The sequence below is a fragment of the Ovis aries genome, chromosome 19 (genome assembly GCF_016772045.2).
Source record: "Ovis aries strain OAR_USU_Benz2616 breed Rambouillet chromosome 19, ARS-UI_Ramb_v3.0, whole genome shotgun sequence".
Classification (NCBI taxonomy): Eukaryota; Metazoa; Chordata; class Mammalia; order Artiodactyla; family Bovidae; genus Ovis; species Ovis aries.
The window spans coordinates 20,136,316-20,280,494 of NC_056072.1; the positions used below are offsets into that span (position 1 = coordinate 20,136,316).

Below are 144,179 nucleotides of genomic sequence, written 5' to 3' on the forward strand. Positions count from 1 at the left end.
ACACCCTCTCCAGCATTTATTGCTTGCAGATTTTTGGATCGCAGCCATTCTGACTGGTGTGAAGTGGTACCTCATTGTGGTTTTGATTTGCATTTCTCTAATAATGAGTGATGTTGAGCATCTTTTCATGTGTTTGTTAGCCATCCGTATGTCTTCTTTGGAGAAATGTCTATTTAGTTCTTTGGCCCATTTTTTGATTGGGTCGTTTATTTTTCTGGAATTGAGCTGCAGAAGTTGCTTGTATATTTTTGAGATTAGTTGTTTGTCAGTTGCTTCATTTGCTATTATTTTCTCCCATTCAGAAGGCTGTCTTTTCACCTTGCTTATATTTTCCTTTGTTGTGCAGAAGCCTTTAATTTTAATTAGATCCCATTTGTTTATTTTTGCTTTTATTTCCAGAATTCTGGGAGGTGGATCATAGAGGATCCTGCTGTGATTTATGTCAGAGAGTGTTTTGCCTATGTTCTCCTCTAGGAGTTTTATAGTTTCTGATCTTACATTTAGATCTTTAATCCATTTTGAGTTTATTTTTGTGTGCGGTGTTAGAAAGTGATCTAGTTTCATTCTTTTACAAGTGGTTGACCAGTTTTCCCAGCACCACTTGTTAAAGAGATTGTCTTTACTCCATTGTATATTCTTGCCTCCTTTGTCAAAGATAAGGTGTCCATATGTGTGTGGATTTATCTCTGGGCTTTCTATTTTGTTCCATTGATCTATATGTCTGTCTTTGTGCCAGTACCATACTGTCTTGATGACTGTGGCTTTGTAGTAGAGCCTGAAGTCAGGCAAGTTGATTCCTCCAGTTCCATTCTTCTTTCTCAAGATTGCTTTGGCTATTCGAGGTTTTTGTATTTCCATACAAATCTTGAAATTATTTGTTCTAGTTCTGTGAAAATGTGGCTGGTAGCTTGATAGGGATTGCATTGAATTTGTAAATTGCTTTGGGTAGTATACTCATTTTCACTATATTGATTCTTCCAATCCATGAACATGGTATATTTCTCCATCTATTAGTGTCCTCTTTGATTTCTTTCATCAGTGTTTTATAGTTTTCTATGTACAGGTCTTTAGTTTCTTTAGGTAGATATATTCCTAAGTATTTTATTCTTTTCGTTGCAATGGTGAATGGAATTGTTTCCTTAATTTCTTTTCTACTTTCTCATTATTCGTGTATAGGAATGCAAGGGATTTCTGTGTGTTGATTTTATATCCTGCAACTTTACTATATTCATTGATTAGCTCTAGTAATTTTCTGGTGGAGTTTAGGGTTTTCCATGTAGAGGATCATGTCATCTGCAAACAGTGAGAGTTTTACTTCTTCTTTTCCAATTTGGATTCCTTTTATTTCTTTTTCTGCTCTGATTGCTGTGGCCAAAACTTCCAGAACTATGTTGAATAGTAGCGGTGAAAGTGGACACCCTTGTCTTGTTCCTGACTTTAGGGGAAATGCTTTCAATTTTTCACCATTGAGGATAATGTTTGCTGTGGGTTTGCCATAGATAGCTTTTATTATGTTGAGGTATGTTCCTTCTATTCCTGCTTTCTGGAGAGTTTTTATCATAAATGGATGTTGAATTTTGTCAAAGGCCTTCTCTGCATCTATTGAGATAATCATATGGGTTTTATTTTTCAATTTGTTAATGTGGTGAATTACATTGATTGATTTGCGGATATTGAAGAATCCTTGCATCCCTGGGATAAAGCCCACTTGGTCATGGTGTATGATCTTTTTAATGTGTTGTTGGATTCTGATTGCTAGAATTTTGTTGAGGATTTTTGCATCTATGTTCATCAGAGATATTGGCCTGTAGTTTTCCTTTTTGTGACATCTTTGTCAGGTTTTGGTATTAGGGTGATGGTGGCCTCATAGAATGAGTTTGGAAGTTTACCTTCCTCTGCAATTTCTGGAAGAGTTTGAGGAGGATAGGTGTTAGCTCTTCTCGAAATTTTTGGTAGAATTCAGCTGTGAAGCCATCTGGACCTGGGCTTTTGTTTGCTGGAAGATTTCTGATTACAGTATCAATTTCATGCTTGTGATGGGTCTGTTAAGATTTTCTATTTCTTCCTGGTTCAGTTTTGGAAAATTGTACTTTTCTAAGAATTTGTCCATTTCTTCCACGTTGTCCATTTTATTGGCATACAACTGCTGATAGTAGTCTCTTATGATCCTTTGTATTTCTGTGTTGTCTGTTGTGATCTCTCCATTTTCATTTCTAATTTTATTGATTTGATTTTTCTCTCTTTGCTTCTTGATGAGTCTGGCTAATGGTTTGTCAATTTTATTTATCCTTGCAAAGAACCAGCTTTTGGCTTTGTTGATTTTTGCTATGGTCTCTTTTGTTTCTTTTGCATTTATTTCGGCCCTAATTTTTAAGATTTCTTTCCTTCTACTAACTCTGGGGTTCTCCAACTCTTCCTTTTCTAGTTGCTTTAGTTGTAGAGTTAGGTTATTTATTTGACTTTTTCTTGTTTCTTGAGGTATGCCTGTATTGCTATGAACTTTCCTCTTAGCACTGCTTTATAGTGTCCCACAGGTTTTGGGTTGTTGTGTTTTCATTTTCATTCGTTTCTATGCATATTTTGATTTCTTTTTGATTTCTTCTGTGATTTGTTGGTTATTCAGAAGTGTGTTGTTCAACCTCCATATGTTGGAATTTTTAATAGTTTTTCTCCTGTAATTGAGATCTAATCTTAATGCATTATGGTCAGAAAAGATGCTTGGAATGATTTCGATTTTCTTGAATTTATCAAGTTTAGATTTATGGCCCAGGATGTGATCTATCCTGGAGAAGGTTCCATGAGCACTTGGAAAAAAGGTGAAATTCATTGTTTTGGGGTGAAATGTCCTATTGATATCAATTAGGTCTAACTGATCTAATGTATCATTTAAAGTTTGCATTTCTTTGTTAATTTTCTGTTTAGTTGATCTGTCCATAGGTGTGAGTGGGGTATTAAAGTCTCCCACTATTATTGTGTTATTGTTGATTTCCCCTTTCATACTTGTTAGCATTTGTCTTACATATTGTGGTGCTCCTATATTGGGTGCATATATATTTATAATTGTTATATCTTCTTCTTGGATTGTTCCTTTGATCATTATGTAGTGGCCTTCTTTGTCTCTTTTCACAGCCTTTGTTTTAAAGTCTATTTTATCGGATATGAGTATTGCCACTCCTGCTTTCTTTTGGTCTCTATTCGCGTGGTATATCTTTTCCAGCCCTTCACTTTCAGTCTGTATGTGTCCCTTGTTTTGAGGTGGGTCTCTTGTAAGCAGCATATAGAGGGGTCTTGTTTTTGTATCCATTCGGCCAGTCTTTGTCTTTTTGGTTGGGGCGTTCAACCCATTTACGTTTAAGGTAATTATTGATAAGTATGATCCCGTTGCCATTTACTTTATTGTTTTGGGTTCGGGTTTATACACCCTTTCGTGTTTCCTGTCTAGAGGATATCCTTTAGAATTTGTTGGAGAGCTGGTTTGGTGGTGCTGAATTCTCTCAGCTTTTGCTTGTCTGTAAAGCTTTTGATTTCTCCTTCGTATTTGAATGAGATCCTTGCTGGGTACAGTAATCTGGGCTGTAGGTTATTGTCTTTCATCACTTTAAGTATGTCTTGCCATTCCCTCCTGGCCTGAAGAGTTTCTATTGAAAGATCAGCTGTTATCCTTATGGGAATCCCCTTGTGTGTTATTTGTTGTTTTTCCCTTGCTGCTTTTAATATTTGTTCTTTGTGTTTGATCTTTGTTAATTTGATTAATATGTGTCTTGGGGTGTTTCGCCTTGGGTTTATCCTATTTGGGACTCTCTGTGTTTCTTGGACTTGGGTGATTATTTCCTTCCCCATTTTAGGGAAGTTTTCAACTATTATCTCCTCAAGGATTTTCTCATGGTCGTTCTTTCTGTCTTCTTCTTCTGGGACTCCTATAATTCGAATGTTGGAGCGTTTCATATTGTCCTGGAGGTCTCTGAGATTGTCCTCATTTCTTTTAATTCGTTTTTCTTGTTTCCTCTCTGATTCATTTATTTCTACCATTCTATCTTCTATTTCACTAATCCTATCTTCTGCCTCCGTTATTCTACTATTTGTTGCCTCCAGAGTGTTTCTGATCTCATTTATTGTGTTATTCATTATATTTTGACTCTTTTTTATTTCTTCTAGGTCCTTGTTAAACCTTTCTTGTATCTTCTCAATCCCTGTCTCCAGGCTATTTATCTGTGATTCCATTTTGATTTCAAGATTTTGGATCATTTTCACTATCAATATTCGGAATTCTTTCTCAGGTAGATTCCCTATCTCTTCCTCTTTTGTTTGGTTTGGTGGGCAACTCTCCTGTTCCTTTACCTGCTGAGTATTCCTCTGTCTCTTCATCTTGGTTATATTGCTGCGTTTGGGGTGGCCTTTTTATATTCTGGTAATTTGTGGGGTTCTCTTGATTATGGAGCTTCTTCATTGTGGGTGGGGTTCTATCAGTGGCTTGTCAAGGTTTCCTGTTTAGGGAGGCTTGTGTTGGAGTTCCGGTGGGTGGAGCTTGGTTTCTTCTCTCTGGAGTGCAATGGAGTGACCAGTAATGGGTTATGAGACATCAAAGGTTTTGGAATATTTTTGAGCTGCCTGTATATTGAAGCTCAGGGGAGTGTTCCTGTGTTGCTGGAGAATTTGCGTGGTATGTCTTGTTTTGGAACTTGTTGGCCCTTGGGTGGAGCTTGGTTTCGGTGTAGGTATGAAGGCATTTGATGAGCTCCTATTGCTTAATGTTCCCTGAATTCAAGAGTTCTCTAATGTTTTCAGGCTTTGGATTTAAGCCTCCTGCTTCTGGTTTTCAGTTTTATTTTTACAGTAGCCTCTAGACTTCTCCATGAATACAGCACCGATGATAAGACTTCTAGGTTAAAGATGAAAAGTTTCTCCACATTGAGGGACATTCAGAGAGGTTCACTGAGTTACAAGGAGAGTAGAAGATGGAGGGGTAGTTAGAGGTAACTGGAATGAGATGTGGTCAGATCAAAAGAGGAGAGAGCAAGCTAGCCAGTGGTCACTTCCTTATGTGCGCTCTGTAGTCTGGACCGCTCAGAGGTATTTACGGAGTTATATGGGGAAGAGGAGAGGGAGGAAGTAAACAGAGGTAGCCAGGAGGATAAGAGAGAGGAATGAGAAGGAGAGAGACAAATCTGCCAGTAACCAGTTCCTTAGGTGTTCTCCACCGTCTGGAACACACAGAGGTTCACAGAGTTGGATAGAGAAGAGAAGGGGGAGGAAAGAGACAGAGGCCACCTGGTGGAGAAAAAGGAGAGTCCAAATGAGGAGAGAGTGGTCAAGCTAGTAATCTCGCTCTCAGGTAAACTTGGGTAGTGAAGTTTGGGTTTTTTAATGTACAAAATTGACAACAAAAACCAAAAAGCAAAGATTAAAAATCTAGAGTAGAGGTTGGATTTTCAGAAATACAATATTAAAGAAAAGAAGCAGAAGGAGAAAGGAAGAAAGAGAGAGAGAGAGAGAGAGAGAGAGAGAGAGAGAAGGAAAAAAAAGAATTATTTAAAAAAAAAAAACAAAACACCATCAACCATCCAAAGACTATATATGGTGTTTGCCTTAAAAAAAAAAAAAAGTCTTTTTTTTTTAAAATAGTAATAGTAGGTTATAGAAATAAAAATTAGAGGAGAAACAGAAGACTTAACAATTTAAAAAAACTAGAAAAAAAAGGAATGATTTTTAAAATAGTAAAAATATTTCTGGTCCTTCTCTGATGTTGTGGGCAGTGTGGAATCACTTCCAAGGTGGTTCCCTCTGTTTAACTTCTTCTGTTTGCTGTTTTTTAGGCTCACTAGTTCAGTCGCTCTGTGGGGAGGGGGGATGCTGCAAACAAATAGCACTGTCGTGTGCACACAGTGTCTCAGCCCCGCTTGACCTGTCCCTTCTCGCGGTGCACAAACCGCTCCGGCTCTACGATGTTCAGCCGGGAACCGTCTGGGGCCAGCCCTAGGCTGCGTGCACTTCCCCGGTCCAAGCCGCTCAGGTTTGGCGCTCAGGCAGCCCTCAGAGGCACAGATTCGGTTGGGACTGCACTTTGTGCCCTTCCCAGGTCCGAGTAGCTCAGGAGTTTGGCGAGTGCGATTGCTGGACTTGTTGCCTTTTCTGCCGCTGCTGCTCAGCTTTCTGGGTGGACCACTGGTGCCCCCCGTGAGGCAGATGGTGACTGTCCAGCACCCCCAGAAGTCTTAGCAAAGGAGCCTGCTTGCAGTTAGGTAAGTAAAGTCTCTCCGGGTCTACAATTGCCCCTTTCCAGTCCTTACGGCTCTGGCTGCCTGTCCCCGGTGGGGGATGGTCTGCAGCCGGCTTATTCCATCCTTTGTTCTGTGCTCGGTCCTGGTGGTGTCTTATGTTCGAGCTTTCGTGCGGTAGCTATCCCACAGTCTGGTTTGCTAGCCCAAGTTAGATCGTTCTGGTTGCGCGTGGGGCATTCCTGCCCGATCCTTACAAAGCACTGCAGCCCGCGCCTCCCGCGCGTCCCTGCCCTTCCCCCACTAGGTTGTGGCAGATGCAAGCGTCTGTGCTGCTTTTCCGCTGGGGGAGTTACTGTTGGGCTTGTAATCTCTTGGTTTTAATTATTTCTTTATTTTTCCCTTCCTGTTATGTTGCCCTCTGCGTTTCCAAGGCTCGCCACAGACTCGGCAGGGAGAGTGTTTCCTGGTGTTTGGAAACCTCTCTTCTTAAAATTCCCTTCCCGGGATGGGCTTCCCTTCCCAGGACGGAGCTCCCTCCCCACCTCCTTTGTCTCCTTTTTCGTCTTTTATATTTTTTCCTACCTGTTTTTGAAGACAATGGTCTGCTTTTCTGGTTGCCTGATGTCCTCTGCCAGCCTACAGAAGTTGTTTTGTGGAGTTTGTTCAGCGCTGAAATGTTCTTTTGAGGAATTTGTGAGGGAGAAAGTGGTCTTCCCGTCCTATTCCTCTGCCATCTTTACAGTTCCTCCTTCTGCTAAGTTTCAGAGCTTGACTATTTCCAACCCCAAGGAAATCAGTTAGTAGATACCTAGTTAACTGACGAATGTCCACAGGATTTACTTAATAAATAGATGAATAAAAGTAAAAATTAGCATCCTTAACTCTGGAGGCACTCTGTAAGCAGACTAGCAGGTCAGACAGACTTTCTAGCTCTATTTCCACATTCCTGTGCCCTGAAGGACTGGGGAGAGAACAGGGGCCTAGTGTCCACGTAAGAATGCACGGTACATTGATAATATTGGAGCATCATTATGTTCTCCTTTATCTTACTTTAGGGAATTTTTTTTTAAATCCAAGAGAAAATTTTCTAGTATATTCTCTTTATTTTCTTTATTTACTTTTCCACCCAAAGCTTGTCTTCAAGTAAAAGTGTATTGTTGGTACATAGTTTATATTTCAGAGAAGGCAATGGCACCCCACTCCAGTACTCTTGCCTGGAAAATCCCATAGATGGAGGAGCCTGGTAGGCTAAAATCCATGGGGTCACTGGAAGTTGGACACGACTGAGCAACTTCAGTTTCACTTTTCACTTTCATGCATTGGAGAAGGAAATGGAAACCCACTCCAGTATTCTTGCCTGGAGAATCCCAGGGACGGGGGAGCCTAGTGGGCTGCCATCTATGGGGTTGCACAGAGTTGAAGATTGAAGCGATTTAGCAGCAGCAGCAGCAGTTTATATTTAGTAAAGTTCAAGCTTTCAAATGTGTAACAAATATGTCACATGGACTCTAAAATATTGCTGTGAACCAGCAAAAGGCAATTCAGAGTTTCAGGTGTTGGAAATGTACTGGGACATATATTTTAGAATCTGCGCTACCAAAAGGACATCTTGAGGGAACAAATAGATCTGTTTTCCCTGAAGCTTGCCTGGTCTAGCCAGCAAGATGTGATCTGCTGAATGACAAGACTTGTTTCTATACACTAACAAAAGTTAGAAAGGATTATTAGTGAGTAGAAGATTGCCAAGTTTCCTTTCCAGATCTCCAACTACATACAACAAATGCTGAAAAGGAAACCATTGATTGGTACCCTGGTGAAGGCACTCTCAAAACTCAAGGAAAAAAAACGGAAAATACTTCCACTTCACCCCCAAAAGGCATCCCAACTCAGTGAGTACCTTTAAAGGACCCATTCAGTTCAATAAATGATCCTGGTGGAAAGACCTACAGTCTAAAGACTTGAAGTTCACGGTTCACGTATTGTTGAAGCCTGGCTTGGAGAATTTTGAGCATTACTTTACTAGCATGTGAGATGAGTGCAATTGTGCGGTAGTTTGAGCATTCTTTGGTGTTGCACTTCTTAGGGATTGGAATGAAAACGGACCTTTTCCAGTCCTGTGGCCACTGCTGAGTTTTCCAAATTTGCTGGCATATTGAGTGCAGCACTTTCACAGCATCATCTTTTAGGATTTGAAATAGCTCAACTGGAATTCCATCACCTCCACTACCTTTGTTCGTAGTGATGCTTTCTAAGGCCCACTTGACTTCACATTCCAGGATGTCTGCCTCTAAGTGAGTGATCACACCATCGTGATTATCTGGGTTGTGAAGATCTTTTTTGTACAGTTCTATGTATTCTTGCCACCTCTTGTTAATATCTTCTGCTTCTGTTAGGTCCATACCATCCTTTATCGAGCCCATCTTTGCATGAAAAGTTCCCTTGATATCTCAAATTTTCTTGAAGCGATCTCTAGTCTTTCCCATTCTATTGTTTTCCTATATTCCTTTGCACTGATCACTGAGGAAGGCTTTCTTATCTCTCCTTGCTATTCTTTGGAACTCTGCATTCAAATGGGTGTATCTTTCCTTTTCTCCTTTGCTTTTTGCTTCTCTTCTTTCCATATTCACAGCTATTCCTAAGGCCTCCTCAGAGAGCCATTTTGCTTTTTTTCATTTCTTTTTCTTAGGGATGGTCTTGTTCCCTGTCTCCTGTACAATGTCACGAACCTCCATCCATAGTTCATCAGGCACTCTAACAGATATAGTCCCTTAAAATTTATTTCTCCCTCTCACTGTATAATCATTAGGGATTTGATTTAGGTCATACCTGAGTGGTCCAGCGGTTTTCCCTACTTTCTTCAATTTAAGTCTGAATTTGGCAATAAGGATTTCATGCAATATGGCAGTAAGGAACTCTTTTCACAGCCTGGCATGCTGCAGTCCATAGGGTTGCAAAGAGTTGGACACGAATGAGTGACTGAACTGACTGACTTGACTAAATACCTGGACATCAGCTTACAAATGGAGTTCACCAAGATCACCATCCTTTTGTATCCTGGGTTTGGAGGTGAACGGTGGTTACTGCTAAAGGCAGGCAAAGTAAGACACAGACAGATGATGAAATATTTTCATAAATGAGATGGACTGCAGTGGGCATTGGCAGAATATGACTTTCAATTTCTGGAGTGTATGATAGTTGGCCTAGGTTGAATGTAAGTCATCCCCTTTGGAAATTGTAACTTTAGGTTCTTCAATAATCAGTACATGGAATTTACCTGGCCTATATGCCAGGTAATTTTAAAAAATTTATCATCTATCACATTTTTATAATATTGTATTATCAAAATTATGAAACATAAAAAATTGAAAAAATTTTGTAGTAAACTTGTATGCCCACCACCTACACTCTAACGCTAATGTCTTATTATTTTACTATCTACTCAGTCTCTTAGCTATTCATCAATCCATCTTATTTGTGGTGCATTTCAAAGTTAATTTCAGAGGTCAGTCGATTTCACCATAAACTATACATATTTATATAACTGAACTAAGTATTTGATTATAGTTTTCTTCTTTTGACATAAAATTTGAGTACAATAATGTCCATATGTTGCACTTTGACAAATGCATACATCTCTGTAATACAAAACCCTATCAAGATATTGAACATGACCATCATCCAAAAAAGATTTCTCATATCTCTTTCTAATCAAATTCCACCCAGGCTGCTTCAAAGGCAACCATTATTTCAATCAGTTTCTACCATATACTAGTGTTCCTGTTCCTGATCTTTGTATAAATGGAATCAGACAGAAGGCATTCCCATGTAAGTTTTCATCTTGTTTATGGTATTTTTCAGGTTTATACATATTGTTGACTTGATATTAATTTACTCTTTTTCACTACTGAGTATTATTTCATTCTGTGCACATATCTGTTATTTGATACCTGGACTGTTACGGTTTTTTGAGTAAAGCTGTTAATGTTCTTTCATAAAAAGAAGGCAATGGTATATAGATAAGTCTGCCCCCAAAGGGAGGGCTATGTTAAGACTGACATTGTTTAGAATTTCTACAATATAATGATAAAAGCAGACCAACTTTATTCCCTTTTACTCTTGTTTTTAAATTCTTCACATGCAATGCATTCACTTACTGCCTGCATCTGAGTTGTTCCCACTATCTATCACGCCCCACCCCCATCAACAGCTCACTAAGACTGTGTTCATTTGGTTCACATTTATTAGCCTATTTCTGGTGTAAAGTCTGGCACACCTGTGGCTCAACAAATGTTTATTAATTTGCTAAACGTATGACCTACCATTGACAGTGATACATAAAAGCAGTAGAATTCAAGTGAGCTTTCTTGTTTCTAAAGCTTCTCTTAAAGCCCACTATATTTCTATGCTAAAATAAATATGCTAAAATATGAGTAAATGTTTTTACTCTCCTGAAAATACTTATTAAAAAGTCTCCTGGAGGTTTTGATTTTAGTCTGTTAGGCAAACCATGTCCTATGTCATGATACTTGGCATTAGTTTAAAGTAAATGACATATTGCCACTGTTCATTGAAATTTAAAATGTATACACATTGAGTCCTTTCTAACCATTTAACTTCAGTTCTAAACAAACAGCCAACATTCATTTTTATGTGATTTTCAAAGGAGTTTGCACCTGTGCGAATAAATGGCTTAAGATTGATCAATTTACTTTGGAATATTGTTTGCTTATTTTCAACGCTGTTTTTACAAGTGAGAAAGCCAATTTAAAATGTCACCACATCTATGAACAAACCAAAAATTGTCTTCTTGAGATTATACTGACTCTTAAATGTGTATAGATAAACAACTATCGATTTATTTGTAATTAGTATTCTTTTGTATTTGCAATCCTAATTTCTTGCATTATCTTGACCTCCCACTTGTGGTTTTTCGACAAATAAATGATGTTATGGTCATGTTTTATTGAGGGAAATGACTAAAACTGCCCATGAAACGCACAACTGCTATTTCCTTGGAATCAGTACAAAATTATTTCTGAAGATTTGAAAACAAAGTTAGCATTTAATTCTTTCCAAGATCAAAGGCATAATTACCAATGCTGGAAGCAAACAATCAGTCCTTCAGACTCAGTCTCATTATTTCCTATTTGTGTGAACTCAGGAAATTTACTAAATTTCTCTGTACTTTAGCCTCCTTTGGAAAGAGCAGCCAAACACTTTGAGCCAAACTCACAGGAAGGTTGTGAGGACCAAATGTGTTTTTGTGCAGACCACACTGAGTCCACAAGGACAGCTGAGTTTAGAAGTCAGAGCCTCTATCTCTCTCAGTCCTCTGTGCCCAGAAATCTGTCTTCAACCTTTACAACCATGATATAAATTATGGTGAGTATTTTAGAGACAATGCCACTGAGGCTCTGAAAGATTGATACAGGATTACAACTCTGTCTCAAACATCATCTCGAACCTCACAAACCCTTTCCCTGGTCATTACACTGTAGCTTAAAAGGATATGTCTGGCAATAAGCAAGGTCAAGCTCTGCTGGCTGTTCAACTACTGCAAATTCAACAAAGAATTTTACTGCATTTAATAAATATTTCATATAAAGATCTGACACAAATTCTATCTCAAGTTTCACTTAAAAATTTAAGAAGTAGAGTTATTTAGAATAGTTTATCCTTTTCAATAAACTAAGAAAACTGACTTCCCCTGAAGTGAAATATGTGAAAACTGCCTGAACATTTGAAATTTAAGACCTACTCCATTATCCATCTAGGCACCTGCATTTCACCAGCTTTGACTTGACAGACAAGATAAATTCTCCAAAATGCACTGATATATCTCTCAAGAACAGAAAATTCCCAGCTTCATCGAATGGGTTGTGTTATGCAATTTAATTTTTGTATGTCCACTTTGCCCCCTTAAAAGATAATACATCAACAGAGCAATATATTTACAACTGTAGTACTAAGAGTCATTGTTATACATGCTTCGCTGAGTCAAATTCAATGGTCAAAGGTGGAAGCTGAAAATAAATATTCAATCCCCAGGTGGGAAAGATAAGCAGTGAGGCAGAGAACTCCTGAATCATAAATCTTTGCCCTGTCAGACAGGCAGGGAGAATGTAAGCTAATGAGGTGTAAAAGGTACAAATCCATTTCTGGGTTACTATCTGTCTTCAGAATCATGGGTCAGAGATGCCCAAAGTAAGCTGGAACAATCTGTCGAGACAGTTCCTGCCACATTCCCTCATTCAAGGAGTGAAACTTCTAAGTAAACCTATTCATATCTAAGATAGCAGGAGCTCCGGGAGTCAGGATTTATGGCACATGGTTCTTATTTTTTAGGAACCAGGAATTTAATAAACGGGAGGAAAAAATTAAAATGTTTTAAACATCATCTAAATTAGAGTTTATGACTTAGAAACCATCTGATATCCTTCTATGATGAATTTTTTGTCTCCCACTTAGGCAACATCTGTTTATGCACAGTGTATTTTTCAAGTAGCTCTTTCTGTTTATTCTTTTCCAGGATAAGACAGATTTTCACCAAAATCATGTTTAGATGAATATGTAATTATCTCTGGGCTTCCCTGCTGGTAAATCCACCTGCAATGCGGGAGACCTGGGTTCATTCCCTGGGCTAGGAAGATCCCCTGGGGAAGGGAAAGGCTACCCACTCCAGTATTCTGGCCTGGAGAAATTATCTCTAGTAGTGAATGTATGTGTCCACATTATTTAAAACCCCTAACATGAGACCACCTACACTTGGGGTCAGGTTTTTTCATCTCTTCTGCGCCCTCCACCATCCACTCTTGAGTTAGAGTTGTTCCAGAAAACAGGAGTAAAGTGTAGACAGAGGTGACTTTATCAGTGTGCAAACTAGGCAGGCATGCTGAAAAGGGCCTCACTCTTGATTTAAAGCTTTGTTGTTTCTGTCTTGGAATTGCTACTGATTTTAGCTTTGCACCTGTGTTTTGTCAATGAAGTCTGATGGGACAATGAGAAGATGACACAAGAGAAGAGATACACCCAAAATGCACATCTGCTGCCCTTCCTTGACATCCTGCCTGCGTGTAGTGGTGCCAGTGCCCCATAAACACAAAATTCTGATGGATCCATGATATGTGGGAACTCAGGGAGACTTGAAGGTTGTATAATGTAGGCCTGTTCCTTTTATAATGGAGTAAGTGGGGTGCTGATAGCTCTGTGAGACTACACTTTCCATTCAAACCAAAACATGCTTTGAAGATAAAAAGACAACATCATTCTAAGAAACTAAACAGCTAAGGATTCCTATCATATATTTTCTTCTGTGCCAGCCAACTACATATGTAAAAATGGGGACACAGAAGGAGATGGGAACATAGGGAAGCCCATAGTTTATTCTGATTCTTCCTCACTACTTACTGTAAGTTAAATATGTTAGTACAACATGCCTGAAGTGAAGTGAAGTCACTCAGTCGTGTCCAACTCTTTGTGACCCCGTGGACTGTAGCCTACCAGGCTTCACCATCTATGGGATTCTCCAGGCAAGAATACTGGGGTGGGTTACCATTTCCTTCTCTAGGGGATCTTCCCGACCCAGGGATCGAACCTGGGTCTCCCGCATTGGAGGCAGACGCTTTAACCTCTGAGCCACCAGGGAAGCAAAGTAAAACCAATTGTTAGTTTTGTGCAGTGTTTCTATTCTTCTGTTAAGAATGAAAAACATATGCATAAATGAATTAGAAAATATGAACAGTGTAATTTTGGTGAGTTCACCTATGAATGAAATATGCCTATGTTTTCATTAGTAACTAGTATTGCCCAATATAAAGATGAAAAGTGTGTGCGTGCATGCTAAGTCACTTCAGTAATGTCTCACTCTTTGCAACACTATGGATGGTAGCCTGCCAGGCTCCTCTGTCCATGGAATTCTCCAGGCAAGAATACTGGAGTGAGTTGCCAAAAGATAAAAGGTAAAGTCAGGCCAATAATTTAAAATTTTAATTTTTCTTTACATAGATTCTAAAATATCAAGATATGACAAGGTAAGAGAGATCACAAAAGAAAAGGAAAACAAGTCTTTATATTTTAGTGCCCTTAATGGCCCTTTTACTCGCTTTTTTAGACACAATCTACATTTTGATTTTGCACTAGATTCCATGCTTTGCTTAGTTGACCCTGAATGCAGGACAATGTTTTAAATTATTAATTATTAGGACAAAATATCATTCCTAGTAATAACTAGATCCAACAGAAATACACTGACTATAAAATAGATGATTTTGGTATAAAAAATCTTATATGGTCTTCCTCTTCCTTCCAAACTAGGTTCTATACATGTAAGTCAGTTGGTTTATTCTGCCCAGTTCATATTCCAAGTTCACTATACATTAAAAATTAACCCTCACTTAGAATACTGGTTAATCAAAATCAAGTACAAGGAAGCATCAGTACCTTTGTCTTCAAGGGTCTGAGGTAAATGAGTGTTACATGGTATCTGAACTCAGATCCTGATATATCATTTTACTGTTTTTCTCCTTTGCTAGGAACACAATGTTTCAGAAAACATTGAGTGAATTACTTTGTCTTCTAGATTCTTCCCCTTGGGACCACCTCTCTGGGAACCAAACTTCCATGCTGTGATATGCTCATTAACCATAGAGCAGTCATATGTAAATGTTCTAACCAGCAGCCAGTCATTCACTGCCAGCTATGGGAGGAAGTCAGCTTGAATATTTCAGCCCAAAGCTTTCAGTTGATGGTAGGCTTAGGCAGCTAACCACTGGCAGCACACGAGAAATATCAAGTAAGTACTGTTACTCTTTCTAGAACTTTCCTGATTTCCAATCAAAATTATTATAGCTATTTAAATCCACTGAGTTTTGAGGCAATTTGTTATGTAACCATGAACAACCAGAACATCAAGTCTTGTAAACTTGAAAATAGCAGGTACAAAGTCCCGTTTAAATGCCCATACAGTTTCTACAGTCTATACAAATCGGTTAAAAAAACAACAACATGGTGAACTAATTAGGAGAATTTTTCCGGAAAAGGTGTCATTTGATTCCACAAGACAAGAAACTTGTCAATCAAAATTTTAAGAGAAAAACTATAGGTATACACAATTAAATACATGCTAGAATCATTAAGAGAATTTTTCTCAATCAGCATGTTTGAGGTTTCATTATTCATGACAGAAACATGTCATTCTTTCATAGTGAATTACTGCATGGTTACTTCCAAGAAAATAATCTAAATGAACACAGAAAATTTCCTCAAGGGTGGTTTATTAATTGCCCTCTAACTGTATCATTGTAGTCATAATGGAAGATTGAACAATTTTTCTTTCCATGGATTTTGTTGATCTCCTTGCCTTCTTTGTTAACATCAAAGAAGGACTTGCTTGATTACAATCTACTCGCCAAGAATCAGTAAAATTCTAATCTGAGCAACCACTATGTTTTTAGAAAGTCTTTTGAGAACAGAATAAAGCGAGCAGACAAGTAGAGCACACTGCTTGTTTGAACAGGGATGTATTCAATTCCCCAACTTGCAGTGTACTGAGATACCATAGAGATAAGCATGTAATCTCTTTATCTACTTCTAACAAGCAGAACTTTCTACCTTATTTGTAGGGATAATGTTCTCAGGCTCTACAGAAAAAAGGCAAGTTCAAAACCTTAAACAGCAACTGCAGCAAATACTAATTGAGAATGCAGCCACAAAGGCTTACTCCTTGGTTTGTTTCATAAACTTGGACTCAGAATATCAAGGGGGCTAAGTGTTCATATACCTTGCAGTTGGATTACTGTGAGTTTCTTTTGCTCTTTGAAATCAATTTAGTCTAGCAAATTTGGCTATAACACAAACATTTGTTGAGAAAACCTATATACCTCTATCTATCTGATCTCTTAGAATTCTAGAATGTGAGAATTGGAAATAAGAGAGATGCTACAGCTCTGTGGTTTTCAGACTCTGTTCCATGGAACTCTCTAGTTTTTCATATGTTCCAGAATTTTGGTTTAGCATTTATGTGTAAAACATACGTAATATATTTTCAAATTAAAATATGAATACTACACACATTAAAGATACCTACTGACTGTATCAGGCTTCCCTGGTGGCTCAGAGAGAAAAGAGTCTGTCTGCAGTATGGGAGACCCTGGTTCGATCCCTGGGTTGGGAAGATCCCCTGGAAATGGAAATGGCAACCTGCTCCTATATCCTTGCTTGAAAAATTCCACAGACGGAGGAGCCTGGCCGGCTATAGTCCATGGAGTCGCAAAGAGTTGGACAGGACTGAGCGACTTCACTTTCTTTCTTTCTTTCTTTTTTTTCCACTGAATGTATTAAAAACCTCAAAGCCTCCAAAGGGTGGGGTACTCTGAAGATCCCTCTTCTACCTGGGGTGTTTCAGAAGGCATCCTGGGGATCAGACTCATAACTTTGAAAATTTACCCACATTCGGGTTCTGAGAGGAGACATGAACACTAAATGCAGTGAGGTATTATGTATGGCATCCTGGGTGAAAAAGAGAGGTACACTGGGCTCTTCTGAGCATGCTGAGTAGCAGTCTCAACAGCTGTGGGGCAGAGACCATACCCTTGAGGCCCTGCCTTACAGTTTGTTGTTGTTGTTGCAGGTCAGACATTGTGTCAGAAAGTTTACACTGAAGTGAAGTGAAATGAAGTCGCTCAGTTGTGTCCGACTCTTTGTGACCCCATGGACGGTAGCCTACTGGGTTCCTCCATCCATGGGATTTTCCAGGCAAGAGTACTGGAATGGGTTGCCATTACCTTCTCCAGAAGATCTTCCTGACCCAGGGATTGAACCCGGGTCTCCCACATTGTAGGCAGACCCTTTACCATCTGAGGCACAAGCAAAGCCCATGCAGTTTTTATGCTTAGAAAGGATCATTCCTTTTCTTCTGCCATGCCTTTAGGGTTGGGTATTTTGGTAGCTCTTAGAGTGGAGTTAGACTGGGTTTCTGGTTTGTTATTGTGGTGATTACCCCCAGAATACCACAGGCTTCAAGACCCCTAGAGATGCTTTGAGTAGAGTAGGGGCTGGCTTTGCAGAGTTTTGATTAATGTCCCTCTGAATTCAGGTTTAGACCTTTCCCTCCTGATATGCTTCAGCGAGAGTCTCTTTTCCAGCTCCCCTGGAGGGACCTCACCACTGCTTCCTGTTGATGCTCCTCAGCCTAATAGAGAGGAGCAGGGGAAAGTCCTGAGTGGCTGGTCTTCAGTCTTGGGAAAGAACTGTGTTCCCAGCGTTATGGTGGAGCCTGTCCAGGGCCCCAGTTCTGCCTATCCTTGTAGTTCCTCCTGCATATATTCCTGCCTCTCTTCTGGGGGCTTCCCCAGTGGCTCCGCAGTAAAGAACCCTCCTGCCAAAACAGAGAGTGCAGCAGGAGCCACAGGTTTGATCCCTGGGTTGGGAAGATCCCCTGGAGAAGAAAATGGCAAACTGCCCCTCTATCTTGCCTGGAAAATCCCATGGACAGAGGAGCATGGGGGGCTATAGTTCAGGTTCAGTCCAGTCCTGGTCACAAAAGAGTCAGAAATGACCTAGCAACTAAACAACAAAAGACAACTTCTGGGAATATAATTACTTTTTTAAAAAAATTCCATTTTCCAGTACCCTAAGGATGACAGGTTCTGTCTTCTATACCCTACAAGTTGGAATCAACATTGCCAGAGAAATATCAATAACCTCAGATATGCAGATGACACCACCCTTATGGCAAAAAGTGAAGAGGAACTAAAAAGCCTCTTGATGAAAGTGAAAGAGGAGAGGAAAACAGTGGCTTAAAGCTCAACATTCAGAAAATGAAGATCATGGAATCTGGTCCCATCACTTCATGGCAGAGATAGGGAAACAGTGGAAAATGTCACACTTTACTTTTTTGGGCTCCAAAATCACTGCAGATGGTGACTGCAGCCATGAAATTAAAAGACGCTTACTCCTTGGAAGGAAAGTTATGACCAACCTGGACAGCATATTAAAAAGCAAAGACATTACTTTGCCAACAAAGGTCCGTCTAGTCAAGGGTATGGTTTTTCCAGTTGTCATGTATAGATGTGAGAATTGGACTGTGAAGAAAGCTGAGTGCCGAAGAATTGATGCTTTTGAACTATGGTGTTGGAGACGACTCTTGAGAGTCCCTTGGACTGCAAGGAGATCCAACCAGTCCAGTCAAAAGAAGATCAGTCCTAGGTGTTCATTGGAAGGACTGATGTTAAAGCTGAAACTCCAGTACTTTGGCCACCTCATGCGAGAATTGACTCATTGGAAAAGACTCTGATGCTGGGAGGGATTGGGGGCAGGAGGAGAAGGGGATGACAGAGGATGAGATGGCTGGAAGGCATCACCGACTCAATGGATGTGAGTTTGAGTGAACTCTGGAAGTTGATGATGGACAGGAAGGCCTGGTGTGCTGCAATTCATGGTGTGGCAAAGAGTTGGACATGACTGAGTGACTGAACTGAACTGAACTGATAACACTCAGGTTAAGAACTTTCCATCTAGGAGTTGAGAAGGGTTCAGGGGACTTCTAGGCCTCAACCACAGTAGCTATTCTTGCTGTCCCCCAGTCAGTTCCATGAGGGAAGATTTCTTAGGATCTACCACAGTCTTCCTTGTGAGAAGCTGGTGGAGGGCAATATACAAATGTCTGCATCTTGTGAACTACTCCTCATGTGAATCGCCCCCATATACACCATCCACTGGTTGACAGACTCCCAGATTCCCACACTTGACATCCACCAATTCATCAGCTAGTCTCAATTTATCCAATGTTGAAAGAAGTGAAATGCCTCAGTCCTTAGAACTGGCTGAGAGAAAAGAAGTTAAGACTAGAATATTGAAAAACTGCACTATCTACTTCCCACCTTCAATGAAGGTGAGCCATCATTTCTTTTCTTCAGTGTGTCTCATACCCATTTTCTTTTAACTTTATCTTGAAGAAGAATGATATGTTGAGAAATGCTAGTATGTATAGGTAAAAAGGAGTGAAGAAAAGATGAGGCCAAATCAAAAGGACATCTTCAACTTACTTGACCAGGTAATAGTTTCTGACTCTGGGGAGAGCCAAAGCTTCATGTATCATATGTTAGAGGGAGAACAGAGAAATTAAGAAAATTTCCTTCACATGTATTATTAATAATAAAAAATAAATTTATAGGGACAAGACTACAAACCCTATAAACTTATGGTGACTATCTCTAAAGGTAAAGTTTCAGAAATATTGACTGAGTGTTGCAAGAAGGAGAGGTAATGAACCCTGCAAAAATGGAAAGACCATATGCTCTAGGTCGGAGAAGGCAATGGCACCCCACTCCAGTACTCTTGCCTGGATAATCCCATGGATGGAGGAGCCTGGTAAGCTGCAGTCCATGGGGTCGCTAAGAGTCGGACATGACTGAGCGACTTCCCTTTCACTTTTCACTTTTTTGCATTGGAGAAGGAAATGGCAACACACTCAAGTGTTCTTGCCTGGAGAATCCCAAGGAGGAGCCTGGTGGGCTTCCGTCTATGGGGTGGCACAGAGTTGGACACGACTGAAGCGACTTAGCAGCAGCAGCAACAGCAGCATATGCTCTAGGTAAGCAAGTGATTCCATCTCATATATCCCTGCAGGTGCCTCTCTCTCTCCAGATTTTCTTTTAGTTATCTGCCCTGAGACTTCAGGGATAATTTCAAGAAAAGTCACAAACCTTCAGTCTGTCTTTTTCTTGTTATAATAGTTGGAGAAGCACTATTCCTGTGGTAGGTACTATGAGAAAGAAAAAAAAAAGATAAAGAAGACAGGAAAGAAAAATGCATTAAATGCATTCCTGACAAAGAAGAATGCATTAAAAGGGAAAGACAAAACCAAGATAAAACTACCACCAATTTGTACCCGAAAATTTTCTACAGAGATCACAATAAAGCTTTAAGAAAGAAATGACATTGAGTTGTCCTTAAAAACACAGGATTTTAAGAAATGGAGAAACAAGATCAGGACAATAAGAGAGAGAGAACGGAATAAATAAAACGAGTTAAAAGGATTTAGAAGAGCTCAGCTTAGGTGGAGAGTAGGGTTCAGGAAGAGAACAGTGGAAACAAGGCTGAAAAGGGGATTGGGAGTAATATTATGCAGGCCTTCAAACACCAGGTTATAGTTTGCATTTTTGATGTCTGTCACTATACATCAAACCAACTTAGGGGAACCCTTTTATAGCGTGCAGAGTATCTATTTCTGGAAACCAATAGGTAAGCCCAAAGACATCCAGCATTACAAGAAAGCAAAGGAAAAGGCAGGTGTTTTCCACCTATTCAAAAACTTTGAGTGTTTTCCTTAGACCCAAATACGTGTGATTTGCAATGGATGTCCTTTTCTGGCCAGATTCTGACTATATACCAACTTATTTTTAGAAAGTTCATCTCCTTCCTCCATAAACATGCTGGGCTGAATCTCATGCCCTGTGTATGCCCAGTAGATGGGTTAATAAGACAATAACACTTTATGCAGAGGCTATTCCTGATACTTGTTTCTTATCTATGCGATCATGCATAACTCTCTGAATAAAGTAGAGCAGTATTGTTCCAGGGCTCATTCAAGCACAAAATAGACTTCCAGTGAATTACAGCAGGCTCCTGCTTAAAGAACTATTTGTTTAGATGTTTCTTGAAAGAGTTGAACCAATACTTTGCACACTTTAGTAGACCAGTTTATACAGCCTGGGATTTATGGAGTTGGATTAAAGCTTATCTTGAGGCATTAGTGGGGCATGTCAGTTGCTATGCCCCACAGCAGTGTCTAAAGAGTGATTCAAGGGGAAGTTGAAGAACTGCCCCCATTGTTGACTAAAAAGAAAGACATCTCCTCTAGAGAAACAATGGAACCAAGACCTAGTAAGAAAGAAATGTCCATCTGTTTCATCTGCATTTTCATTAAGGCTTTACCACTTTCAAACTCCTCTGTTAAATAGAAATCGCAGGAGTAGTATCATTTAATAAACCAAATCCCTTCTTTATGGGGCTTAGTTTATATAGTGGCTTACAACTTCCTCAACTCATTTGAGGGATGATGTATCTAATTAATACCAGTAGCTCAAAAACTACATTGTGGTGAAAATGAAATAGATGGGAGGAGGGGGAGGAAGAGGGAGAAGATTTCAAGTAATTATATCTAACATACTGATTGCTAGATATGTTAGATCTTGTTCCTGATTAATTTCAGATCAGGAACTTCTTATTGCCAAATTCAGACTCAAATTGAAAAAAATAGGGAAAACCACTAGACCATTCAGGTATGACCTCAATCAAATCCCGTATGATTATACAGTGGAAGTGAGAAATAGATTTAAGGGCCTAGATCTGATAGATAGAGTGCCTGATGAACTATGGAATGAGGCTCATGACATTGTACAGGAGACAGGGATCAAGACCATCCCCATGGAAAAGAAATGGAAAAAAGCAAAATGGCTATCTGGGGAGGCCTTACAAATAGCTGTGAAAAGAAGAGAGGCGAAAAGCCAAGGAGAAAAGGAAAGACATCAGCGTCTGAATGCAGAGTTCCAAAGAAGAGCAAGGACAGATAAGAAAGCCTTCCTCAGCAATCAGTGCAAAGAAATAGAGGAAAACAACAGAGATCTCTTCAAGAAAATTAGAGATACCAAGGGAACTTTTCATGCAAAGGTGGGCTTGATAAAGGACAGAAATGGTATGGAGCTAACAGAAGAAGAAGATATTAAGAAGAGGTGGCAAGAATACACAGAAGAACTGTACAAGAAAGATCTTCATGACCAAGATAATCACAATGGTGTGATCACTCACCTAGAGACAGACATCCTGGAATGTGAAGTAAAGTGGGCCTTAGAAAGCATCACTACAAGCAAAGCTAGTGGAGGTGATGGAATTCTAGTTGAGCTAATTCAAATCCTGAAAGATGATGCTGTGGAAGTGCTGCACTCAATATGCCAGCAAATTTGGAAAACTCAGCAGTGGTCACAGGACTGGAAAAGGTCCGTTTTCATTCCAGTCCCAAAGAAAGGCAATGCCAAAGAATGCTCAAACAACCGCAAAATTGCACTCATCTCACATGCTAGTAAAGTAATGCTCACAATTCTCCAAGCCAGGCTGCAGCAACACATGAACCGTGAATTTCCAGATGTTCAAGCTGGTTTTAGAAAAGGCAGAGGAACCAGAGATCAAATTGCCAACATCAGATGGATCATCGAAAAAGCAAGACAGTTCCAAAAAAACATCTCTTTCTGCTTTATTGACTATGCCAAAGCATTTGACTGTGTGGATCACAAGGAACTGTGGAAAATTCTGAAAGAGATGGGAATACCAGACCACCTGACCTGCCTCTTGAGAAACCTGTGTGCAGCTCAGGAAGCAACAGTTGGAACTGGACATAGAACATCAGACTGGTTCCAAATAGGAAAAGGAGTATGTCAAGGCTGTATATTGTCACCCTATTTATTTAACTTAAATGCAGAGTACATCATGAGAAACGCTGGACTGGAGGAAGCACAGGCTGGAATCAGGATTGCTGGGAGAAATATCAATAACCTCAGATATGCAGATGACACCATCCTTATGGCAGAAAGTGAAGAGGAACTAAAAAGCCTCTTGATGAAAGTGAAAGAGGAAAGTGAAGAAGTTGGCTTAAAGCTCAACATTCAGAAAACTAAGATCATGGCATCCGGTCCCATCACTTCATGGGAAATAGATGGGGAAACAGTGGAAACGGTGTCAGACTTTATTTTATTGGGCTCCAAAATCACTGCAGATAGTGATTGCAGCCATGAAATTAAAAGACACTTACTCCTTGGAAGGAAAGTTATGACCAACCTGGATAGTATATTAAAAAGCAGAGATATTACTTTGACAACAAACATCTATCTAGTCAAGGCTATGGTTTTCCAGTTGTCATGTATGGATGTGAGAGTTGGACTGTGAAGAAAGCTGAGTGCCGAAGAATTGATGCTTTTGAACTGTGGTGTTGGAGAAGACTCTTGAGAGTCCCTTGGACTGCAAGGAGATCCAACCAGTCCATTCAAAAGGAGATCAGTCCTGGATGTTCACTGGAAGGACTCATGCTATAGTCGAAACTCCAGTACTTTGGCCACCTCATGCGAAGAGTTGACCCATTGGAAAAGCCTCTGATGCTGGGAGGGATTAGGGGCAGGAGGAGAAGGGGACGACCAAGGATGAGATAGCTGGATAGCATCACAGATGAGATGGACATGAGTTTGAGTAAACTCCGGGAGTTGGTGATGGACAGGGAGGCCTGACATGCTGTGATTCATGGGGTCGCAAAGAGTCAGACATGACTGAGAGGCTGAATTGAACTGAACTGAATTTTAAATATTGTCATTGAGCCTCTTAACTTATTACTATTACCTTTATAAGAAGCATTGAGGATTAAAGACTTGGTATTTTCTTAAAATACTTATCAGGAAGTGACAAAATCTATATATACACTACTACCTGTACACATTTTCATCCACTGTATTCCACAGTATTTCCATTTCCATCCACTGTATTATTCTGCCTCCTACTGGGAAAAGAAGCATGCCATGATAACGCTTCTGAGGTGCTTGATACATCAAAATGAGATTACTGAGAATTATTAGCAGCTATTTTTTCCTTATGTGTATTAGGCATGCATATTTTATTTTAGCTTAAAAAAGAATGAAATATTAAAGAATGATGCTATAGACAAAAAAGAGTGAAGAGTAAACAATGATACACCAAACAGACTATTTCATCCTACCTTATTTAACTAGGTTTCCTCCCTGTGATGTAATATTTACTAAGATTTAATACGTGATTCCTGAGAAATGAAGCTTTTTGTGGATCAGTAGTTTGGAAAAGACAGTGAAATTAAGGGAACACTTCAAATATATTATATTTAAAACATGTAGTCAGCAAGATTATAAATCCTACAAATCCAGGGTGATTCAGTTCAGTTCAGTCACTCAGTCATGTCCAACTCTTTGCGACCCCATGAACAGCAGTACACCAGGCCTCCCTGTCCATCACCAACTCCCAGAGTTTACACAAACTCATGTCCGTTGAGTCAGTGATGTCATCCAAGCATCTCATCCTCTGTCATCCCCTTCTCCTGCCCTCAATCTTTCCCAGCATCAGGGTCTTTTCCAATGAGTCAGTTCTTCACATCAGGTGACCAAATATTGGAGCTTCAGCTTCAACATCAGTCCTTCCAATGAATATTCAGGACTGATTTCCTTTATATCCTTGCTGTCCAAGGGACTCTCAAAAGTCTTCTCCAACACCACAGTTCAAAAGCATCAATTCTTTGGGGCTCAGCTTTATTTATAGTCCAATTCTCACATCCATACATGACTACTGGAAAACCATAGCCTTGACTAGATGGACCTTTGTTGGCAAAGTAATGTCTCTGCTTTTTAATATGCCATCTAGGTTGGTCACAACTTTCCTTTCAAGGAGTAAGTGTCTTTTAACTTCATGGCTGCAGTCACCATCTGCAGTGATATTGGAGCCCAATAAAATAAAGTCAACCACTGTTTCTACTGTTTCCCCATCTATATGGCACGAGGTGATGGGACCAGATGCCATGATGATGTTTTCTGAATATTGAGCTTTAAGCCAACTTATTCACTCTCCTCTTTCACTTTCATCAAGAGGCTCTTTAGTTCTTCACTTTCTGCCATAAGGGTGGTGCCATCTGCATATCTGAGGTTATTGATATTTCTCCCAGCAGTCTTGATTCCAGCTTGTGCTTCCTCCAGCTCAGCGTTTCTCATGATGTACTCTACATATAAGTTAAATACGCAGGGTGACAATATACAGCCTTGACATACTCCTTTTCCTATTTGGAACCAGTCTTTTGTCCCAAGTCCAGTTCTAACTGTTGCTTCTTGACCTGCATACAGATTTCTCAAGAGGCAGGTCAGGTGGTCTGGTATTCCCATCTCTTTCAGAATTTTCCACAGTTTATTGTGATCCACACAGTCAAATGCTTTGGCATAGTCAATAAAGCAGAAATAGATGTTTTTCTGGAACTCTCTCAGTTTTTCCATGATCCAGTGGATAGTGAAGTGAAAAATCCCTTAGTCATGTCCAACTCTTTGCGATTCTATGAACTTTAGTCTGCCAGGTTCCTCTATCAATGGAATTCTCCAGGCAAGAATACTGGAGTGGGTAGCCGTTCCCTTCTCCAGAATTTCTGAATAACTAGGTATTATAATAGATGCTAAGATTATACACATTTGGAATAATAGCCCTTGCCCTCAAGGGGCTCACACTCTCAGTACATATATCAAATAATTATGTTCTACACCCTGGACTAATACTACATATCAATTATATTCCAATAAGAGTGGGAAAAAATTAAAGAATAGATTCATATTCTCTAAGTGAAAGTAGATACTATGAAACTACAAAAAAAATTCCATAAAAATTTGGAAATATCAAAAACACCACCATGTTAAATGAACAAATCAATTATAAAACACTTATAACAATAAGTTTGAACTTAAAATAATAATAATAAAACACTTATAAAACCAATGCACTGAAATACATATTTTAATACAACAAATTGAATATTATATAATACTGTAAGCAATGTAAAATAAAATAAATTTGTAAAAACAAAATACTATGTGAGTATAGCTTAGGCTAGAGATTATTCTTCAGTTTAATCCAGAAAACCTGCACATGCAGAGATATTGGACTTCCAAGGGCAATTCTGGGAAAAAAGAGTAAGCATATTACAGATTCCCAGAAAGCTTTCTGCAGATACGCTTTGTGTAAATGATAACAGTATCCATATACAGAAATTACAGACAAATAATAAACATTATGCATGTGATTTAGCCCTGATGTCTTTTAAAAACAATGACAGTATTATCAGAAAGGTCTAATCATGAAGAATTAAAAGCAAAGCAAGAGTGACTCTTCAATTACAGAAATGAACAGCCCAGGAAGCTAGATCCCACATTTCTAAATTTGCTTCAACACCCTCATTCATGGAGACAATTCCTTTTCAATTAAAAGGCTCTCTCTTTCCAAGTTAAATTTAGCAATGAGAAAGATTTATATTGGATTTTGTGAGGCAGGCATGGTTACCTTCTGCCTGAAAAGACAAATAGCTCTACTGATATAGATTCTATATGTTATTAATAACTGATAGGGACTTTGTGAGGAAAAAAACCCAACCTGCTTCTATGCATACACAATATTTGCAAACTCATTTCAAATAAGAGCCAGTGGAGAGGCGGAGTGAAGGGCATCTGACATCTTCTGCAAACAGGTAGCAAGGTGAATCTTTAAGATAGCTGGATTTCAGAAGAAGTGAGGAGGAAAAATGATCCCTGATGAAAAACTTTTCACTTTTTTGCTAATATCAAGGAAAGTTCAACAATAAATAAATGAAGGGAGAAAGAAAATAAATATTGAATAAACAACTTACTGAAAACAGACCAAGACATTTGGCGAGACTCTGAAAGCCATTGGATATCTGAAAAGGAAACAGAACTGACAGTCCTTTACTCACCATAATGGAAACATGTTTACTAAACACACTGACAAAGTGATGACGCCATCCCCAAAATAAATGCAGTGTATTATGTTATCTGACAGCATTCTCCATGTACATGATATTTTATGTATGAAAATTATATAGGGAACAATTGCACATCTGCTTCTGTGTTCTTATAAATAATGAAGGGGAACTATTTCTTGATGATGTAGCCTCTCATGAATTTGCTCAGATCAAACCAATTGTGACCCAATTTTTCAAAGTGTCAAAGGCCACCCTTCAGCTCAAGTTGTGATGTAAAATATTTATGGGATTGGCCAAGGGAGAGGGACTAAAAGTCCTTCAATTAGAAATATTGTGTCCTACTAATATGAAGGGTAGAACACTGGAGCATTACATAGCTCCTATCATAGCATTACAGCTGCCTAGTAAGAAAGAAATGACTTTATTCATCAGAAAAACTGATCAAAGGTCAATACTCCTCTTTTATCAGACAACCAAAATAGACCTTGCATGTGGATCAGGTCATGCGGAATCGAGTGCAAGGAGACCTCCTAACATGTATTCAGCCTGATCCAGTCAAGTCATAATTTAGAAATAAAGTAGAGCTCTACAGATCAGTAGTGCCCTGTGGCTTTCTTAGAGCATGAAAGTTCTGTAAACTTGCTTCAGTAGTCTTTGGTAGCATCTAAAAAGGGGAGGCCGTCGTCTCCTTTTTAACCAAAGCAACTCTGTCCTTAGGTGTATGATGTATCACAAAATTTTCACTTGAAGAAGGATTCTAGGGATGTAAAAAGTTTGAAACCAACTGGACAATATCTCGTGAAGCATCGTGTAGCACTTATTAGAAGTCACAAACCAATCACTGAGAGAGAGGAAATCAAATCCACATCTCCTGACTGTAATGCCAGTATGTGTGCATGTGTGTGAGTGAGTGTTGGGGTGATGATTTGTTTGTTTGGTATTATTATTTATTGTAGGTCAGTGGTGTTTAACTTTGCCTTGAGTTTGATTCACTTGGGGAGCCTATGCCCAGGACACAACTGAGTGTTACATTCAAAACCTCTACAGATAGGACCCAGGTGTCTGTGTGTTTTTGTTTTTTTTTTTTTTTTAAGCATCCCAAGTGTTCCCAACAGGTAACCAAGGTGGAAAATCAGGGGCTTTGGCAGAAATTTTGAAATTATCAATACATTTTTAAGCTCATTTTATCAATAAATGTGCCTGGAGTTTGATTTCCTGCTCTGATATGCATCAGCTGTCAAAACTCAGGAATGAAGTGATGTCTTGTGGTCTGTTTTTTCATGTGTAACAGGACGGGTATGGAGAAGGTCAGTTGTTTTCCAATTGTGTTCTTGGGAAGCATATGATTTCGGAAGGGTACAAAAGGGTTAAGAGATGCAATAATAGATAAGATTCAGTAACTCTTCACCAATTTTTATATTTCTCCATAAAATATTTTCAATTGAGCTTTTCTTTGAAGAAAAAAATGCTACACTACAGCTTTTCAAGGTTTTAAGATTGCAGAGCTAGAAAACGTCTAAGATGCTTTTAAAATTTAGCATCCAGGTATTATAGAATTTTACAAAAAACTAGTCAATTTAGTCATTCTAAGGTCAGAATTCTAGAACTGGTGTTTTCAGCTCCCTAATTTTCACCAATGTTTTCATCATACACTGGGAGCAAGGGCGATAGAAGGAAGGTTAGTGCTAGTCTATCAAGTGCCTACATTAAGCAGCCTTCCTTCCAGATGCCTAAATAACTAATAGGGAGTAATCATCTCAGTTTTCTCCAAGAACTGTTCCAGTTTTGGTAATGAAAATCTGGTGTCCCAGCAAACCCCTCAGTCATGGGTAAACTGGGACAGTTGGTCATCTATGACTAGCAGACAGATTTGGGTGGCTTCATTCCATTTTTAACTTCATCCCACAATCTCTGGGTATGCTCATTAAATGGAACAGATGAACCCTGGGTGGATGAGTCAATATAACCCAGAAAGGATCTACATCATTTCATCTGAAGGTCTCTAAGAGGGTCTGCAAGTATCAACAGTAGCTTATGTCTAGAGAAGAATGCTGTAATAATCCATTACACTTGGATAGCATTTAATATGTGAGAGCATTTCTAGAAGCTCTGTTCTACTTAAGTGATCTTTGCATATTTTGCAAAACAAAAGATTTAAATTGTATCCATCTTCATACCATCCTCATGAAGTCAGCACATTTTCCATTAGTCTCTAAATGATATATCCATTTCCACCAATCAGTATACACTTAAAATGCTATTTTCTTCCCTTCTTGCTTTTTCTCTCATGTTTCTAGCTTACCCTTCTTACTTTCATTTCTTGTAATGTGACAAGTGAACTCCGGGAGATGGTGATGGACAGGGAGGCCTGGCGTGCTGCGATTTATGGGGTCGCAAAGAGTCGGACACGACTGAGCAACTGAACTGAACTGAACTGAACTGAATGTGACTCAACCCTTGGATATTTCTGCTGTGGCAGGAAGTCTTCATGCCTCATGGGATGTTTTCTCCTTCCTCGATCAGGGTAGCAACAGTAATAGCTGTCATTTACTGAGGACTTACTCTGAACCAGGCACTGTGTTAAACAGCCTTAAGTACATCACCTTATTTGATCTTCACAATTCTAAGGGACTAATACTTATATCCTTCTTTTGATGGTGACCAAAAAGTGGCTTTGAGACATCAAGGATCTGGCAGAAATTCCCATGGAAAATGGCAAAGTTAGGATTTGAGTTCCTGGCCCTCTCTTTCCACCATATCAGTTATCACACTAATTTGTCTTCCCCAAAATATTTTTGCTGCTATATGCTATTACTTGGTCCTAAAACATTTGCCAATTGCTTCCAAAAATCCCTATTCAAAACCACATTATGGTAAACTCAGTAGATGTTGTATTTCCCATAGAACAGGTAAGATGACAGAGACACAGACTTTCCTAAGAATCAAAAGTATATTACTAAGAACCAAGACTTAACTCATTTCACTCTTTAAGATATTTATAAAATCAAATTTAGTTTACCCCTGGGAGGTTTGGGAATCTATATTAGGAGCTTATGAGTTTTCCTAGACATAGGTACTTATATTTTGTGTCATAAGCATAATAATCACTAGAGTTAGTCGTGTAAGCATGTTTGAAATCCTCTATCAGTGTGGTTAATAGAATTTTTTGTAAAGATAAAAATATTCTATATGCAATGGTCTAATATGGAAGATGCTAGCCATATGTGGTTCTTAAGTGTTTAAAATGTGGTTAGTTTATGGGGGAACAAAATAATAATGCTTAATGTTAATTAATTTAAAGTCAATGTCAATAGACCCATATGTCTAACTGGTATCATACTGGAGAAATCAACATCTAGATCAGAGGTCTGCAAACTTACAGCCACAGAAAAGCAAGTTTAGGTAGAACACAGCTACTTTCATTTATTATAGATTGTCCTAGTAACTCAAAAGCAGTCACAGACAAAGTCAAGCAGTTGCAATGGAGCTGTATGATCCTCAAAGACTAAAATATTTATTACTCGGCTTTTAACAGGGGAAAAAAAGTTGCTGATCTCTGGTCTAGTTGGCTACCTGAGGCCTATCTTTGCATTTGTGTCCATAGTGGCCTTTATGCCACTTTCCTTATGCATCTTAATGTGAAAAAGGAAAGAAGATGGGCAGTTTATTCAAAGCACTATAGTATAGACATGCCAAATGCCTACTAATCTGCATTGTAGCAGTTAGTATGATATTCACATAACAATGGATATCCTGAGTCACTCTCAATTTTGTGCCAGTTTACCACAGATTCTTAATAGAAAATGTGGTAGTAAATACACCAAGAAGAATTTTTCTGTCCCTAATTTACTCATTAATTATACAGGGTATTAATTGAATTGAGCTTCCCTAGTGACTCAAACAGTAAAGAATCTACCTGCAATGTGGGAGACACAGGTTCAATCCCTGGGTTGGGAAGATACTCTGGAGAAGGAAATGGCCACCCACTCCAGTATTCTTGCCTGGAGAATTCCATGGACAAAGGAGCCTGGTGGACTACAGTCTATGGGATTGCAAAGAGTCTGACACTACTGACCTGAGTGACTAACACTTTAACTTCTTTCTTTAATTTAATTTGAATTTTAATAGCACTGTAACATTAACTATATCTTCAATTGAACCTGACCATTGTAGGGAATTATCTTAAAATCGGCACTTTTAATGACTGGTCAGTGATGAATCTGAATGCCCTGAACACAGCTAAAAAAAATCTTAAAGTTAGAAATGTTTTATATCAGCCAGCAGTCCCCAACATTTTTGGCACCATGGACAAGTTTCATGGAAAACAATTTTTTCAAGGCCAGGTGAGGGAAAGGTATGGTTTGGGGATGATTCAAGCACATTACATTTATTGTGTACTTTTTTTCTATTATCATTACATCATCTCCACCTCAGATCATCAGGCATTAGATCTTGGAGCTTGGGGACCCTTGTTTTATACTACACACTAGGCAGACAGACATTAGAAATATTCAAGAAAAAAAAAGTACCAAAATAGACTTGAGTTTCTATATTTCCATTATTATCTTCAACATGAGCATTCTGTTTTAACCAAACATGATCATTTACCTCGTTTAATTAGTGATGGTAATTTGAATTTCATAAAACTTGTACCTTTGTTTGCAATTACCATATATATATTCAAATTTGTAGGTAAAGAAAAAAATAAAGGCAGACAATAGAAAACAGGTGAAAGAATAGAAAACAGCACAACACTGACAAGGATTTCAAGAAGCCCTCAGAGCTTAAGAATCTTCTGATGAGGATGCCTCACAGAGACCCCTCCCCGAACTCTCTTCTCATTCTCTCTGGAAGTAGGCTAAATGGAGAATAAATGTGAAATTGTTAGTGGTAAAGAATCCCCCTGCCAATGCAGGAGATGCAACAGAGGTGGGTTTGATCCCCGGGTTGGGAAGATCCTCTGGAGAAGGAAATGGCAACCCACTCTAGTATTCTTGCCTGAAAAATTCCATGGACAGAGAAGCCCGGTGGGCTCCAGTACATGGGGTCACAAAGAGTTAGACATGACTGAGTGCACGTGCACACACGCAAACACACATTTTATAATTAACTATTTTGTATAAAATATCTTTATTTTCTGTTTGTAAAATCTTTTGAGATGTTTAGATGACAGAAACAGTATCAAAACAAAGGTGTCATTATGGTTAATAAAATTGCATGAATGCAAAAGTGACCTGGGGTGGGTAGAAAAAATAGACAGCTTTAGTTTTCAGACTAAAGCAAACAGTACTAGCCATTGAGCCTTTTTTACAACCTCCACTTTGTTGACTAGATTAAAAGTATATTTGGACCTCTGTCATAGCCATAATCAGCCTATACAATCACAAGCAAAGGTAAGAAAGAATCCCACTCTGTTGCCATAATCCCTTCACAGGCCCTCCAAGGGGCAATGCATTTTCAACAATCCCTACTATTCATCGGTATAAATAAGAAATCAGAAACATTGTCAATAGATATTCAAAAAAAATAGATATTCAGCTCTTAAAGTTATAAAATTATTATATGAAAAAATTATCTAAATTTCTATGTTTTTTGTCTCCTTCTTTGCCAGTATAATTCAGGATCACACTTGACTGGCAGACATTAGAACATTAGTCTATATTTCCAATTATAACATTTGATAATAAGTGTGATCACTTAGTTATATATTAATATTTAGAGTTGAGTGATCAATAAACTGTGGAAAACTCTGAAAGAGATGGGAATACCAGACCACCTGATCTGCCTCTTGAGAAACCTGTATGCAGGTCAGGAAGCAACAGTTAGAACTGGACATGGAACAACAGACTGGTTCCAAGTAGGAAAAGGAGTACATCAAGGCTGTATATTGTCACCCTGCTTAGAAACGCTGGACTGGAAGAAGCACAAGCTGGAATAAAGATTGCCAGGAGAAATATCAATAACCTCAGATATGCAGATGACACTACCCTTATGGCAGAAAGTGAAGAAGAACTAAAAAGCCTCTTGATGAAAGTGAAAGAGGAGAGTGAAAAAGTTGGCTTAAAGCTCAACATTCAGAAAACTAAGATCATGGCATCTTGTCCCATCACTTCATGGGAAATAGATGGGGAAACAGTGGAAACAGTGTCAGACTTTATTTTCTGGGGCTCCAAAATCACTGCAGATGGTGACTGCAGCCATGAAATTAAAAGACGCTTACTCCTTGGAAGAAAAGTTATGACCAACCTAGATAGCATATTCAAAAGCAGAGACATTACTTTGCCAACAAAGGTCTGTCTAGTCAAGGCTATGGTTTTTCCTGTGCTCATGTATGGATGTGAGACCTGGATTGTGAAGAAAACTGAGCACTGAAGAATTGATGCTTTTGAACTGTGGTGTTGGAGAAGACTCTTGAGAGTCCCTTAAATTGCAAGGAGATCCAACCAGTCCATTCTGAAGGAGATCAGCCCTGGGATTTCTTTGGAGGGACTGATGCTAAAGCTGAAACTCCAGTACTTTGGCCACCTCATGTGAAGAGTTGACTCATTGGAAAAGACCCTGATGCTGGGAGGGATTGGGGCCAGGAGGAGGAGATGACAGAGGATGAGATGGCTGGATGGCATCACGGACTCAATGGATGTGAGTCTGAGTGAACCTGGGAGTTGGTGATGGACAGGGAGGCCTGGTGTGCTGTGATTCATGGGGTCACAAAGAGTTGGACATGACTGAGTGCCTGAACTGAACTGAACTGATGAAGAATTGATCCTTTTGAACTGTGGTGTTGGAAAGACTCTTGAGAGTCCCTTAGACTGTAACAAAATCCAACCAGTCAATCCTAAAGGAAATCAGTCCTGAATATTCATTGGAAGGACTGATGCTGAAGCTGAAACTCCAAAACTTTGGCCACCTGATGAAAATAAATGACTAATCAGAAAAGACCCTGATGGTGGGAAAGATCGAAGGCGGGAGTAGAAGGGGATGGCACAGAATGAGATGGTTGGATGACATCACCAATGCGATGGACACAAATTTGAGGTCCAGGAGTTGGTGATGGATAGGGAATCCTGGTGTGCTGCAGTCCATGGGGTCACAAAGTATCAGACATGACTGAGCTACTGAACTGAACTGAATAATATCCAAAGTAATTTAAGAAATAAGATCTAAAAAGGTGTTAGCTACAACTTCGTCTTAGTGAATTTCTAATGTGTTAGGAGCTAAGGGAAAGAGAACACAGAGAAAGGGAAATACAAACCTATTTCTTGAGTTCACAGTTGATACTAGTCTTCTACTGAAGTCTCATCAAATGAATGTCTGAACCCTCTCAAAGAAAGTAAGAACCATGTTACAAGTTAGCTGACTCATTTGTGATATCAGACATCATTTAATCCTGCAGTCCTAACCTTTTAAGACCCAGTAGGTAAAGCTGGCATCTTGGAAGCAAATCTATGACTAACTTCTGCTGAAAAATCTCTTTCTCATAGTAAGGAGGAAGAACATCCTCTAAAGATTCTTACATACTAATCACTCCACTTTGGAGATGTTTCCTTTATACACTGCTAATTAAAGGAAAAAGTCTGGGTTATTCAACTGCATATATTAAGCCTGATTGATGTTAATCCTTTTTATATTTAATAAATCTCCAAATCATTTCTATTTAAGACTTCATCATGTCAGGAGTAGGAAATGTTTATAGCTCTCAAAAAATGCCCAAGGGAAAAACAAATCCGCACACATGTAGAAAAACACACACTCATATTGAAATAGGAAGAGACTTCTAATGCAGTAAATCTACAAATAAAATATACCCCAAATTATTGATGGTACAATAAGAAAGCAAAGCTTCATTAACCTTTATATGTATATGCAGAGGTCACATTGCATATATATTCAACTTAGAAAAAAATATTCCAATTATTAACCACCCCAAAATACAGTGATAGATTTTTTTGTGAGCTCTGTGATTTCAAGACTCTTAGGCTGAATTGGCATGGCAGTGTGGGTTAGCTATTCAGTAGCTCTCATCCACTGAAATAGAGAAACTATTAATAAGGATGCAGTTAGAACCAAACATGGAACAACAGAGTGGTTCCAAATTGGGAAAGGAGTATGTCAAGGCTGTATATTGTCACCCTGATTATTTAACTTTTATGCATGCTAAATGCTGGACTGGATGAAACACAACCTGGGACCAAGATTGGAGGAAGAAATATCAATAACCTCAGATATGCAGATGATACCACCGTTATGACAGAAAGCAAAGAGGAACTAAAGAGCCTCTTGATGACGGTGAAAGAGGAGAGTGAAAAAGCTGGCTTACAACTCAACATTCAAAAAATGAACAATCATGGCATCCAGTTCCACCGCTTCATGGCAAATAGATGGGGAAACAATGGAAATAGTGAAAGACTGTATTTTCTTGGGATCCAAAATCATTGCAGATGGGGACTGCCGCCATGAAATTAAAATACACCTGCTCCTTGGAAGAAAAACTATGACAAACTTAGACAGCACATTAAAAAGCAGAGACATTATTTTGCCAATAAAGTTCTGCATAGTCAAAGCTATGGTAATTATTTATGGATGTGGGAGTTGGACTATTAAGAAAGCTGAGCACCAAGAATTAATGCTTTTGAACTGTGGTGCTGGAAAAGACTTGAATGTGCCTTGGACTGTAAGGTGATCAAATCAGTCAATCCTAAAGGAAATCAGTCCTGAATATTCATTGAAAGGACTGATGTTGAAGCTGAAGTGCCAATACTTTGGCCACCTGACATGAAGAACTGACTCACTGAAAAAGACCCTGATCCTGGGAAAGACTGAAGGCAGGAGGAGAAGGGGACGACAGAGGATGAGATGGTTGGATGGCATCACCGACTCTATGGACATGAATTTGAGTAAGCTCCAGGAAATGGTGAAGGACAGGGAAGCCTGGAGTGCTGCAGTCCATGGGGTTGCAAAGATTCGGACACGACTGAGCAACTGAACAACAACAGATTTGTCACTCTTTTCCTCAAGAATCATGTCTATATCCTCTTTATTTGGATCTGTATGGTGTGTGACTGCTTTGGCTAATAAAATACAGTGAAAATGATTCATGGCAGCTTCTAGACCCAGGTCTTGAGCCAATGGCAACATTCATTTTCTGTCTTCTGGAATATTTACTCTTGGAACCATCTTGTCATGCACTGAGGAAGTCCATGTGCAGTCACCAGCCTCGAATCCTCATAAAATTGCAAGCCATGTAAGTAACCTAAGCTGGAGGTGGATTCTCCAGCTTGCGCTGACACTGCATGGAGAAGAGAGGAGTCATGCCCTTCGGTCCTGTTCAAATTGAAGACTGTGAGCAAAATAAATGGCTGCTGTTGTTCAAATCACTAAGATTTGAGTGGACAATGGGTTATAAGCAGAAGAGACACTTGTCACTTTCAGGCCACAAAAAGTAACAGCTACTGTAATAGACCTTTTCGATCTATCTACTCTCCTGTCAAGAGGGTTTGTAGGAGATGAATGTGGAGATGGAGGAAACAGCATGGGAAACTCTAGATTCCCAGGTAGCTACACAAAAGGAAATTGTCCTGGAATAGCAGCCAGAGCTGCAACAGACTTTTTGCTGGAAAGTGTTAATGCTATTTTGTGATGAAATATAATTTAAGGTCATGTGTTACCATAGTAAAGCCATGCCCCACTCCTGATTGTTACAATATCAATTTCATTCTTCATAGAGAATAAGAATTGCAACATACAAAAATAGGCTTTCAAAACAAGTTATAAGGGAATATTATTTTGGTGAACAGTGAGGATTTTACAGTCAATATCTAGAGAAGGCAATGGCACCCCACTCCAGTACTCTTGCCTGGAAAATTCCATGGGCAAAGGAGCCTGATAGGCTGCAGTCCATGGGGTCGCTAAGAGTCGGACACGACTGAGCGACTTCACTTTCACTTTCATGCATTGGAGAAGGAAATGCCAACACACTCCAGTGTTCTTGCCTGGAGAATCCCAGGGACGGGGGAGCCTGGTGGGCTGCCATCTATGGGGTCACACAGAATTGGACACAACTGAAGCGACTTAGCAGCAGCAGCAGCAGCATACAAGCTAGGAGGGGGGAAGAAGCTGACTTTGTGTCTCCATGAATATCCGTAATTGTTTCTGGACTATCAAATTCAACTCAAAAATAACTTTCATTAGGAAGCAGATGCAATATTTCTGATAAGTCATCCCAAACCAAACTGGAACAACTGAAAAATCCTTAACCAGTACTTTGATTCTATCTTTTTAATGACAGGAATTTTCCAAAAATAAAGTCCTTCCCTGAATGTTTTATTGAAACTTTTAAAAGACATTTTAGGATGGGAAACACATGTACACCCATGGTGGATTCATGTCAATGTATGGCAAAACCAATACAATATTGTAAAGTAAAATAAATAAATAAATAAAAGACGTTTTTCTGTTATTAAAAAAAAACAACACTAAAATTGTGAGACACTGGAAAGGGTGTCAGGCAGTGGTAAGAATAAGCTACTTAAAAATTTTTTTAAATGTGCAGAATTAAGAAGGCCCTGATTTTTCAAAATGTTCCATGATTATAATAAAAATTATACTGTTGATATAGTTTTAGACCAAAAAAAGGAAGTAAAAATCTCACTGGAGAATTTTTTTCCTGGAGAATAAGATTCATGGTACTAATAAGCAACATGGATACTGGTATTCCTGATTGCTGAATTTTTGCTTCTCCTGCTCCTATCTACATCTCAATAAGAGGAATCTGCATTTACCCCATATCTGACTTCTGCTTTGGTGGGGCTTAAATTCCAACTCTTTTCCCTAGCTCTGTGCACCTGCGGCACTCTCAGCTCTGCTCTTTCATTTGCTGAGCTGTTGAGTTTTTACTGATGCTGTTGTTGGATTTCCCAGAGCTTTGCTCTGGAACATAAATAATCTAGGATTAAGTATGGCCTAATGGTAATCTGAATGCAGATTTGGGATATATTTCTGTCTTTTACCCTCTGCCAAGATTTCCCTTGTTCCCAGCCACTCAATGACAGTTCCTGCTTAGGTTCTACTCTGCTATGCTATGATGTGCAAAACAGTCTCAGAAAAATATCTGGGCTCAATGTGCTTTACTTCTGTGCTGGTTATTCAACATTTTTATATAGTTATATCATGTATCTTGTCCAGATTTTATGGTTGTTGTTTATGAAACACTTTTTCACAGCCTGAACTGGGAATATCCAAACTAACTTTAAAATGTAGTCCTTATCTTTAGAGATACAAGTCAAACATTAATAGCTGATACGAGCTGTTATTTTGGATTTGCATCTAAATAATTTGGAGGGAGAATGTTTAGGGAAGACTGATCATGAGAAAGGCTGTTTCCTTCCTACGGTGAAAAAGTTTGACCCACATAAGACAAGAAATATGCGAGGAAAGGGCAGATAACTTTTTATCTCCACACCCCCTCCAATGGACTGCTCCTAGGCATAATCTCTTTCCTAATCGCTTCTTCCAAGGCATATCATGAGGCTGTGACTCTAACAGTGACCTCCATTATTATTTTTTTATGGTCTGTTACAATGCAGTGGTCAGCAGATAACATGTCCCCCAGTACTGTTCCCATTCTCTGTTTCCTTTTTCTTTTATCTTACTCGCACTGCCCTGGGTTAGGACCTTCCCAATAAAGCATGAGCAGTAGAAAAGCTCTTCTACTTTTGATTCTATTTGACTGAATAGAAATACCACAAACACATTTGTTCTCTTTGTAATTCCTAAAGACAATAATACATGGAAGTAGATCTATTTGAATTTGTGATACTACTGTCAGATGGAGGTCAAGTATAGTTGAAATGATATCGGATATGTTGTAAGAAATTACCACATACCATCGAATTTCTGTTTTATATTATTCATAAAGAGAAGAAGCTGAGTCCTAAGAATGTTCAAAATCTTTTCAGGATCACAATGCTACTTAACTAAAGTTAAGTTTGAGACTCAAACATCCAATTCTGAGCTCTTAATCACTATGCTGTTACTTATTATATTACAATACTTTATTATTATAACTAAAGTTTTATTCCTCTCTCATTTTGTTGAGAAAAATGAATACTTGGATATTGTGGGATAATATTTCAATGGCCTAAAAATAAACTTCAGTTGATTGACATTTAAAAGAAAAATCTGTTACTAAATTTTGTGCCATTTTTAAGAATTAGGTGTTTAGAGCTAAATTAGATTTTACTAAAAATAACAAATAATTGGAGTGTTTTGCTCCTCAAGTGTTCCATAGTGAAATTATCTGTTATATTTGAATCCACAGATTTAATGGATTCAGTGACTGGCTTCTTTTCCTTTTCTAAGACTTGAATTCCAAGATCTGTGTCTAGATTGTCCCCATAATTCATACATTCGGCTCTTCTCCTCTTTTGCCAAATAGCAAATGTCGCACCACATGAAAGCAGTCAGATGAATATCCTCAGAAAGAACTAACCAAATTGGCATCAGCAACAGAAGAAAGTTAAGCTGTTTGTTCAGTGAAATTTAATTTAAAGCTCATGGGCTCATTCACAAGACCGTGGGTCACTAGAATATTGCTTTGGATTTTTCAAAAGTTCTTTAGTGAGAGAAAATAAAAATAAAGGATAGATATATAAATCTATACCTATCGGTATATCTTCTTATAATGCACGTGTGTGTGTATGCGTGTGTGTGTATGTGTGTGTGATATTTTAAGAAATATGCAACAGCTGAACTAATAAACAGAAAAGGAGGATTGATCATAGGCATATAAACTAGACAGTCCTCCTTAAATCGAAACAACTATTCTGCTTGCTGGACTTCCCTGGTGGCTCAGGCAGTAAAGCATCTGCTTACAATGCGGGAGACCCGGGTTCAATCCCTGGGTTGGAAGGATCTCCTGGAGAAGGAAATGGCAACCAACCCCAGTATTCTTGCCTGGAAAATCCCATAGATGGAGGAGCCTGGTAGGCTACAGTTCATGGGGTTGCAAAGAGTCGGATATGACTGAGCGACTTCACTTTCACTTTCATTCTGCTTGCTGGATGTAAGCTTGAATGAAGCTGAGTGTTTGTTAATGGCTGATTGCTTTCATTACAAATAACATATACAAGAGTTTTACAATTTTAGTCCTCATTGATTTTTCTGATTTTTAAATTCCCTTTCCCTTTTTTTTTTTTTTTTTTTTGGTAATTCCAGTTCTCATATGGGTTGACATTTGGAGTAAGTAGGACCAAAATGAAATTCTTACCTTCTGTCTTCTCCATCACAGAAAGAAATATCAGGGGATTCTATGTCATGTTTTCATGCTACCTAAAGCCATCACCATAGTTGCTTCAGCTGCCAAAGAAATCTAGACATATGTAACATCTCATCAATGCAATTTTTCTCTATTATTTGCACTGTCCACTTGATCTTTGTAACAACTTTGAAGCAGGAAAGAATATTTCACATACATTTTAGATTTTTTTTCTATGCCATTTTCCAAATCTATCTTTTATCCCCATTGGTGAGTCAAAAACTCTGTTTTTCTTTTTCTTTAAATAGATCAAATAATTTCCTTGTTCTTGTTTAGCAGGCTTTTGACTACCTGACTGGTTTGCTTTACCAAAATTATGAACTCAGAGAGCATGCAAGATTCAAGTTCTTAAAATCCTTTCAGGCAGTATAGGCATTTCTACATTTCCTATATGTTTCATTTCTCAACTTTTTTAAGTAAAATATTTACTGATCACTTTTAAAATTTTGCTTTAATTCCAAAGTAGACCATCCTTTTTCTCTGAGTTTATTTATTCTAACAAACACTTGTACCACCATCTTTTCTACTATGGCAACACATATTTCTTTCCACACTCATGAAACGCAAAACAGTTCTGATCTTTGAAAAAAAGTCTCCAGGAAGGTGCTAGAATGCAGCTTTAACTGTGCATTTCAACTGTACATGGTTTCAGTTCTCCCTATTAAATTCATTTCTTTCTCCCAGATTATGGTTCTATACAGGTATTATTTTAAACAACTGTTCAGTGATGTTAGATATGCCTCATTTTGTTGGCTTATTTGTCTGCCTGGTGTATATTTACTGAGCATCCCCAGTGTCTGCAATGGGCCAGGCTCTGGAAATACAGTGGTGAATAAGCCAAGGTCTCTGCTCTAAAAAACTTAATGTTCATTCTGATTGATGAACTAAATCCAAACTGAAGCATGTACTGAACATAAAATACTTAACCCCTCCCTAAAGGATTATTTCAACAAATTGAAGATTGGAAAATATATATTAACAATTGTGTGGGGACCTAATTAAAATTAAAAACTTCTGTACAACAAAGGAAACTATAAGCAAGGTGAAAAGACAGCCTTCAGAATGGGAGAAAATAATAGCAAATGAAGCAACTGACAAAGAATTAATCTCAAAAATATATAAGCAACTCCTGCAGCTCAATTCCAGAAAAATAAATGACCCAATCAAAAAATGAGCCAAAGAACTAAATAGACATTTCTTCAAAGAAGACATACAGATGGCTAACAAACACATGAAAAGATGCTCAACATCACTCATTATTAGAGAAATGCAAATCAAAACCACAATGAGGTACCATTTCACGCCAGTCAGAATGCCTGCTATCCAAAAGTCTACAAACAATAAATGCTAGAGAGGGTATGGAGAAAAGGGAACCTCTTACACTGTTGGTGGGAATGCAAACTAGTACAGCCACTATGGAGAACAGTGTGGAGATTCCTTACAAAACTGGAAATAGAATGGTCATATGACCCAGCAATCCCACTGCTGGGCATACACACTGAGGAAATCAGAATTGAAAGAGAAACATGTACCCCAATGTTCATCACAGCACTGTTTATAATAGCCAGGACATGGAAGCAACCTAGATGTCCATCAGCAGAGGAATGGATAAGAAAGCTGTGGTACATATACCAATACAGTATTACTCAGCCATTAAATAGAATACATTTGAATCAGTTCTAATGAGGTGGATGAAACTGGAGTTTATTATATAGAGTGAAGTAAGTCAGAAAGAAAAACACCAATATAGTATACTAATGCATATATATGGAATTTAGAAAGATTAACCCTTTATGTGGGACAGAAAAAGAGACACAGATGTATAGAACAGTGTTTTGGACTCTGGGAGAGGGCGAGGGTGGGATGATTTGGGAGAATGGCATTGAAACATGTATATTATCATATGTGAAACAAATTGCCAGTCCAGGTTCATGCATGATACAAGATGCTCGGGGATGGCACACTGGGAAAACCCAGAGGGAAGGGATAGGGAGGGAAGTGGGAGGGGGGTTCAGGATGGGGAACACATGTATACCCATGGCGGATTCATGTCAATGTATGGTAAACCAATACAATATTGTAAAGTAATTAGCCTCCAATTAAAATAAATAAATTTATATTAAAAAAATTGTGTGAGTAACAGTATATAACATTCACTGGATACTTTTTCTGCTTTAAGCACTCCTCTAGAACTTTATTTGGAATATTTCATTCATTTCTCATCATGGCCCAATAAGATACATTGTTATAATCACTATTTTACAAATGAAACCAGGGCATAGGGAAGTTAAATAATCTACTATACGATCCATGGAGGGCTCATAGTATTTGTGAAACATGCCACACCCTTGACCAAATAAGTTGATCCTTGGTAATGTAGGCCAGGGATACGACATTTTATTTTAACCTTCAAAATGATTCTAATATGTGACCCAAATTAAGATCTGCTGCTGTTTCTAAATCCTTCCCCACCTATATTAAAAAGCTGTTGAGTTTGTGTCCTTTAAACATCATCTTGTCAGTCTCTCTGATGAGAAGAAGAAAAGCTGCTCTGTTCATTAAGACTTCTGTGTTTCAGTGTCAAATATGGGTGTGGACAATGAGTTTCAAATTAGGAAAATAAAATTTTCCTTCACTCTCTGCCACAACAAGGTGGAAATTTGTCTGTACGTAAGCTGCTTCTGCTTCTGAGGAACTCAACTGTCTCCTCTGTAAACTGGCTGTGAGTTTTTAAAAGTACAAATATAAGAATCTCAGCCCTTAGTATTACTAGCTCAGTACTGTCTGACTCTTTGAGACCCCATGGACTGTAGTCTATCAGGATCCTCTGTCCATGGGATTCTCTGGGCAAGAATACTGGAGTGGGTAACCATTCCCTTCTCCAGGGGATCTATCTGACCCAGGGATCTGGCCCAGGTCTCCAGTATTGCAGGCAGATTCTTTACCATCTGAGCCACCAGAGAAGCCCCATCTCACCCCCCAGAGATGCCCCATCTCACCCCTTGGGCTTTTGCCTTCAATTAGTCCATGCTAGATTACCTAGATTACATTGCAATGATACCAAATCTCAATGGCTTAAGACAAAGATAATAATAAAACCTCCCTTAACTGTAAACACTTCGTAGGATTTTTGGTGCAACTGATGGTGGCAGAGAGTTAAAATAATCCTGAGATTGCAGGGTATGACTTCATGAGCAGTCAAAAATAACAGGAAAAGGCAATTACTCTAGTCTACCCCTTCTGTCTCTTTTGTTAAAGATCAGCTAGCTACCTCTCCTGCAAGGCAGGTTGTCATGGTAATGAAAGGATAAAGGGCATGACATAAGAATAATGGGCAAGAGGTTATTTATAGCCACTTTATTAATGTCTTCTTTGGACCAGGCATGGGGTATTGTATTACCTATCCTCTCATGCCTTTTAACATCAATAAAGTCTCCCAAGAGACCAGCCTCTATGTTTCCTAATTTAATCCAGAATGCTGATAGTTTACAACCACAATTTGAGGATCCAGCCAAAGAACTGGTGATATCCAAGTTCCCTATAAAGGCAAAGAGGAACTAATGAGGCAGATGGGCAAAAGTGTTTTAGGTTAAAACAACAACAGAATAGCAACTAGGCCCCACATCCCACATATCATGTTCAAAAACCATGGCAGCACGTGAGAGAATGTGCTAACTACCATGTGTAATTCTGTATGGCTAGGTGGGCCAGACTATTCAGACTTAATGCACTATGTTAAAAAATTTGGACTTTATCAAGAAAAGCCAATACTGAATTGATTTGTTCAAGATCATTTATTAAGTTGAGAGGAGACTATTGACAGGATTACTTGGTACATCTTATTCTCAGATTAGAGGACACATGTTTCTCTCTGTGTGTATGTGTGTGTGTGTGCTTATATACCCTGAATGTTCACTGGGAGGACTGTTTCTAAAAAGCTGAAGCTACAGTCTCTTGGTCACCTCATGTGAAGAGCTTACTCATTGGAAAAGATCCTGATTCTGAGAAAGATTGAAGGCAAAAGGAGAAAGGGGAGGCAGAGAATGAGATGGTTACATAGTCTGACTGACTCAATGGACATGAATTTGAACAAACTGTGGGAGATAGTGGAGGACAGAGAAGCCTGGCATGCTATAGTCCATGGGATCACAAAGAGTCATGCACAACTTAGTAACTGAAAAACAACAAGTGTATGTGTGTGTGTGTGTGTGTGTGTGTGTGTGTGTGTGTGTGTGTGTGTGTGTGTGTGTGTGTGTGTGTGTGTAAGAAAAGAGAATAGGAAATGGGAAAAGTAGTGACTTAACGACTCCAGCTACATGAATCGGTTATCATTTGAGCTGTTCTTTAGAACAGTAATGAGTTTATAAGAGCCTAGACAAAAGAGCTTTGTAAAATTCTAGAGAATATCAGGGGTCAGGGACAAAATAATGAAAAAAAACATAATGACTGGTATGTTTCCTTGCCATCTTCATCATATCCAAAGGCCCTTCACCAAGGCAAGAAACCAGAAAAGAGGGAAATGGCCAGCAGCAAATAGCATCACTTGACACACAGGTCATGGTTCCTCTCAACTAATGTACTTTCCTCCCTGACTCTGACATTCAAATACCCTGTGCTCACCTTGAGTTTCTTTCAGCCTATACTTTTTGTGATCTAAGGAATGAATACTTAAATGACAATCTACACTTCTGGATCAAAAGCAATAGCAGCAACAACACATTTACACTTAGTCATGGAAAGAACAAGATAAATGAATTCCCACCTAATACTTTCTCACTATTACATGCATACACCTTTATTTTTAGTATATTGTCTGCCACAAGGTGGGAACTAAATTTCACACAACAAAAGCTTTCAAGAGTGGGCTATTAATAGACACCCCAAACTCCTAGCCTTAATTTTACCTTTGTCTCTAGCTCTGGGTCATCTGGTTTAAGGACATCAAAAAGGAAAAAAGGAGATAATAATCTATTGTCTAAGTCTCCTGCTTTATCTTTCTGAGACTATCCTCATTTTCTCTGATCAGAGGTGAAGCCTGTGGTTACCTGTTAATCAACTCCTGATAATACTATTAAGAAATAGTCACAAATATTTTCTGCAATATCAGTAAACAGGATCTCACAGTCATCAGCAATCAAAGCACTCAGGAAGGAGAATACCTGCAATCCAGTAGCCATCAGATCACAGCAGCTCATATCGTTGCAAACTTCTATATAAACTGACTCTTCCCCTTGCCTCCTCAGAGCAGTTCTCTCATGGTTACTTGAAATGCTGTCTCCTGGAATTGAAGCCCTAAAACTTCCCAAGGAATAAAACATAACTCTCAGCTTTCAGACTGAGAATATTTTGTAGGTCGACACATCTTTCCGAAAAAAAAAAAAGCAAAAGAACTGACACCTTCCCACCTCTGTATTAACTTCTCCCTCATTCAATAATGTGTTTTTCTATTCAGATTTCAAGGAATGGCAAATATGACTCTTCTGATCTTCCCAGGGAGGTTATACACCTAGTCCCCTGTGTGTATGTGTGTATTTTTAAGAGGTACAGACAGCCCTCATTACTCTCTGACTTTGGGTTTCTTAAAAGTAGCTGTTGAACTTATGAATCATTATACTCCATCACAATTGTGATTTACAGATTATATAGAAGATGCCCTTCAAATAGTTGCTGAATAAATAATAAGATGTTTGAGTAGCTTTGTGAAATTACACAGCTACTTCTTAAATTAAACCTAGATCAAAGTTTCTCAGAGTCTCTACAACAACCCAGAAAACACAGACTGTTTAAGATATCATCACCATGGCCATGTATGTTTCTTCTAAATTCTGACTCTATTTAAAAAATTTAACACTCCACCTTTTACCTCCTTTGTTAATGTGAGACATTTTAACACATTAGAACACTTAAAATACTGAATGTGACTGTCCGAGAAGGAAAAATAATTTTATCTTTACCTTTCTAGATTCTTGATTGAGATGCCTCTATAATAAAGACACAAATTAACCAGAGAAATACAAGCAGAAGTTTAATATATACCTCCTGTAGACACAGAGCTACCCAAAAAACCTGAGTAGTTCCCCTCAAACACCCTAGTCATCACCTTAAATTGCACCTCTAGCTAAAGACAAAAGTAGTAAGGCTGATGGTGGCATCAGCTATAAAAGGTTGACAGGATAAACAAAATAAACAAAGTTTAGGTTGTTACGCAGATTTAAGTCTTCATATTCTCCATTGACAAGAGTTTCTAGAAATTTAGTCATCCTTCTCTTCCTGGTACAGAGGGAGACATCCTTACAAATGGAGATTTCTCTCATAAATTTAAATGTCTCTTACAAAAGGGTAACTTTCACTCAAGTTTTTAGAGCTTTGCCTATGTCAGCCATTTCTTAAAAATAATCAGCCTAAAATAATTCTTATGTCAAAGAGGCTTATTTGGGGGTGACAAATTCTGCCCCTCCATTTACATCCAAATCTGCAGGAAATGACATGATAGCAGAAACATCTCATTTCTTCTTCAGGTAGGAGGGCAGACTGCTGGATGGTTCATGAGCTCAGGGTATAGATATAAACTGCCTTGACTTGCTCCCTATCTCCACCACATACTTAACAAATGAGCCCTTGGGTGAACTAATCACTTTCTCTGTGCATTAATTTCCTCATCTGCAAAGTGGCACTCAGCTCATAGGATGAACATAACATCTAGTACATAGGATTACCATGGGGATAAATAAACTAAGCCATGGAAAATACTTATCACAGAGCCAAGTATATCGCTTTAGATATTAATATTCCAAGTATAAGAGAACATGAGAGCAACATTTACATTTTATAAATCATTTGTCACATTAGGGATATGAGACAATCTCAACCCTCCTTTTATAGCATGTGCTTATTTCGTAGATACATTTTCAACAACCGACGATGGTCACTAGAATAGCTACTGTCAGTAACAAGAGCTTGTAGCTCCCCTGCTTTCTGCCCAGCTCCAGCTGGACACATTACCTGATAGGTTTTCCATGTGGCTGTCAGATGATACATAACTCAACAAAAATATATTTATTGTCTAATATCCTGCATTAGTTCTCTGATAAAAGAAACAAACAAATCATCTGAAACTAATTTCTTAAGGAGATTATGATAGGAACTGTATGAGAGAACGTCAGAGTGCTATAAACAGAGCTAAATTTCCTAGGGAGGAATGCAGTGATTTTTGTTAACATGTAATAGTCTCCATTTTTCATCTTTATAGCACTGTGACTGGGAACAGGAACAGAGGTCTGAGCATTAGGATACACAAAATCTAACCTTAGGTTTTCCATGGTTTTGACTCACTAGTAAAGAAACCACCTGTCAGTGCAGGAATGTGGGTTCAATCCCTTGATTGAAGAGACCCCTTGGAGAAGGAAATGTCCACCCCTCCAGTATTCTTGCGTGGATAAGCCCATAGACAGAGGAGTCTGGTGGTCTACAGTCCATGGGGTCCCAAAGAGCTGGACATGACTAAGCACACAGGACTCACTCACTTTCCATGGTTTAGCAAGGATGAATGTATGAAGCAAGTCCCAGTAGCAGCCCTAGTTTATTGCCTGCCACTCAGGATAAGCTCAATCTTGGTGGTTGAATGAATAAACTAAAGGTAAGTCATTTAATACTGACATTGCCTCATCTGAAAAGAGGAGAAATAATACCACATTTGTGTTGCATTGGCGGTGACATAAGAACATTTCAGAAACACGAGTGCTATTTAAGCATTTAAATTTTCTCTTCTTTCTCTAATGCCCTGGCATACATAATACACTTTTCATTTAGAAGGTTTATCTGATCAAAAATATATTTAGAAACCACTTCATGGGTTTGAAGGAGGTGGATAACACAGAAATCACAAAGTAAATTCAAGTCGACCTTCAGGCCTGTCTAAAGACAGTAAGTTTTAAAAAGCAAACTTGAATTCAAATCTAATAACACCTGTCTAGCTGGTGGATCTCATTATGGTCAGTCCATACGTAGTCATCGTTTATAAACCAACACCCAGACCATTTCTTTTCCATTCTTTTATTTATAAAACAATTTATTTCCATAAGAAAGAGGTGAAAGATTTCCATAAGAAAGAGGTGAATAGATTGGAAAAGTTAACAGTTGTAGGAGCACCAGTTACTGTGTTAGTATAATATTGATGATAATATTTTAAAAGGCAATGATAATAGCTAATATTGATCAATCACTGACTCCATGCTAGAGGCTGCTGTGCCCAGCCAGAGTCATCTGTCCTCAGCCATCCCTCCACTTCTTTTCTCAGTCCCCGCTCTCTGGCCAAGAGGTGGACATTGATCTAAATCTGCTTAATCTGCATATTTCCACCATCCTGGCAAAGTAAGCCTGGGGGTTTTCCTACAGATAATGAGAATGAGAAATTTCTCTTTTCCTTTAATTCAACCAGTGGGAGGGTATCAGTCTAACTTGCTGTCTTGCCTTTTCTTCATGTCACAGGAAGAGCCTATCTAGAGATAAAGCAAAGGAAACTAGCACCAAGAGCTAAACAGTTTTCTGATTCTATTTTGTGAGTTCCTGGAATCTGTGATATCTGAAGCCAATTAATCTGGGACATTTAAGTGATGTGAATCAATATTTTATTTCAGTCTCTTTGACTGGAGTTTCTATCATTTACAACCTAAAGATCAAAATGCCTATTTTCATTTTTTTCAATCAAGAATAGCACAGGACACAGGGCTTCCCTGGTGATCCAGTGGTTAAGAATCTGCCTGTCAAAGCAGGAGACAGGTCCCATCCCTAATCAGGGAAGATTCCACAGGCCACGGAGCAAAGGGGCCTGTATACCACAACTACTGAAGCCCAAGTGCTCTAGAGCCTGTGCTCTGCAACAAGAAGCCACTGCGATAAGAACCCGGTTTACCACCACCAGAGAGTAGCGTGTGTGCAGCAATGAAGACCCAGTGCAGCCAAAAATACATAAAATTTTTAAAAAGATTCAAAGAGTGAGCAGAGAGTCATGAGACATTATCCCTCTGTGGATTTATCAATTCTGCCAAATTCTCATAAAGACAACTTCCAGAGAGTCATACTGCCTTTGTGCCTAAGCATGTAATTTCTAACTTCCTTCTGAATACCCTATTATATCATGCTATTCTATTTGGACTTGGGCTGCTGCACCAGGTTCTCAAACCTTCTTTCTCAATATATATCTACCAACAATAATCTGAAAACTTAAATCTCCAGTTGTGTGTGTATGTGTGTGTGTGTGTGTGTGCACGTGCATGCACACACACAGACACACAGGTGAAGGGGAGTGTTAAAAAAAAAACTAGTTTAAAATATACAGTTTGAATATGTGATGCCCCATAAGCATAAGCCTTATATTGAATCCCAAAGTGTGGCTGAATTCTGCAAAATGAGATTCAGAGTCATGGAACAATGGTTTGGTTTATGTTCTGATACTAAAGCTGCAGGTTTTAGTAAGTCACTTTACTTTTCTCATTCACTGACCTCTCACCAATTAAATGAGAGGAATAAGAGTAACAGCCTTTTAACATGGGAGTAGCAACAATTTAGGTGATGAGCAGCTAGAACATGCTGGAAAAATACCTGAGAGCCACTCATGTAGCATTTAATATGCAAAATACACTGTATCTCTAGACCTCCCTGCTCATCTTAGAGAGAAGAGTGAGATTTACTAAGGCTCATGGAAGTTGCCACAAAACCGGCCAGAGGTTCCCTGGTTTTTCTTTTTCTTTAATTGTGCTTTTGCACTCACTCAATCCACTCACAATTTTTATTTCTCACCCCTGCTCTCTCAGCAATACCACTGTTCTGTGAGCTACCTGGGAGTTGCTTAAAATGCCATTTCATTCTAGTATTGAATGAAATACTAGTCTTCACTCTCAGATATTCTGATTTTGAATCTTGGAAAAAGTCTAGAAATCTGAATTTTTAATGACCATGCCCAGTATTTCTGATGCTGGGGATGCACAGATCACACTTGGAGAACACTGAATCTAGCCCATGACAATAGTCAAAGAAACTGAACCCCTTTTCTCTTGGGTTGATGTTTTGATTTAAAACTGAAATGTTTTGGCCACATGTGATGCAAAGGCCCCTAGGAAGATGTTTATATGAAAATCTCCCCATTTGGTACACATTACTAGTGAAAATCCCATAAATAAAAATTGCCTATACTTTAGGAAATATATGAGGTAGACATTATCATTCCCTTTATGTGGCTAATGTTAGAGCCCAGAGAAGGTGAAGTGAAAAATGTATATCATTTGCCTGACTAATGTTGTACTTTAAAACTACCAGTTCTTGCAGAGCATTTTGTATCCACATGGAACTGGGCACAAGAGCAATAAATTAATATGCCTCAAAGCAATAAGCTTCCTGAATGAATGACTGCCTGTGTATTTTAAGGCAAAAACAGCTTCAAACATTAATTATAAATATTTATATTCTCCTCCAAATATTTTGTGAATGCTGCGTCTTTATTGAATTTCTAGGAAGCAAAGCAACTTGTTAACCTATAAGTTAAATGAAGCTATCATTGTGTCTAATGCAAAACTGAAGGGGATCTCTGTCAAAATATTCTAACAGATTGTCCTGGCATTTTATTCAAATGTTTGTGGAAGACTGGAGTGATATGACACGCTAAATATTTGGTGTTGCCCTGAAAGCTTTTTACCTGAAAGTGTTTTGGTTTAGATTCAATCTATGAAGCAGAAAGGAGCCATGGAGGTAACCTACCCTGACATCTAAACTTTATGAGTAGAGTCAGAGGGTCCTGAAAATTCAGAGATGGACTCACAGATACCAAATAAGTTAAAAGTCAGAGTTATTAAACCCAGGACTTCCTTCCTCGTAAGGCAGTTTTAACTATTATATAAGCAGTACTTCTCAAAGAACCCAGAAAAAAGTTGAACACCTATTTATAAGAGGCCACAAACTTGCATTGAATACTTGGTCTTTTGCATTCACAGACTGAAGCCTTGGATGAGCTGACTAAGTTAATATTCTCTTGTGACAGGACTGTTATCATTTTTCATAGACAAATGATTAAAGCATGAGTTCCATCAGTTATCAATGAAAAATTACAGCTTATTGCATATGGTTGTATATACATTTTTTCCTCTGTTTCTTCATAAGACAATCTACTAAAAAAGACTGTGAGGAGCCCCTCAACTCAGATGACTAGAATTTGAAGACATTAAATGTCTTGGCTGGGCTCCCCCAGATAATGAAACCTGTAGACCTACTGATGCGTGTTCTTCATACTCTCACACAACGGCTTCTGAAAATAACCAAACTTACCTTTAACAGTCTGATTCACATGCCCAACTACCATCTAGGACTTGAGTCCCTCTTTGAAGGCTTAGATAACAAGGCATCTTGAATCCATTTTTCTCTATATATTATCTAAGGATTTTGCAAAGTCACAAATCTGTAGATCTGTTCAAAAGATCCCCTGATACGTAAACTGAGATAATGTTTGCTTTTCTGGTAGTCTTGACAGTTAAAGGCCAGCTGATCAGGAATAACAACACGCCACTGACTTGCTGAGTTTCTCCATTCTTATCTCTAAGGACCAGGCCAACCAGACCACTCTCATAATCACGTGCATCTATCCAGTTCATCATCCATAGCCTGTCTGATCTATAGTTAGATGGTCATAACCTGTATCTTACACAACCAGAAGACTCTGAAATCCAGGGCTTTAGCCTCATAATAGGGGATTTTCTTTCAAGATTTATCATACCTACTCTTAGACTCCTGCCAGAAAAACTGACCCTGCTGTTCTAGTATTACACAAAGATCACAAACAGAAAGGAGAATATCCCCTTATTTTCTTCTCTCTGGAATCACCAGCCATTAAATGGATAAACTCACTTTTGTCCCAACCTTGTAATAGTGGTTGAAGGTGATGATACAGTTTTCAGAATAAAGGATAACCCTAAGTCCAAGTTTATATACACTGCTGGCTAATAAGGAAAAAAGTGTGTCCCAAACATATAACATTTCTTTTTGGACTAAAGCTAAGATATAGAGAGGTAAAAGAATTTAAGACGCTATTGAAGTAAAAGTAGAACTTTCAAAGAAAATCAATAGGTATAGGGGAAGCAGAGAGAACAGATAGCAAAAGAACAAGGCATTAAAAATGGATAGTAACATGGACCAAACTGAATCTGTTCTTATTTCTCCAGGACATGCCCTATCAAATGGAATGACATTATTTTTTAGATCATCAGGTAAGATTTAATGCATATCTGCTTAGCTGTTACATTAAGACAAAGACATATTGGTTGCATTGTCTTTTCGTAATATTGATTAGTCCTCCCTTTCCAAAATCTAAGTACTTAGAAAACTAGTGACAAAGTCTTTTAGGAGGCATTATGGAAGGCATTGATTAATATTTGCTGCCATGTAGTCAATGCTGATTATTTATCATGGTCACATTCTAAATCAGTACTCAAGGAGACACACATGCTCCAGTGAGCCTTCTGGGTGTTAGCTGATGGGTAATAGGACTTGCTCAAGCACAAGATTTCTTGAGAAACAAATTAGCTTCTTTTCAGAAAGTTGAGTGTTCTATTTTACTTATCAGTATCCCCCACTATGAAGCACTATCTCATAATGTCTTATTTTGTGCATGATTTCAGACCAGATAATATTTTCTCATCTGAATTGAAGAGCCAGAATGAATATACCTTGGTTTAAAGCCCAGGACAACCATTTATTAGTTGGGTGACCTTTTGTAGGTCATTTAATCTCTATAAGTCTCATATTTTTAAAAATCAGTAACATGTAGATAATCATTATCTCATGGAGCTCCTGAGAGGATGAAACAAGATAGAGCAAGTAAAGCCTGTAGCACTGTGTTACTAACACACTGGAAATCTCAATACATTTTATTCATTATGTTATGTTTTTTGATCATTATTATAAGGTCAAGGGGCTTCCCAGGTGACTCAGCGGTAAAGAATCTGACTGTCAATGCAGAAGACACAGGTTCAATCTCTGGGTTGGGAAGATGCCCTAGAGAAGGAAATGGCAACCCACTCTAGTACTCTTGCCTGGGAAATCCCATGGATAGAGGAGCCAGACAAGATATGGTCCATAGGGTAGCAAAGAGTCAGACTCAACTGAGCACACACACATAAGGTCAACAATCTGCTTCAACAAAGATTTTAGTACAAATGTAAACTGCGGCATGTGGGGTGGCCTCACTGAAACTGATGATTACTGCCAACTAAAGAATGCTGCTGACCATCTGGTTCTGCGAAGAATAGGTCTCTTGCTACTGCAGCTGTTGACCTTCTACACACCCTGAAAGGCATTCAGGGTGGAGATCAGGAATGGAGCACTCTGTCCTCTGGGAAAACTGGCAGCACAGGCCCTCAGATAGTTAGATACTTACAGGAGAAAATTTTACAGGTTCAATTTCTTACATCTTTCCATACATATTATAGAACAATACCAAAATCATTAACTAAGATACCAGTGGCTCAAGACTAGCAGTAACCTTCTACCAAGATATATGCTCATTTGCTAGTACTCCCTTCTTCAAATTCACATATATACTGACCTTCCCCCTATATCTCCTAAGAAGTTCCTCAAAGCTACCTGAGCAGCTGTTTCCTAGGCTAGAGTTCTCAGTTTTATCCCCCAATAAAACTGAAACAGCTTTCATTGTGCTTTTTTATCTCAGTCGACATTATAAACCCTTTAAATATTAGTTATTGGCCTCGCCTGCACATTAGAATCAACCAGAGACCTTGAAAAAGCCCCAGCCTTTAGTCTGTTCACCAAGTCACATAAAGGAGATTTTCTGGGGTAGACACCTAGATAGCAGTATTTTTTAAAGCTTCCCAGGGAATAATTTCGACTGGCTATCAAGGTTGAGAATGACTATTTAAAAATATAACTGACCATACAGCCTCAGTCAGAGGCAGGCTTTACAGAACATTATTCCTCTACAGCTTCTAGCCTATCCCTTTTTATGAATCAGTTTTCATATAGGGTAGTTAGGATCAATGGGAACCTCCTTACTCCATCCACGGGGCACAATGGTCCTTAAACATTTTGTGTCACTATTTTTTTTTCTCTTTGAAATATTAATATGAAAAAGCAATATTCTATGAGGATACAATAATGAATTATATGAATTATATCACTTTATTAACAAACTGGAAATCCCTTGATAAACACAAAATTTTAATTGTGGTGTTCAGAAGAAAATTGTAGACATCTCTTTTGGGTTCAGTATCCCATACTTTGCTGTTTTTTTGTTTTAACTGTTTAAACAGTTTTACCACTGTTCACAGTATCTCATACTCTTTTGTTTTTCTAGTGTAACACCAAGCAAATTCTGATTAATAAAATACTCCTTGGCAATGGTAATGAGTACTTTTTTTTTGGATATTTTTAAACAACTCATTTGCAATCATACAATATTCTTCAATTAAACTAAATTAGATGCCTGAGAGGGTAGCAATATTTTCAGACTATTGTTACAAATATGTCTACTAACAACATCTAACACATTTAATTTCATAATTATGTTATATTAATACAAGAAGCACTAAAACTTAGAATAAGTGCTTAAACTCTACAGGATACATTTATCTGACATGTATTGACAAGAGCACTTCTGATACACTGATAGTGTGCCAGAAGTTTGCATAACATTTTAAGGAAATATAATGCCCATGACCTGTATAATTCTGTGTGAGTGAATATGTAATTTTGAAGTGATTATACATGAAAAAGCCTGAGATTAAAACCATTAAAAAAAAGTCTCTACAACTTTTCCAACCAATGTGTATCAATGATAATCTCAGAAATATTTCAGTAGAACTTCAGAGACATTCATCATGCAAATTACTGCTAATAATTGCCAGCTTATTTCAAACAATATTTGTGGACTAGGGAGCTAGGTTATGGTTCTCATTTCCATTTTATACATCATGCAGGTAAAATTTTCATTCCTGAGCGGCTAGAGTTAATTTGTGCAGGACTGACACCTTGCAAGTTGGTCAGCACCAAAAAGAACATATCTTACTTATAGCCAAACAGAAAAACACTTGGAGGCCAATAGATACATTAACTGGCACTGTTTACATCCTACTCCACTCCTTCCTTAGCTTTTAACCAGAGCCAAGCTGATCTCATGTAAGTCTGTCTGTATTAGACTCCCATCTGCTCTTCCCCTCCTACCAATCTATCTTTCCCAAGGGTACCAATCCAGTTTTATTCCTTTGCTGTCTTCTTTTTCTGAGATAGCAAGTTCTGTTTTCCAGGATCACACCACTCTCAGATTTACTTAAGATTAAGTCCTGTTTGGCTTAAGGCTCAAATCATCTTTAATACCAATAACCTACTGCTGGTTCTGCAAACTCATTTCTTGGAAGGAGATTTTTTAAAGCAATCACAAAAAAATGAAAGTCACACTCTTATAAAGTGTAAAGATCATTGTTATTAGGTTTGAGATATAAAACTATCATATATTTTGCTGTCCCTGTGTAGAATAAAACTGAGGACAAGCAAAAATACCTTAGCTCTTTGCTCCAGAAAATGCACTTCTGGAAGAAAAGACCTACAACTAAATGAGACAATATGCTTTTCAAAACTGACATCTTGCTTACCAACGTGTGCTCAGTCATTTCAGTCGTGTCTGCCTCTTTGCGATCCCATGGACTATAGCCTGCCAGCCTCCTCTGTCCATGGGATTTCCCAGGCAAGAATACTGGAGTGCACTGTCATGTCCTTCTCCTTTCTGACTCAGGGATCAAACCCACGTCTCCTGCATCCCCTGCATTGCAGGTGGATTCTTAACTGCTGAGCCACTGGGTTCACCTCAAAAGCCTTAACAGCCATTATATTGTAAATTCAGCCCAATCCTGACATATTCCCCACCTTGCAAGATATACCTTTAAATTGCCCAGGGCAGGTCCTAAAACCCTATAAACCCCAAAGCCCCTCTTCTGAGATTCAATAACCGTCAATGTGTGTTCTCTCTTATGGAGCAGGACTAACACACTTAGCTTTTTTTTGATCAACAGGTTATTCTGATGGTCTTTAAGAGATGGGAACTGATAGCCAGACTCCATACAACAAAAATAAGGAAACTTGTATAAAGGATATGAGGAAGCAATTCACAGAAGAGGAAATCCTCAGGATATTTAAAATATGGAATATGTTCAAAGGAAAGAGAGTATTTCTAAATAATGCACATGGTAGATGAAATTCCTGACAAAGGAGACATTCAAACTTAGACTTACTTGGAGATTGCCACAGTCTGAATCAGAGGTAAATGATGCAAAGTAAAGAAAGACTTTCAGGCCAAAAAAAAATCAGGATAACCACAGAAAATAAAACTATGTGATGTAATTGGTGGATCAGACTTGTGAGACAAGTATATGTCAAGAAAAGGCTGGACAAGGAGCTGAAGACCAATTATGAAGGGTCTTGAGTATTTTAAGGTGTAAAGGACACAGTAGTTCTTTATCAGTACTGCATTCTCACATTGCAATTTAATTCCAAGGGACCATTGCTCAAGTAGGTCATGACTTCCTTCAGGGTAGCGGTGTTGCTGTGAACTATCCTCCAAGGATCCAAACTGGAGACCTAGCCTAGACATAAAGATATGAAAACATCAGTTTAAAAAAATACAACAAACATCTCTACTAGTATCTTATGTCTGTGATAGAAATTCATTGAAGCTCTGTGAGTGAAGGAGGCAAGGCATATATATTCCTTGACATATGAACAAATGCAGTTCAGAAAAGAAACAGAAGGCAGCTACTGACCACAGGCAAGGTGGTAGTATGTTTGTGTGTGTGCATGTGTAAACTAACATGAGCTTATATGTGTAGGGATGTATGTTTATGCACTCTAATATGTATACATAATTCTACATGTTCACAACTACTCTGTTTAGAAGGTACTGTTATTATCTTTTCAAAAACATGGAATTGGACAATTTGATTGGATCAGTGAGTGGAGCTGGCACATGAACTAAGCTTGTCTGACTCCTACTCCAGTGTTCATTATATGATATTTCTTCCCCTTGCTTGTCATTTTCCAAAGTTCTTATCTGACAGTGTTTCCTCTACCCTTCCTACAAACAACCCTAACTGTTGAACTTTTTTCCTTCCTCATCATGCCTCAAACAGATACTGCCAGTTTTGCTGACTTGTTAAGTCTCATTAAGTTAAGACCCACAAATACTGTCGCTCTGACTGTGGTCCCCAAAGATAGATGTATGTAATATTCAAGTCATAAGACTGAAACTCAGAATGTGGTTGTGCTTTTCCTAGTGAGTTCAGACAAGGCTCTGTGACTTTCATTTAAGTCTTCTGCCAACAGCTTCTTACAAAACATCTAATATCGGCTTCTTGAAGGCAACCAATTATTAAATGTATTATATTTCTCATAAAGCTAGAAATAATTTACCTTCAGTTGAACTACAACATATTTGAGAATTACCTTTCTTTCTAAAGAGAAATGGGGGCCATTCTCTTGCATTCCTATACACTAACAATGAAAAATCAGAAAGAGAAATTAAGAAAAAAATCCCATTCACCATTGCAACAAAAAGAATAAAATACCTAGGAATAAGCTTGCCTAAAGAGACAAAAGACCTGTATGTAGGAAACCATAAGACACTGATGAAAGAAATTAAAGATGACACAAATAGATGGAGAGATATACTGTGTTCTTGGATTGGAAATAATTAATACTGTGAATATGATTATACAACCCCAAACAATCTACAGATTCAATGCAATCCATATCAAACTACCAATGGTATTTTCACAGAACTAGAATAAAAATGTTCACAATTTGTATGGAAACACAGTTCAGTTCAGTTCAGTCGCTCAGTCATGTCCGACTCTTTGTGACCCCATGAATCGCGGCACGCCAGGCCTCCCTGTTCATCACCATCTCCCGGAGTTCACTCAGACTCACGTCCATTGAAACACAAAAGACCCTGAATAGTCAAAGCAATCTTGAGAAAGAAAAATGAAACTGGAGGAAATCAACTATACTGACTTAAGACTATACTACAAAGCTACAGTCATCAAGACATTATAGTTTTGGCACAAAACAGAAATATAGACCAATGGAACAAGATAGAAAGCCTAGAGATAAACCCACACACCTATGGGCACCTTACCTTTGACAAAGGGGGCAAGAATATACAATTAAGAAAAGACAGCTGCCTCGATAAGTGGTGCTGGGAAAACTGGACAACTACATGTAAAAGAATAAAACTAGAACTTCCTAACACCATACAGACAAACTCAAAATGGATTAAAGACTTAAATTCAAGGCCAGAAATTATAAAGCTCTTAAAGAAAAACATAACCAGTACACTCTTCGACATAAATGATAGCAAGATCCTCTTTGCTACTTCCTAGAGTAATGAAAATGAAAACAAAAATAAACAAATGGGACCTAATTAAACTTAAAAGATTCTGCACAGCAAAAGAAACAGTGTGTTTGTTAGTCATTCAGCCATGTCTGACTCTTTGCAACCCCATGGGTTATTGCCTGCCAGGTTCCTCCATCCATGTGATTTTCTAGGCAAGAATACTGGAGTGGGTTGCCATTTCCTTCTCCAAAAAGAAACAGTACTGGACAGTCCTCAGAATGGAAGAAAACAATTGCAAATGAAATAAATGACAAAAAATTAATCTCCAAAGTGTATATGCAGTTCATACAGCTCACTATGAGAAAAACAAACAGCACAATCAAAAAATGGGCAGAAGTCCTAAACAGACATTTCTCTAAAAAAGGCATTCAGGTGGCCAATAAACACATGAAAAGATGCTCAACATCAGTAATTATTGGAGAAATACAAATCAAAATGACAATGAGGTATCATCTCACACCAGTCAGAATGACCATCATCAAAAAATCTACAAATAATAAATGCTGGAGAGGATGCGGAGAAAAAGAAGCCCTCTTGCACTGTTGATGGGAATGTAAATTGATACAGCCACTATTGAGAACAGTATGGAGATTCCTTAAAAACCTAGGAATAAAACCACCATATGACCCAGCAATCCCACTGGGCATATGCTCTGAGATAACCATAATTGAAAAAGACACATGTTTACTGCAGTACTATTTACAAGAGCTAGGATATGGAATCAACCTAGATATACATCTACAGATAATGGATTAAGAAGATATAGTACATATATCCAGTGGAATATTACTCAGCCATATAAAAGAACAAATGTGAGTCAATTCAAGTGAGATGGATAAAGCTAGAGTCTGTTATTGGAGAAGGCAATGGCACCAGTACTCTTGCCTGGAAAATCCCATGATGGAGGAGCCTGGTAGGCTGCAGTCCATGGGATCACGAAAAGTTGGACACGACTGAGTGACTTCACTTTCACTTTTCACTTTCATGAATTGGAGAAGGAAGTGGCAACCCACTCCAGTGTTCTTGCCTGGAGAATCCCAGGAATGGAGGAGCCTGGTGGGCTGCAGTCTATGGGGTCGCACAGAGTCGGACACGACTGAAGCGACTTAGCAGCAGCAGCAGCAGCAGCAGCAGCAGCAGAGTCTGTTATACAGACTGAAGTAAGTCAGAAAGAGAAAAACAAATATAGTATATTAACACATACATATGGAATCTAGAAAATGGTATTGATGATTCGCAGGGAAGGGATGATTCAGATATAGAGAACAGACTTCTGAACACAGTGGGGGAGGAAAGAGTGGGACAAATGGAGAAAGCAGCATGAACATATATACACTACCATGTAAAAGAGATAACTGGTAAGAAGTTACTACATGACACAGGGAGTCCCCTGCTGCTCTTTAATGACCTAGAGGGGTGAGATGTGGGGAGGGGAGGGGAGGGAGGCTCAAGAGGAAGGTGATATATGTATAATTATGGCTGATTTGCATTGTTGTACAGCAAAACCAATACAACATTGTAATTTTCCTCCAATAAAGTTTTTACTGAATATTATTATGCAAAAGAAATAAGCCAAATCATCACCTCAAGATCAAGAATTATTTTGAGATACCTACTGAATATAGTCATAAGCAAAACCTCAGTGAAATTTTATGCAAAAGCTATACATTAGAAGGACAGGAAGAACAGCAAATCTGACTTTCATCTATTTTTAAGTGTAAGCTTTATAGCCACACAATGGCAAAATGCTTCCATATTCAAGGCTATATCTAGTCATTCAAAGAAAATTAGACAACTGAGGAAAGTTTCTGGATAATTCTGGTTTTTCCTAAACCTCACATCTAAAATCTGTAAAAAACTGATGTGAAAGAGATAAAGGCAGAAGCTTCTGGAAGGTCAGTTTCCTGTGAACTTCAGTGGGAGGCAGCAGTATTTGACTCTTTCTCCACTGAACAACTGTTAAGTAGGAAAATAATTTCTTTTACTAGAACATTCCTGCTGGGAACAGAGTTAAGACCCACAAATTCTTTGGCTCTGTAGTTGTGCCCACATTCTGTCAGGCAATGAGAACTAAAGAGGCAGAAGTACTTGTCTTAGTCAATTCAGGCTGCTATCTATAACAAAGGACCTTACCCTGAGTGATTTAAACAACAGAAACCTATTTCTTGCAGTTCTGGAAGCCAGCCATCCAAGATCAAAGAGCCAACATGGTGGGGTTCTGGTGAGGACCACCTCTTCCAGGATACACACTACTGGCTTCTTGCTGAGTCCTGACACAGAAGAAGAGGAGCAGTAGCTAATTCTCCATCTCTTCTTATAAGGGCACTAATCTCATTTGTGTCTGCTCCACCCTAATGAGTTAATCAACTCCTGAAGTTCCCACCTCAAAATACCATACCAATAAGATTAGGGTTTCAGGTCTTCCCTGGTGGCCCAGTGGTGAAGAGTTGGCCTACCAATGCAGGGGACATGGGTTTGATCCCTGGTCCGGGAAGATCCCATATGCTGTGCAACAACTAACCAGCTAACTACTGGTTCAACTAACTACTAAGCCAGCACTCTAGAGCCTGTGAGCCTCAACTGCTGAAGCCCACATGCCTAGAGCCTCTGCTCCACAGTAAGAAAGAAGTCTGCACTGTGAAGACTGCACTGTGAAGAGAGAAGTCCACTGCAATGAGAAGTCTGTGCACCACAACTAGAGAGTAGCACCACTCTTGGAAACGAAGAAGGCCCTTGTACAGCAATGGAAATCCATCACAGGCAAAAATAAAATAAAGCAAATATTGAAAAAAAAAAAGATTAGGGTTTCAACATAAGAACTGACTGCAGGGGCAAATATTCTACCTTGCCAATCTCTCTTTGCAGACTACTTCAGCACTCTCTTTTATTTCTTATAAATATTGAAGTGATTAGGAGATCAATTCTACTCCTGAAACTACTTGTTTGGCTCAACTCATTCATGCCAGAAGTATTCACTGTACACCTATGTGTCAGTCAGTTTTAGGCATCACTGCCACGGTGACAAATGAGACAGATTTGGTTCTTGCCTTCCTAGAGGAAACCAAGAGTCTTACCATATTCAGTACTGGGATATAGTTAAAAAGAACTAAAGGTCAATGAACTATTTCCATGTTACTTTTTCAAGCTTTGAGCTATTTTAGAAAGGTAAAATTTAATCCTAAGAGATTCTAGTGCTTTGCTTAGTTGCTCAGTCGTGTCTGACCTTTTGTGACCCCATGGACTGTAGCCTACCAGGCTCCTCTAACCATGGGGATTCTCCAGACAAGAATACTAGAGTGGGTTGCCATGCTCTTCTCCAGGGGACCTTCCCAACCCAGGTCTCCCTCATTGCAGGCTGATTCTTACCATCTGAGCCACCAGGGATGCCCAAGAATACTGGAGTGGGTAGCCTATCCCTTCTCCAGAGGACCTTCCCAATCCAGGACTCAAACTAGGGTCTCCTGCATTGCAGGCAGACTCTTTACCAGCTGAGCTACCAGGGAAGACCAAGAGATTCAAACTGCCTTTAAAGGATGACTTAGGCTGATAACCAATGCTAATTAAGAGCACTGGAACCAGAAGGCGGCAAGCCATCCATCACACTTTCTTAACTGGTTGAACTGAAAACTGTAAAATATCAAGAACTTATTAACTTGTTGATTTCAGTTCATTTTAAGCAAATGGCACACACACACACACACACACACACACACACACACATCAAGGACACTGAATTGAAGGGAATTTTCCTGCTCTCATGTGAGGATGTTCCCTGGTAGTTAAATATGACTCTAGTTAACAAATCAACATATCACTGTGACATTTTAGAAGACATTTATATTTCTCAGAACTGTTTAAGATCATGTCTGAATTATAGCTCATACAGAAAAACAGGTGATTACACACTATATGTAATTGCAAAGCAGAGGGTGTGTGTCTGTGTGTCTGTGTGTGTATGTGTCTGTGTGTGTGTGTGTGTCTGGGTGTATGTGTTAAAGGAAAATTGAGTGGAAGTGTAAGAGGCGTGGCAGGATCTGTTTTGTCTAAGTCTGCCATCTTCATGCCAATTACAGTGAAAAGTGAATGCCCAATAATGACATGAGTTGAGAATTACCAACTGTATAATTTTTCATTTAAAAGGGAAACCATAGTAAGCTTCCTGTGAATTTCTTCTAAGGAGCACAGCAGTGAGCTGAACTCAGAAGACAGGATATTCATGGCTCTTTTTAGCTTCAGGATTTATTTCTGTTTCCATGGCAATTCTGTCACATAAAACTGCATTACTCCTCTTGGTAAGAGGTCTTTCATTTGTCATATATACCAGTAACCCTAAAAGTACCTTCGGTGATTAGGCCCAGTCCAAATGCACAGCAAACTGGCTAATATATTTATTTTACATCAATAGTGTTGCTCCATTTTAATGACAATGGCATTCTTATTTGGCATTTTATTTGCTACATCAATTCTAAAGTCCTATTTTATTAGCTAGTATGGGTCTTTTGAGTACAACTGCACTGGAGCTGCAGAAGTCAATAAAAGTGATAAATGAAATGTACCAGTCAATCATTTTTCCTTTGCTCAGTTTAACAAATCCCTCTGTAACACAGCCAGCACTGAACAGCCAATGCTAATGTCCTCCACTTATGTCACTGTTAAAAATAATAATTGATTGAGACTTGAACGTGGCTTCAAGAGCCATTTGAATCTCTAATGCCAATGCAATATTACTATTAGGCTATTATTAACACTCTCTTGGGCACTTCACACTTACCCATTCCATTTTGAACTCTTGTCAGAGCACCATTTGATCACCATTTTGAGTGATATAAGTCAGAATCATAACTTTAGAAACTTAGGGATCCAAGGATCTCTATACTCCAATTTCTTCATTTTAAAAATGAGGGAAGAATCCCAGTGAGACTAAATAGTTATAAAGTCAAACAGTTTAGCGGCAAAGCCTGAAGAACAAGCTAGAATTTTGCTCACATCAGGACAATTGAAGATAATCTATATGTTCACTGCTTCACTCCTGGGAAGAAAAATTTACACCCACTCCCCCAGGGATGTTTTCTAAGAATCATGAGTAAGCTTTGAAGTTGTATGCACATTATTTGGATGAGTAGAATTGAACTGTGTATTAGCAAGCGTTATATGAATATTATTCAAATGCAGTGAGTTTAACTGTACAATGTAACTGCATGTTTTAAATCCTAAATATATTGAGTTTCCTATGTAAAAGTTGACCCTTCTGACAATGATTTATATGACTATCTATTTGAGTGATACTGGTGGTGAGTGTGTAAGATGTGCATTAATTTACTGGGTTATATCTGAGGAGGCATGAAACTAGAGGCAAGACATCTACCCATATGGCTAATCTTGACACCCAATACACAATAAAAAGGGAATCCAGCCCCATCCAATCAAAGTGTGGTAGCCATCTTGACCAGACATATAAGCCTGGTTGGAGACTGACTTCATCTGATGAGAAATGTCTTCACTTATCCCTGCTTAAGCAAATTGGTTGCTAACTCAGAGTCCTCTGGAGGCCAACAGGTGTCTGAACTCTTTTCTTCTAGGAACAGACCATTCAAGAAGCAGTTATATTACCCTGGCTTCCTGGTTTGCCTTCCCACTCACTAGTTTGGGTATCCAAGATCCATGGAGACCTCTCTATATCCCTCTGCTACAAACAAATCTATTTTTTTTATTACATTAATTTTATTGGAGTATAGTTGCTTTTGGGCTTCCTTGGTGGCTCAGTGGTAAAAAATTTGCGTGCCAATGCCAGAGATGCAGGTTTGATTCCTGGGTCACGAATACTCCTTAGAGGAGAAAATGGCAAACCACTCCAATGTTCATGCCTGGGAAATCCCAAGAACAGAGGAGCTTGGTGGGCTACAGTTCATGGGGGTCCCAAAACAAAGGTTGTTCAACTATTAGGTTTGCCTAGACTTAAAATAGGGAAAATGGAGCGTTTCAATCTTCATTTTATTTTTTTGATTAAAAAAAAGTAGTTTTAACTATAGTGAGTTATTTCTAACAAGGAATACATTCAGAGACCAACTGGTCCTATCCTCTGCCAACACCAACATACCACTAAACTACCAAATAGTCATGCAGGATCTACTTGAGTACCTTGAGTGACAGTTAAATCACTAACTTCAAGATAACTAGTTCATAATCCTTCCAAGAATTGTATTAATATGAAACAATTTTTAACCTTATAGTTTCCATATATAAAGCCAAATGGAAGAAACCTGGCCTCTTCATCATGACACTGATTTGCATTTTTTAAAGATAGTTATTATGATCTTCCTGAATATAGTGTGAGTGAATGAAAGTTGCTCAGTCATGTCCAACTCTTTGCAACCTCATGGACTACATAGTCCATGGAATTCTCCAGGCCAGAATACTGGAGTGAGTAACCCTTCTCTTCTCCAGGGGATCTTCCCAACCCAGGGATTGAACCCAGGTCTCCAGCATTGTAGGCGGATTCTTTACCAGCTGAGCCACAAGGGAAGCCCAAGAATACTGGAGTGGGTAGCCAATGCCTTCTCCAGCAGATCTTCCTGACCCAGTAATTGAACTGGGGTCTCCTGGATTGCAGGAGGATTCTTTACCAACTGAGCTATCAGGAAGCCCAAATATACTGTTCTCCAGCCTAAATATTCCCAGTGGTTCCTAGTCCTATTTGGAAAAAGAGACTATCTATAGAACAAAATCTACCAAGCGCCACAAGACATGCTTTCTATTTTCTTTTGGGTTACAATATTATTTTACCTAATTAGAAATGAAGTTAAATTCCTGCCCTGTAAATAGTTTCATCTGTACCATTTTTCTAGACTCCATGTAGAGAATGGGAGTGTGGACGAAGGGAAGGGGGAGGGGTGAGATGAATTGGGAGATTGGGGTTGACATATGCACACTAACATGTATAAAACAAATAGCTAGTAGGAACCTGCTGTATGGTGCAGGGAGCTCAGCTCTGTGCTCTGTGGTGACCCAGAGGGGTGCGAAGGGGGCATGGCGGGAGTGAGGCCCAAGAAGGAGATATGTGTATACACAGAGATGATAAGTTCATTGTACAGCAGAAACTAACAGCACTGTAAAGCAATTATTCTCCAATTGTTTTAAAAAAAAAAAGGAAAGACGTGAAGTTATGTTATCAGGGATAATTCCTATCTTGGCATTTTCTTATATCAACAAGCATCACTCACTTATGAGTGAACTGAATATCAGTTCAGTTCAGTCCAGTAGCTCAGTCATGTCCAACTCTTTGCGACCCCATAGACTGTAGCATGCCGGGCCTCCCTAATTCATCACCAACTCCCAGAGCTGGCTCAAACTCATGTCCATCAAGTCGGTGATGCCATCCAACAATTTTATCCTCTCGCATCCCCTTCTCTTCCTACCTTCAATCTTTCTCAGCATCAGGTCTTTTCAAATGAGACAGTTCTTCACATCAGGTGGCCAAAGTATTGGAGTTTCATCTTCAGAGTCAGTCTTCCCAATGAATATTCAGGACTGTTTTCCTTTAGGATTGACAGATTTGATCTTGCTGTCCAAGGGACTCTCAAGTGTCTTCTTCAACACCACAGTTCAAAAGCATCAATTCTTCAGCGCTCAGCTTTCTTTATAGTCTAATTCTCACATCCATACACGACTACTGGAAAAACCATAGCCTTGACTAGATGGACCTTTGTTAGCAAAGTAATGTCTCTGCTTTTTAAAATGCTATCTAGGTTGGTCATAACTTTTCTTTCAAGGAGCAAGAGTCTTTTGATTTCATGGCTGCAGTGACCATCTGCAGTGATTTTGGAGCCCAAAATGATAAAGTCGCTCACTGTTTCCATTGTTTTCCTATCTATTTGCCATGAAGAGATGGGACCAGATGCCATGATCTTAGTTTTCTGAATGTTGAGTTTTAAACCAACTTTTTTACTCTCTTCTTTCACTTTCATCAAGAGGCTCTTTAGTTCTTCTTCACTTTCTGCCATAAGGGTGATATTGTCTGCATATCTGAGGTTATTGATATTTCTCCCGGCAATCTTGATTCCAGCTTGTGCTTTATCCAGGCCAGCTTTTCTCATGATGTACTCTGCATAGACGCTAAATAAGCAGGGTGACAATATACAGCCTTGACACACTCCTTTCCTGATTTGGAATCAGTTTCTTCTTCCATGTCCAGTTCTAACTGTTGCTTCTTGACCTAAATACAGATTTTTCAGGAGGCGGGTAAGGTGGTGCTGTATTCACATCTCTTTAAGAATTTCCACAGTTTGTTGTGATCCACACAATCAAAGGCTTTGGCATAATCAATAAAGACAAAATAGATGTTTCTCTGGAACTCTCTTGCTTTTTCAATGATCCAATGGATGTTAGCAATTTAATCTCTGGTTCCTCTGCCTTTTCTCAATCCAGCTTGAACATCTGGAAATTCACAGTTCACATACTATTGAAGCCTGGCTTGAAGAATTTTGAGCATTACTTTGCTAGTGTGTGAGATGAGTGCAATTGTGCGGTAGTTTGAACATTGTTTGGCATTGCCTTTCTTTGGGATTGGAATAAAAAGTGACCTTTTCCAGTCCTGTAGCCACTGTTGAGTTTTCCAAATTTGATGACTTTATTGTATGGCACCTTAAACTGTAGACTTAAGATATATGTGGTTCCTTTAGAATATTTCAAATTATTTTACTTACAGAATAAAACCATTTATATCATAACCAAAAGCAAAGTTTACAAATCATATCCATCTTAGAGAGATGACTTGTTGAATAGAAATGACAAAGGGCTTCTTATTGGTTGAGAGATTTAGAAATGTCAGAGGATTGGAAGGTTTTAAACCTATGCATGGAGAAGGTGATGAGGATTGGGAGCTATGGAGATAGATGCAAACTGTGCCAGCCTCAGTTATAAGCAATAGACATATACATACAAGCATAAATATTTAGCAAGTAATAAAAACACAAAAACATGTTGACTTTCCTTCAGACTCAAAAGGCACACAGGGAAACACTTTAATTTATACCATGTTTTTACTTTATTATTATATAAACCCTATAATATTTGCAGTTTGTAAATATATATTCAAATAATGTAGAAAAAATTAATCTTCTGTATTTTTACTACTAGAAAGAATCTATGCTTGCCAGTTGATCAGAAACTCTAAGAATATAAGCAAGAATTTTACCCCTAGTTCCTTGCAGAGTTCCTGGTATATAATACATATTTGTGGGAAGAGGAAAGACAGTAATAAAGTATGAAACTCAAAATATATCTCAAAGTATTAAAATGTTAGCATCTTCATTTTACATGGTTATTTAAGAACAAAAAGAAAAATGACTGCAAGCTGAAGTAGTACAAAATAATTTTAATAGAGAGAAATTACAGCTGTTCTGTAAGCTGTAAACATCATTGTCAAAATAATAAAAACTCTCTTACTAACATTGATAAATGTATAGGGAAATGAAAAAGGAGTAAAACTAATATTTATTTAGTATACTATAACTCAAAATATTTGTCAAAAAGTGAGAATTAAAGTGTTTTCTTTCACTGTAGAAATAATAATAAAGAAAGCCTATCAAGGTCCGTCTAGTCAAGGCTATGGTTTTTCCAGTGGTCATGTATGGATGTGAGAGTTGGACTGTGAAGAAAGCTGAGCGCCGAAGAATTGATGATTTTGAACTGTGGTGTTGGAGAAGACTCTTGAGAGTCCCTTCGACTGCAAGGAGATCCAACCAGTCCATCCTAAAGGAGTCCTGGGTGTTCACTGGAAGGACTGATGCTGAAGCTGAAACTCCAATACTTCGGCCACCTCATGCGAAGAGTTGACTCATTGGAAAAGACCCTGTTGCTGGGAGGGATTGGGGGCAGGAGGAGAAGGGGACGACTGAGGATGAGATGGCTGGATGGCATCACCGACTCGATGGACATGAGTTTGAGTGAACTCCAGGAGTTGGTGATGGACAGGGAGGCCTGGCGTGCTGTGATTCCTGAGGTCGCGAAGAGTCAGACACGACTGAGCAACTGAACTGAACTGAACTGAACTGATCAAGACAGGAGTTCCCCTTCTGGGAAGATAGAATTGCACAATTATTCCTATCTTTCCACTAAATACACTAACAACCTAGGACATTACACATAAGCAATCATAAAGAGACCCTTAGAGGTGGAGAGAAGAAGGCAGACCAGCTTGAATGCTTGTGACTCAAAGAACAGCAGGGTGGTGAGTTCTCTCGATTTTCCTTTTCCTCATATACTGAGTCATTTCCCTTTTCCTCAATGACTCAGTGATGGAGGAAAATGCTGCAATGTTCTTCCAGTCATTTATGTTGATGGTCTCCTTTGTATTAAAACTGGCAAGCTTAGATATACATGATGCAAAAAAGGATCTAGTTTTGGGGGGATATCATATAAATATATTTTTACATAATATAATGCCAGATGAATTTATTTCTATAATGGATTTTAAAAACATTTAAGAATAAAACAGCCCACAAAGTGACAGCGATACTCTCTCAAGTATCACCTAAATTAATAATTCAGTAACAAATTTTTAATTTTCATTCTTGGCAATAACAGTCAAGTGACCTAACCTTATAATTAACTTTCCTGATTCTACCCTCTTTAAAGATTGTTCTCTTAACTTATATGCTGGTTACATAAGTCAATTTACTTGGCACTCAGCTTGGATAAACAATGAACATTGAAGATTTCACTGTAATTCAAATAAGTTATTGCATTTTAAAATAGGGACATTTTCTGGGTGAATGTTTAAATTCTCCATTCACTAACCTTGGTGTAAGATGTGTTATCAATTGACAATTGAAGAATATTCACTTTGGGAGAAGCACAAACGGCTTTTGTCTCCTCTTAGTATGAAATAATTTTTCTGTTTTCTAAATTTCTCTATCTTGGTTCTTCTAGTGACACTTACATTAATTTTCTTTGAATTATAAAGATTAATGCTCAGATACTATTTCTCTCTATCTCTCTGGACCTTGTGCTCCTTAAAGTTCTTTAATGTGTGGTTTTATATTCCTCTTAGAGCCAAACTCAAACCATTATCAATAGTGAAGCAGTCATTAGAAAATGAATCAAAAGGAAGTAGTTTTTGGTGTTTTTTCCTCACTGTGTTATAATTATACTTTATCAAAGAAATAATGTTCATGAGATTTCAACCAAGGCTTTCACTTGAACAATGAAAAAATTCTCCAGCTAATGAAAAAATAACAATAAAATTTTTTGATGTATATAGAACTTATAAAACTCTAACAACAAAAACAACAACAAAATTTCACAAACAATCTGATTAAAAATTCGGCAGAGGAACTCCATGGGGCCACAAAGAGTCAGACACAAATGAGTGAGCGTGCACACAGACACACAATGAAAAGAAGTTTTTCAAATAAGAATATCCAAATGACCAACAGGTACATGAAAAAAATGTCTAACTTCATTAATCAGGGAAATTTAAATCAAAGCCACAAAGTGGTAACACTTCGTATCTGACAATGGCTATCATCAAGGAAACAAGAGATAACAAGTGTTGGCCAAGATGTGAAGAAAAGGGAACCTTTGGACACTGCTGGAGGGAAGGAAAACTGGTACAACTGCTCTGGGAAACATTATGGAAGTTATTCAAAAACAATAAAAGTGCAGCTACCATAAGATCCAGCAATCCTACTTCTGAATATATATAGATAAATGTCTCTCTAAAACTGAGAACAGGATATCAAAGAGATATATGCCATGTTTATTGCAACATTACTCACAACTGCCACAAGGTAGAAACAATCTAAGTGTCTTCAAGGGATGAATGGATAAAGAAGATGTGTATACATGGATATGGAATACTGTTCAACAAAGAGAAATAAAGAAATTCTGCCATGCAATAACATGGATGGACATTGAGGGCATGACTCTTAGTGACATAAACCAGACAGAGGAAGACAAGTACTGTCTTATATCATTTATATGTGGAATCTGAAGAAGGTGAACTCATAGGAAATGAGTAAAATGGTGGTTACTAGGGGCAGGGAGTGGAGAAATCGGGGAGACATTGTTAAAGGGTACAGACTTACAACTAAAAGATGAATAAATCCTAAGGGTTTAACTCACAGCACGGAGGTTATAGTAAAGAATACTGTATTGTATACCTTAAAATTACCAAGAGATTTGATCTTAAATGTTCTCACTGTAAAAGAATTATGTATAAATGTAGCATGTCAACACATTGTACAGCATAACTTATACAATATTATATGTCAATTAAGTCTCAGTGAAATAGCTATGTAAGTAAGTAAATAAGTTAAAAAATAAAGAAAACAAGTAAGCTGGAAGGTATAGTAGGACAATATTGTGGAAAGGATGAGAATAACAGATCATAATTCTGCTTATTTTTAATGTAAAAATTAAATGCATTTTAAGAATATTGTGTTTTGCTATTCAGTAGTAATGTCTTGGCTTATTAATAAAATATAATTTCTAATATGAGATATATCTATCCCACATATCCACACATACCAAGTTAATAACTATACCAACTGGAATTGAATATTTACTTCAACATCCTGTTAAGTGACAAAATCTTGTTTATACCTTTTTATAGATAATATTTTCAGAATGAAATTGGTCTGTATGCCTGAGGCTGATTTGAATTTGTAAGCATACATTGGTGTAAGTCTAACAAAAAAATTATGCTTTTCATACTTCTACTCACTTAGCACTGATTATATAGACTAGCATATATTGTTATCCAAATTCATAATTAATTAGTCCTTAGAGCTACAAAAAGTAAAAATATCCTGTGGGACTTTATATTCATAATGTAATTTTAAAATATATTTTGGGGCCAAGAATTTTAATTTATCAGGAATCCAAGCCTGTCTTAAACTTATTTCAGGCACTGCACAAATCACTCCTCAGCTAGCTAAGTCTCTAAATAAAAGTTAAACTGGGTTCAGCTTCCAAAATAAGTAAACAAATACATCTAACATTTGTCTCCAAACACACAGAACTTGGATTGAAAATATGTTTTAAAAAAATCCCCAAAGTCACATTATTATAACTCAAAAACAATTAAGAATGACAGTCTTAGAGATACAACAGATTTCATTCTCAGTTGAACATTTCCGATCTCTTTTATCACCAGTCATGATATATAAAGTTCATGGCACCATTATGTCGTGCTATAGCCTACATTTTGAAGCTGCCTAAGACCACTAAGTGCAGGCGGCTGCGGCTGGCACACTAAGCGCAGCTGAGAGGAGCTAGCTCACGTCCGAGGTCAGGGGCAGTGGCCTAGAGTGCCAGGCTGCGACGGCCAGAGGAGCTACCCCGCGTCCAAGATCAGGGGCTGCGGCCGAGAGGAGCTACCCCGCGTCCAAGGTCACAGGCGACGGCCAGGAGGAGCTACCCCACACCTGAGGCCAGGGGTGGCAACCGGGAAGGGCAACCCCACATCCAAGGAGCGGTAGCTGCGAGGGCACAGGAGGGCCTAGAGGAGTCATCCCACGTTGAAGGTCAGGAAGGGCGGTGGTGAGGAGATACCACTCATCCAAGGTAAGGAGCAGCGGCTGCACTTTGCTGGACCAGCCGTGAAGAGATACCCCACGCCCAAGGTAAAAGAAACCCAGGTAAGATGGTAGATGTTCCAAGAGGGCATCAGAGGGCAGACACACTGAAACCATACTCACAGAAAAATAGTCAATCTAATCACACTAGGACCACAGCCTTGTCTAACTCAATGAAACTAAGCCATGCCTGTGGGGCAACCCAAGACGGGTGGGTCATGGTGGAGAGGTCTGACAGAATGTGGTCCACTGGAGAAGGGAATGGCAAACCACTTCAGTCTTCTTGCCTTGAGAACCCCATGAAAAGTATGAAAAGGTAAAATGATAGGATACTGAAAGAGGAACTCCCCAGGTCAGTAGGTGCCCAATATGCCACTGGAGATCAGTGGAGAAATAACTCCAGAAAGAATGAAGGGATGGAGCCAAAGCAAAAACAATACCCAGCTGTGGATGTGACTGGTGATAGAAGCAAGGTCCAATGCTGTAAAGGGCAATATTGCATAGGAACCTGGAATGTCAGGTCCATGAATCAGGGCAAACTGGAAGTGGTCAAACAAGGGAAGGCAAGAGTGAACATCGACATTCTAGGAATCAGCGAACTAAAATGGACTAGAATGGGTCAATTTAACTCAGATGACCATTACATCTACTACTGTGGGCAAGAATCCCTCAGAAGAAATGGGGTAGCCATCATGGTCAACAAAAGAGTCTGAAATGCAGTACTTGGATGCAATCACAAAGACGACAGAATGATCTCTCTTCATCTCCAAGGCAAACCATTCAATATCACAGTTATCCAAGTCTATGCCCCAACCAGTAACGCTGAAGAAGCTGAAGATGAACGGTTCTATGAAGACTTATAAGACCTTTTAGAACTAACACCTAAAAAACATGTCCTTTTCATTATAGGGGACTGGAATGCAAAAGTAGGAAGTCAAGAAACAGCCGGAGTAACAGGCAAATTTGGCCTTGGAATATGGAATGAAGCAGGGCAAAGACTAATAGAGTTTTGCCAAGAAAATGCACTGGTCATAGCAAACACCCTCTTCCAACAACACAAGAGAAGACTCTACACATGGACATCACTAGACGGTCAACACCAAAATCAGATTGATTACATTCTTTGCAGCCAAAGATGGAGAAGCTCTATACAGTAAACAAAAACAAGACCAGGAGCTGACTGTGGCTCAGATCATGAACTCCTTATTACCAAATTCAGACTCAAATTGAAGAAAGTAGGGAAAACTGCTAGACCATTCAGGTATGACCTACATCAAATCCCTTATGATTATACAGTGGAAGTGAGAAATAGATTTGAGGGCCTAGATCTGATAGATAGAGTGCCTGATGAACTATGGAATGTGGTTCGTGACATGGTACAGGAGACAGGGATCAAGACCATCCCCAAGGAAAAGAAATGCAAAAAAGCAAAATGGCTGTCTGGGGAGGACTTACAAATAGCTGTGAAAAGAAGAGAGGTGAAAAGCAAAGGAGAAAAGGAAAGATATAAGCATCTGAACGCAGAGTTCCAAAGAATAGCAAGAAGAGATAAGAAAGCCTTCTTCAGCAATCAGTGCAAAGAAATAGAGGAAAACAACAGAATGGGAAAGACTAGAGAACTCTTCAAGAAAATTAGAGATACCAAGGGAACATTTCATGCAAAGATGGGCTTGATAAAGGACAGAAATGGTATGGACCTAACAGAAGCAGAAGATATTAAGAAGAGGTGGCAAGAATACACAGAAGAACTGTACAAAAAAGATCTTCATGACCTGGATAATCACGATGGTGGGATCACTCATCTAGAGTCAGACATCTTGGAAGATGAAGTCAAGTGGGCCTTAGAAAGCATCACTACGAACAAAGCTAGTGGAGGTGATGGAATTCCAATTGAGCTGTTTCAAATCCTGAAAGATGATGCTGTGAAAGTGCTGCACTCAATATGGCAGCAAATTAGGAAAACTCAGCAGTGGGCACAGGACTGGAAAAGGTCAGTTTTCTTTGCAATTCCAAAGAAAGGCAATGCCAAAGAATGCTTAAACTCCCGCACAATTGCACTCATCTCACACGCCAGTTAAGTAATGCTCAAAATTCTCCAAGCCAAGCTTCAGCAATACGTGAACCGTGAACTTCCTGATGTTCAAGCTGGTTCTAGAAAAGGCAGAGGAATCAGAGATCAAATTGCCAACATCCGCTGGATCATGAAAAAGCAAGAGAGTTCCATAAAAACATCTCTTTCTGCTTTATTGACTATGCCAAAGCCTTTGACTGTGTGGATCACAATAAACTGTGGAAAATTCTGAAAGAGATGGGAATACCAGACCACCTGACCTGCCCCTTGAGCAATCTGTATGCAGGTCAGGAAGCAACAGTTAGAACTGGACATGGAACATCAGACTGGTTCCAAATAGGAAAAGGAGTACGTTAAGGCTGTATATTGTCACCCTGCTTATTTAACTTCTATGCAGAGTACGCTGCATGAGAAATGCTGGACTGGAAGAAACACAAGCTGGAATCAAGATTGCCAGGAGAAATATCAATAACCTTAGATATGCAGATGACATCACCCTTATGGCAAAGGTCAAAAGCCTTTTGATGAAAGAGGAGAGTGGAAAAAGTTGGCTTAAAGCTCAACATTCAGAAAACGAAGATCATGGCATCCGGTCCCATCACTTCATGGGAAATAGATGGGGAAACAGTGGAAACAGTGTCAGACTTTATTTTGGGGGGCTCCAAAATCACTGCAGATGGTGACTGCAGCCATGAAATGAAAAGACGCTTAATCCTTGGAAGAAAAGTTATGACCACCCTAGATAGCATATTCAAAAGCAGAGACATTACCTTGCCGACTAAGGTTTGTCTAGTCAAGGCTATGGTTTTTCCAGTGGTCATTTATAGATGTGAGAGTTGGACTGTGAAGAAGGCTGAGTGCCGAAGAATTGATGCTTTTGAACTGTGGTGTTGGAGAAGACTCTTGAGAGTCCCTTGGACTTCAAGGAGATCCAACCAGTCCATTCTGAAGGAGATCAGCCCTGGGATTTCTTTGGAAGGAATGATGCTAAAGCTGAAACTCCAGTACTTTGCATGAAACTCCAGTACTTCCTCATGCGAAGAGTTGACTCATTGGAAAAGACTCTGATGCTGGGACAGATTGGGGGCAGGAGGAGAAGGGGATGACAGAGGATGAGATGGCTGGATGGCATCACGGACTCGATGGACGTGAGTCTGAGTGAACTCCAGGAGTTGGTGATGGACAGGGTGGCCTGGCGTGCTGAGATTCATGGGTTCCCAAAGAGTCGGACACGACTGAGCGACTGAACTCAACTGAAGACCGATATACATAGTGGCAAATTTTTAGAACTGATAAAGTATAAAATATTTGTTAGAAAAAGTGTTAAGAGTAAATTGGTTTTGGACATTTTAAGATTTGGAAAATTTACAAAGGAGAGACCCTGTGGAAATAGAAATGGATTGGTCCTCACTGGTGAAGATGCTACTTTGGGCTTCTCAAGTGGTGCAAATGGTAAAGAACCCACCTATCAATGCAGAAGACATAAGAAACACAGGTTGGATCCCTGACAATGTTGGGATCACAGTTTGTCATTATCAGAATGTGGTCATTAATTGTCCCTGAAAGTGAAAGTTTTAGTCACTCAGTCATGTCTGACTCTGTGACCGCATGCACTTTAGCCCGCCAGGCTTCTCTATCCATAGAATTCTCCAGGAAAGAATACTGCAATGGGTTGCCATTCCCTTCTTCGGGGGATCTTCCTGATCCAGGGATCAAACCCAGGTCTCCCGCATTGCAGGCAGATTCTTCACTGTTTCAGTCATCATGTGTCCCTTGCAGCCATATATAGCCAGTGAGCCTTCCTTACCTGAACGACTGGATCTGGGATTCTGTTATGAAATATGGGAGACTGTCCTTTCTCAAACACAGTAAAGACTAAGTGAGAAGGAATTTAATTAGACTGGGAGACCCAAATGTTGGAAAACACTCTCTTGAGACCGGAGCCACCTGATATACAGTGATTTGCTCTGCAGACTTTCAGTGACACAGTCTCCCTCTTTCAAACAGTTCTTCTGAGAAAAATGATCCAAACTCTTCAAATTCCATCTGACAGAGTGTTTCCCAGCATATTCTCTTCAGAGCACTCCTTCCAAGAAAGGTTCCCCCAAATGATTCTGTGATTAATACAGACTGATCATGAAGAAACATGGTAGCTAAGAGGATTAAATTCTGCAGTTGATCTCCTGATTTGGAGACCTGTGTTTTCACAGGTATATATCTTAACCTTCTGTGCCTAAATTTTCCTATTGTAAAATGTGGGTAACAATAATATCTAATTCACAGGATTATTGTAAAAATTAAATTAGATATTATACATACAAGGCTTAGAACAGTGCTAGGTATGAATTAAGCACTCAATAAATGTTAGCTACATGTAGCCATAAAAATAAACCTGAGAAATTCAACAATAACTCTCTTCTGAAGATTATTATAAGTGTGAGCATATGAATGCTCTGAAAAGTACTTAAAGAAATTGGTTTAACCCAGTATTTCCCAAACCTAAATAGCTGATCATTTAATGACTCATTGAACTAGTTTTTCAGCAGAATATCCTATGAAAAGCCATCTTGACAATTTTTACTGATGCCAAAACCAAGTTGAGTGGATGGGTATTAGACCAATACAATCAGTAGTTATAAGAAAAAAGGATCCACCATCTTTTCAAAAAGAACTTCATTCTCACTGTAAGAAAGTAATTACTTGATCACATTGGAAGAGAACTATGTGACAAGATGTATGAATTCAAGGGCTAGCTGCATGAACTGAGACAGGCAAACCCAAAAAATGAACTTTGAAGCACTCTTAAGAAACCAATTATATCCCAATTTAGCAGTTATCTGTTGCTGAACACTTGAATGACCCTTCATTTACACTACTGCTATACCCTAATTACTTATCAACACTTATCAACTACTTATCTACACCTTACAGAGAAGGGAAGGCTGATGACCCTGCCTTCAGCAATATAGCAAAGCTTCTAGAGATCATTTAAGACAGATAGCTGGCCTCTATGATCAAACTCAAAAAAATAACTCCTTGAATTGAACACTCAATAGTTCTAGGCATTTCATATTACTAATCCTCACAAAAATTTCCCAGTGGGCATTATAACTTTATACATAAAGTAACTAAAGCTGCAAAGCAGTTGAGTTATATAATTAAGAATCTGGTAACAGATTCATCCAGATCTATGAGATTTCAAAACGAGTGCTTTTTTTTTTTTTTTTTTTTTGGTACTAAGTTGGCTACTTATACAATGATTATCAACTGTTCCTTCTTGATTTTTTTTTAATCATCTTTTCCTCCTATATTGTTATCTCTTTTCCTATGACACTGACTCATAAGATCCTTAAAGAAATGGAATGAAAGTCTTCTCAGGGAAGATTCTGAGAAAGCAAATTCTTATGGATTGGTACTCTCTTAAGCTAGTCCTTGGTGGGAGTGGCTTCTTTTCTTTTCTAGAAATCCAGAAAAGACTGGTGTGGCAGCTTTGAAACACTAACTTCGAGAAGCTTGCAGTGGAGACTGAGTGCCAAGTTGCTTCAGTCATGTCCCAGTCTTTTGTGACCCCATGGACTGTAGCCCATCAGGCTCCTCTGTCCATGGGATTCTCCAGGCAAGAATACTGGAGTGGGGTTGCCATGCCCTCCTCCAGAAGATCTTCCCAACTCAGAGATGGAACCCATGTCTCATGTCTCCTTCCTTGGCAGGTGGGTTCTTTACCACTAGCGCCACCTGGGAAGCCTTGCAGTGGGGTCTTAAAAAAGGAACAAATTGGAGTTTGGAAGCTGGGAATTGGTCTAAGGCCTTAAATTTTTGGAGGTGTTAGTTTTCTAATAAACTCAAGCTTCCCTGGAAAGTTTCTTCCTCACATTTGGTGGCTAGGGGCTAATATTTCTGCAGCTATAGGAACTCAACTTCCATAAGTTAATGGCAAAGTCGGATTCAGTTTAGTTCAGTTCAGTCGCTCAGTCATGTTCAACTCTTTGCGACCCCATGGACTGCAGCATACCAGGCCTCCCTGTCCATCACCAACTCCCAGAGTTTACCCAAACTCATGTCCATTGAGTCGGTGATGCCATCCAACCATCTCATCCTCTGTCGTCCCCTACTCATCCTCCCCTCATTCTTTCCCAGCATCAAGGTCTTTTCAAATGAGTCAGCTCTTTGCATCCGGTGGCCAAAGTATTGGAGTTTCAGCTTCAACATCAGTCCTTCCAGTGAACACCTAGGACTGATCTCCTTTAGGATGGACTGGCTGGATCTCCTTGAAGTCCAAGGGACCCTCAAGAGTCTTCTCCAACACCACAGTTCAAAAGCATCAATTCTTCAGCATTCAGCTTTCTTTACAGTTCAATTCTCACATTCATATATGACTACTAGAAAAACCATAGCCTTGACTAGACGGACCTTTGTTGGCAAAGCAATGTCTCTGCTTTTTAATATGCTGTCTAGGTTGGTCATAACTTTCCTTCCTAGTTATATGGAATTCTGCTTCACCACCAATATTTTAAGAAATGCATCTGTTTCTAAAGATAGCTGAGGGACAGCTATGCAGTGGAGAAAAATAATCCACTGATTCTGTCATCATCAGGGTCTATTACTTAGAAATAAAGTTAACAGCAGTCAACATTAAGGCCAAGTCAGTGTTGTGCTAAGACAAATAGGAAATCAGAAACCGCCTTGTATTCCTTTTGTTTCCAAATAACCTTATTAGAATTAAATCCCAAATGTGCCCAAGATGGGCTGGAAGGATTTACAGTCTACAAGTGTCTAATGATTAGAGATAAATTTGGGTATCATTAATATAGTACCTATGGGGAAATGTTCACTATTACTGGCTTTCATATTTGTTGTAAATTTGTATTAATGACTGTCAGTGGACTTGCTCAGTAATTGGACTATAACATTAATGAACTGATGTTGATTTACCATACCTGAGGCTGTAAAATTATAATTACAAATGGCTGTTGAAAGAGGTATCAAGTCAGAAATCATACACCGATAGTAGTACAAAGTGCATAAATAACTTGAAGATGTATCATGAATTTGGGATATAAGCCGAATGAAGAAACAAAGAAGATGCAGTCCCTTGGAGGCATTAAAACTTACCAGCTTTAGAAAGAGTTTTGCCTAGATAGAGCTGACACTCTTGGGACAGTAAATCAATATTTTGGGGTTGGCTCAAATTGGCAGTCCAGAACTAGAACAGATCGGGGGCAATGGAGGTGGTTAAACCATGTTATTGAGGGCCTGGCTTGCCGTACTGCCCCTCATAATGTAGGCTTCATCCTTAATAGACCCATTCAAGAGTAAGACAATTTCTAGCAACAAGTGTGTTTGTATTCTTTGGGGTTTCATATGCAGTTGGAAAGAATAGGTCAATTCCCACAACCTTTAAACAGAAGCACTGAACTTCCTGCCAATTAGGTCATAGCACCAGGGGGAATGCCATGGTGTGAATAAAACTCAGGCTTGGGATTTCCCTGGTGGGTCAATGGTTAAGAATTCACCTTCCAATGAAGGGGACATGGGTTTGATCCCCAGCCGGGCAACTAAAGCCTGCACACTGCTACAACTGACTCCACATGCTTTAGAACCTGCTCACTACAACTAGAGAAGCCTGTGTGCTGCAAAGAAGATTCCACATGCCACAAGTAAGACTCGACACAGCCAAAAACAAAAAGCACTCAGGCTTTAGTTTTCTGATTTACTGACCAAAATGACAAGAGAATGTCATTATCCTAGTAAGTTTTGATCAATCAAGTTTACTCCAAAAATAGGAAATTCAACCCCATGAAAAACCTATATCTACAGGTTGTTATTTTCAGTGAATATATTTCATAACATTGAAGATATCATTTCCTCAAAAAAGATATCATATCTTTTTATTCTTTAAGAATCAAGTAAATATATTTGCTATAAACACAAAGAAGGGAGTAGTGAGGGGTGAGTTTTTTATCTATACAGACATAATTAACATCTAAAGGATGGCTTTTACTATGTGACCTATAAATGAGAATGTTTATTCTGTCTCACAATAAGGCTGAAAGTGAAAGTGTTACTCATTCAGTTATGTCTGACTCTCTGTGATTCCAAGGATTATATATAGCCTGGCAGATTTTTCTGTCCATGGAATTCTCCAGGCAAGAATGCTGGAGTGGTAGCCATTCGTTTCTCCAGGAGATCTTCCCAAGCCAGTGATCAATCCCAGGTCTCTTACACTGCAGGCAGATTCTTTACCATCTGAACCAACAGGGAAGCCCATTCATTTACACATGCATACATATACATATACATAGAATTAGAGGTTTAAACATATGCAGATATCTCAAATGTCTTAAGTGACATTCTTTTAAGCTTTCTAAGTACCCACCAGTTGATTTTATAATTTAATAACAAATAATCACACCTCTAAAAAACAAAAAAAGTAAATTGATGTGGATATCCTATATTTCTGAGGATAATTACTTGAATCAGAGATGTCTGCTTAAATTAATTTACAAACAGTAGATAAGTAACTGGACACAGAAGACACTTATGGAGGATTTCACATATAATTCACATCAACGAACTTTTACACACCAGTTTGACTATATCATGATTAGCTGTTCTCTATATTTCAGTATATAAGATGAGAATTCAGAACAGATTGAAGATAATGACTTTCTTCTTAAGTTTTATCAGATTCTCAATATTGCCTATATGTCAATTGCCACATGGTTAAGTTGGTAAAACTGGGAGTTTAAAGAGGCTATGGTGGAGCCAGGTCTTGGCCAATGCTAGAAACAATCACCTAAGGGCAACATTTTCAGAAAAGTTTAGCACAAATACCCCTTGGGAATAACTATCCATGTCTCAACTGAACGCAATGAGAGAGAAATCAACACTGATCACCAAGTCCAACAAGTGGGGGTTGGGACACCTTGCTATTTGATTGAATGAAAATTGTGGAGAAGATAGAAAAGAAAGCAAATCTTGGCCAACAAACAAACAAAAAAGTGAGGCAACATGCCTAGTAGAATTTACAGGGAGCTACAAAGAATCTTAAAATAGTTTTCTTTATTATGCAATTAAACCTGAACTGTGTTAGATATTATTAAAGAACCTTAGGCTTAGTCATTAGGATGAATAATGAATTTCATCTTTCCTTTTTCATTTTGCCAGGTACTGAGGATAAAGTAATAAACAAACATATTACTTGATTGTATGCACTTAAAATTTAATGTGGGAGACAGTTCTTGAACACTATCACAAATATATTATTACCAACTGCAATAGGAGGTGTCAAAGAAAAGCTGAAAGCATCATAAGACTGTCTGACATAAGAATACAATTTAGATTTGGGGGATAATCCTTAGAAACAGTGGAATTTAAGCTGAATAAATAATAACTATTCAGATTTAGAACTGAAATAAAAGGCAATCTATGAAACTAAAGTTGCCTGTCTATGAAACTAAAGTTTCATAGCCTGTCTAAGGGCTCTTAAATGAAAAAGAGATTTAAGAACAATTTAACCAAGGGCATGGCATCATTCAGAAAAGGTGAGGTTTTTTTTCTCTGATTTGTTATCCCATGACATTCACTCTCTACTTTACATTAGCAGTCATATCAGTCTGTATTTAGGTGCCTCATCTATTATAAACAACTGATCAACGTATTTGAAGTTTAAAAAAAGATTGCCCTTGCAAAGTCTGTGACATTATTAGACTAGATGGGGGAAATTAGTAGGTGCTCTGACGAACTTGTAATACAAAGGGTACACTTAAGATGAATTTCAAATTTGCTTGACATGTATCTTTAAAAAAGTTTCTAACTCTGTCCACTATTAAGGCTTAGAATCAATGGTCAACTGAGAAAACTCTTGACACCTGGAATATGGTCTTTACCATTTCCATAAATGGAATTGGGGAACTTTAGAGAAATAGCTGGGGTAGAAAATGTACAAGATAGACCTGGAGCACATCTAAACCAGAAACAAAAAAAATTTTCAAAAGTAATGCTGCTCATGCCAAAGAACTCAGAATCTTCCTATGGCTAAAGATGGGGAAATCGAACATAATAACTGCAATGATTGAAACACATTGAGTATTTTACAATCCTTGAATTCAAAATAACAAAAAAGGAAGAAAACTCTGTCTTTTTTCCCTTTAGAGAAGAATGATAGTGAATCTACTTGTTAGTTCAGAAACTCGTAAAAAAATAAATGTGGGGATGGATAGGGAGGATGAATCAAATATTTAACCTATCCCATGTATATGAACTATACCTTGGGGTAGCCAAATAATTAAACGATGCTTCTCTTTCTAAATTGGGATAAGTAAGACTGCCAGAGCTTTAAGTATAAATAGGATATTAACACATACGGTAATAACAATTACATTCAAGAATTAGCGAATCCTTTATTCTGTATAGGGCTCTGTACTTAACATTTTGCATATATCATGTAATTCAAGCTTCACAGAATTTTGTCCCAATGTTAGGTATTACTCCCATTATAAAATAAAAAAACTGCCATTTAAAGAATGTGTCATATATCTACAAAGCACTTGAATTATGAATTAAATCTGTAAACCCAAGTTATCTAACTCAGTGGCCTGCTTTCTTAACTATATTGACCAAGAATGATAGAAACAAGTTAAAGAGGTTATAAGAGAAAAAAAAAGGAGTATCTAATATGCTTTTGGCAGATTGTGAAGCTTCCAGGAAGAAGAGATATCTCAGTTAAGATATGATGGATAGTGGTATTTACATATAAATGAGTACAGTGAGAGAGACCACAGGAGGAACTTACCAGGCAAAAGGAACATCTTGAATTAAAGCCAGCATGCCTGAGAGAGGACGATGTATCTTTTAGTTATCGTTATGCAACAAACCATCCTAAAACTTAGTAGTATAAAGTAGTACACAATTATTTCTTAGGCATATGTGGCGTTCATTCAATCAATGCCACACAGTTCTTACATTGGCAAGGATTGTTTGTGTATCTGTGGATTAACTAGGGTCTCTGTTCTACATACCTCTCACCCTCCACTGGGGACAATGTCCTTCTCTTGGAAAGGTCAGAAGAGTAAGAAGGTAAACAGAAGCAAGATACTTTTCTTCAAATATATATATATATATATATATATATATATATATATATATATTCCTTTATTTATTTAGCTGTGCCAGGTCTTAGTTGTGGCACATGGATCTTTGATGTCCAGTGTAGAAGGTGGGATCTTTAATGGTGGCATGTGGGATCTAGTTCCCTGACCAGGGATTGAACCCAGGCCCCCTGAATTGGGAGTGTGGAGTCTTAGCCACTGGACCACCAGGGAAGTCCCAAGCAAGCTTTTTGAAAACTAACATTAGGAATACTAGGTAACTGTCTCTTGCTCACTCTATTCCCCAAAGTTAGTCAGAAGACCAGACAGTGCTGGAGATTTCAGAACTCAACCCAGTAACCAGGTACACAAAAAAGCAGATAAGTAATTGGGGCCACCACTGATGCAAATATACCACACAAAGCCAGGCGCTGCAAATGGCACGTAACATCTGACAGTAGAGAGCCTTAAGGGCTTAGATGCAAAACAAATCTAGAATTTAGCCCAGTGTCTATTTTAGCATCATTTGTAGGGAAAGCTATGAGTGAAATATGGATGCTATTGTACCAGGGCTATTTCCTCTTTGTAACCTCCAGAATCCTTCTTTTCTCTCTCATCTTTAAAGTGTTATTTTGAAAGGCAATACTTCAAGTTTGTTAAGTTCTCCAGAGACCAGAGAATTTCTATGGTACAGGACTACTAACAGACTTGACTATGCCATGCTAATCAGCCCTTCGGTCAACACGCTGTCACAGACACTCAGTGTGTACTTCATGGATGGAAAGAGGAAACAACATTACCTATTCCAACAGCATGCATAGTATGCCCGAAATCAGAAACTGTCAGACTCTTTCAATACAGCCAGCTCCCTTACCTCACACTCGCTTTAAAAATGGGAACATACTCTCTTTTATGACTTTGCTGTATCTCTTCGATGAATCTCAATTACAGTACCTATGAGCTGCTGCTGCTGCTGCTAAGTCGCTTCAGTTGTGTCCGATTCTATGTGACCCCAGAGATGGCAGCCCACCAGGCTCCCCGTCCCTGGGATTTTCCAGGCAAGAACACTGGAGGGGGTTGCCATTTCCTTCTCCAATACATGAAAGTGAAAAGTGAAAGTGAAGTCGCTGGAGTCCTGTCCGACTCTTAGCGACCCCATGGATTGCAGCCCATCAGCCTCCTCCGTCCATGGGGTTTTCCAGGCAAGAGTACTAGAGTGGGGTTGCTATACCCAAAATGTGAATTTGCTCTCTCTCCAGCTGTCACAGAGGAAATTAGCTTAGAGATTAGCAGTGGTTTAAAGCATAAAATAAGAAAGAAAGACACGGTCAAGTGTCATTCTCTGGAAGAAAATTTCTTTCTTTTTTTTTTTTTTCCTAAGTTAGAGCCATGTTTTAAAATCTGGAAATTCTAAAGTTGTCTTTTCACACATGGTTGAGTTTTTTTTTTTTTTAATTTTTTAAAAATTTTCTTCTCCTAATGATGTTAAAGTCTCCAGATATAAATAGGATCCCTTTTAAAAAATCACTCACTTAAAATCTTTCCCTGTTTCTTCTACAGGGATCATTACACTCAGGTTGATTCTGTGACATCTCATCATCATTATCTGTGGTTTGGGGATGTAGAGAATGTCTCCAATGCATGGAATTTCCTTAGCTAATCATATCAGAAATGATTTCATGTCATTGTTTTTGAGAGTAATGTGAACACAGACATATAGTTCATTTCAGTTCAGTTCAGTCGCTCAGTCATGTCCGACTCTTTGCAACCCCATGAATCACAGCACGCCAGGCCTCCCTGTCCATCAGCATCTCCCGGAGTTCACTCAAACTCACGTCTATTCAGTCAGTGATGCCATCCAGCCATCTCATCCTCTGTTGTCCCCTTTTCCTCCTGCCCCCAATCTGTCCCAGCATCAGAGTCTTTTCCAATGAGTCAACTCTTCGCATGAGGTGGCCAAAGTACTGGAGTTTCAGCATCAGCATCAGTCCTTCCAAAGAACACCCAGGGCTGATCTCCTTCAGAATGGACTGGTTGGATCTCCTTGCAGTCCAAGGGACTCTCAAGAGTCTTCTCCAACACCACAGTTCAAAAGCATCAATTCTTCGGTGCTCAGCTGTCTTCACAGCCCAACTCTCACATCCATACATGACCACAGGAAAAACCATAGCCTTGACTAAATGGACCTTTGTTGGCAAAGTAATGTCTCTGCTTTTCAATATGCTATCTACGTTGGTCATAACTTTCCTTCCAAGGAGTAAGCATCTTTTAATTTCATGGGTTCAGTCACCATCTACAGTGATTTTGGAGCCCAAAAGATAAAGTCTGACACTGTTTCCACTGTTTCCCCATCTATTTCCCATGAAGTGATGGGACCAGATGCCATGATCTTCGTTTTCTGAATCTGACATATAGAATTGGATTCAAAAAACTGGTTACTTCAAAGTTACAAGAAAATATAAAAACATATAAATAAGAAAAAATATAACAGTGGCTAGAAGACATCTTCAACTAAATAACTCAAATAACAAAGATGCATAAGCAAAAAAAATATATATATATTCAAAACATATCAAAAACTCTTAGAAACTTATTTAGACCAATAAACTGCACAGACAATCTCAACTCATTAAACATGTTCTTTTCATTTATCATCTTTAGGCATGCTATATATTCTGCACCCTTGCCTTTTTCTTCCCCCAAGCTTCATATGTCTTCTAAGACTCTTGATTTATAGGTATCTACTCCATCCCTTTCCTTTCCTTAGAATTTATCTGTTAATGAACCCAAGTCATTTAACTAGTATTTTCTCACAGTCTGGACTTTGCCATCTGTACCATTATGGTGCAGATCAAGTTTTTCTGTCTTTTGCACTTCTTGAAAATTGGCAGGTGTATCAAGGGACTTAATCAGAGTTACTTCAGAAAGATTATAGGTAGCCACTCTGGGAAATAGTTCTGCTGTTCCTCAGTAAAGTTAAACAGAGTATCCATATGACCCAGTATTCCCATTCCTATGTATATACTCAAAAGAATGAAAAACATATAACATTTATAGCAAATTATTCATAACAGCCAAAAAAGTAGAAACAAACCAATATCCATCAACTGATGAATGGATAAACCAAATTCAGTATATAGTGGAATAATATTCAACAACAAAAAAGAACAGAGTACAAATAAATACTATAAAATGGATAAATTTAGAAAACATTTATGCTAAATGAAAAAAGTCAGTAACTAAAACCACATGTTGTATGATTTCATTTAAATTAAATGTCCAAAACAATTAAATCTCTTGGAGCAGAATACAGATTACTGACTGCAAGCAGTTGGGGAAGGAATGAGAAATGAGTGCTTATGGATAGTAACTTCCTTCTTAGGGTGATAAAATGTTCTGGAATGAGAATATTACAATGATTCACAACTTCACAAATATAATAAAGACCACTAAATTATACATTTTAAAAGGATGTAATTTTTTGGTATGTGGATTATATCTGTTTTAAAAGATTTCAGATCATATGAAAGCAGGTACATAATTGGGGTACCTCTTATGTAATGTGAGTGTCAGCTGATGCTCAAAATCTAAATCTAATAATTCACTGAGGAATGCAAAGTACTGATATTCTAATTCTTTTTTTTCATAACAGGGATATTTTATTTAAAAATTCTTCTCATCTTGTATTTGGTTAGCCAATGATAAACTTTTCATACAAAAAGTAGAATAAATCCTTAATTATTTCTATTTTCCAACTTTAAAGATAAATACCTGATTTTTTATCATCCTTTGAAAGAAGTTAATTCACATATGCATGCATGCACACACGCGCATACACACACACTAACTATGAATTCACGAGTTGAAATAGACTGAATATGTTTTGATCGGCTGCAATATTACCCTTCTTAAAGCCCAAACAATCCAATCTTTGGTCAGGGGGAGCCTTTACCAACACGCTCCCAAGTACATTTGACATAACTCTGGTAGTTTTTAATACTTTCCTCATTCATCTTGTATATTTCCTGCTTGAGACCTGGAATTAGCTATTTCCCCAACAAGTCTTGGTTTCTTAGAGCAAGAAGTGGTACTCTAAAAATCACAGTCTGGACCCTTAATATGCTTAATGTTACTGGGTTAATCAAGGTTTCAGATCTCTTTCAGAATCAAATAAGATAAAGGCATATAAAGACATGTCTTTATATATACATATGTGCATGCATGCTAAGTCACTTCACTCCTTGTGACCCTATGAACTATAGCCTACCAGGCCCCTCTGTCCATGGGATTCTCCAGGCAATAATACTGGAGTGGATTGCCATGCACTCTTCCAGGGGATCTTCCCAACCCAGGTATCTAACCCATGTCTCCTGCATTGGCAGGCAGATTCTTTACTACTAAGCTACCAGGAAACCCCATGTATGTGTGTATGTATATGTGTGTATATATATAATATAAAAGATATGTTCTATCATTAACTGCAAAATATATATTGAGTTGATGTAATGGTTTCTATTGTTCAGTCACTAAGTTGTGTCTGACTGTTTGCCACCCCATGGACTGCAAGACACCAGGCCCCTCTGTCCTCCATTATCTCCTGGAGTGTGCTCAAATTCATGTCCACTGAACTGGTGATGTTATCTAACTATCTAATCCTCTGTCATCCCTTTCTCCTTTAGCCTTCAATATTTCCCATCAAGAAGGTCTTATCCAAACACCTCTATTTAAAACACAAAGCTACAATATCTTACTATATCTCTTATATTATACATCTATTGCTCCTTTCTTCATACATCTATTGCTCCTTTCTTCTACACTGGTAATGAAGACAAGTTTTTTCACATTACACACATAATCGGTGAGGATGAGGTTCTGGAGGAGGCCTTGTCAACTGGGGGACTTGACCTCATCTTCGTGCCAGGTCTCGGGTTCGACAAACAGAGCAACCGTTTGGGATGGGGCAAGGGCTACTATGACACCTACCTGAAGCGCTGTCTGCAGTCCCAGGACGTGAAACCCTACACCCTGGCCTTGGCTTTCAAAGAGCAGATCTGCCTCCAGGTCCCGGTGGATGAGAACGATGTGAGGGTAGACGAAGTGCTTTACGAAGACTCCTGAGCACCTTTGGCTCTGACGACCGCAGCTGAATAATCAAGGTTTTGTGCCAGAAAAAAGTCGAATATGTGTATTTTCTCTTTGTCAGAAATTAGTGGAAATTGCACACTAATGTGAATATGGGCTGTATTGTTTTCGATGTAAGATACACCTAACATGAAACCAGGTTTTAAAATCAATAGCCGTGTGTGTAATAGGACATTGATTAAAATGGAGACTACCACCATGTGATTTTAAATTTAACTTTCTGGCCTTAATGTCCCAGGTTGGTCTCTCTGCTTTGTGGTGGTGGTGGTTTAGTTGCTCAGTCGAGCCTGACTCTTGGTGACCCCATGGACTATAGCCTGCCAGGCTCCCCTGTCTATGGGATTCTCCAGGCAAGAATACTGGGGTGGATTGCCATTACCTCCTCTCAACCCAGGGATTGAACCCAGGTCTCTCACGTTGCAGGCAGATTTTTTTTTTTTACCATTTGAGCCATTAGGGAATCCCTGGTTCTGCTTTGAAGTGTAAGTTGAACATTCATGAGGCGCTGTGCTCTAACTCAGAGTGTGAGGGGAAAGGAAACTTATGGGGAATGGACACTGTCATGAAGTCCTGTCAGGGGTCTGAGTCAGTCTGGCAGGCACACAGAGACCCAGCAATTACTAAATGATTTGGAGTTTGCTTTGCATTCAAAGTTCCCCAAGAATATTCTCCACTTTTATCATGGCTTCACTTACTGGAAATTATGTCTGATGCTTTCTAACATTTGATGGACAACAGACTAAAACCTTTTATGATTTAAATATTTAAATCTGGCTAATGTGTTCCCATCTCTGCTGTTCCGGGTGTCAGTCACTGATGAATTTAAGATCTGGTGTCTTAAAAGGACGCATTTGAATCAGTTCTAATGAGATGGATGAAACTAGAGCCTATTATACAGAGTGAAGTAAGTCAGAAAGAAAAACACCAATAGAGTATATTAACGCATATAGATGGAATTTAGAAAGATAGTAACGATGACGCTATATGCGAGACCGCAAAACAGACACAGATATAAAGAACAGACTTCTGGACTCTGAGAGAAGGTGAGGTGGAATGATTTGAGAGAATAGCATTGAAACATGTATATCACAATCTGTGAAATAGATGACCAGTCCAAGTTCGATGCATGAAACAGGGCACTTGAAGTCGGTGCACTGGGACAGCACTGAGGGATAGAATGGGAGGGAGGTGGGAGGGGGTTCAGGATGGGGGACATATGTACACCCATGGGTGATTCATGTCAATGTATGGCAGAAACCACCACAATATTATAAAGTAATTAGCCTCCAATTAAATAAGTAGATTAAAAATAATAATAATAATAATAAATAATAAAATACGATGTTAATATCACTGATGCCAATCAAGTTCCTAGGAAAAATTAAAACCATTTTCTATATGCAGTCCCCAATCTCCTCCTCATTCATTTGTGATTTGCCATATATACATTGCCTGATAACTTTAGAAAAAATAGAAACATTTAGGAAAATCCTGATACAAATCCTTGTATCATTTCCTTAATGCCTTCTACCTTATTATTAAATAGCACGTTGCACTAAAAACTCTTTGTGGACATATATTTCCAGCATATTTGATCATTTGTAAGGAAGTTACTTTGCTCCTTATTATCTTTTTCTTATTACAATAACCTTGAATGATATTTGGGCTTCCGTGGTGGCTCAGCTGGTAAAGAATCTGCCTGCAGTGCGGGAGACCTGGGTTCGATCCCTGGGTTGGGAAGATCCCCTGGCGAAGGGAGCAGCTACCCACTCCAGTATTCTGGCCTGGAGAATTCAATGGACTACATAGTCCACGGAGTCAGACATGACTAAGCAACTTTCACTGAATGGTATTTGGCTTCAAAATAGTTTTTGTTATATATTTTTGTGTGAAACTTGTTGACGTGAAACTTTCTAAGGAGGCACAGCTCAGGGCATCATTACTAAAGTCACAGAGCTTGCTCATCTATTGTATGTACACTGTGTTCAAAAATATGGCAGCTCACTTTTCGGGATTTCCCGGCTCTGATCTAGAGTTTCTCTATTCTTTTCTCTATTGTGGCTATCCTGCTCAATTTAGATCCCATCATAGTAGCTTCTCTTTAGTTTGAGGTCCTATCCTGGATAGGAACCCTGGAAGGTAAGTTCGGAAGATCCATGAGTGCTCTAGGTTCTTCTGTCCTTTATATTTATCCTTTACACAAGAGGACAAAACCCTCTTGGTGTCAGCTGCTGTTCACATGTTGACCCTCCTGCATACAGCTGGCTCTTTGGGGGTTCTCTGTTCTTTGGGTTCTCATGATTGTTAGACACCACATGGCTTCTCTCTGCCCCATGACCACCATGTACATCCTGTAGCTATTTATGGCTATCCCCACTCATGTGTATTTTGAAATGTGTGAGATGCCTTTCATCTGGTCTTCTTGTTACAAACAGTGTTATGGGTTTTCGGTTTTGCTATATATTGCAGCAATCTGGCTTTATGTGGGGAGTTAGAGAGTTTCAGCAAAAGATGTCCCCTTTGACACCATTTTTCAAGAATGCTGCTCATTGGTTTCTGAAATAATCAGACTTGTTTGAAAATGAGTTTTACATATGCAAAAATAATTACTTAGAAATAATAGGAAAGCTAAATTTCTTCAGTGATGCATGTTACAAATTTCCTTGACCAAAACTTTTCAAACACACTTGAAATTTTAAACGCTCTCTATAGAAGGACAACAGTTACTTGAGTTTCTACTGATAACATAAATATCACAATCTACTGCACAATACCCCACACAGTGATATCAGAAAAACTACTTGGGGGCTTCCATGGTGGCTCAGTGGTTAAGAGTGCAAGGCAACGGACACCAGTTTGATCCCTGGTCCAGGAAGATCCCACATACTATAGAGCAACAAAGCCTATACACCACAGCTATTGAAACTATGCTCCAGATTCCAGGAGACTCAACTACTCAGCCCATGTGCCACAAGGAGCCCACATGCCCTAGAGCCCGTGCTCTACAAGAACAGAAGCCACAGCCATGAGAAGCCAGCATGCTGAACTAGAGGGTAGACTCCACTCGCCACAGCTAGAGAGAGCCTGTGTATAGCCATAAAGACCTACCAGCAGCCATGAAAATAAAATAAATGAAGTATTTATTATGATAAAATAGAAATAAATAAATATTTTTAAAAAGAATTACTTGATGTGGTGGCATACCTGGAACCTATCCATCACAAGCGTGATCATGTTTCTTTCACTATGAAAAGAAATTAACAAAAAGTTTCAGAATACTCTTTTCACATTTCACAAATCATACAATTCTGCTCCAAAACAAACAGCTTTTTCTAAATTGGTGGTCCTATTTTGCGTCCTAGTTGCCTTCAGAGTTTTTGAAATTTGTTTGTGTACTTTATTTTTTTTTTATTTTTTATTTTTTTTTTTAATTTTAAAATCTTTAATTCTTACATGCGTTCCCAAACATGAACCCCCCTCCCACCACCCTCCCCATAACATCTCTCTGGGTCATCCCCATGCACCAGCCCCAAGCATGCTGTATCCTGCATCGGACATAGACTGGTGATTCGATTCTTACATGATAGTATACATGTTAAAATGCCATTCTCCCAAATCATCCCACCCTCTCCCTCTCCCTCTGAGTCCAAAAGTCCGTTATACACATCTGTGTCTTTTTTGCTGTCTTGCATACAGGGTCGTCATTGCCATCTTTCTAAATTCCATATATATGTGTTAGTATACTGTATTGGTGTTTTTCTTTCTGGCTTACTTCACTCTGTATAATCGGCTCCAGTTTCATCCATCTCATCAGAACTGATTCAAATGAATTCTTTTTTAATACTTTTTTATGTAGACCATTTTTAAAGTCTCGATTGAATATGTTAGAGCATCGGTTGTGTCTTATGTTTTGGTTTTTTGGCTGCAAGCCATGTGGGATCCTAGCTCCCTAATCAGGAATCAAATCCTTGACTCCTGCACTGGAACGCAAAGTCTTAGCCTCTGGACTGCCAGAGAAGTCCCTGTAGTTGGTTGTTTATTAGTCTTGGTAAAGAATGATTTTATTAAGTGAAATTTGAATCCAGTTTCACATTCTACAGTCATTTGTAAACTATCAGCAAAGCTGACAGAAGGCAAAAGATTGGTGTAGACATGGAGCTGATTCACTTCCCCAAATCTCAGTTTACACTTCTGTAAAATGGAGATGATGAAAATACATGAAATAATGAGCATTAGACTAAAAACAAAATTAAATAATGAACATAAGACTTTTTTAAAACATTAAGTCATGATGTAAAGCCAGTAATTTCTGTGAGTAGTACTCCTCCTCCTAAGTAATGGAATTTCATATATTTCACATGTATGCTAAACTCTTTTGAAGAAGGACTGATTTTCATAAATATGTTGTCATTTCTTCTGCAGCACCTGCTGATTCAAAATGAAATATTATTAATTCACCTGTTTCTAAAAATGTGTGTTTATTTCTATGGAAATCTCCATCAGGCATACAGGAAGCATTAGAAATATCAGAGTTGCCACAGCATGGGAATATGAGGACATTTTACATTCTGCCAATGTCATCATAAGAAGTTAACAGCCACGGTAGTAGCTGCAATTTAAGTAGAATTCTTTTACCATATTTTACTGTGAAATCTCCATCTTCCCACTATTTTCTATTTTCTACTGGAGTGTAAAGATAGGTTAAATGACTTTCTTTGATTTATGTTGAGTTCTCTTCTATCATGCTCCTGTTCATCTTGTCTAATCAGAGATCCACACAACCTATGCCTCTCTGTACACCCTCAGAAAAGATCTTCCTTCCAGATGCTGTACATATATTGTCAAGTTGTTCCAATGTAAAGACAGAGTCTATAAGAAGAATTTCTGGGCAAGTTATCACACAGTTTCAGGACTGAAACATGGAATAAAAAGCCATTAAGGGATATGGATTTAAGCAGTCTTCACACTCCCTCCAGGCCTGTGCACTCTTCCATGAGACAAATTGGACAGTGCTTTTCCTCTGTGGTAGCTCTGGAGGCTTGGATTGTTCAGAGGAAACACCTTCCTGGTTTGGTTTTGCGTGGCAGCTCAAAATGGCACAAAGCACCCCTTCTTTTAAACTCAGGTTCATGAACTCATGAAAAGGAACCTAGTGGATGAGTTTTACCCTCATTCAGAATCCAGTAAAATTAAACTCCCCAAATAGACCTATGTGGGGTTTGTTAGCAGTAAAATTTGAGAAAACAATGAAACTAAACCCCTCACCGTGCCAAATTCTTTTACTTTTCTCAGATTTAGGAGAGTCAGATGGATTACCTCACATAAGCAGACCATTTGAGTAAAAGTAACTTATATGTAGAGTACATCATGAGAAATACTGGGCTGGAAGAAGCACAAGCTGGAATCAAGACTGCCGGGAGAAATATCAATAACCGCAGATATGCAGATATCACCCTTATGGCAGAAAGTGAAGAGGAGCTAAAAGCCTCTTGATGAAAGTGAAAGAGGAGAGTGAAAAAGTTGGCTGAAAGCTCAACATTGAGAAAAGGAAGATCATGGCAACTCGTCTCATCACTTCATGGGAAATAGATGGGGAAACAGTGTCAGACATTTTTTGGGGGGGGTGCTCCAAAATCACTGCAGATGATGACTGCAGCCATGAAATTAAAAGACGCTTACTCCTTGGAAGAAAAGTTATGACCAACCTAGACAGCATATTCAAAAGCAGAGACATTACTTTGCTGGCTAAGGTCCGTCTAGTCAAGGCTATGGATTTTCCAGTGGTCACGTATAGATGTGAGAGTTGGACTGTGAAGAAGGTTGAGCACCGAAGAATTGATGCTTTTGAACTGTGGTGTTGGAGAAGACTCTTGAGAATCCCTTGGACTTCAAGGAGATCCAACCAGTCCATACTGAAGGAGATCAACCCTGGGATTTCTTTGGAAGGAATGATGCTAAAGCTGAAACTCCAGTACTTTGGCCACCTCATGCGAAGAGTTGACTCATTGGAAAAGACTTTGATACTGGGAGTGATTGGGGGCAGGAGGAGAAGGGGATGACAGAGGATGAGATGGCTGGATGGCATCACTGACTCGATGGACGTGAGTATGAGTGAACTCCGGGAGTTGGTGATGGACAGGGAGGCCTGGCGTACTGCAATTCATGGGGTCGCAAAGAGTTGGACACGATTGAGCGACTGAACTGAACTGAATTGAATCTTATTTTATATACAACAGACAAACATTGCATTGAATTCCTTCCATCTATTACACAAAATCTATGAGAAAGAAAAGAAAAGTTGAAATGAATTATATATATGTGTATATATATATATATATTTGGTCAGCATTCAGTAAATTATTACTAGTATTTTAACAATTTATCACTGACAGGACTGTGTGAGCAAATGGTATCATACTCTTTCAATAAAAAGTGCAAAGTGATCACAGAAAAGGTATGTTTTAACAAATTTGAACCACTGTTTTCCTACCAGAATTGTTTCAAATTCCCTTACAAACCATTTAGGCTTTGTCAACATAGAAGTTCTTTATTCTTTACTTTTAACAAAATGAAATTCTGTAGGAGATAGCGCCTATATTTTCTTTTTAAATTCAGAAAGACAACACATGCATCAAGTAGGAATTAGAAAGGTTTTCAACTGAGGTTAAAGCAAGTTACTTTGGCAGTTCATCTACTGTTCAGGATGATCTGCCCACAGATCTGACAGGATTGTGTTCCAGAACAAATTTCTTATACAAGCTCCAGGCAATGACCTTGTAAATTTTCCTTTGGTACAACCTCTGTGGCTTACACTACAAATCAGTCTCTAATCATTCCTTCATTCCTTAAGAGCAAAACATTATTATTCAGCTTTCCCTTGTATTGTCATTTTCATGTCTGGATCAGATAAGCTTGGATAAGATCTCCTTTCAGGAGTTTTGTAATGTTCAGTTTCCGACAAAAAGTGCATTCTCAGTAGAAAAAGCTCATAGCTGCCAAATGTAGATTTAAACTGTCTAACTGGCTTTATTACTTGAAAGTGTTTCTTAAATCCTTAAGGCAGTCTGAACCAATGCTGATGAAAAGCACTTGTGTCTGAAATTTAACCCTTTTGTATCAGGATTCTGAATACTAATTCATCTGTTTGGCTTGGGAGAGACTTAAAATTATCTAGTGCAAAAGTCTAGCTTTTATAAAACAGGAAAGTGAGTCTCTGAGATATAAAGGTCACAGAGGAAGGCAGATTCAGAGCCTGAATCTATGTGCCTCTGTAACACTGCCAATATTCAGAGACCATCGGCTGGGGTTGAAAGATGAGAATAAACAAGGTCAGGGGTCAGACTATCTTGACTTGAATCCTAGCTTTTCCATTCTCAAGCACCATGACGTGAGTCGTCTTGACTGTCTCAATCACTTTACATGTTACAGCACCAAGACACACAGATTAGAAATTTTAGATTACACTGTCCTAACTTCACATGATTAAGAAGCTCCTGCAGAGCCATTGGTCCCCAAATCATGCTGCTCTCTTGGCATAAATATTTTTTGAGAATCCATAGAAAAACTGAATTGCATTCATTCTTTTCTGCCCAATTTCTGTCCTTTTAGATATACTTGTGTTCATGCATGCTAAGTCCCTTGTGTCCAACTCTTTGCGACCCCACAGACTGTAGCCTTTCAGGCTCCTCTCTTCATAGGATTCTCCAGGCAAGAATATTGGAGTGGGTTGCCATGCCTTCCTCCAGAGGATCTTCCTGACCCAGGGATGGAACCCGCATCTCTTACATCTCATGCATTGGCAGGCGGGTTCTTTACGACAGTGAGAGAGCCACATCTTTACATTTCCAAGTTGTCTGAGGGTGCCTTATTGAAACCCCTAAATAAACAAAACCAGTATCTGTTTTCTAAGGATATCAGTAAAGCCTTAGATGAAACTATCACTAGTTGGCCCCTGGGCCTATCTTCAGTGGAAAGGTTTCAATTTTAATCTATGAAGATTGAATCTCACCTTCTGCCTTCACGAACTTTTTTTAAAATTTTTTAAAGTTTCAATACTCGTAGTTTTAATTAATAATTTTTAAAAGTTTTATTTTCTACCTTCTAATACTGTATGATTCAATTGCTTTTAGTAAAGTCACAGATTCATACAATCTTCACTTCAATCAAATTTAGAACATTTTTCATTACCCCAAAAAGAAACCTCACACTCTACAGCCATCTATCTATCCCCTAGCTCTGGGCTACAGCTAATACACCTTCTCTTTCTATCAATTTGCCATTCTGGATATTTCATGTGAATGGCATCATACAATATGTGGTCCTCTGTGACCGATTTCTTTCATTAGCATATTTTCAGGGTCACCTATGCTTAGCGTATATCAATAGGTATACTTTTTTTATTTAAATTTACAGTTTTCTTTTGCATAGTTCACTTCCCTTCAACACAATTATATGCACATATACACACATATACATATACACATATATGTACATATACAACTTCCAGGACAGCAGGAAGGCAATCGAGGCTTCAGGGGACAGTGTGAAGGCAAGCAAGGTGTCAGGGGACAGTGGAAAAGAAGTAGAAGCTTCAGAGGACAGCGATCAGGAGGTGGCAACAAAAGTAACAGATTCTAAAACAAAGGCCAGAAGTGGAGTTTTAATAAAGCATTTGGACAATAATTTTAGTTAGAGGATTTATTTGGCAAAAATAGAACTATGCTCAGCAACGTGGAACTGAACATTATTTTTCATACAAAGTTAAAACCACATTGTATTTCCTTCCTGACCACTTGCCCCATCCCCATCTCTTCGAGAGAGAAAAGCTTCATATAAATTATTTCCTCTGATTGATGACTGTCATTTATAATTTTATTGCTACTTTTGTCTTGGGTATTCCTTTGGAAAAGGTGTATGGATTCATTACATATTCTAATGTATTGTCTATAGATTATAAGATAAAATCAAGCATGGATCTGCTGATACTTTTTAAGTTGACCTGTGTTTATACATGTAATGTCTCTTAATAACAGCCTTCCCTGGTGGCTCAGATGGTAAAGACTCTCCTGCAATGCAGGATCCCTAGGTCGGGAAGATCCCTTGGACAAGGAAATGGCAACCCACTCCAGTAGTCTTCCCTGGAGAATTCCATGGACAGAGGAGCCTGGCAGGCTACAGTCCATGGGGTTGCAAAGAGCCAGGCATGACTGAGCAACTATCACTCACACACATATATATACACACACACATAGATATCAGTTTTTCAATTATAGAAGACATTTTAGCCGATTTATGCAGTTTTAAATCAATCTTTAATATTCTTATATGTTTTGTTAAGTGATAAATAGAGGGCAAGGGGATAAAAATATTTCACTACCAAAGGCAGGTGGTGCTGGTGACAGAATGGGGCAATTCTATGTAAAAAGAAAAATACATCTGCAGAGTGGAATGGGAAACAGCAGGTGCCAATGACTTCAGTGCCACATGTATCCTTATAATTCTAATTAGCTGTGCACAAGGTTCATTTGAGGAACAGGAGGAGATTGCGCTCTTCAACACCTGCGTGAACATCCCCTTCCATCAAATTATAGGATGCTTTCTTCCTGGAGTTTCATCTTTAACTGTATGTTTTCAATGTGCCACAGAAAAAAGCAAACCACTTATGTAAAATTGCTTTGATGTGGTGGTAGGTTAGAGAGATTTTTAAATTGCTACCAATTTTAAATTGCTGCCAATTTTTAAATTGGCTGTGCCTTAAATCAGTTTTTAGTAATTACTAATACCTAGTTTTATTTGACTTAATTCAAAAGTCTGTTTCCAAAATAAATAAAGAACTGATGAACCACTGTGTAAAGCTAATCTTCTGTTTTTTAATCTCCAGAGTCTGGAAACTGATTTGAGGGTATGGATTTTTTAAAAATAATGCTTCATTAATAGTACCATGGATATTTCAAACTGATTTATTAAAGTAAATTTAAAAAGAGTAAGCAAAACCAAAATAATCTGCAAGATATAAATATTTTATTCTATGATACCTACAACAAAGCATATTTTTCTTCATTGCTATTTTAATTTGAATGAATACAGAAAGAAAAATTAATAGTTCATATCCCTGGATTCATGTTGCACAGCATCTTATTTAACGTACATGTTCTTTAATTGAAAACCTGGCCTCTTTTCTTCTCATTGATACCTGAGACGTAAAGCTTTCAAGTATGTGACTATGATGTCCACCTCTCAAATGGACCTTGGCTTCCACTGCACTCTCCCACGGCATTTTTACAGCAAAGGCTAAAGAGTTTGGAAGCAGTTCATGCTTTACTGTCTGTGTAATATGAAGAAAGTCCATTCCCCTGGTGGATTTTTGCTAGGGCAGAGTGGAAAGATTTCTTAACATTCCAGTGGAAAGCATTCCTCTCATAATGAAACCATGTAAATTTCTTAAGAAATTTTTCTACATAAAGCCCAGGGAGGCTCAGTTCAGTTCAGTTGCTCAGTCCTATCCGACTCTTTGTGACCCCATGAATCGCAGACGCCAGGCCTCCCTGTCCATTACCAACTCCTGGAGTTTAGACAAACTCATGTCCATCGAGTCGGTGATGCCATCCAGCCATCTCATCCTCTGTTGTCCCCTTCTCCTCCTGTTCCTAATCCCTCCCAGCATCAGAGTCTTTTCCAATGAGTCAACTCTTCACATGAGGTGGCCAAAGTAGTGGAGTTTCAGCTTTAGCATCAGTCCTTCCAATCAGCTACCATCAACTACACTTACCAGAGGATTCAAAGACTAAGAACTGATGTTTTGTTCAGTTTTCCAATGTGGAAACTGGGAAAACTTTTTATGTGCCAGCAATTTGACACTTATCAAATATCAGCTTAATGAGTGAGGCATAATTCCCCCCTTTTTACAGATATGAAAACTGAGGTTTACATACTTGTCCCATAGTTACACAGATGGTAAGGGATATAAGCGTACCTGAACTCCTTGATTTCAAAGCACACCAAATTATCATGCTATCATGCTTCTCAAGCAAGCTACAAAAGGAAATGTCCTTGTGGGTTCAGTCTGATCTCTCCTGGACTCCAAATTTAGTATTAAGTTTAAATTTAACTAAGCTTAAGCTGAACTGTTTCTTTTTTTACATATCTCTATGGAGACCTTATAACCCAACTAGTTGAAATTTTAAATCCTTTGCTCTGTTTTTAGATGAGGAATCAAAACATATGTGACAATGATTTTTGATCACCTATTCAGATTTCTTCTCCTTTAGGTGTAAATTCTGTAATTCAGGGTAAGATTCCCTCAGGTTCAAGGATAAAACCAGAGTAGTCTAAATTATTAGTATGTGAATTCCCCTGGCAATTGGCAGGGATGCAGGCTGGAGAGTTTAATATGTGTCCTAAATTGGCTCAGACCACAGATAATGAAATGCTGCTGGCAGCCTTTTTACTACCATTGGAGAAACCAGTCTTAGGATGAGGACACACCCTAGGGCAGCAGAACAACCTAGAGCCTTGATGACATCATTAAACCATCATTGGTGCCTTGCCTAGAGCCTGCCTTACCTTTAAAACTCCTGTTTTTGCTTTATTCTCTAATATAATAACTTGTTTTATTGTTCATTCAATTTGAGTCAGTATGTTTTCTTATTTGCAGCCTAAAACATTCTGAATGATAGACTCACTGTACATCAGTTTTTCTTTTAGGAAAATTAGTTGTTGATTATATTGGCTAAATAATGCTGAAACCTATAAAGGAAATTTTCCATTTTCTGACTTTTCAAAAAGTATTTGGAACACAATGCACAAAATTTAGCTGATCAAGGAAACAGCCAAATTATAACACAAGCAAATTTGAAGTTTATGATACCTAGGGAAAAAGAAAGAATTCAAAATGAAAGGGAACTGGTGATTCAGAGTCAGTACATAAATAATAGCTCAGAGTGGCTTTTAAGGGAATCATCCACCATATTATATCTCAAGCAAAATATAAAGTTGAAACTACTTAAGATGCCATAATATTTTTATAATTAGGTATTGGCTAAGGGCCCTTGACAAATTTTGGCCTGGATATTCACAAGATAATAAAAATTTAGCTACCAATAACTCAATGGACGTGAGTTTGAGTGAACTTCAGGAGTTGGTGATGGACAGGGAGGCCTGGTGTGCTGCAATTCATGGGCTCGCAAAGAGTCAGACATGATTGAGTGACTGAACTGAACTGAATCCTCTTGCATAGTTTCTTTTGAAAGTGTTGATATGTTTGTTGCTCATAGAAAACTACTTTCTGTATATGGACTTTTTTTTTCTATTTGGATAAATTATTTTGAATTATGCAAAACTACAAGCCAAATTTTTCTACATATGAATTACAAATCCAACAGAAATAAAGGAGACCTCGGGGGAATACACCACATCATCACCTTTGCAAGATTTTTTATCAGAAGCCACCATGGAGGAAAGAAAAGGCAAATTTCTCTATTCTTTGCTCCAGCCACCAAGCCTCTTCCCTCCTTTCTTTGAAATTCTTTAAGTGGAAAATCAGGTCTCTCAGAATTGTGAAGATGTACTCAACCTTGTAGCCTCACAGTGCAGCATATTGCCTGGCATCTAATAGAGGATGGATGGGCTTTTCTGACGGCTCAGTATCTGCCTGCAATGCAGGAGGCTTGCAGGAGACGTGGGTTCAACCCCTGAGATGGGAAGATTCCCTGGACAAGGGAATGGGACCCATGTTCAAATGAGACTGGTGGGCTACAGTCCATGGGGTTGCAAAGAGTCAGACATGACTTAGCGACTAAACAACCAATAGAGGTTGGATAATATCAGACACTAGATTGTGAAGAACAGATGTGTGTTCTCACAGATGTGTGGTCTTCCAAAGACCAAAGCATTGGACACTTGTTGATCCTAACAAATATATGTTAAATGTATAGGAGCACTTGTACTTGAGCAGATTCTCAATGCATGTTTATTAAATATATATACAATTCATGGCCAAATTTCAACATTTGCTAATTTCCTTGGTTCCTTTCACTGAATTTATCAAGTATTAGCAAAATACTTATAAACTTTAAGGATACCTCATTTTATTAAACATGCTAAAAGAATCGAATGGAGCAGAATTCTGGAAATGTGTCTGTGGTTTCCTACAATGATTAATGTGACTTTAACCATGACACTTCACCTTCCTGAGACTCACACTCAGCATACATTACATAATGTGTGCAGGGGGAAGCAAAGAGATGAAGCTGTACTGGTATCTGGCACAGGAAAGAGAACAAATACGTATTAGCGTCTTGTTTGCTTATTAGTTCTTTTTTAAAAATACTGAGACAAGATTCCTATGCTATAAAACCTACCCTTTTAAGGAGTATAATTCAGTAAGTTTTAGTATATTCACAAGATTATGCTCCCCAAACTCCATTTGGTACCCCCTACATCCCATATGGACTCCTGGTCTCTGGCAAACACTGGTCTACTCACTTTCTCTATGGACTTGCATATTCTGAACATTTCATATAAATGGAACTACACAATACATGGCCTTTTGTGTCTGGCTTCTTTACTTATCACAACATTTCCAAGGTTCATCCAGTTGTAACATGAATAGCTACTTTATTCACTTTTAGGACTGAATAATACTCCACTGTTTGCATAGACCACATTTCTTTCTTCATTCATTAACTGATGAACATTTGAGTTGTTTCTGCTTTTGGCTACTGTAAATAATGCCAATAAATATTTGTGTACAATTATTTTTGAAGATACACTTTAATTTCTCTTGTGTATATAAATAGGGTCATAAAGAAACTTTAACTTTATTGAGGAACTATCAAACTCTTGTAAATCAGCTGCTTCATTTTATATTCCCGTTAGTAATGCATGAGGGTCTGACTTCCTCACCATTTCATCAATAGTTATTCCTCTTTTTTATTATAGCCAACCTAATGGGTTAAAAATGGTATTTCAGTGTAGTAGTTTTGATTTGCATTATTCATGTTTTCCTGATGTCTAATAATTTTGAGAATGCCTTCCTATGATTACTGGCCATTTCTACATCTTTGAAGAAATATCTATTCCTATTCAAATGCTTCATCCATTTTTGACTGGGTTTTGACTTTTAATAGTTAAGTTGTAAAATTTCTTTATATGTTCTGAATATTAGATCCTTATCAGATAATTGAAGTGTACAATAAATATTATTACATTGCACTTTTGCTAAGTGATTAAATATATTTAATATTTATTACAGAATTACTATTTACCATAACAATTAATGGGGATTCTCTGGTAGCTCAGATGATAAAGAATCTGTCTGCAGTGCAGGAGACCCAAGCTTGATCCCTGGGTCAGGAATTAGTAATCATTGTTTAATAATATATTAATATAGATTAATATCAGAAAAAATAAACTAAAAGGCAAAAATCTGTTGTTAGAGTTAAAGAAGGGCATTTTAATGAAAAAACAGTTGTTGCTAAACCTTCAGTTATCCTTTGGTTACTATTTGCTTGTTATATATTTTTCCAATCTCCAGTTCAGTTCAGTCGCTCAGTCGTGTCCGACTCTTTGTGACCCCATGAATCACAGCACGCCAGGCCTCCCTGTCCATCACCATCTCCCGGAGTTCACTCAGACTCACGTCTATTGAGTCAGTGATGCCATCCAGACATCTCATCCTCTGTTGTCCCCTTCTTCTCCTGCCCCCAATCCCTCCCAGCATCAGAGTCTTTTCCAATGAGTCAACTCTTCACATGAGGTGGCCAAAGTATTGGAGCTTCAGCTTCAGCATCATTCCCTCCAAAGAAATCCCAGGGCTGATCTCCTTCAGAATGGACTGGTTGGATCTCCTTGCAGTCCAAGGGACTCTCAAAGTCTTCTCCAACACCACAGTTCAAAAGCATCAATTCTTCGGTGCTCAGCTTTCTTCACAGTCCAACTTTCACATCCATACATGACCACTGGAAACACCATAACCTTGACCAGATGGAACTTTGTTGGCAGAGTAATGCCTCTGCTTTTGAATATAGTATCTAGGTTGGTTATAACTTTTCTTCCAAGGAGTAAGCGTCTTTTAATTTCATGGCTGCAGTCACCATCTGCAGTGATCTCTTACTTTAGACCTATTTTTGTCTTTGAATCTAAAGTATGGCTCTTGCAAATACTGTGTATTTGGATAACATAAAATATTCTGTCAAATTAGCCTTTTTATTAGAGTGTCTAACCTACTTCCATTTAACGTAATTAATGGTAAGTAAAATTTTTACCTGCCATTTTGCTATTTATTTTATATATGTCTTGAGTCTTTTTTGTTCTTCTCTTTCTCCTTTACTGCCTTATTTTTTGTTAAAAACCTATTTCCCTATGTATCTTTTTCATTTCCATATAATTCTTTTACTATTTTTTGTGTTATTTTCTTAGCAGTTGCCCTGGGGATTATAATTAAAGCTTATAATGATCTAGTCTGGATTAATTTCAACTTAATTTCAGCAGCAAACAAAAACTTTACTCTTATATACTTCTATTACCTCCTCCTCATTTACTGTCATGCAAGCTACATTTCTACACACTGATGCTCATAAACACAATTTTATAACTATCATTGCTTTATGCAATTATCTTAAAAATCAGATATGATTTTTAGAAAGAAGTTACAAAGAAAAATACATTTACACTGTATGCTTCATTGGTTTCATTGCCTTTATTGTTTTTCTTCCTTTCTTCTTGTGGATTCAAGTTATTGCTAGTGTGCTTCCATGTCAGTGTTAGGGTCTTCCTATAATTCTTTCAGGACTGGTTTGCTAGCGGCAAATCCTGTCAGTTTTTGTTTACCTGGAAATGTTTTTCTCTTACATTTATGATGGGTATAGAATTTTGGGTTCAGTATTATTTTTTTCTTTTGGCACAGTGAATATTCATTCTATTGTATTTTTGTCTCAATGACTTCTAATGAGAATATGAGTGCCCCTCCCCAAACACACACATATTGAGGTATTTTGTCCAAAATGAATCACTTCTCTTGCTGCTCTCAAGTTTTTCTTTGGCTTTCAAAAGTGCAATTGTGATATATTCTGCTGTGGATCTATTTGATTTTATCCTATTAAGGTTCATTTGGCTTCTTAAATGATACATTAACATTATTCATCATATTTGGGGAGTTTTCAGTCATTATTTTTTCAAATATTACTTCTATTCCCATCTCTTTTTTTCCTCTGAGCCTCATATAATGCATATATTATACACCACTAGTGGTAAACACCTAGTGGTAAACCACAAGTGTCTCAAACTCTTAGCCTTCTTTTATTCTTTTTTCCTTTTGTTTCTCAAACTGGATAATCTCATCTGATCTACATTCAAATTTGCTGCTTTGTCTGCAAATTGAAGATTAAGACTGTATAGTGAATTTTTCACTTCACTTATTCGACTTTCCCATTCTAGAATTTCTATTTTTTAATAATTTGTTTCTCTTTATATGCTTTAGTGAAACATCCTTCTCATATTTTCATTTAGTACTTTACAAGTGGTTTCTTATAATTCTCTGAATATCTTGAAATTTGATTTAAAAATTTTGTACTATAAGCTTCTGTATGCTTCCTTTTTTCCTGTGTGTGAATCATACTTTCTCATGTGTTTACATGTTTTATAATTTTTTTAACTGTTCATTTTAAAAAGGTAACGTTGCAGCTCTGTACATCAGATTTTTCTCCTTCCTCAATGTATACTGTCGCTGCAGTTTGTTATTGGCATGGTTGTTTGTGAATACTTTCAAGTCTGTATTCTTTGTTGATATAGCCACTGAAATGTGTGTGTGTGTGTGTGTGTGTGTGTGTGTGTGTGTGTTGCTTAGTGGTCAGATAATGATTTTGCACATATTTTCTCAAATACCTACAAGCAATAATAAGTCTCCTCATCTTTGCCAAGGACTCTGTGGATTTTGGGGTATGCTCTCAATTCTCAGTCAAAATTTTTACTCTGTCTTAGCCTTTATTTCCTGTATACATAGAACCTTAACACTGGCCAGAGGTGAGACCTTAGGACTGTATCAGGAATTCAGGATCCACACAGCCACAGCAATGTACATAGGTCTATATATGCACATCAGTTCAGTTCAGTCGATCACGCATGTCTGACTCTTTGCAATCCCATGAATCGCAGCACGCCAGGCCTCCCAGTACATCACCATCTCCCAGAGTTCACTCAGAATCACATCCATCGAGTCAGTGATGCCATCCAGCCATCTCATCCTCAGTCGTCCCCTTCTCCTCCTGCCCCCAATCCCTCCCAGCATCAGACTCTTTTCCAATGAGTCAACTCTTCGCATGAGGTGGCCAAAGTACTGGAGTTTCAGCTTTACCATCATTCCTTCTAAAGAAATCCCAGGGTTGATCTCCTTCAGAATGGACTGGTTGGATCTCCTTGCAGTCCAAGGGACTCTCAAGAATCTTCTCCAACACCACAGTTCAAAAGCATCAATTCTTCGGCACTCAGCCTTCTTCACAGTCCAACTCTCACATCCATATATGACCACAGGAAAAACCATAGCCTTGACTAGACGGACCTTAGTCAGCAAAGTAATGTCTCTGTTTTTCAATATGCTACCTAGGTTGGTCATAACTTTTCTTCCAAGGAGTAAGCGTCTTTTAATTTCAGGCTGAAGTCACCATCTGCAGTGATTTTGTGCCCCAGAAAAATAAAGTCTGACACTGCTTCCACTGCTTCCCCATCTATTTCCCATGAAGTGATGGGACTGGATGCCATGATCTTCGTTTTTCTTTTTTTCTTTTTTTAAAATTTTTTTATTATTTTTTTAATTTTTATTTTTACTTTATTTTACTTTACAATGCTGTATTGCTTTTGTCATACATTGACATGAATCCACCACGGGTGTACATATGTTCCCAAACATGAACCCCCCTCCCACCTCCCTCCCCATAACATCTCTCTGGGTCATCCCCATGCACCAGCCCCAAGCATGCTGTATCCTGCATCGGACATAGACTGGCGATTCGATTCTTACATGATAGTATACATGTTTCAATGCCATTCTCCCAAATCATCCCACCCTCTCCCTCTCCCTCTGAGTCCAAAAGTCCACTATACACATCTGTGTCTTTTTGCTGTCTTGCATACAGGGTCATCATTGCCATCTTTCTAAATTCCATATATATTTGTTAGTATACTGTATTGGTGTTTTTCTTTCCAGCTTACTTCACTCTGTATAATCGGCTCCAGTTTCATCCATCCCATCAGAACTGATTCAAATGAATTCTTTTTAACGGCTGAGTAATACTCCATTGTGTATATGTACCACTGCTTTCTTATCCATTCATCTGCTGATGGACATCTAGGTTGTTTCCATGACCTGGCTATTATAAACAGTGCTACGATGAACATTGGGGTACATGTGTCTCTTTCAATTCTGGTTTCCTTGGTGTGTATGCCCAGCGGTGGGATTGCTGAGTCATAAGGCAGTTCTATTTGCAATTTTTTAAGGAAACTCCACACTGTTCTCCATAGTGGCTGTACTAGTTTGCATTCGCACCAACAGTGTAGGAGGGTTCCCTTTTCTCCACACCCTCTCCAGCATTTATTGCTTGCAGATTTTTGGATCGCAGCCATTCTGACTGGTGTGAAGTGGTACCTCACTGTGGTTTTGATTTGCATTTCTCTAATAATGAGTGATGTTGAGCATCTTTTCATGTGTTTGTTAGCCATCCGTAAGTCTTCTTTGGAGAAATGTCTATATAGTTCTTTGGCCCATTTTTTGATTAGGTCGTTTATTTTTCTGGAATTGAGTTAAATAAGTTGCTTGTATATTCTTGAGATTAGTTGTTTGTTGGTTGTTTCATTTGCTATTATTTTCTCCCATTCAGAAGGCTGTCTTTTCACCTTGCTTATATTTTCCTTTGTTGTGCAGAAGCTTTTAATTTTAATTAGATCCCATTTGTTTATTTTTGCTTTTATTTCCAGATTTCTGGGAGGTGGATCATAGAGGATTCTGCTGTGATTTATGTCGGAGACTGTTTTGCCTATGTTTTCCTCGAAGAGTTTTATAGTTTCTGGTCTTATATTTAGATCTTTAATCCATTTTGAGTTTATTTTTGTGTGCGGTGTTAGAAAGTTATCTAGTTTCCTTCTTTTACAAGTGGTTGACCAGTTTTCCCAGCACCTCGTTTTCTGAATGTTGAGCTTTAAGCCAACTTTTTTGCTCTTCTCCTTCACCTTCATCAAGAGGCTTTTTAGCTCCTCTTCACTTTCTGCCATAAGGGTGGTGTCATCTGCATATCTGAAGTTATTGATATTTCTCCCAGCAATCTTGATTCCATCTTGTGTTTCTTCCAGTCCAGGGTTTCTCATGATGTACTCTGCACAGAAGTTAAATAAGCAGGGTGACAATATACAGCCTTGATGTACTCCTTTTCCTATATGGAACCAGTCTGTTGTTCCATGTCCAGTTCTAACTGTTGCTTCCTGACCTGCATACAGATTTCTCAAGAGGCAGGTCAGATGGAATGGTATTCCCATCTCTTTCAGAATTTTCCACAGTTCCTTGTGATCCACACAGTCAAAGGCTTTGGCATAGTCAATGAAGCAGAAATACATGTTTTTCTGGAACTCTCTTGCTTTTTCCATGATCCAGCGAATGTTGGCAATTTGATCTCTGGTTCCTCTGCCTTTTCTAAAACCAGCTTGAACATCAGGGAGTTCACAGTTCACCTATTGCTGAAGCTTGGCTTGGAGAATTCTGAGCATTATTTTACTAGCGTGTGAGATGAGTGCAATTGTGCGGTAGTTTGAGCATTCTTTGGCATCATTGCCTTTCTTTGGAATAGGAATGAAAACTGACCTTTTCCAGTCCTGTGGCCACTGCTGAGTTTTCCAAATTTACTGGCATACTGAGTGCAGCACTTCCACAGCATCATCTTTCAGGATTCGAAACAGCTCAACTGGAATTCCATCACCTCCACTAGCTTTGTTTGTAGTGATGCTTTCTAAGGCCCACTTGACTTCACTTTCCAAGATATCTGACTCTAGATTAGTGATCACATCATCATGATTATCTGGGTCGTGAAGATCTTTTTTGTACAGTTCTTCTGTGTATTCCTGCCACCTCTTCTTAATATCTTCTGCTTCTGTTAGGTCCATACCATTTCTGTCCTTTATCGAGCCCATCTTTGCATGCATTGTTCCCTTGGTATCTCTAATTTTCTTGAAGAGATCTCTAGTCTTTCCCATTCTGTTGTTTTCCTCTATTTCTTTGCATTGATTGCTGAAGAAGGCTTTCTTATCTCTTCTTGCTATTCTTTGGAACTCTGCACTCAGATGCTTTCGCCTCTCTTCTTTTCACAGCTATTTGTAAGGCCTTCCCAGACAGCCATTTTGCTTTTTTGCATTTCTTTTCCGGGGATTGTCTTGATCCCTGTCTCCTGTACAATGTCACGAACCTCATTCCATAGTTCTTCAGGCACTCTATTTATCATATCTAGGCCCTTAAATCTATTTCTCACTTTCACTGTATAATCATAAGGGATTTGATTGAGGTCATACCTGAATGGTCTAGTGGTTTTCCCTACTTTCTTCAATTTGAGTCTGAATTTGGTAATAAGGAGTTCATGATCTGAGCCACAGTCAGCTCCTGGTCTTGTTTTTGTTGACTGTATAGAGCTTCTCCATCTTTGGCTGCAAAGAATATAATCAATCTGATTTCAGTGTCGACCATCTAGTGATGTCCATGTGTATAGTCTTCTCTTGTGTTGTTGGAAGAGGGTGTTTGCCCTGACCAGTGCATTTTTTTTTTTTTTTTGGCAAAACTCTATTAGTCTTTGCCCTGCTTCATTCTGCATTCCAAGGCCAAAGTTGCCTGTTACTCCAGGTGTTTCTTGACTTCCTACTTTTGCATTCCAGTCCCCTATAATGAAAAGGACATCTTTTGGGGGTGTTAGTTCTAAAAGGTCTTTCTGCCTTCATAAAACCATTCAACTTCAGCTTCTTCAGTGTTACTGGTTGGGTCATAGACTTGGATAACTGTGATATTGAATGGTTTGCCTTGGAGATGAACAGAGATCATTCTGTCGTTTTTGAGATTGCATCCAAGTACTGCATTTCAGACTCTTTTGTTGACCATGATGGCTACTCCACTTCTTCTGAGGGATTCCTGCCCGCAGCAGTAGATGTAATGGTCATCTGAGGTAAATTCAACCATTCCAGTTCATTTAGTTCACAGATTCCTAGAATGTCAACATTCACCCTTGCCATCTCTTATTTGACCACTTCCAATTTGCCTTGATTCATGAACTGGACATTCCAGGTTCCTATGCAATATTGCTCTTTACAGCATCGGAACTTGCTTCTGTCACCAGTCACATCCACAGCTGGGTATTGTTTTTGCTTTGGCTCTATCCCTTCATTCTTTCTGGAGTTATTTCTCCACTGATCTCCAGTAGCATATTGGGCACCTAATGACCTGGGGAGTTCCTCTTTCGGTATCCTATCATTTTGCTTTTTCATACTCTTCATGGGGTTCTCAAGGCAAGAATACTGAAGTGGCTTGCCATTCCCTTCTCCAGTGGATATATGCACATAACCTTCTATATTCATAGAAATACATCAGAATTTTTTAGTTTCTTGAGGACATCTCATTTCTCAAGTTATCCTTTTATGATTTTTGTTAACCTATTGTTTGATTCAACTATGTTCAACCATCTCAGGTATCCTGAGATATTAAACAACTGCATCTGATTTTTATCTATTTACCTATTTTTTAGATAAATGCTTCTAAAGGAACGGATGGTCACATCGTCAAACTCTGAGTCAGGTCAAAGATGGCTTTGTGAATAGAGTCTTCTGGAGAATCACTGCAGGTCACATAATGGCAACTTCCTGATAATGGGATTTTGAAGTAGCTCCAATCAAGTTCTACTACCTCCAGTGACTACCAGGATGCTATTTTTCACCATGATTGTGGATTATTGAAGGATGTTTCAGAGATGACAAAGAGAATGAGGACAGGAAAAACTAAAATTCCACAGAGTCTAATATGTTCTTACTGAGATTATTCAAGAAAGCTGTTTCTCTTGGATTAACACTCTTCAGATTGTTGAAAGCCTTTGGTTAATATCCAGAGCCTAAAAAAAGGAGATTCTGATGATTTTCCCCATGTTTTCATTACATTCATGGAGGAAAGAATTTTTAGAAGTCACTTCTCTCTCATTTTTGTTGCCATCACCACAACCATTTTTTAAAACATATCCCTAATTCATCAATTCAGTGACAATTATAAAAATCAACCTTCCATTTGCCAGCTCTTAGAATGTCTCATTGCCTTATCTGTACTCTATGAGTTAACATAGGGTCCACATAAGTCCCGATGTCCAAGGTTTTCTTCAAAGGAAACAGAATTGCTTAAGTTGGAAATACAGAAAAGAATCATAGCCCAGGAGAATTTATGTTTATTTATCATATATTTCATGGTAAGATGAAGGCAAAAGGAACATAAGCCCAAAAGTGTAATTTATATCTTAAAACAAATTTTAGGAAATTATAAGTACAATATAGAAAATCTGACAAACAATCTAGGATCATAATCTGGATGATGTCATTTGGAAAGTAAATAAAAGTATATACCATATCCTGGGGAATATTTAGACACTGTGTTGTTGAGTTTTTGTATGTGTGTGTCCACACATGTGCCTATTTTCCTAACACGCAGAGTTTAAGAACCATTGTGTCTAAAATTTGACAGTACAGTGCATGGGACCATGCTAGATACTGCCCTGCCTTAATCATTTAATCTTTACAAGAATCAATAAAAGGTAATATTCTGAATGAGTAAAATGAGGCTTCAGGTATTTAAATATTGATTAAAGATATACATCAAGTAATCAATTAACTAATATTTGAATCCAAGCCTAACTTAGTATTCCCCACAGAGCTCTCAGTGCTCAAGAAGAAGCACCAATAACAATTCTCCCTTTTGGATACACTAAAGTTCAATGATTGGAAATTGTAAAAAACAAACAAACAAACAAACAAACAAACAAACAACTTACTATTTGCAAGGTGGTGATCTTAGAACAAAGACCAAGATTGCTTTAAGTGCACTGAGAGAGACAGATAAGGAACTAAGTTCTCTGTTTTGAATTAAACATCTATTTCTAGCAGTCTTTGCAATCTTTGTCAAGTCACTTAATTTCTCTGTGCTTTAGTTTCCTCATTATGTTAAACAGGAATATTAGTGCCTATATCTTCATTTACCTGAGGATATAAGCAGATGTACATAATGTCCTTTGACATTAAATTCTGGCATATGGTATTAAGTACACAATAAACGGCAACTAAAAAGAAAAAACTGAAAATTAAAAGCTTTCACCTTCTTATTGAGGGACTGATTGTATATAGCAAATCAGTTTTACTGCTATAAATACATAGCAAAAGAACTTATCTTCTATTTCCTATTTTGAACCAATTATCTCATACAAAAAACTTTCCTGTTTCCTTCCTAATTCCAAGTCAAATGTTCTGCCTTTCATGTTTCTTATTTTAAAATATTTATGGATCCTACCATTTTGGGAGACTTCATATAAATTCATCCCAACTGTTAAGTTTACCTCCAAACACTACATAACTCAATGAATGTAACTTGCTCTGAGACACAAAGCAGGTAGCTTGTATTAAAGTTATGCTAGACTCACTCCCTGACTCTCAAAACAAAATGCTGAGGTGCCCAAATGGAAAACGAAAAATGCAATCTAGCTATATGTTTGGTATTTCAAGTTTTTAGTTTAAATTCAATCAATTGCCCAAACCTGTACCTACTTGATTACCTAATGCCCCATGCATTCATTCAAACTAAGCAGTGGGGGATGGGGAGTGGGATGGATGGAGGTGGGGGGTGCGGGAGGACACTTAAGCTGAGTGGTGGTGGTTTAGTTATTCAGTCATGACTCTTGTAACCCCATGAACTGTAGACCACCAGGCTCCTCTGTCCATGGGCTGAGTACTAGCAGTCTTTTAAACAAAACAAGTCAAATTTTTCGTTTCAACCAATGTAAAAAAAAAATAAAAAATAAACAAAACAAGTCAAATTTTTCAAGTTTCAACTAATATATTTGACATTATTTAAATATATCCTTTGTAAATCTGTTTAGTTGAGGTCCTATAAATGTTAACAGAGCATTTTTGGTAGGCACAAGTAGAGACTCCTGCAGCAAACCATCTCCATCATCTCCTTTTGTACTCCTCAGGGGATTTTAATATCTATTCATAAGCACAAGGAAGTTTTAGTCAGGCTTAGAGCAGGGAGGAGAAGTAGAGGAGTAAGCTTGACATTCATGAGGGTAGGGTCTTTTCAGTCTATCTCTTTCTCTTTTAATTGTAAAGATTTGAAATACTGTGTTCACTTCCATCTCCAGCACCCTGGACAGTGCCTGCTTTCCACTGTAAGTGTTCAAATTATTTTTTGAGTCAAAGATCCTTACAGTTAAGCAATACAATACGGAGGTTAGCAGAATCGACTTAAAGTAACTGCTTAAAAGTAACTCTAGGTTCCACAAGCAGAGCTACTATGAAGCCCAGATAGCAAAATATGTCACATAGTTGTCAAATACATCCATCTCTCCATCTCTAACTAGAACCCACCACTTTACTGATATCCATGAACTTGGGAATTTGGAAACACTCTGGAAAATGGTATTCTTAGTAGAAATGTTGGCATTCTCATAGTGGCCAGTGCAAATAATGATGAGGTCTCTCTAAAAGACCTGGCAACATGGAACATGGAATGGAACATGATTCAAAACACAGGGCTGACTAGTGCTTGGGAACACACATTAAGATTACTTGATCAAGTAATCAGGGGCTCATGCCATAAAAAATTGGAAAATAAGAAGTAATGACCAAGTCTGTAATCACATCTAGTAGTTTCTGGGATATCTAATAATTTTCGATCTTGGATTTCTAAATATCTGGGGAAATAAACATGTGTTTATTATTTTTATTATCATTTTGAAGTTCTATGAATTTCTCAGAATTTTCAGGAGATAATGTTCACAGAACCATTAAACTTTCCCCTTTGAAACATTCATGTAAATTTAGTGTAGGAACTATGCCTGAATTCTATAATTCAAAGTCTGTAGCTACAGAAACAGCAACATTTTCTCAGTGTTTAATGCTTGAAAACAACTTAGTTAAAATGTGAATTCATGTTTGAAGTTCAACTGTAATGTGGTTAATTCTAGAAATTTAATATAACAAACGTCTTTCCTTTTGTACAAACTTTTTCATGGCTCTGCACAGGAAACACTGTTCTCAGAGTTTCTTCAGTGTTACGGTTATTGGAAGTGACAACTGATACAGATTAACTAGGCATTCAAGAAGACATTTGCCATTGGCAATCACTAATAATAGACCAGGAATATTTACTTCTCCATCCAAAAGTGTTGTATATTGCCAACAGCTACAGATTCTTTGCAGTTCTTCCCATCAAGAATCAGGTATTATTCCCCACCACTAGCCCTGTGACTATATTTGACAAACAGAATGAAGCAGGAGGGACTTCGGGTAAGTTCTGAGCCTAAGCCTAAGGATATCTTGAAGTTTCTGCTTTTGCTCTCTTGGAAGACAGTCAACATGTGAATATGCCTGGATCTTCATGATAAAAAACCATATAGAGTGACACAGCTTTCCCTCCTGAGGCTCCAAACCTGTAATTCTGCACATCTCAAACGTTAGGATAAAGATAAAGATGATTCAAACAAATGAAAAGATATCCCATGTTCTTGGATCAGAAGAATACTGGTAAGACAGCCATACTATTCAAAGCAATCTATAGATTTAATGTGATCACTATCAAAATATTCATGACTTTTTCGCAGAACTAGAACAAACAACCCTAAATTTATATGGAACCATGATAGACACAGAATTGCCAAAACATCCTGAGGAAAAAGAGCACAACCCCATCAGACTTCAGACAATACTACTGAGCTATAGTCATCAAAATAGCTTGATATTGGCACAAAAACAGACATACATTTCAATGGAACAGAATAGAGAGCCCAAAAATAAACCAACAAACCTACAGTCAACTAATCTACTAATATGACAAAGGAGGTAAGAATATACAATTAGGAAAAGGCAGTACTTTCAGCAAATGATATTGGGAAAGCTAGACAGCCACATAACTGAAAATGGTTTAAATATCTAAATATAAGATATGATACCATATAACTCCTAGAAGAGAACATAGAAAAAATATTCTAGGACATAAATCATAGCAATATTTCCTTAGATCAGTCTTCTAAGACAAAAGAAAAAAAAAAGGAAAAGTAAGCAAATGGGACCTAATTAAAACTTTTTGCATGCCAAATGAAACAATCAAGAAAATTAAAAAACAACCTGTAGAATGGAAGAAAACATTTGCAAATGATGCAACCCACAAGGGATTAATATTCAAAATATACAAACAGCTCATACAACTCAATATAAAAAAATTTACAATGGCAGAAGACTTAAGTAGACATTTCTCCAAAGAAAACATTCAGATGACCAAGAGGCACATGAAATGATGATCAACACTGCTAATTATTAGAGAAACACAAATCAAAACTACAATGAAATTTTACCTCACATCTGTCGTAATGGCAATTATCAAAAATCCTACAAATAATAAATGGTGGAGAACATTTGGAGAGAAGGGAACTCTCCTGCATTGTTAGTAGGAATATAAATTGTTGCCTCCACTATGGAAAACAGCATGGAGATCTCTTCCAGCAATCCCACACCTGGGAATACATCTGGAAAAGATTACAATTCTAATTTGAAACCGGTATGCAGGTGAAGAAGCAACAGTAAGAATCTGATATAGAACAACAGACTAGTTCCAGATTGGGAAAGGAGTACATCAAGGCTGTATATTGTCACCCTGCTTATTTAACTTATATGCAGAGTGCATCATGGAAAATGCCAGGCTGGATGAAACACAAGCTGGAATCAAGACTGCTGGGAGAAATATCAATAAACTCAGATATGCAGATGACACCACCCTTATGACAGAAAGTGAGGAGAAACTGAAGAGCCTCTTGATGAAAGTGAAAGAGGAGAGTGAAAAAGTTGGCTTAAAACTCAACATTCAAAAAACTAAGATCATGGCATCTGGTCCCATCACTTCATGGCAAATAGATGGGAAACAAAGGAACCATCAACAGGCTGTATTTTCTTGGGCTCCAAAATCACTGCAGATGGTGACTGAAGCCATGAAATTAAAAGATGCTTTTCCTTGAAAGAAAAGCTATGACCAGCCTACTTCAGTTCAGTCAGTTCAGTCACTCAGCCGTGTCCGACTCTTTGCGACCCCATGAATTGCAGCACACCAGGCCTCCCTGTTCATTACCAACTCTTGGAGGTCACCCAAACTCATGTGCATCGAGTCGGTGATGCCATCCAGCCATCTCATCCTCTGTCGTCCCCTTCTCCTCCTGCCCCCAGTTCCTCCCAGCATCAGAGTCTTTTCCAATGAGCCAACTCTTCTCATGAGGTGGCCAAAGTATTGGAGTTTCAGCCTCAGCATCAGTCCTTCCAATGAACACCCAGGACTAGTCTTAGAGGATGGACTGGTTGGATCTCCTTGCAGTCCAAGGGACTTTCTAGAGTCTTCTCCAGCACCATAGTTCAGACGCATCAATTCTCTGGTGCTTAGCTTTCCTCACAGTCCAACTCTCACATCCATACATGACCACTGGAAAAATCATAGCCTTGACTAGATGGACCTTTGTTGACAAAGTAATATCTCTGCTTTTTAATATGCTATCTAGGTTGGTGATAACTTTCCTTCCAAGGAGTAAGAATCTTTTAATTTAATGGCTGCAATCACCATCTGCAGTGGTTTTGGAGCCCCCCATAAAGTCTGACACTGTTTCCACTGTTTCCCCATCTATATCTGAGGAAGTGATGGGACCAGATGTCATGATCTTAGTTTTCTGAATGTTGAGCTTTAAGCCAACTTTTTCACTCTCCTCTTTCACTTTACCAAGAGGCTTTTTAGTTCCTCTTCACTCTCTGCCATAAGGGTGGTGTCATCTCCATATCTGAGGAGGTCCATGAATCAAGACAAATTGGAAGTGGTCAAACAGGAGATGGCAAGAGAGAACGTTAACATTCTAGGAATCAGCAAACTAAAATGGACTGGAATGGGTCAATTTAACTCAGATGACCATTATATCTACTACTGTGGGCAGGAATCCCTTTGAAGAAATGGAGTAGCCATCACAGTCAACAGAAGAGTCTGAGATGCAGTACTTGGATGCAATCTCAAAAACGACAGAATGATCTCTGTTCATTTCCAAGCAAACCATTCAGTATCACGGTTATCCAAGTCTATGCCCCAATCAGTAACGCTGAAGAAGCTGAAGTTGAACAGTTCTATGAAGACCTACAAGACCTTTTAGAACTAACACCCAAAAAAGATGTCCTTTTCATTATAGGGGGCTGGAATGAAAAAGTAGGAAGTCAAGAAACACCGGAGTCACAGGCAAATTCATCCTTGGAATGCAGAATGAAGCAGGGCAAAAGCTAATAGAGTTTTGCCAGGAGAACACACTGGTCATAGCAAACACCCTCTTCCGACAATATAAGAGAAGACGCTACACATGGACATCACCAGATGGTTAACACCGAAATCTGATTATATTCTTTGCAGCCAAAGACGGAGAAGCGCTATACAGTCAGCAAAAACAAGACCAAGAGCTGACTGTGGCTCAGATCATGAACTCCTTATTGCCAAAGTCAGACTTAAATTGAAGAAAGTAGAGAAAACCACTAGACCATTCAGGTATGACCTAAATCAAATCCCTTATGATTATACGGTAGAAGTGAGAAATAGATTTAAGGGACTAGATCTGATAGACAGAGTGCCTGATGAACTATGGACAGAGGTTCTTGACATTGTACAGGAGACAGGAGACAGGAGATCATCCCCATGGAAAAGACCAGCCTAGACAGCATACTAAAAAGCAGAGATATTACTCTGCCAACAAAAGTCTGTCTATTCAAAGCTATGGTTTCTCCAGTAGTCATGTATGGATATGAGTATTGGACCATAAAGAAAGCTGAACGCTGAAGAATTGATGCTTTTCAACTGTGGTGTTGGAGAAGACTCTTGTGAGTCCCATGGACTGCAAGGAGATCAGGCCAGTCAATCCTACAAGAAATCATCCCTGAATATTCATCGGAAGGACTTATGTTAAAGCTGAAACTCCAATACTTTGGCCACTTGATGTGAAGAACAAACTTATTGGAAAAAACCCTGATGCTGGGAATGATTGAAGGCAGTAGAAAAAGGGGATGACAGAGGATAAGATGGTTGGACAGCATCACCAACTTGATGGATATGAGTTTGAGCAACTCCAGGAGTTGGTGATTGACAGGGAAGCCTGGCATGCTGCAGTCCATGGGGTCACAAAGAGCTGGACAAGACTGAGTGACTGAACTGACCAATTGACTAATTTGAAAAGTTACATGCACCCCAATGTCCACAGAAGCATCATTTGCCACAACCCCTTGTGGCTCAGCTGGTAAAGAATTTGCTTGCAATACGGGAGACCTGGATTCAATCCCTGGGTTGGGAAGATCCGCTGGAGAAGGGAAAGGCTACCCACTTCAGTATGCTGGCCTAGAGAATTCCATAGACTGTATAGTCCATGGGGTTGTAAAGATCAGGACATGACTGAGCAACTTTCACTTTCACTTTTCAAGACATGAAAACAACCCACATAACCCACATGTCCATCAACTGATGATTGGTTTAAGAAGATGTGGTGTGTATATAAAATGAAATATTAGTCAGTCATAAATAAGGAATGAAATATTGCCATTTGCAGCAATATGGATAGACCTAGAAATTATCACACCAAGTGAAGAAAGTCAGATAAAGACAAATACATATATTACATAGCATATATTCATTTATATGTGGAACTTACAAAATAACAGAAATGAATCTACATACAAAACAGAAAGAGACTCACAGACAAAACAAACATAGTTACCAAAGGGGAAGGAGGGGATGGATAAATTAGGAGTATGGGATCAGCTGAAACAACTATACATAAAGGGCTTCCCTGGTGGTTCAGCAGTAAAGAAGCCACCTGCAGTGCAGGGGATGCATGAGACACCGACTCATTCCCTGTAGGAGGAAATGGCAACCCACTTCAGTATTTTTGCCTGGGAAATTTCACAAACAGAGGAACCTGGCAGGCTACAGTCCATGGAGTCCTAAAGAGTCAGACATGACTAAAGAAACTGAGCACCCATACACTCACTATACATAAAATAGATAAGCAACATGGATTTACTGTGTAGCATGGGAAATTACATTCTATTTTGTAATAATGTAGAGTGGAAAATAATCAGAAAGTCACTAGCCATAGAGAGGGAGAAGAAGGTAAGAGAGAAGGAAAACAGTAAGAAATAATTCTGCTAATAAACAGAGGACGAGATGCTTGGATGGCATCACCAACTCAATGGACATGAGTTTGAGCAAGCTCTGGCAGTTGGTGATGGACAGGGAAGCCAGGTAAGCCACAGTCTGTGGGGTCACAAAGAGTCAGACATGACTGAGTGACTGAACTGAATTGAATAGACTCTCTGGAGTCTATTTGGCTCTCCCTGCTAAACAATCTTACATCAATGTTGAGATGTCTGCTGCCCACACCCACCCACCCTAACTGGCATTCTTAAGAAGCTTTTCATCCCAGGCCTCTTAAATTTTATTTCTCCTTGTTTGTCTAATTCTTGACAGAAATATGATAGAGTCTTCTGGGACAGATGCTACCTGTTGATAAATCTTGCATCTTTCTCTTATCAGATAGACGAAAGCTAATTAGGTTAATAAAAATGCATGGATTTTATCATCAAATAAACTTGTATGGTTTCAGTGTGTCTGCCTCTTAGAGGGCATCAGAGGGCAGACACACTGAAACCATACTCACAGAAAACTAGTCAATCCAATCACACTAGGACCACAGCCTTGTCTAACTCAATGAAACCAAGCCATGCCTGAGGGGCAACCCAAGACGGGTGGGTCATGGTGGAGAGGTCTGACAGCATGATCCACTGGAGAAGGGAATGGCAAGCCACTTCAGTATTCTTGCCTTGAGAACCCCATGAACAGTATGAAAAAGCAAAATGATAGGATACCGAAAGAGGAACTCCCCAGGTCATTAGGTGCCCAATATGCTACTGGAGATCAGTGGAGAAATAACTCCAGAAAGAATGAAGGGATGGAGCTAAAGCAAAAACAATACCCAGCTGTGGATGTGACTGGTGATAGAAGCAAGATCTGATGCTGTAAAGAGCAATATTGCATAGGAACCTGGAATGTCCAGCTCCTGAATCAAGGCAAATTGGAAGTGGTCAAATAAGAGATGGAAAGGGTGAACGTTGACATTCTAGGAATCAGTGAACTAAAATGGACTGGAATGGGTGAATTTAACTCAGATGACCATCATATCTACTACTGCAGGCAGGAATCCCTCAGAAGAAGTGGAGTAGCCATCATGGTCAACAAAAGAGTCTGAAATGCAGTACTTGGATGTAATCTCAAAAACGACAGAATGATCTCTGTTCGTCTCCATGGCAAACCATTCAATATCAGAGTTATCCAAGTCTATGACACAACCAGTAACACTGAAGAAGCTGAAGTTGAATGATTTTATGAAGGCAGAAACACCTTTTAGAACTAACACCCCAAAAAGATGTTCTTTTCATTATAGGGGACTGGAATGAAAAAGTAGCAAGTCAAGAAACACCTGGAGTAACAGGCAACTTTGGCCTTGGAATGCAGAATGAAGCAGGGCAAAGACTAATAGAGTTTTGCCAAAAAAAAAAAAAAAAATGAACTGGTCAGGGCAAACACCGTCTTCCAACAACACAAGGGAAGACTGTACATGTGGACATCACCAGATGGTCAACACCAAAATCAGATTGATTATATTCTTTGCAGTCAAAGATGGAGAAGCTCTATACAGTCAACAAAAACAAGACCAGGAGCTGACTGTGGCTCAGATCATGAACTCCTTATTACCAAATTCAGACTCAAATTGAAGAAAGTTGGGAAAATTGCTTGACCATTCAGGTATGACCTCAATTAAATCCCTTATGATTATACAGTGGAAGTGAGAAATAGATTTAAGGGCCTAGATCTGATTGATAGAGTGCCTGAAGAACTATGGAATGAGGTTCGTGACATTGTACAGGAGACAGGGATCAAGACCATCCCCATGGAAAAGAAATGCAAAAAACCAAAATGGCTGTCTGGGGAGGACTTACAAATAGCTGTGAAAAGAAGAGAGGCAAAAAGCCAAGGAGAAAAGGAAAGATATAAGCGTCTGAATGCAGAGTTCCAAAGAATAGCAAGAAGAGATAAGAAAGCCTTCTTCAGCAATCAATGCAAAGAAATAGAGGAAAGCAACAGAATGGGAAAGACTAGAGATCTCTTCAAGAAAATTAGAGATACCAAGGGAACAATTCATGCAAAGATGGGCTTGATAAAGGACAGAAATGGTATGGACCTAACAGAAGCAGAAGATATTAAGAAGAGGTGGCAGGAATACACAGAAGTACTGTACAAAAAAGATCTTCATGACCCAGATAATCATGATGATGTGATCACTAACCTAGAGCCAGACATCTTGGAAAGTGAAGTCAAGTGGGCCTTAGAAAGCATCACTACAAACAAAGCTAGTGGAGGTGATGGCATTCCAGTTGAGCTGTTTCAAATCCTGAAAGATGATGCTGTGGAAGTGCTGCACTCAATATGCCAGCAAATTTGGAAAACTCAGCAGTGGCCACAGGACTGGAAAAGGTCAGTTTTCATTCCTATTCCAAAGAAAGGCAATGCCAAAGAATGCTCAAACTACTGCAAAATTGCACTCATCTCACACGCTAGTAAAGTAATGCTCAAAATTCTCCAAGCCAGGCTTAGGCAATACGTGAACGGTGAACTCCCTGATGTTCAAGCTGGTTTTAGAAAAGGCAGAGGAACCAGAGATCAAATTGTCAACATCCACTGGATCATGGAAAAAGCAAGAGAGTTCCAGAAAAACATCTCTTTCTGCTTTATTGACTATGCGAAAGCCTTTGACTGTGTGGATCACAAGGAACTGTGGAAAATTCTGAAAGAGATGGGAATACCAGACAACCTAACCTGTCCTTTGAGAAATCTGTATGCAGGTCAGGAAGCAACAGTTAGAACTGGACATGGAACAACAGACTGGTTCCAAATAGGAAAAGGAGTACATCAAGGCTGTATATTGTCACCCTGCTTATTTAACTTCTATGCAGAGTACGCTGCATGAGAAACGCTGGACTGGAAGAAACACAAGCTGGAATCAATATTGCCAGGAGAAATATCAATAACCTCAGATATGCAGATGATACCACTCTTATGGCAGAAAGTGAAAAGGAGCTAAAAAGCCTCTTGATGAAAGTGAAAGAGGAGAGCAAAAAAGTTGGCTTAAAGCTCAACATTCAGAAAATGAAGATCATGGGATCCGGTCCCATCACTTCATGGGAAATAGATGTGGAAACAGTGGAAACAGTGGCAGACTTTATTTTGGGGGGCTCCAAAATCACTGCAGATGGTGACTGCAGCCATGAAATTAAAAGACGCTTACTCCTTGGAAGAAAAGTTATGACCAACCTAGATAGCATATTCAAAAGCAGAGACATTACTTTGCCGACTAAGGTCCGTCTAGTCAAGGCTATGGTTTTTCCTGTGGTCATGTACGGATGTGAAAGTTGGACTGTGAAGAAGGCTGAGCGCCGAAGAATTGATGCTTTTGAACTGTGGTGTTGGAGAAGACTCTTGAGAGTCCCTTGGACTGCAAGGAGATACAACCAGTCCATTCTGAGAGAGATCAACCCTGGGATTTCTTTGGAAGGAATGATGGTAAAGCTGAAACTCCAGTACTTTGGCCACCTCATGAGAAGAGTTCATTCATTGGAAAAGACTCTGATGCTGGGAGGGACTGAGGGCAGGAGGAGAAGGAGATGACCGAGGATGAGATGGCTGGATGGCATCACGGACTCGATGGACGTGAGTCTGAGTGAACTCCGGGAGATGGTGATGTACAAGGAGGCCTGGCATGCTGCGATTCATGGGGTCGCAAAGAGTCAGACACGACTGAGTGACTGAACTGAACTGAGACTTTTATGCAAACTTTATTCCCCTCTACTATCACTACTGTACCTCATAGCTGAATGGCTTTGTCAAGAAGCTTACACTCCACTAATCTTAAAGTCTTACTCCTAAAAATGGGTTATTATCAAAAATAAAAAATGGGTTATTATCCACAATTTCAGTGTTTTTAAAAATTAAACATGTTGAAGTATGCCCTAAGGACCTAGAAACTAATAGATGATCATGAAATATCATCAAATCCCTTTCCAAAATAGTTGTAAAGTTTTACAAAACTGCCTATATCATTCCCATTTACCTTAGGCTGTGGAATCCTCCATACACTGACTCTTTTCTCTCTCTTTGGTGATAAATACTATACTAAATATCGAGTTGATAAATGATGAAGTTCATAAGATAAATAATCATTAAAGGAATAAATATAAACATTAATATTTACTCATCTCAACAAAAGCCATTTTATTAAGCTGAAAGCCCTGAATGAGTAGAGAATTAGTGTAAAAAGAATATATTGTCTTGCTGTCAGCTGAGGAAAATATTATCCAGTGCCTAACTTTCAGAAGTTTAGAGATACATTCAGAAGTGCTAGCAGAAGCACAGTTTGAGGTTCTTATCATTTTTGGAAGGTTCTTTGACCCCTTCTACCTGGCTGATTAATAATGACATACACTATTTATAATTACATTTCTGGATAATGGATTAATTTTAAACAAGTTACATAAGAATAAAATTAATTAGTGACTATTTGCAAATATATTCACAGTGAGATTCACTTAAATAGTGAAGTGTTTGTGCAATTAAAGTATGATTTAACAAAACTGATGTAATACAACTTTTTTAGAAATACATTGCAAAAGTGTGTGTGTGTGTATGTGTGTGTGTATATATATATATATATATATATATTTATTTATGTGGGGCTTCCTTCATGGCTTAAAGGGTAAAGTGTTTATGAAAGAAACATCAGGCAAGGCAGTCCTGGATAGTGTAAGATCTATTAGGGATTAATTAGGAGTTTCTTTCATACCTATAGAAGCAGGAAGTGGTGATGTGCATACTGGTTTTTTGCCAATATCTCAAAGGTCCTTGAAAGATTACTGTATGGTAAACCTATAACTCTTAGGATGACTTTTGATCTCTAGGTTCAAAAAAGCACTTTTAGAGTAGCATTCACAGAAAATAACAAAGGACAAAAGCATCATGAGACTGAGTGCTAAAAATGACTTTCCATCTTCCATCTTTGATGTGGGTGGCACTCAAGGGCAGGGAAAGGCTTTGTTTCTCTGTAACACTGTGTCTAACCATAGTAATCATACATCCCAGTGTACTCAGAATTTATTGCCCTGGCATTTGTCCAGGATTAGTTATTCTAAAACAAAGCACTGTTGATCTGAGCTGCATTAAAATAACCCTAAGCTAAGCTAAGTCACTTCAGTCATGTCTGACTCTGTGTGACCCCATAGACGGCAGCCCACCAGGCTCCCCCGTCCCTGGGATTCTCCAGGCAAGAACACTGGAGTGGGTTGCCATTTCCTTCTCCATGAAATAACCCTAGGCTTTGAAATACCGTCAACTAGTACTTCCTGCTTCTACTAGGAATTTCCCAGCTGTGCTGAAAAGAGTAGTAAGCAGAGTTCACCTTAACAAGACTAAATGTGAACGATCAACAGCATGTCCCACCTTATGTTTCCTGAACCTTTTCTGATGCAACAGAATTAAGGTCAATTATCAAGTGCATATCCTGATACACTTGATAGTGAGATATCAGACCAAGTGACCAACTTTTTCTGATTTGGGTAGTGCTGGAGTTAGATTTGGCATTGTTGTTCTGCTGACCATTTAACCACCAGTCAGATATGCTGTGGTCCATGCCATGACCTAAGAGATATAAAAAGCCACCAGTTGGCAGGGACAGTGAGAAACATGGGAATTAGGGGAACAGGAAATATGTACAGTTAAGTTCAGATCAGTCACTCAGTCAAGTCTGACTCTTTGCAATCCCATGAACTGCAGCACACCAGGTTTCCCTGTTGATCACCAACTCCCAGAGCTTGCCCAAACTCATGTCCATTGAGTCAGTGATGCCATACAAACATCTCATCCTCTGTCATCCCCTTCTCCTCCTGCCTTCAATCTATCCCAGCATCAGGGTCTCTTCTAATGAATCAGTTTTTCGCATCTGGTGGTCAAAGCATTGGAGCTTCAGCTTCAGCTTCAGCATCAGTCCTTGCAACGAATATTCAGGACTGATTTCCTTTAGGATTAACATGTTTGATCTCCTTGCAGTCCAAGGGACTCTCAAGAGTCTTCTCCAACACCACAGCTCAAAAGGATCAATTCATCAGCGTTTAGCCTTATTTATTGTCCAACTTTCACAACCATTCATGACTACTAGAAAAACCATAGCTTTGACTGGATGGACAGTTGTTGGCAAAGTAATGTCTCTGCTTTTTAATATGCTGGCTAGGTTGGTCATAACTTTTCTTCCAAGGAGCAAGTGTCTTTTAATTTCATGGCTGCAGTCACCATCTGCAGCGATTCTGAAGCCCCCAAAAATAAAGTCTCTCACTGTTTTCATTCTTTTCCCATCTATTTGCCATGAAGTGATGAGACCAGATGCCATGATCTTAGTTTTTGGAATGTTGGGTTTTAAGCCAGCATTTTCACTCTCCTCTTTACTTTCATCAAGAGGCTCTTTAGTTCTTCTTCACTTTCTGCCATAATGGTGGTGCCATTTGAGTATCTGAGGTTATTGATATTTCTCCCAGCCAATCTTGATTCTAGCTTGTGCTTCATCCAGCCTGGCATCTCACATGATGTACTTTGCATATAAGTTAAATAAGCAGACTGACAATATACAGCCTTGACATACTCCTTTCCCAATTTGGAACCAGTCTGTTGTTCCATGTCCAATTCTAACTGTTGCTTCTTGACCTGTATACATATTTCTCATGAGACAGGCAAGGTGGTCTGATATTCCCATCTCTTTAAGAATTTTCCACAGTCTATTGTGATCTACACAGCCAAAGACTCTGGCGTAGTCAATGAAGCAGAAGTAGATTTTTTTTTTTCTGTAATTCTCTTGCTTTTTCTAAGATCCAATGGATGTTGGCAATTTGATCTCTGGTTACTCTGCCTTTTCTAAACCCAGCTTGAACATCTGGAAATGCTCAGTTGACGTACTGTTGAAGCCTAGCTGACTTTTTCAGCATCACTTTGCTACTGTGTGAGATGAGTGCAATTATGTGGTAGTATGAACATTCTTTGACGTTGCCTTTCTTTGGGATTGGAATGAAAACTGACCTTTTCCAGTCCTACGGCCACTGCTGAGCCTTTTGAATTTGCTGGCATATTGAGTGCTTTGCAATTCCACTACCTTTGTTAGTAGTGATGCTTCCTAAGGCCCATTCGATTTTGCAATCCAGGATGCCTGGCTCTAGGTAAATGATCAAACCATCATGGGTATCTAGGTCATTAAGATCATTTTTTTTATAGTTTTGTCTATTCTTGCCACCTCTTCTAATGTTTTCTGCTTCTGTTAGGTTTATACCGTTTGTGTCTTTTAATGTACCCATCTTTGTATGAAATGTTCCCTTGATATCAGAGATCTCTAGTCTTTCCCATTCTGTTGTTTTCCTGTATTTCTTTGCATTGATCGCTGAGTAAGGTTTTCTTATCTCTCCTTGCTACTCTTTCCAATTCTGCATGCAGATAGGTATATCTTTCCTTTTCTCCTTTGCCTTTCACTTCTCTTCTTTTCTCAGCTATTTGTAAGGCCTCCTCAGACAACCATTTTGTCTTTTTACATTTTTTTCTTGGGGGTGCTCTTGATCACTCCCTTCTTTACAATGTCCCAAACCTCTGTCCATAGTTCTTAAGCAATTCTATCAGATCTAATCCCTTGAATCTATTTGTCACTTCCACTGCATAATCGTAAGGGATTTGATTTAGGTCATACCTGAATGGTCTAGTGGTTTCCCCTACTTTCTTCAATAGTTTGAATTTGGCAATAAGAAGTTCATGATCTGAGCCACAGTCAGATCCTGGTCTTGTTTTTGCTGACTGTATGGAGCTTCTCCATCTTTGGCTGCAAAGAATATAATCAGTCTGATTTCAGTATTGACCATCTGGTGATGTCCTTGTGTAGAGTCTTCTCTTGTGTTGTTAGAAGGTGTTTGCAATGATCAGTGTGTTCTCTTGGCAAAACTCTGTTAGCCTTTGCCCTGCTTCATTTTGTGCTTCATGGCCAAACTTTCCTGTTACTCCAGGTATCTCTTGATTCTTACTTTTGCATTTCAGTCCCCTATGATGAAAAAGACATCTTTTTTTGTTGTTAGTTCTAGAAGGTCTTGTAGGTCTTCATAGAACTGTTCAACTTCAACTTCTTTAGCATTAGTGGTTGGGACATAGACTTGGATTACTGTAATACTGAATGATTTGCCTCGGAAAGGAACAGAGATCATTTTGTCATTTTTGAGATTGCACCCAAGTATTGCATTTCGGATTCTTTTGTTGACTATGAGGGCTATTTCATTTCTTCTATATTCTTGCTAACAGTAGTATATATAATGGTCATCTGAATTAAATTTGCCTATCCCAGTCCATTTTATTTCACTGATTTCTAAAATGTTGAGGTTCATTCTTGCCATCTCCTGTTTAACCACTTTCAATTTACCTTGATTCTTGGACCCAACATTCCAGGTTTCTATGCAATATTGTTCTTTACAGCATCAGACTTGACTGTCACCACAAGACACATCCATAACTGGGCATTTCCACTTTGGCTCAGTCTGTTCATTCCTTCTGGAGCTATTTTGCTCTTCTCCAGTAGCACACTGGTCACCTACTGACCGGTGGGGCTCATCTTTCAGTGTCGTATCATTTTTCCTTTTCTCCTATGGAGTGTCTCCTGCAGAGGCACAGGTCAGCAGCAGCCTGCTGCAGGGACAGGGGCTCTGGCTACAGCAGACCAGGGATGCACAGCGTGTGGCATAAGTCCTCCTGGAGGAAGTCACCATTAGCCCCACCAGATAGTCTCCCAGCAGATGACCCACAAACTGGAGAATAATTACACCAAAGACGTTCTTACACTATTGCAGAAGTTCTAGGGCTGACAACAGACTTCCCAACCTGAAGATCTAGCAAAGGGACTGAGAATCCCCAGGGAATTTGACTTTGAAGGCCAGTGAGATCTGACCACAGAATTTCCACGGGACTGGGGAAACAGATTCCTGGAGGACACAAACAAAACACTGTGCACACCAGGACCCAGGAGAAAGGAGCAGTGACCCCAAAGGAGACTGAGACAGACTTTCCTGTGAGTGTCCAAGAGTCTCTGGCAAAGGTGTGGGTCAATACTGGCCTGCCGTGGGGTCAGGAGCACTGACTACAACAGTCCTGGGAGCTGTGACATGCTGGTACAAATCCTTTTGAAGAAGGTTGCCATTACTGCTATTACCCTTACCATACTTAGGCCTCAGGCCAAAATACAGGGAGGGAAAGGAACACAGCCACATCCATCAACCGAAGACTGCATTAAAGATTTACTGAGCATGGCCCTGATTCCCCTATCAGAGTGAGACCCAGATACCCCCACAGCCAGTCCTTCCCATCAAGAAGCTTCCAGAAGCCTCTTATCCCTCACCATCAGAGGGCATACAGAATGAAAACCACAGTTACAAAAAACTAATCAAACTGATCACATGGATCACAGCCTTGTCTAACTCAATGAAACTATGAGCCATGCCATGTAGGGCCACGCAAGATGGACTGGTCATGGTGGAAAGTTCTGATAAAACATGGTCCACTGGAGAAGGAAATGGCAAATCACTTCAGCATTCTTGCCTTAAGAATCCCATGAACAGTGTGAAAAGACATATGCACGGGTAATAGCAAATCAGGACTCCTGCTGCAGAACATATAAACAGTAGTATGACAACTGTCACTGTCACCTGAACCCCCAAAGCAGAAAAGTTAATATCAGTGGTAAACTTCTAAGATTTCTGTCTGTTGCTGTTCTCTCCAAATAAATTGAAAACTAACACCCTTGTTGGCACAACACTTATAAAGACAAAAAGCATGGGACTGTTATGTTTAATAAAATAAGTCTATACCAAAGGTATACATCCCTATATATCAATTTTATCCCAATGATATCACTATAATTGATATTATTTTATATCAGTAAACTCCCAGCTAATAATTTCAATACACTAGGGGACACAGCCCAGAAATCCAAACCCATTAAAATAATCAAAACTTAATCCATATCAAAGGCATAACACAGCACAGATTCAACCAGTTGTTTCCAGAGTTTAAGCTCGGAGAAGGCAATGGCAACCCACTCCAGTACTCTTGCCTGGAAAAATCCCATGGGCAGAGGAGCCTGGTAGGCTGCAGTGCATGAGGTCGCTATGAGTCGGACAGGACTGAGCTACTTCACTTTCACTTTTCACTTTCATGCACTGGAGAAGGAAATGGCAACCCACTCCAGTGTTCTTGCCTGGAGAATCCCAAGGATGTGGGAGCCTGGTGGGCTGCCATCTATGGGGTCGCACAGAGTTGGACACAACTGAAGCGACTTAGCAGCAGCAGCAGCAGGGATAAAACTAGAAAATTCCTCACCTTCACTGTGTCATGTGCCAGAAACTGTTAGCAGCCCTGAATATATAGCCGTGAACAAGACAAATAGGCTCCAAATTTCCATACAACTTAAATTTTAGTAAGAAAAAACATAATGAACAAAAGAGATCATTAAGCAAACTTCAGTCATACCTAATCAAGTGCCATGAAGGAGGTAAATAGCTAATCTAATACAGAAGAACCAGATTTGAGGGAAATAGCTTTATATCAGTGTTGTCAAGGAAGATCTTATTGAATGACACAGTCTGACATACAAGTGTATGGATGTGAGTGTAAAACATTTCAGGTAGGCAAGTCCAGTTAGTCGAACAGTGCTGAGCAGGGTATGAGTTTGATAATTCAGAAGAAAAAAAAAATTATCATCTTTATGGTTTGAGCTCTTCTTGGATATCAGGAAAGATGAACAAAGAGAGATGAAAATGTTTCTTTGCCTTCTCTAGTGGAGTTTATGAGCTCCCCAAAACACCCAAGACACAGTGTCGAGACTATGCCTTCTGACTTTCATGGAAACCACAGAGAACTGATATATACAGGCTAGAGGCTCACAGAGTTCAATATCTCTAATAGATATGTTTTTCCCCGTGTTTCCCTTTCTCTTACTGAACTGTCTCCTCTGAAAACTTATTAGGGCTTGAGGAGGTGGCGTTAATCATGGCAACGCTAAGGGAGAAGTTGCAGAAGCAATTAATGCTGGAGCTGAAGAATGTCATTTCCTTGCCTTTGGCTGGTAGCCTCAATTCATTTTCATAATGTGGTGACTCTACTCCCCACTGACCCCATAACACATGCCTTCATGTATTGCCTTCACTGCAGAACTGGTTACATTACAGCACTAGGTGAGCATTCTTCTCAAACATGAAAGTCTCTTATGTCAGGGAGTAAAAACACGTGGCTTGATGTTTAACGAGACCTAAACTTAGACTAGAGGGCAAAATTTTAAGGAAACTTTAGCTCAGTCTTTCTAAAAAAGAGCTTTCAACGATATAAACAAATCATCTTATATGATACTATGTTTTCCATCCCTAGAAGCATTAAAGCAACAGCTTCTGGGCTTGTTAAGTGATGTTGCATAAAGAGAATCTTCTCCCTGTGAGAAAGATTGTTTTAGAAATGTCCTATGGTCCCTATCTCTAAGAAGCTGAGAAAGAGTTATTAAGTGATTTACTGCAGAAACAGTTCCTGGTTGCCTGAGAGAAAAAAGAACAGTTTCTCTGAAATGCTTGGGCTACTACTACATCATAGGTACAGTATGTATTTACCATGGATAGAGAAAATGCTATTGGTTGGTTGGGAGGTTTTTAAGATATCTGAGTCACTGGATTTGAGTCTTGGTTACATCACTTGGATCCCATTAATTTTCCCTGAAAACATGAGCATTATAGCCATGAATATGAATTCTAATTGCTGTTAAACTTTTGAATTCAGTGTCCCACTTTGATGAGAAATTTCTTGAAACACTCTTTCACTATCTTCAAATTAGGTTCAAGATAATAAATCCTATATATATATATATATATTATATATATATATATATATACTATCAAAACTAACAAATAATGTCACAACTATACTCAAAGGAGAAAAATAGCAGTGGTTTATAATCAAATAAATTCATGTCAATATGTAAATAAATTGACACAACTATACTGAAAAACACACAGATGTATATCCTACAGGGAGAAATCACTGTAAATGTGACAATAACAAAGGTAGACTAATTCCAGAGTGTTTCTATTAATGATCCAAAATCTGTAAACAGCATAACTTTTAGCAACATGATTTTTTATAACAATGAATAACTCTTGATAAAGTTTCTAAATGAAACAGAATACAATCTTAGCTCAGTTGATGGAGCAGTTCACCCCCCAAAAATATTTTGAGACTAGGCAAAATGTGTTTTCTTTTTATATGCACAATGAACCTAGCTACTAAGTTCTGGTAATGATAAACAGAGTAGTTCAGGTGATATTAAAATGTCAGATAGAGGACAATTTTCTAATTTATTTATTTTTGGCAGTGCTGGGTCCTCATTGCTGCGTGGGCTTTTCTCTGGTTGTGGCCAATGGGGACTACTCTAGTTGTGGTGTGCGGGCTTCTCATTGAGGTGGCTTCTCTTGCTGCAGAGCACAGGCTCTAGGGTGCTCAGGCTGCAGTAGTTGCAGCTTGTGGGCTCAGGAGTTGTGGTTCCTGGGCTCTAGAGCATAGGCTCAATAACTGTGGAGCACAGGCTTAGTTGCTTCATGGGATGTGGGATGTTCCCAGACCAGAGATTGAACTCATGTCACCTGCTTTGGCAGAGAAATTCTCTATCACTGAGCCATCAGGGAAGCCTTAGATGACAGTTCTTTTTGTTCTTAGGTACTCCATCCATTGTGACTGTGTGGATCCCTACAAACTGTAGAAAATTCTTAAAGAGATGGGAATACCAGACCACCTGCCTCCTGAGAAATCTGTATGCAGGTCAAGAAGCAAAAGTTAGAATTGGACATGGAGCAATACACTGGTGCAAAATTGGGAAAGGACTATGTCAAGGCTGTGTATATCAAGGCTGAATATGTCAAGGTTGTCACTCTGCTTATTTAACTTATATGTAGAGTACATCATGGAAAATGGTGGGCTGGATGAAGCACAAACTGAAATCAAGATTGCCAGGAGAAATATCAATAATCTGAGATACGCAGATGACACCACCCTTATGGCAGAAAGTGAAGAATTAAAGAGCCTCTTGATAAAAGTGAAGGAGGAGAGTGAAAAAGTTGGCTTATAACTCAACATTCAGAAAACTAATATCATGGCATCCAGTCCCACCACTTCATGGCAAATATTGGGAAACAGTGACAGACTTTATTTTGAGGGGCTCCAAAATCACTGCAGATGGTGACTGCAGCCATGAAATTAAAAGATGCTTTCTCCTTGAAAGAACAGCTATGATCAACCTAGCAAGCATATTCAAAAGCAGAGACATTACTTTGCCAACAAAGGTCCATCTCGTCAAAGGTATGGTTTTTCTAGTAGTCATGTATGGATGTGAGAGTTGGACTATAAACAAAGCTGAACACCAAAGGATTGATGCTTTTGAACTGTGGTGTTGGAGAAGACTCTTGAGAGTCCCTTGGACTGTAAGGAGATCCAACCAGTCCATCCTAAAGAAATCAGTCCTGAATATTCACTGGAAGTACTGATGCTGAAGCTGAAACTTGGGCCACCTGATGTGAAGAACTGACTCATCTGAAAAGACCCTGATGCTGGGAAAGATTGAAGGCAGGAGGAGAAGGGGACAACAGAGGATGAGATGGTTGGATGGCATCACCTCTTCAATGGACATAAGTTTGAACAATCTCCGGTATTTGGTTAAGGACAGGGAAGCCTGGCATGCTGCAGTCCTTGGGGTTGTAAAGAGTCGGACATGACTGAGTGACTGAATGAACTTAACTGAACTCCATCCATTGCAAAACAGCTGACATTCCTGGCCTCTATCTATTAATGCTTCTCCATCCTCAGTAATGTAAAAAAAAAAAAGGGAGACAAAGTCCACCCACAAATGTCCAAAATAGCACCTGCGGAAATACTAAGTTTTTTGAGAGTTCTGGCATCAGAGTAGGACAGATACAGTATCTTCACTTCCCTTAGCTGTGGGAGGCTGTTAGAGCCAAGTGAAAACTTAAACAGGATTGACTTTCTGAATCAGTATGGATTCTCTGTAGCTGAGGCACCTTAAGAGCACCAGTTTCAAAGTGACCCGAGGAGGCACATCCTTCAGTGCACTGACCCAGATGTCAGTGCTGTGATTTCAGATCACCGGAGATAGGCCTCTCAGAAGAAGGACTTCCTTTTGAAATTAGCAAATGAGAGCTCATGTCTCTTCGTGCAACCCTAGTGTTGGTTTACCTTGCAAACCATTTCTCTGCTTGAACCATTTGGGTTTCTGAGTGGTTATTTAGAGCTAAAAGCAGCTTTCATTGAGCTTAATCTGGTGACCTTCCTTCACATTGAACTAACCTATGTGACATCCTTTATTCCTAATGAAAAAGTTAATACAATTTATTAATTTCAAAATTACCAAATACCATTTCATCAGTGAAAGTGTGAATAAGGAAATACATTAAATTTAGCACTTAGAAGAGCTGAGGGAAAGATGCGGATGTAGAGAAAGGATGGGGGAAGAGACATCTTGTCAACATCTAATTCTCAGAAGAGCTCCAGAATTGATGGGCCACCCACCTCTTATTGCATCTCTCAATACATATATCATTTCAAACTAATAACTTCCAAAACTGTTGAATAAACTATTTTATTTTGCTCTAAATTTTTCCTGTTAGCAAATCAAATTCTCCAGATTTGCACAGAAGGGATAAAATTTCAATGAACAATCAGCTGTTCTCATTTTCCAACATCCCTATCTAGATTTCCCCTCACTCCACCCACATAGAAAGAGGAAATATGGTCAGAAGTGGACAAAATGGGCAAAATGTTTCTCCCAGAACAGCATCATCACAGTGTGTGTGTGTGTGTGTGTGTGTGTGTGTGTGTGTGCATGTGCGCATGCGGGTGTGTGATAGATAGAGGGATAGAGCTAGAATGAGGGGTAGGGAGAGACTGAGAAAGGGAGCATGGGTGAGAGAGAAAAAGAGAGAGGGAGAGAATTAGTTCCTGAAAAACAAAATATTCATTGCTACAGGAAGGAACTAGGAAAACCTTATGAACAAACAGGTTCTTTGCAGTCTTTAATGCAAAACAGCTGTTCACACCATTCTGATGACTCGCCATTTACAACACACTTTCATAAGCAAGATTCCATTTCATCCTCGCTACAAACCTCTGGTGTAGCTATGATTGTCCCCAATTTATAAATAAGGAAATAGAAGCACAAAGATGTTCATAACTTTCCTTAAATCACACCCTGAGTAACAAGGGGACCAAAAGATCAAGTTACCTGACTCTAGGTTCAGAGCTCTTTTTCTTTTTCATGTTACTTATTCATATAAATTGAGTTTGTTAAATTATAGGCAAGCTGAGCAGTAGGCCCAAATAGATGTAATACGTAAAGGTACCCAACTCATGTTCTGATTGTTGTTTTATAAATATATTGTGAAGATAACTAATTTCTATAGTTCAATAAGTAAAATAATAAGCTCTAAGAATAAGACTGGAATTTTCTGATGGACCTAGTATGATTGGTTTGGAAAGAGATTAAAGACTTTAAATTCTGCCTCTCAGGAAAAGTAGCATAAGGTATTAAATATCCTGTGATTTTAAATAACATTTGATGGTAATGGTGGGAATATGACATCTGTAACAATATGTATGATGCAAGTGATTAGAAAACGTTCCAGATATTTTTCAGATATAAATCCTATTTAAATATAATTTTATAATAAGTGACATCTTACATTGAAAAATGCAAATGATTTAATTGAGTTTTCTGCTTCACACAAAGAATAGTTGTTTTCCACAGTGTAAAATTTTTATTAATCATGTTTTGAATACAAACCTAGCTACAAAGATGGGTCAGTGTGTAGGTACTGAATGTTATAGTGAGAGCTTGACCTGTTGGCAGCATTGTGTCAAAGAATTATAGCACTGGTCCTCAACCTTTTTGACATCAGGGATTGGTTTCACAGAAGACAATTTTTCCAAGGACTGAGGGGAGATGCAGGCAATAGAGAGTGGCTATAAATACAGATGAAGCTCTGCTCCCTTGCCTGCCACTCACCTCCTGCTGCACCAGTCCATGGCCTGAGGTTGGGGACCCCTGAATTATAGGATCATAAGGTCACCATCGGCGAGCTTTTATTTTAATCTTATTTTAAGATTTAAGACAATCTGGTCTCAGTCTCTAGGATATTTCTAAGACTAGAGAGACTTGAGCAGGTATCTGCCACTATCCTCACATGTGAACGTCTCAACTCTGGAACCGTGTCTCAGAGTTGGCAAGTTCAGCTACTTTACATGGACTCAGTCTGCATTATATATCCAAGAACATAGCAGTAAATAATCCCCACTATGTGCTAGCACTGTGCTGAGTGTTTTTATCCAGGTTTTTCTATTTTATCCTCATATATTCCTTGGAGGTGTTATGTTAAGGTTATGCTAGAAGCTCTCACAAAAGAAATCCATACTTTCAGAGATTCTTATACGAGATATTTCTCACAGAAAAATCAGAAAAATATTCTTAGTTTGTAGGCAGTTTTCTTCCACGTGGTGACTCAGAGGTCAAAGTTCCTTTCACCAGGAGACTAAAATCTCCTAGAGTAGAAATAAACAAACTCTGGCCTGGTGTCTAAATCTGGCTGCTAACTGGTTTGTTTGTTGCTTTGTTTTTAATGATCCACAAGGGAAGAATATTTTTAAAATTTTTAAATAGTAGAAACAAAACAGAAATCTAATATTTCCTGACACATAAAAATTATATGGAATTCATTTTTAGTGTCTCTACACAAATTTTTTTTGAGACACAGCTATGCTCATCTGGTGTACATATTGCCTGTGACTGCTTTTGCTCTAAAAGGCAGAATTGAAGAGTTGCCACAGAGATAGTGTGATTCACAAAGCCAAAATATATTTACTATCTGGCTGCAGTGAGCTGAATGTGTACCTCCAAAATTCGTATGTTGAAGTCCTAACTCCCAGTGTAATGGTATTAGTAGGAGGGTCTTTGGGGAGCAATTACTTATAGACGAAGTCATGAGGTACAGCGACTGTGATGGGAGCAGTGCCTTTACAAGCAAAGAAAAGGACTGGAGCTCGATCTCCCTCTCATTCTCTGTGTCTCTTTGAGATATGTGAGAACACAGCAAGAAGGGTAATCATCTGCAAGGTAAGAGAAGGACCTTCACCAAGAGCCCAATCATGCTGACATCCCTGACCTCATATTTTGAGCTTGTGGGAAATAACTGTTTAAGGCATCTACTATTGTTATGGCAGCTCAAGCTGACTAAGGCATTGTTCCTTAACAGAAAAAGTCTGTTGACTGTGACCCTAGAACTTTCTGACAGACTGAAGTTCTACCCACAGAAAGAGAGTGGGAAACAAATTATAACTCAAAGTTGAGAGACGTTAGTGGCTTTCCCAAGGTCTTAGGATTCCATGTTGCATATCCAGGATTCAAACATAGATCTCTCTGACCTCAACTCTCAAAATCTAACTTTATTCTTAGGCTCTTAAATCTCCTCACTAATGTATTCATTTATAACTTTCTAAAAGGATGTATCTTTGGGAAACTGATGTCAGGCAAACACGCCTCATCACATTGTTTTACTTTAACATGCATTGAACTCTAGCTATGCTCTAATAATAACTTTGAAAAAAAAGCATTTAGTATGAAATTTAAAAACCCAGTGTGACTCTGCATGTAATGACTATGTGCCAACCAGTTAATAAATCTTCAAAACAATAGCACTGTTCCCAATAATGTTTTGTATTTCAAAATGATTAATTTTAAACAGTACTCTATATCCCTTGTGTATGATGTCTCAGATCCCATGAGATAAGCAAAACAATCTCTATGCTACTGTGGAATGGAAATAAAATATGATAGGATTTTCTGATGACTCTGAGGAGTTGAATGGCTCCTATGGGACTGCCAAGTTAATTAAAATGAACATAGGATTACTATACTCTATTATGGCACAATTATTCTCTTCCCTCCTTTTTTGTTCCCTCCTTAACGACTCTACAATAAAGGTCAAAGTGAGAGAAATAAATGACAATTTTTCTAGTTATGCTTTTGAATGGGATGTTTTCCACTAAATTTAACAGGACCTAAGTTTGCTAGGTTGGAATTCCTTGATGATCACCACCTCATGTATAAGGGGATAGAAGAACTAGAAAGAAATGGTTATGAACTACTGGTAATCACAACTGCTCTAGGTGTACTTACCTTATACTTAGACCTGCAGAACAAGCAGAGACAAAATGGTCAATTGATGAAGTGGTAGAGAAGGTAGGAGAGATATACAAAGGTTGATATACAAAGACTGGGCACATAATGGGTTTCTTTCTTTAAAAATACTTGATTTAAACTATACTCCAGCTGTCTATCTAGCATTTGTAATTGTCCACACACACAGACATGCTACACTCCTAATAAACGAGAGAATGTGTTTCATTTAGGTGGGATGCTTGATGTACAGCAAACATAGGATTTGAACATACAACTTTCTTTACCTTTTGACATCATGTTGCCACTGGTACTTCCCTGGTAGCTCAGTGGTAAAGAATCTGCCTGCAATACAGGACGTGAGAAGATGTGCGTTCTATCCCTGGATTGGGAAGAACCCCTGAAGAAGGGCATGGAAACCCATTCCAGTATTCTAGTATTCTTGCTTGGAAAATCCCACATACAGAGGAACCTGATGTTCTACAATCCATAGCATCACAAAGAGTCAGACACAACTGAAGTGACTGAGCACACACACACGTCCATGGGCCCTCAATGTGATGGCCACTCATTCTCCATCCATGTTTAATTCCACCCTACCCATCAGTTCTCTCTCGAAGCCATAACTGAGCATAACCTGGTTTTTGTGGGTCAGTGTTAAAGGTTATACACCTTTCAAAGCCATCATATCAGAGAGTTTACAGCCAAATACCAGGTCAGGTGAAGTCTTTTTAGTTCCAGGTATCAGAAAAATGGGCTCAAGTAGGGGAAATAATGAAATTAACTTTGGATTACTACTTAGGCACACATAATTATTATAATGAACAACTTCCAATAAGCCTTGACTCACTAGATCAAAGACATCTCCAAGGACTTGGCTTCCTCCATCTTTTGTCTTTATCTTCTATAGTATCCATTTCATTCCAAAACCTATCCCTTCAGTATTTCAGGGAAGAAACCAGAAAATCCAGAAATGACATGGTTCTTCTTTCACAATGAACAGTAAAGGAATCAGCTTCACCCAAACTATCTTGACACATCTCCTCCATCTGCATTTTAATTATACGGTCTTATATCACATGCCCAACCCTGAATCAATTTGTCATCAGGGTACTGAATATACACTTGTTCTAGCCCCAGTCATATTCTCTAGTCTTAAAGTATGATAAAAGTTAATTTCTTGGAAACCACGTGAAACCACAAATAAAAATCAGCTGCTAGTCCATGGGGTTGCTAAGAGTTGGACACAACTGAGTGACTTCACTTTCACTTTTCATTTTCATGCCCTGGAGAAGAAAATGACAACCCACTCCAGTGTTCTCACCTGGAGAATCCCAGGGACAGGGGAGCCTGGTGAGCTGCTGTCTATGGGGTTGCACAGAGTTGGACACGACTGAAGCAACTTAGCAACAGCAGCAGCAGCAGCTACCAAACAGGAAAAGAGGGGATGGATGCTGCAGAAATATATCAGTCAAAACAGGGTAGATTATTTTGTGATAACAAATGATCCCCAGATCTCAGTAGCCTAAAACAACAAATGTTCATTTGTGCTATTCTTTCATCATTGCCAGCTGGGCATTCTGATCTATGTCATCACTGCTTTCTAGGACCAGTTTATAGAATGGCCACTTTCTGGACATTTGACAAATAGATTAGAAGAGGGAGAAGAGAATATGAGGACATATGCACTCACTTCTAAAGAGTCTCCACATCAATTTTGATTGAATGTCAAAAACAGGTGATAAGGCCACAAAGGAGGAGAGGAACTGCATGTTCATGGAAGGGAAGAGTTAAAATATTTGTGAGGAGCCTTCATAAATATTCTAAGAAACAACCAACAAGGGGCCATCATATCTATCCTGAGTTAGAGAAAGAGTTTAAACACCACAAAAGTATTTAAAGAGGATGATGTTATAAACTTGAAGAATTAGGGTCTCTCTAGCTTCAGTGGTAAAGAATCCACCTGTAATGCAGGAGACGTGGCAGGAGCCATGTGTTCAGTCCTGGGGTCACGAAGATCCCCTGAAAGAAGAAACGGCAACCCACTCCAGCATTCTTGCCTGGAGAATTCTATGGACAGAGGAGCCCGGCAGGTTACAGTCCAGGGGGTTACAAAGAGGCAGACACGACACAGCGACAGCAGCAGCCGGGAAAGACGCTGAATTGCTGTCAGCTGCTCCCCTAATCCTTATCCCTTCACTGATATTTTCATTGTACAATAATAGTTATATCACAAAGTTTATAGCAGGAGAATCAACCAGAACAAAGAAAATACATGGAGTTAGCAACAATACAGTTATAATTATTACTTTATATAATTTTATGTATTTTAAGGAAGATGAGAGAAGAAACCACAAGCACATTTAGAGAGAGCTTATTATATTAAGTTTTCTAATTAGAAAAAAAGAAAACATATGGAGTTAAGATTAGATCATAAAGGCAGTCTATCTTCTGTTGTATGTCCAGGCAGTATATTCAAGGACCTGAATGACATTCCTTTAGAACTCACAAGCATTGCATTTACTCAAAATCTAATGGGAGAGATATGATCAGAAGAAAGCTGAGGCTAATTTTAACTTTAACTTGAAACCACCAGTGATTTAAGAAGCTTATTTGGATGTTATCAGAGTGCATTGTGACACTCCCCACTTTTTTTTTGTCTTTTCTAACAAGAACAAACAAACAAAAAAAAAACAAACAAAAAAAAACCTTTTGTGACACCCCAACCAGAAAAATGTATACGCTGTAATTGTGATTTAAAAATCAATCTCAAAAAGTCATTGAGAGAATAAATAACAATAAAAGAGAAATAGAATGGCCTAATAGAAAAAGAAGAGTTCTGAAAGACATTACCCAAAAAAGAACTTTGATGGGTGGTCTCTATGAGATTAATGTGCAAAAAGAAATCAAAACTCAATCCATTCTTCCTTTAGAAATAAGCAAAAATGCCTTCACAGGAAAACTTTGTTTTCAATGTTAGTTTTTCTTTTAGTAAAGGGAAATAAGAATCTTAAGAACTAATGGAAAAACCATCCCTAGAGCGATGTCACAGAATTTTATGAAGTGGGAAAAGAAATGATCAAAGGGTCTTCCCATGTGTACATGCTGCATTTGGCATTCTAAAGAGTTTGACCATCTAACTCTGAGATTTTTCTTTACTGATATCTATCCAATTAACTGTGATAGCTTCTTCGAGGCTAGGAAAAATACTGTATCAAACTTAAGCATTTAAAAGTTTATTCCTTACTTTATTAAGTAAATATGTGGTACATTTCAACCACACACAGTCTAGGAGCTGGAAACAGACAGGAGTAAACTTTCTTAAACTCCTTTCTTATGTAAGTAAAGGTCCACTTTAGCTAAGGTTGGTGCATGGCTGTGGGGATGAAACACATGGAAATCACAAAGTCAGTATTCCTCTTAGAACCACAGAAAATCATAAAACAGAGCACAGAAAGAAGAAATATCAAAGGTCCTGGGGGCAGGAAGTGCAGACATGAGCAAGGAAGCAAAAGAATAGTGACAATTAATGATTACATCAGGCTGATTGAGAGGCTTGAACAGGTCTACCTTTTATACAACAGCCGAATCTAAAAAGAAGGGTAGGAGGCATGCTTTATTATCCCCACTTCACAAATGAGAAAACAAGCACTGAGACACAAAAACTAAGTGACTTACCCAAAATCACATCCATCAGCCTAGCTCCAGAATTTGTGCTCTTAACCACATGTGGTCACTGACAAAACTAAAACAGAGAAAATAGTTCATTTTCCATTCCTAAGAGGTGGACAATGTTAAACTTGGAGAAATTACTAGGACATTAGAACATACTTTTTTTGTTGTTTGTTGGTTGTTTTTTTTTTAATTTATGAATGCTGGTATCAACTTGCCTGCATAGGAATAAATAAATCATTTATTTATGGAAAGACATTTTTGCCAACAAGGGTTCAGCTAGTCAAAGCTATGGATTTTCCAGTAGTCAAGTATGGATGTGAGAGTTGGACTATAAAGAAAGCTGACTGCCAAAGAATTAGTGCTTTTGAACTGTGGTGTTGGAGAAGACTCTTGAGAGTCCCTTGGACTGCAAGGAGATCCAACCAGTCCATCCTAAAGGAGATCAGTCCTGGGTGTGCATTGGAAGGACTGATGCTGACACTGAAACTCCAATACTTTGGCCACCTGATGCAAAGAACTGACTCCTTGGAAAAGACCTTATGCTGGGAAAGACTGAAGGCAGACAGAGAAGGGGATGACAGAGAATGAGATGGTTGGATGGCATCAAGCCTCGATGGACATGAGTTTGAGCAAGCTCCAGGAGTTGGTGAAGGACAGGGAAGCCTGGTGTGTTGCAGTCCATGGGGTTGCAAAGAGTCAGACACGACTGAGCGATTGAACTGAACTGAACTGATAAGCACCAGAGATTAAAAAGAGTCACATTCACATTAGACTAATTTCAGAAACTAAGAACACAAGTTATCCTGTAGTAGAGATCAAGTATCTTCATGTTGTTAAAGCATGTGCCAATATGGAATAATGATTATACAATAAATTAATACATAAATGGATGAATTATAAATGTGTTCAGTTTTTATTTTCAAACTTCTATCTTCTTAAGTTCTTACTGATATTCTTCAAAGAAGAATCAGGAATTTTTTAATGAAGCACAAAAACAAAATAATTATACAATTCCTAAAAGAATTCAGAATGTCTTAAGAATGCATATCAGGATAAACCATACTGTTTGCTTCCCCTGACCTTACATGGGACTGGGGAATGGGGCACTCACCACAGTGGAAACTCATTGGTAGGATTCATCTGATGAACTCAGTGCATCTAACTGAAAATGGTTCCCTGTGCATACTCAATTATTTTTATAACCTTTGCTCCACTGGGAGCCTGGAGTCTTAACTACTGGACTACCAGGGAAGTCCTAAAATTTTGGGTTTTAGGCATAGTCAATGGTGTGTATTTATTCAACTGTTTCAATTAACTAAGAGCACAAGTTTCTACTTCGCTAGATAAAATACAGGATGCTCAACTAAATCTGAATTTCAGATAAATAATAAATAAATTTGAGTATAAGTATGCCCCAAGCATTGTATGTGTTTGATTTTTTCCCTCTTATCTGGCAAGTCTGTCACCAAGGTCTAAGAAGCAGGGGTTGCCCTGGGAGAATGCTGCAGCACCAGACACATGTATCTGCCTATAAATTGGTTCTGCTACCCTGAGTAAGTTGCCCTATACCACTCAACTTCAGTTTCCTTATTGGAAAAGAGAGAGGAGTTAGACTACTTGAATTCTGAGGACCCTTTCTTCTGTACATTTGATAGATTTGACTAGTCTCTAACAATCTGGACTACATGCAGAGGAAAGAAGAATGATGTCATTTTTGTAAAATGTCCTGTGAGGCAGAGAAATAAATTATTATTTCTCTTATATCACTTATTATCATTCTCTCCAAGAAGAGGAGAAAAAAACAACAACAGCAGCAAAGTAGACAAATGATGAGGGCAGGACTCGGCTGTCTTCTGGAGATTTTCAGCTGGATAAAAGAGTGTGGCCTGGGGTGTGCTCCTCTCAGAAAGATTCCTGCTGTTCTCCTTGGAGGTTACCATTTGTCCCACCCACAGGGTTCCAAAATTAAGAATCAGTCTCTTTTATGAGGAAAAATAATTCTAATGTATTTATAAGAAGCTAAGATATACAAAGCTGTGAGAAAAATGCTTTTAAAATTATATTTGCATTCATTTAGAGCATAGAATGCTGAATGTAACTATTTTAGCTCAAAAAGTTTTCTGGGCTCAGTTTTTGCTATAAAATAATTACTTTTTGTGGAGTAGTAGACAGTAGTAGGATATAAAGGTACAGCTGTGCCATTGCCATTTGTCTAACTTGGCAAGACTAATTCATACCCCTCACACCACTTCCCCTGAGAGCTCTATATGAAGGATTATCCCAGTGCCTTCATTGCTCCATTGTTCTTAATTGTGCAGCATTTGCTGTTCTGGCTTGAGGTAAATTAGAAATGTAAAGACTTACATGGAATATATGTGTGAACAGAAAACCAGCTATTCTTCTTTTCCTGGGAATTAAAAATACAGTTCTTCAGTTTCTATATTGTGAGCACCATTTCTTTCCAGAGAAGGATAGAAATACAAAGCTACTTCCCACTGTGGCCAAGAGATTCTGGAAAACCTTTTCATAGCAAGACCATGAACACAAGAATATAGGGCTAATTTGGGGAAATCACCACATAAGAGAAATCCCTGGAAATTTTTGGCTAGGGAGTGTGTCACAAGCAAACACAGATGTTCCCTAGGTTAAATGGACATTTTCTCCAGGAATTGCATTTTTTTTTCCATTAAAGGAAGTCCAGGAGAACCATGAATGTTATTCTCTACCATGAAAAGCTCCACAACTGCTATGCCTAATCACAGTAGAATTTAAAAGTTAGAGAGAGGAGGCTGACAGGATTTACTGGCCCCTGAGGACCAAACTTTATTGAGCCCATCTTTGCATGAAATGTTCCCTTGGTGTCTCTAATTTTCTTGAAGAGATCTCTAGTCTTTCCCATTCTGTTGTTTTCCTCTATTTCTTTGCATTGATCACTGAGGAAGGCTTTCTTATCTCTTCTTGCTATTCTTTGGAACTCTGCATTCAGATGCTTGTATCTTTCCTTTTCTCCTTTGCTTTTCACCTCTCTTCTTTTCACAGCTATTTGTAAGGCCTCTTCAGACAGCCATTTTGCTTTTTTGCATTTCTTTTCCATGGGGATGGTCTTGATCCCTGTCTCCTGTACAGTGTCATGAATGCAATGATGCTGAAGCTGATGCTGAAACTCCAGTACTTTGGCCACCTCATGCGAAGAGTTGACTCATTGGAAAAGACTTTGATGCTGGGAGGGATTGGGGGCAGGAGGAGAAGGGGACGACAGAGGATGAGATGGCTGGATGGCATCACTGACTCGATGGACATGAGTCTGAGTGAACTCCCGGAGTTGATGATGGACAGGGAGGCCTGGCATGCTGCGATTCATGGGGTCGCAAAGAGTTGGACACGACTGAGCAACTGAACTGACTGAGGACCAA

The 144,179-nt window shown here is 38.7% G+C and overlaps 1 protein-coding gene and 1 non-coding gene across 2 annotated transcripts; one reads left to right on the plus strand and one right to left on the minus strand.

Moving 5' to 3' along the window:
• Positions 1-13,791: 13,791 nt before the first annotated feature.
• Positions 13,792-13,863, minus strand: TRNAW-CCA (transfer RNA tryptophan (anticodon CCA)). Its single transcript has one exon. It is a non-coding gene; the product is annotated as a tRNA-Trp (tRNA).
• Positions 13,864-14,915: 1,052 nt separating this feature from the next.
• On the plus strand, positions 14,916-88,580 carry LOC101102845 (5-formyltetrahydrofolate cyclo-ligase-like). Its single transcript, XM_060402714.1, has 2 exons — positions 14,916-15,009; positions 88,068-88,580. The coding sequence occupies exons 1-2, from the start codon at positions 14,916-14,918 to the stop codon at positions 88,355-88,357; spliced, it is 384 nt and encodes a 127-aa protein (XP_060258697.1). The 3' UTR covers positions 88,358-88,580.
• Positions 88,581-144,179: the final 55,599 nt, after the last annotated feature.

Coding starts and splice junctions, on each gene's coding strand:
- LOC101102845 (XM_060402714.1), top strand. CDS start 14,916: ATGGGAGGAAGTCAGCTTGAATATTTCAGCCCAAAGCTTTCAGTTGAT. Junction 15,010..88,067: donor CAGCACACGAGAAATATCAA/GTAAGTACTGTT, acceptor CTGGTAATGAAG/ACAAGTTTTTTCACATTACA.